At 43.0% G+C, this 114,286-nt stretch overlaps 5 protein-coding genes across 11 annotated transcripts; 2 read left to right on the forward strand and 3 right to left on the reverse strand.

The window, feature by feature from the left end:
- Positions 1–1,876: 1,876 nt before the first annotated feature.
- On the reverse strand, positions 1,877–26,386 carry hibadha (3-hydroxyisobutyrate dehydrogenase a). Its single transcript, XM_050034981.1, has 8 exons — positions 26,256–26,386; positions 23,104–23,264; positions 22,733–22,842; positions 22,431–22,552; positions 10,946–11,079; positions 9,804–9,880; positions 4,157–4,313; positions 1,877–3,506 (listed from the first exon to the last, which is right to left on the reverse strand). The coding sequence occupies exons 1-8, from the start codon at positions 26,323–26,325 to the stop codon at positions 3,348–3,350; spliced, it is 990 nt and encodes a 329-aa protein (XP_049890938.1). The 5' UTR covers positions 26,326–26,386; the 3' UTR covers positions 1,877–3,347.
- Positions 26,387–26,817: 431 nt separating this feature from the next.
- Positions 26,818–53,332, forward strand: tax1bp1a (Tax1 (human T-cell leukemia virus type I) binding protein 1a). Of its 3 annotated transcripts, none has more exons than XM_050034350.1 (17): positions 26,818–26,957; positions 29,384–29,598; positions 33,994–34,096; positions 34,794–34,984; positions 35,336–35,491; positions 39,411–39,559; positions 40,080–40,170; positions 40,274–40,459; positions 40,561–40,812; positions 40,937–41,128; positions 41,251–41,323; positions 43,009–43,532; positions 45,507–45,593; positions 46,840–47,026; positions 48,264–48,472; positions 49,319–49,401; positions 51,804–53,332. In XM_050034350.1, the coding sequence occupies exons 2-17, from the start codon at positions 29,410–29,412 to the stop codon at positions 52,012–52,014; spliced, it is 2,883 nt and encodes a 960-aa protein (XP_049890307.1). In that variant the 5' UTR covers positions 26,818–26,957; positions 29,384–29,409; the 3' UTR covers positions 52,015–53,332. The 3 variants fall into 3 exon arrangements, with proteins under 3 accessions (XP_049890307.1, XP_049890308.1, XP_049890309.1); XM_050034351.1 differs by having other exon boundaries at positions 51,807–53,332; XM_050034352.1 differs by lacking the exon at positions 49,319–49,401 and having other exon boundaries at positions 51,804–51,942.
- A 60-nt stretch (positions 53,333–53,392) lies between these two features.
- jazf1a (JAZF zinc finger 1a) lies at positions 53,393–69,521 on the reverse strand. Of its 2 annotated transcripts, none has more exons than XM_050034354.1 (5): positions 69,245–69,521; positions 60,017–60,089; positions 58,716–58,912; positions 57,338–57,507; positions 53,393–56,318 (listed from the first exon to the last, which is right to left on the reverse strand). In XM_050034354.1, exons 1-5 carry the CDS (start codon positions 69,357–69,359, stop codon positions 56,142–56,144), a joined length of 732 nt encoding a protein of 243 aa, XP_049890311.1. In that variant the 5' UTR covers positions 69,360–69,521; the 3' UTR covers positions 53,393–56,141. The 2 variants fall into 2 exon arrangements, with proteins under 2 accessions (XP_049890311.1, XP_049890310.1); XM_050034353.1 differs by having other exon boundaries at positions 58,707–58,912.
- Positions 69,522–76,372: 6,851 nt separating this feature from the next.
- LOC126384523 (cyclic AMP-responsive element-binding protein 5-like) lies at positions 76,373–96,719 on the forward strand. 4 transcript variants are annotated; one of them, XM_050035622.1, is made up of 11 exons: positions 76,373–76,455; positions 78,848–78,914; positions 80,281–80,374; positions 82,379–82,488; positions 82,937–83,193; positions 86,998–87,124; positions 87,414–87,485; positions 94,231–94,548; positions 94,647–94,907; positions 94,989–95,097; positions 95,866–96,719. In XM_050035622.1, exons 2-11 carry the CDS (start codon positions 78,861–78,863, stop codon positions 96,000–96,002), a joined length of 1,539 nt encoding a protein of 512 aa, XP_049891579.1. In that variant the 5' UTR covers positions 76,373–76,455; positions 78,848–78,860; the 3' UTR covers positions 96,003–96,719. The 4 variants fall into 4 exon arrangements, with proteins under 4 accessions (XP_049891579.1, XP_049891581.1, XP_049891578.1 ...); XM_050035624.1 differs by having other exon boundaries at positions 76,404–76,451; XM_050035621.1 differs by lacking the exon at positions 76,373–76,455 and adding an exon at positions 76,479–76,911.
- Positions 96,720–96,855: 136 nt separating this feature from the next.
- On the reverse strand, positions 96,856–101,345 carry tril (TLR4 interactor with leucine-rich repeats). Its single transcript, XM_050035374.1, has one exon. It carries the CDS (start codon positions 100,930–100,932, stop codon positions 98,437–98,439), a length of 2,496 nt encoding a protein of 831 aa, XP_049891331.1. The 5' UTR covers positions 100,933–101,345; the 3' UTR covers positions 96,856–98,436.
- Between the last annotated feature and the right edge of the window lie 12,941 nt (positions 101,346–114,286).

Here is a 114,286-nt window from a genome sequence, read left to right on the forward strand (position 1 = left end):
TGAGTTGTAATCACTTTGCTGACATTTTATCTAACAAAATGTAAATTCATCCACTACTTCAGTTTATTTATACCAAATACCTGCAAAACCTTTGACATTCACATCAGCCACAGCAGTACTCTATAAAATGGTGAACATGCTGCTAAATACACTGCTCAAAAAATTAAGAAGACACTTAATCGTCACATGATGGAGAGGCAAAAGCAAGACAACCCCCCAAAAGGGAATGTTTTACATGTGGTGGCCATAGACAGTTGCTCGTTATCCTTCCTGACTGATTCTGGTGTGATTTTGAACCCAGCCCTCAGTGGGTTGATGATTTTGGTTTCCACAGACCGTTATTACCTCATTTTGTTCTCAACAAATTATACAATGTACATCAGTAAAGAGTACATCAAGATCTCACGTGTGATTTAAGTATTCCCTCAATTTTTATGAGCAGTGTATCAGCATGTTTGAATCGAGATCAAAGTACCACTGTGCCTAAATACAGCCTAACAGAACCACCAGTCTTGTTACAGTATAACCAGGGATTGGCTACAGACATGTCTTCAGCAGGTAGTTAATGGCATCAGCCATCTTGAATTGTTGCTACACAAACTGCGTACATATCATACCTTATGTATGCAGATGATATTCAGCTGTATTTTTCTTTTAATCCTGACAGGACTGACAGTCTGAATGTACTGCATGACTGTTTGTCGGTAATTAATGACTGAATGGTCAACAATTTCCTCCAGCTTAACGCTGCTAAGACCGAGGTCCTTATTGTCGCTCCTTACTGTACTGGTTCTAAGGTGGCTAGCTGTATTGGGTCCCTGAATTCAAATATCTGCTCTAACCTGAGAAATCTCGGAGTTATTTTTGACCCGGCCATGCACTTTGATAAACACATCCATGCGTTGACCCGTACATGCTTTTTCCACCTTAAAAACATTGCAAAACTGAGATCTGTTGTATCACATGCTGAACTGGAAATGATCATTCATGCTTTTGTGTCATCACGTCTGGATTACTGCAATTCTCTTTTCATGTGTCTCAGTAAAACTTCTGTAGATCGCCTTCAACTGGTGCAGAATGCTGCTGCCAGGCTGTTCACCAAATCATCCAAAAACTGCAACATTTCTCCTGTCCTGGCCTCCCTACACTGGCTTCCTGTCAGCTTTAGGATCCAGTTCAAAATCCTTGTTTTAACATATAGAGCCCTTCATGGTCAGGCACCTGAGTATCTGTCTGACCTGCCGCATGTATACGCTCCTAGTAGGCCGATCACGGCCTGTTGGCAGTTCCTCACACAAGGATCAGGACTAGAGGTGACCGGGCCTTTGAGTCCATTGCGCCCAGATTGTGGAATGCCCTCCCACAGAATTTGAGAGCCGCAGCATCTGTTGAAGTTTAAGAAGCACCTTAAAACCTACCTCTATGGGCAGGCATTCTTCAACTTGTCTTAAGTGATTTAGTTTTGCAACAACTGCTGCTGTTTCATTTTGTGTCTCTGTATGTTTGTATGTATGTATTCTTGGTTTGTGTTTTAATCCTTTTTGAGTTCTCTCTGTGAGAAGTGCTATACAAATAAATTTTACTTACACACTATTTACTTTGGACAAACACACACAATAGGTTTTACATGTATGTTAAGTATGAACAATTCGGGTCTGCTCTCATCCATTAAGAGGTAAAATGGCCACAAAGCCACTCTCAAAAGCTCTGCACCTACTGCACTAATCACTTACAAAATTTATTCTAAGCACAATATGTCAGTTACTTCAACACAGAGATAATTACACGAGCTATAATAAATTATACCTTCAATAAAAAGTGCCACATCTTCAGCAACGTCCTGCGCTTATCTTACAAAACCAGACAAAGAATCAAATTCACTGAAAATCTTTTATTTTAGGCTACAGAGTGACTGAGGATCTGTTTCACAGAGCAAAGACAAACTGTAGACACTATTCATGAATTTTACTACAAAAAGAAACTGACAGCCCATTTGGACTCCTCTTGAGTACGACGCAACAATATGAAATATACATTATGTACATGATGCTCAGAGCAGGGAGGAACTGTTCCTCGCTTACACTTTACACAGATGTTGTACAAGCTGAGAGAGAGAGAGACACAGAGAGAGAGAGAGAGGAGAAATGTGAGGACAGACTTTGATTTAAGTCGATGCGGGCGAGAGAAAGTGCTTGACAGTGAGAACAATATCTTGTGTAGTGAACAGTATAAAATTCAAACAGTGTTGGTCACAAAATAATACTCCGGTGGCTCAATAAGCAGCTGTAGACAGTCAAGAATAGAGGTAAGTTCAAAGAGATTCTGTAACCGTATCAAAATGGCCCGACACATCGCACTGCGACGCACACAGTGTAAAAATAACCAGATATACAGTATATCACAGTATTTAAACAAGCAGAGGTGGTCCGGTCCTGTGAGTAGTGACGTACGTGTTGCTTTAACATGAAACTACTGTAACATTAGTGTATCCACAAGGTAAAACTTCACTGGATGACTGAAAAATGAAATCAAATGAAAGTAAGTGCTGGCAGTATGACTCAGGCCATTACTAGGTAAACGACTGACACCACCCTCCTGACAAAAACATGTAACAAATGAACTTTGAGCCCACAGTGTGGCCAGTTTTAGTTGCCTTTGATGTAGTGCTGTGATTATGGGATTTTTTTTTTTCACCAGTAGAAAAAAGAGTAAACTAAACTCTGCACTCTCCTGCACTCCTCTTCAATGAAATTTCCATCACTATGTCAATCCCTACGGTAGCTTGCGTTTTCTTTTCTGTCCTGTGTCATGTAACAGGGACAGGTCCGAGTCATTTGGGTAACAGCAGGCAACAACCACAAACCCGATAAAAGCGTACTTAAACTTTTAACAATCATGCAGTTATTACTTATCAATTTTCCTCAAAAACCATGTATTATTTGCATTGGTACATAAACATCAGCAGTGCCTCATCCTACCTCTCATTTTCCACTGTGGCCTCTCAGCCCAGACTGGGAAGAGAGTTGCTTTGTCTCTAGATACTGATCTAAGGTCAGTTTTAGCATTTCCCCCATGCAGAGAGAGAGAGATGTGAATTGAAAATATGATTCAGCCTAATGCAACAACGGGGCATGTGCCGACATACAGTATGTTAATTGGACCGCCGATCTGAGCCTGAGGGCAAGGCCTTAGTCTCTCCTGAGCATAGTGGGATAAGGGGCACTGGGGTGTCGGTGTGTAATTGTCGTTGTAGTGTGTGTGTGTGTGTGTGTGTGTGTGTGTGTGTGTGTGCGCGTGCGTGTGTTTATGTATGGTAACATCACAGTCAACTGTGCTTCCCCCTCCATTCACTGTCCTTCCTCCTCACGTAGGAATTGGAAGACGGATGAGAAGTCCTTGTTAGCGTAGCCGCGGGAGCACATGACTCGGAAGATCTGGTGGGCGAGGGAACCCAGAGGGATGGGTGTCTTAGTGTTGGTCGCAGTGTTTTGAGCCAAACCAAGATCCTAGAAAGAGAGACACAGAGACAAAGTCACATAGATGGACAAACATAAATATACATGACTATAAGAGACAAAGAGTTTCTTCTAATTCTGTAACATTGCTTGAGTTTGGTGTTCGTGATAGAACAGCCCAAGCTTATGTATGCAGAGCACACACTGCAAGTGTATTAACAGACGCCCAGATGCACTAAATAACACACAGACTGACCCACACAGAGGAGCTAATGCAGTGACAGTAAAATTAAGTGGCACACAATAAGTCACAGATGGGATGGTGAAGAGGAGAGTGGGAGTATCACACAAGACAAAAGAGCAGTTAAAAGTGAGACAAAGCAAAATAATAGGGTTGAGACTAACAAAAAAGAGTAAAAAGGAAAAGAAACAGATAAGTGGTCCTTTGATAAATTACTTTTTTATTCTGGGGGAAAAAATACGAAACATTTGCTGCTTACAGCTTCTCAAAGTTGAGGATTTTTTTATGTTTTATTTATTCGTGAATTGTAAATCTATCTTGGATTATTGTCTGGCATTTTATAGACCAAACGGAAAAAAAAATCAATTAAGCAAAACAAAAGGAATCAAGATATTGATCAAAAATAAAAATAATCATTAAAAAAAAGAAACGTGACAATGAGACAGGGAGCAGGTTGTACCTTGGCCATTAGTGTGGTTCCAAAGCCGCCTTGGTAGTTGTTAGCAGAGGGGACTCCCTCCATGACGCCGGGGACTGGATTATATGTGTCGCTGGACCAGCAACGACCTGAGGACATGTTGAGGATCTTCGCCAGCAGCTTGGGGTCCAAACCCAGTCTGGGAAAAGGAGGAGAAGACAGAGGTCAGCGTCTCCTTCAGACTTAGTGACAGGGAAATTCATGGCTTGATCATTAGTGTAAAATGATCACATTGGGTACATAGACCCTGCAACAGTCTTTCTTTAACACGAGCACTGCTGGTGTAAAGGCATAGTGTGTGTTCATGTCTAAAAGATGATGTTGACCACCACACTGACGCAGAAGGTAAAACTTTGACAGTATTAGCCACAGAACTCTCCCTTGTATGAAGTACACTATAAATGTGTCCTAAACAGAAGAATACATATATTACTTGTGTGTAAGAGGCTTCTGGCTGATGATTTAATCCAACATGACTCAGTATAATGTGGCGAGATAAAGGTGGAAACTGCTGGTAACGACAGAAAAGGAAAGAGGATTTATGCGAGAAGTAGTAAGGAAATGGGACAGACGGTATGGGAGGGATAGCAGCACCAATTATGGAATTCATTTTCAAAACTGAGCAAAAGAGAAACAGGGAAAAAGATGGGTGTGGGGCGGCTGGTGATTGTAGTGACCCCCATTGAACCTTATGCTAGACTGTGACCATTTCTCAGTGTTAATGGCTGAAGGCTTTGTAATGCTGGCTAATGCAGTATTGATGTTTACCAGCACATCTATCCTTCATCATCCCTCTTTCATGGAAAAAAAGAAAGTGGAGGAGGAGGAGGAAAAGTGGTTAAGCAGCACAGGGGAGCCATAAACCTACGCTGTCACGTATACAGAAGTGCGCTCTTACTTCTGCTGCCCCATTTTGCAAAAACCTACTTTCATATGCAAGAGGACAAATCTCCAGGCTCTGATAAGAAGAAGCAAAAAGCAAGTGAGACCCAGACAGACAGAAGCAGGGAGTGAAACAAAGTGCCAACCATTACAGTGGAGAGGGTGTAACTGTAGCGTCTGTGTCGGTCTGTGGAGTGCAGCTTTTGTATATTAACAGTTTAAAGGCCAGTGTAAAGTGGACCACATCAAGCCCTGGCTGCCTCACTTCACTGTTACTTACAGGCCTGTAACTCTATTCTGCTCTCAATATGACTATTAAACCATCATAGGTCCTTAAGGCCAGCAGCCTCCCTCCCTCTCTCCCTCCCTCCCTCCACCTGGCTCTCATTCTACTATTACTACCACAGTTTTTATTAGCTGTCTACTAACTAATTAAGAAGGGGAATTGCGTTTACACTCTCTCCATGTCTCTCCCTCCTCCCTTACCGTTCGTCTCTTTTGTGTCCCGCACTTGTTTTTTTTTTTTTTTAACAAAGTGTTTTGGAAATGTGGCATAAGTGACGCTGCGTGCGTACGTGTGTGTGAACATGTGTTTTAACTTGCAATTTTTTTAATGGCAGTCTCGCTCATGATGGCTTTTTTAGTTTATGTCTGAAAGCATCCCTCGCCATCCTGCTTCTCCTCTCCTCTGCCTCATCTCCTCTTCCACCCCCTCGTCTTCCCTGCTGACACCTCCCTGTCTGAGGACTCTGGGGGACATATGTTTGACATCGCACACAACCCCCCCCCCCCCATTTCTCGGCGCACACACAAGCAGGCAGCCCCTCCCTGCGTTCTGGGTCAGCAGCTGAAAAGGTTACTGGCTGAGCTACAATAAAGCGCGTCCGAGCGCGCAGATCGTTTGTTATAGCGACCAGAGACGCTGACGGGGAGCTGTTGTCCTCTGTTAACGATAAATCAATGAAGTTCCCCTCCTGGTCCCATCACACACACATGCACACACAGACACACACACACGCGGCCGTGGTTATTAGCTGACGCAGTGGTGCTGTTCCTCGCCTACGATAATTTGCGTGGAGAAGAGGACATGTCACGCTTTAACAAGATTGACATGGATAAACACACAAAGACACAAACGGTGAGACATAGTGCGGCTGTGCGATGCCGCTGCACATTAAAGAAATGTGAGAGCAAGAGGCACGGAGATGGAGATAAGAGGGGAGGGTGTTTATGTGTTGGGGAGCTCTAGCAGGTGGAGTTCATTTGCAGCGCTGATATTAACTGTCTGTTTCATTGCGATTAGCTCCTCGTCCTCGTCTGATGCCACAGGAGAGGAAGCCCAACCCATTCCCCATTTATTATTACATTAAAGAGCTAACGAGCACATATACACACACAAGCATTTACTGTCCCATTTATAGAGGCAACAAGCGCATTTATCGCCCAACTTTAATCTTCATCGGAACATATGCTCACAATTCATTTAAAGGGGAGATATTTGTGTGTGCTCATGTGTGTTGTGGTGAACCTATTTCTGTCTCTCAACACAAAGGGTTGTGTCTTGTTATGCCCTTTGATTTGCCCGTTGTTCTCCCCATAAAATGAATAAAGACGCAAATATGTGTGTTCCTACTTGTGACTGCATGTTTGAATGCATGAATGAGTGCAGGTACACATGTGTGCAAGGTGAACTGTAAGCTGTAAAAGCCTCATATCCCTTCCCGGGCCACGTCGCCTCTTTCCTCTTCTTCCTCTCCTTTCATCTTCATGTGCATCATTAAAATCACTGCCGCCTCTCTCCGCTACTCTCCACAGCTTCTCATCCCCGTCCTCCATTGACTGGTTGGCTGCGTGCAGAAATTACGGCAGGCAGAGGAGAAATGAAGGGATTAAAAGAAAAGAATAAAATGAGGAGGTACAGCAAATAGGGATGGAGAAGAAAAGCCGAAAGAGAGGGAACGATCTGCAGAAAGGCAGGGTGTGTATGTGTGTGTGCTCATAATTGTCATGCGTGGCCATTCCTTGCACTAAGAGAACGTCACACTCTGTTGGAGACGGCCCGAGCTTCCATCTGAGATCAACAAATTAGCTCCACGAACAGAACTGTGTGTGTGAGTGTGTGTGTGTGTCTGCTTGCATGTGCAAGTAAGGAGCAACACGCACACACACATTTGAAAGAAAGGGCAGCTCTATCAGGCCCAAGTCCAGCATGATAAAATGTTATTGCCGTTTTCCTGTAAATTGGCTGTGAGTGCTGGGTCTCCTTTGTGTTGGACTGTGTCGTGTGTGTGCGTGCGTCTGTGCGCCTAAGAGAGCGTCCTCTGCATAAGAGGCTGGGCCGCAATGCAGCATGGGAGATTTACGGGTGTGGGCTCTCTCTAAACGATGACAGTCTTTGTCAAACCCTATAATAAAGCCCCAGAGATTGGCTACTAGGAAGAGGGGGGGGCGGCATAGAAACACACACACATCATGCATGCACACACACACAATCAAGAGTGATATGGGTCAGTTTTGCATTTGAAAAATAATTCACAATCAAAGTGAAGGGATGCAGTGGTTAGTATTCCTATCCTTTTTTTCATAGGCATGTTATAATGATGTGCGCGGTGAGTATGAGCTGTTGTAGTTTGGTAGAAAACTGCTGCCTTCGGTGTCTGCGGATGTAAATCTGTGTGTCCAAGTGTGTGTGTGTGCATCAGAGACAGTGTGGCAATGTGTAAATCTGTGTTGCTCCCTTAATGCCTCCATATTTCAGAAGCCTAGTGGGGGGATTTATGTGCGACTGCTCATGCCAATTTTCCTCCTCTGTCTCAGCACAGATAAATCAGCTGCACTAACACAGCTGCACTGTGAGACGAGCACATGCACGTACTCACACACGCACACACCTGGGTGCACACACCATTTAGGTTGCAAAACCCATAAAAACACGTAATAGTAACACGGTGAACAGAAGAAACAGTCTATTATTGACACAGGATGTATAAATAAAGTAGATAATAAACTCACATGTTTAAAATAAAAAAAATAATCTGATGGTAAGTTCGTTCATGTGAGGAATAACTGATGTGGAGGCCTAATTTCCTAACCCCAAAGTGTTTTCGGTTTAATTCAGAAGACTACATATCCCATCATTCTCAGCTTTTCTGCCATGATGAATGATGGGATTTTTTAGGCGATGTTCAGTGACAGGGTTGTGACAGGATTCTGGTGAGAGCTCAATCAGCAGATGTAAATCGGAGTCTGTGGCTCCACCCCCTCATCCATCTCACCCCGACACAGGCGACTCTCACTCGGGGCTGGGCTGACCCCTTTGTAATTCCATACACATGCACACACACACACACGCACACATACACACACACACACCAAACCTATATTGAAGCAGTAAATTACTGCCATTGTTACAGCCATATCACAGGTATAGTAATTGCTTTTACAGTGACGGCTTTATCTGAGGGATAGGTCGAAGTCAAATTCATGCGTGGCTAAAATGTGGAAGCCTCAAACGTGCCCCCTTTAAGTTCATGGTGATCGTACTGCTTATATGCCAAATGTCTTCATTTTGTTGACTCGGGGGGAAAACCTGCTGCTCCACATCCCTCAATGAGAAAAGGGAACCCCACTGGATCTACTAAACAGCTGTTTGCCATGTGAAGTTACACCTCATTGGGCTACATCTGCATGTAAACAACATATTGCGATTACAAGCTCAAATTTCATTTAAAGGGATAGTTTGGATTATTTTTGAAGTGGGGTTGTATGAGGTACTTATCTATAGTGTATTACCCAGAGGTAAATGGCAGTCAGCACGCCCCCAGTTTGGAGAAGCAGGCAGGAGTAGCGACACAGAAGCTAAGCAATGTACTGCTGTGGATGGGGGCAGTAGCTAAAACTATTTTAGCCACCCAAATAAATTAATGTCAGTTAAAATGTGACTGCTTTATCTTACCGTCAGACAGCACTTTCCAACAAGGAAATGAAGCTGTTATATTAATCTATGCTCTTTTCAAAGCCACCTGACTCTTTGACCAAAACGTCACAGAATACAGGAGTTGCTGATCTATCACTGCCTCGATCTGTTGTGTTTTTTGTGTTGGTGAATCCAAACTAACCCTTTGAACACCACAGTCACACAAACAAACTAACAGATCAAGGCTGTGGTAGACCAGCAACTCGTGAGCCTGTGTTCTGCAAGGTAAAATGACCATTTCTGTCAATGTAGTCTGGCATTACAGTGAGAAAAGATGACGGCTTCTTCGGTCCCCTGTCACCAAGGGCTGTCTGACGGCAAGGTAAAGATATGAGAATATTCTAAATAGAGCATACACTTAATCCGGTATTTCATTTTTTTGGTGGCTAAGGATGTTTTGCTGCTGTCCCCATTCACAGCAGTACATTGCTTAGCTTCTTTGCCGCTACTCCTGTCTGCTTCTCTAAACTGGGGGTGTGCTGACCATCATCTACTGTGTGTAATACACTGACTTTAGATAAGTACCTCATACAACCCCATTTTAAAAAAATCCAAACTATCGCTTTAGGAGTTATTTGGCATAAGTTTAAGTTAGGTATATCAACTTTTAGCAGCCCACTCACAGGTTTCCCTGTGTCACAATTTCTGTGCTCTACAACTAACTGTTACAGCTACATTAAATTCACTCGTGTAAATCTAGTGTTTCATCCTTGCTTTTCCCTTTAGGATAACAGGTAGGCAGCAGCTTAGTGCAGCATTGGCTAACAGTACCTAATGCCAAGGTTCATGGTCTCTGCGGTCCCAATCATCCCGATGGCCAGGAGCATGTTGTTGCAGATCTTAGCTGCCTAGAGAAGATTGACAAGAAAACACAGAGATCATTTTTACTGTGTGTATATGAAGAGGTTTGCAAGACAACGTGTCATACAGAATGTTAATACTTTTAAAGGTACACCAGACATAATTATAATAATGACTATACAGCTTTGGAGCAGAGTTGTGAATATGCCAATACTGCCTCCCTAGAAAGATCTTTAAGTAGAAAAGTTTGCATGATCATTCCTGGATTAGTCAGGCAAAATCTTTTTTTTTTTGTTGGATTAATGTTTCAAAAAGAGGGGCGTCGGTGGCTTAGTGAATAGAGCAGGCGCCCTATATACAAGGCTGTTGCCGCAGCTGCCCGGGTTCGACTCTGTGGCCCTTTGCTGCATGTCATTCCCTCTCTCTCTCCCCCTTTCACGCTTAAGCTGTCCTATCGATTAAAGGCTAAAATGCCCCAAAAAATATCTTTGGAAAAAAATAAAAAAAAAAAGTTTCAAAAAGAACCGTTTAATAATCAGGATGCTCAGGACAAATTGTTCCTAATGTTTCATAAAAGATGATCTGTTGATCTTTGTTACCAATCTAAATTATGAACATATTGTCTCACGAAAAACAGCTAAAGTGTGGAGCCTTATATGAAGCAGAATTGTAAGTCAAAGATCTTTGTATGTACAGGTAAATTACCATTAGCAACAGAAAATGGTTTACGGTTTAATGGTTTGAGGATAAAGGGCTTTGTTCTTCAATTAATTTTTCACCTTTTTTAAAGTTAAATGCCTCTCATCTATGATGTGTTACCTCTGGATGAATGATTGCAAAAATCTTGAGTTGTGTTTTTCTTTCAATAGAAGACATAAATTATGAGTGTGCATAGAAGTACATGTATTTATACAGTGAGTTTGGGTACATACAACATGTATGATGTTACTAAAATAAGTGAAATTCTGTGTATGCAGGTGAGGATGCAGTTTAAACACCGAGATGGAATGTACTCTGATTGTGTGTATGAGTGTGTGTGTGTGTGTGTGTGTGTGTGTGTGTGTGTGTGTGTGTGTGTGTGTGTGTGTGTGCGTGCGTGCATGGGTCTTTACCTGGCCACTGCCAACCTGTCCACAGTAGACAACATTGGCTCCCATACAAGTGAACAGCTCCCGCGCAGCGTTGTATTCCTCCTCCAATCCACCCACCATGAAGGTCAGTTTGGCCATGCTGGCAGCCCCGACCCCTAAACGCACAACACATGTTCAAACACAGTGTTGAGGTTAACTGAGGTGAGCACATGCTGTGTTTGATTGTACACACATTCAACATATCGATCCCCAGCATTCGAAACAGTCCAGCTCAGACTTGTGAACCTGCAACACACTGCAAACTTTATACAAGTAGAAGAGTGAGTTAAATTTTATTACTGAAAAGTGCAGACAAATCATCCTGTAGTTGGTAAACAGGTGTATCGGACAAAAATGTATGGATCTGCCACACAAAAGAACATAATATATCAACCACTTGACTGTTTCAACACTACCAACTGTTTCTAAAAGGTCAGCTGTGTACTTCTGTGTGTGTGTGTGTGTTAGACTCATAGTGGGACAGGCGTGTTAAGTAGTGGTGCACCAGAGGGACAGAGGTATCTTTAAAAGCCGATTGTTGCCATCATCCTCTGCACAACTCTCGTGGGAACCTTTGCCTTTTGTCCTGTCACCCTTACTCTCTCTGTCTCTCTCTCTCACACACACACACACACACACACACACACACACACATAGACGTACACACCAACAGCTGTGCCTGAGGCCAGCCCCCCTCATGGGGGTATCAGTGACAGGCGTGAGGGGTAATTAACTTTACACTTTATCATGTTCAATTAGGCGTCCCTCCCCATGCCTGATGGCTTAAGGAGCGTGCCATGTTGTGGGAGGCAACCTCAACCCCCCTCCTCGCCCACTCCACAGGGTCCTTAATGCAGAAATAACCCCCTTTGAGAGTGGGTTGAACCCAGCCGGCCTGAGTCTCCTCTGCAATGGCAGTGTCCTTTAAATGCTTCACTGAATAGCTCCAAACATTATCACAATAGAATCTGACAAACACATACTGTACACATGCACTCAAACAGGAGACAACTAAATATAATGCTGATCGCACACACAACACTTTGAAAAGTACTGTTAAAGTAAAACGCATGCCTGCAAAGTGACTTCAGTTCTCCAAAAAAGGAAAGGAAGAAAGAGAAGAGGAGAGAGAGTTCAAATGTCTCTTTAGGGTGTCGTCTGGCTCTAATGAAAGGCCTCTTAATAGTGAAAGCCTAATAATGTCAGTGTTAATAATTAAAAGGGGATTACCGGGGACAAAACACCTGAAATCACATTATCAGACTGCGCTGCAGAGGAGAGGAGAGGAGAGGAGAGGAGACTTACTGTATATTTCTATGACCCATAAACATAAATATACATCTCTTTTCCCCCTCCCCCTTCTTTAATTGGCTGTTCTGTTGTCAAGTGTACGATGATGCCACTACACTGCATGCGTGTGTGTGTGTTGTGTGAGTGTCAGCGCTGAGCTGTCAGCAGGTCATTAAGGCCACATAATGAAGCCCACGCTGCGGCAGCTGCCTATGGACCACGGCAAACACACGCTCAACATAAGGCCGCCACACACACCAATCATACACACATATGGTTCACAGACTACGGACATGATAGATGTAACTTCTTTCTTGTTACTTTTGTGTTTATGTCTTTTTCATCTCATTTATATGTCTGACTGAATTTATTTGAGGCTAGTTTTGTTTAACACGAAACACTGGCAGAAAAACTCGGAGATTTTTGGACATTGTAATATCTGTTTGACCAAATAGCTTCAGTTTGGTATCACGCACACATATAATCCACAGTGCTAAAGCAGTCATAGAACTTTTCTTGACTTTGCTATCATTATAATTTTGAAAAGAATAAATTATTATAACAACTCAGTTAAAGTTGTCTTCAATTACACATAGTTGTAAAAGTTCAACTCACTGTATCATTTCTTATCCTTTACATTTCATTTCCTATAAAGTTTCAGGCTGAGCTTTCCTCGGTCTCAGAGACAAATATACACACACACAGAAAGAGCAGTGTGACAACTGTGCTGGTTCATTAGTGGAGATCACTGTTCGCGGACGACTAAAGAGGAGATTATTGATAATACAGTCAACGTGCTGATCAATATATCTCACTAAGGAGAGGAAGGAGAGGGAATAAGAAGGAGAGCGAGACAAAAGAGAGCAAGAGAGAGAGAGTGAGACGTAGAGACGACAGCGGAGAAGGAAAACGATCTTTCTCTTCCTACCTCCCAGCATCCCCCCCGACTCTCCCTCCCTCAAATTAACTAATCACCCATAATAAGCTCTTATGATCTGTAGTGGATTTCTATAGGCAGTGACACCGGGATGATGGAAGATCCTTGTTGGTGGAAGAATAACACATCATTAGCATAACAATGTGTGTGTGTGTGTGTGTGTGTGTGTGTGTGTGTCGGGGGTATCAGTGAGTCATTGTGCATTGCCAAAGGTACATTTGTGTTTGCGTGTGATGTGTAAGTCTAAGGCAGTGTCTATGTAGTGTGTATGCTTCTATCATGTGTGTGTGTGCCTGTGTGTGTGTGTGTGTGTGTGAGGGGACATCCCGTTCTCGGACTGGTCCTGTCAGAGACGGATTAAAGACGAATCCTAATGAGGCTTCCTGAGCGCCGGGCCCGCCAGCTCATCCATCCCAGCGGGAGTGACAGTCCTGGATCGTTAGCACTGCACAACTACACAACGCCCCCTAGGGGGGGAGACAAGGTGTGTATATGTGTGTGTGTGTGTGTGTGTGCAAGGGGTGGGGGGCACCTATGATAGAAGATACAGGGCTGAGAGATGGAGAATAGAGTAGGGATGTAAATACTAAGGAGACATCCACAAGGGAAAAAGTTATGTATATAATGCCACACCAAATATTACTTAATAAATATATGATCTTATTACCCCAGAGTGCAAAGCACAGCGCAACAAGCCACCTTTTTCAGGGATAAAAAACAGTAGATTCAGAATAGAGACAAAGTGCCACTCTAAGTTCTAGCAGGCGATCTTTTCTTGGGATATAATTCCCTTGGGAAAGCACAACCTCTCTCCTCGGTCACTTTCTCTCATCCAGCTCCAGGGGACAAGTTTTGGATGGCTGGGTAGTGGGTGCCCACCTCCTCACCCCCAAATCACCCAACGCAAATATTCTCAGAGCATGCTGAAGCTGGCTCGACTATTAATGAGCTACTCCGTGGCTTTTACTGTGCAGAGTGCAAGGGTTCGGAGAATGAAAGTGGCTCCAACAATATGCTGTATGACGTATGGAGAGACACCACAGTGTATATCCGTGCCTCTGAGTGTGTGTTCATTGCGTCTGTAGTGGTGTGTGGCCCGTGCAAGTTTACTTCCATTCAATTAAAGACACGTGTATACATCTCCTTCATCTGATCTCCTCTATTAACACGATTCGAGTTAATAAGCAGGCAATCAAGCACTATTAGGACAGATGCTTGACAGCAGGCTTCAACAACAGACATTAACCATGAACATGAGAGGGTGAAACTGATTGTGTGAAGGCAAAGGAAGATCAGAGAAACAACTTTGGTTTGGCCTGTTTGTAGTGAGCACTCAATTCATTAGCACTTCTTTCATTACACACAAAAGAATCAACCAAAGCAATTCATGACAGCCTTATAACCTTTTAAACTTGGGCTCTTTTTGAAGTGGTGTGTGTACGTACAAAGTAAGTGAGAATGTCAGTGTGCATGTGCACGCAGTATCAGTGTGTGTTTGTGCACCAGGGACAGGTGCAGATCCCAGAGCCAGCCGCCAATGAGACGTCAACTTGGAGCTTCTGAGGCCGTGTCTCGGAGTTACGAGCCGCGTGTAAACCAGTCGGCACTTTTTATTGGTGGTGGGTTTAAATTAAACTACATTTGTGAATATGAGGCTACGCAAACAACACACACAGTCGCATGCACACACAGAGAGGGATGTTCCCAGAGTTTGGTAATGAATGACGCATTTGACAACGAGCCACAACCCTGCTTTTTTCCCCCCAGACTTGACAGAGAGTATACAGAGAAACACTTGGAGCGAAAACACCTATAATATCACTAAAGCTGCACCAGACACCTCATTTCCTAAAATGATAATGAAACTGTTATTACTTCAACAACGCCAGGAGTCATTTGGGGATATGCCTGACTTCATGTCACACCTTCAAGCCCAGAGGCATGGTGTAAACAAACTCTGGATTGTGCAATATACTACACTGTTTGCTACTAAGTTTTTAACTATATGCACATGTAAGGTTAGAGTTTTGGCTCGGCTGACAGTCATCTATAATTCAGACTGAAAAGAGCCTTCACACTTAATAGTGTAACAGCCTCAAGTCAATGGGAGCTGACTGCTTGCAGTGGAAGCCAGTGGAGGTAGGATGTTTACAGGCCAACAACGCAGCCTCATGTGGTCCAACATTATAATTACACCCCAGGGCAGATCTTTTTCTCAAACAAATTAAAAACCCAAACAGACCCTGTAAAAAGCATAACGGATATCGAATAAATCTGTGAAATGGTACGAGGGAGTGCGGCAACCAAAACTGCTCACACACGTAAAAAAAAAAAAAAAAAAAAAAATCAGCACTTTCAACAGTTTATCTGCCAACTTTGCTAATGCTACTCTGCTATGTTAAAAACAGCCTCTTTATCGGTTCCAGTTAACGAGCGCGGAGCCATGAGAACAGACTCCTGCACACAAACCCTCCATGAGAACCTCGACTGGAGAGAGTTTGGGGGAAAAAAACACAAGGGAAGAGTTAATTCAGTTTAGAGCATCAACATAGTTTCTTGTACATAAATGGAACTACAGCCTAAAGGGTTTAGTTTGCAATGTCCGTCCATTGACCACCAGGCCAGTCCTCATCATCATCATCATCATTATCATCATCATCATCATCATCAGTAACTGCTCTATTCCGCAGGGGAGAGGCTGGTCAATGGTAGGTGACAGAGGATGGAGGGAGCAGGAAAGGTCCACGATCAATCCTTTCTCCGGCCCAATGAGACTCGTCCAGGAAGAAGCAAGTTAATAATGATCCCCAATTAGGCTGTTAGCAGGCAGGGACACAGACAAACACAAGCATACACACACTCACATGGCTGTGGTGCAGAAACTGTCCTTCATACAATGCTAATTCGCTTTTAGGTGAGTGACATGTAGAGTGACGTTTGGGCTACATTTGACAGACCTTTTGTATGACTCATACACCAGCTAACTATTTGTCTGCACACACACACACACACACACATACACACGCATACACTCACACATAGAGCAGATGACATACGGGCAGTGATGTGAGAGCCAGTCCCCAGCTGCTGTGGGTCTAACCCCATCTGGAGCATAGACTAGAGTCCCCAGTCACCACCCCTCCATCATCACCATCTCTGGTCACTTTACCGCCCTTCACCCTCCCTACCACTGACCCCCCCCCATTCCCCCTATGTCACCAGAACCCGTCAGTGAGAGGCTTGTTATGCTAATCTAGTCTTTGGACCGCTGACACTCTAGTACTGCCATCAGTTTGACAGACTGCGACAGCACCACCCCCTGCCCATCCAACTTGATTCCTTAACTCAGTGTCAGAGAATCATCACTAACCCTCACTAAACTGCTCTGAGGACCTGGCTGCTTCTTTGCTCCTTCCTCTCACCAGACGTACAAGTGGCAGGCTTTACAAAGACAAGTTAGACTGGTCTGGATTTGCTGTGATGTTGACTATATATTTACGTTCCACCATTTCCTTCAGGAGTCTAAATTCTCAGTGTCAAATGTATGCACTGTAGTGCCCTCAAAAACTCCCACAATGGAAAATGTATCTGAAACATGTGCTTTTAAATGTCATGCAACACTGTATCAGTGATGCCACAAAACAATGATCATTCATATGTCCCAAAATCTTAATTTACTGCTCTCTATAGAATTAACAAACATTTCTTAAGTGGGGAATAGTGAATGAACAAGGGGGTGATTTCTGTCCTGGTGATCAAGACACACAATGAGGACACCACAATAGTGCTGCAATTACTAGTTGATTCATTGATTACATGATTAAAACAAACAATTCGACACTCAGCAATGTGTTTTTCTTTTGTTTGTGTCCACTAAAATGTCTGACTTTCACTATACTGACTTGTATCTGTGCAGAGGTTGTCATTAGAAAAGTGTTTGTTTTCACATTCCTCTACTGAAGGAGACGATGTCTGTGCACTTTCCTGAAATCTGACATTCAAACATATCCTGGGCAAGCTAGATTAGATACATCACAAATTTGAAAGCCAATCACTAATGCAGGAAATACATATGGAAGGGGGAACAGGTTTTGACACCAACCAAAAAACCTGAAACCTCCAGCACAGAGTGGACATGTCAGTACAGAGAGCAGAGTTTGCATTACCATAATAAAAGTTTTGACAGCAAACATAATAGAGAGTGCAATTTTGGATGTACACTAGACCCCGGAGCTTCCTTTACTATCTACCACAAAAAAACCATCATAGCAGATATTCTCGTATGTTTTACAACCACTAATGCTGTATCAGCCAATGCCAGTCAGGCTACAAGCTAACAAACATCTGAGTCTGAATCTTGTTGTGCACTGCGCTTTTCACCAGTAACCTATACCTAGCCTCCCATAGCCTGACTGATATCTGAACTTCATTTTAGTGCTGTGCCAGCAGTGGAGAAAGTGAAAGCAAAACCTACTGCAAGCAGTGGTAGTTGGCAGGGTGTCAGGCCAGATCCAGAATTTCTTAACGAGGGAGAAAGAGTAGATATGCTTTCAGCTCCTTTACTGAGATTTGTTTTTACTTTTAATGGGGGAAAACCATGTTGAACAAAATATTAATCATAGCAGGGTATTTTTACATACTTTAAAATGTGTCTGGAGGGGGACTTTGGGGAAATTGGGACAGACATTTCATCCATTTTTAGACATTTTACTCGTCAGTAGGAGCCCTAGTTAATACTTTGTGATTTGTGCTTGTGTGTATCACAAGCAAAGAGACATTTTTGGGACCACCATAATCCCTTAAACAACCTTTAAAGACTTAAGATAAATAAAAAAACTCCTAGAAAATCCAGAAACTATGAATATTCAAATATTTCTGAATTCAAAGATTAACTACTGGACACAAGTTTGTCCTGCATCACTGAAAAATCCCTTCTCAGTGTATGTGCACTGGAGGCCTTATGTTTACACATCATACTTATGTAAGTCACACACTGGACTATGATTGACTTTCAAAGTAGTTGTGGTGTCACAAAATCCTGCACATGTCCACCTTAAACTCACACTCAGGTGAGCACAGAGAACCTTGCCTTCTGTGAAAACAACCTCCTTGTATCAAACGTGTGGAGGGGGGCTCTGAGTTTATGCTTTATCTAAGAAATAGCAGCTTGAAAACAATGCAATATGGTTAAAAGCCCTCAAAAAGGGATTGTTTTGTTAAAACATCAACTCCAAGGAATGAACCTTTGATTAAAATAAAAAGCTTTGGCCGACCTGTAAAGTAAAAGCTTATGACGCATCTCTGAATGTATCTCAAGTATGACTACATGTTGAGTGTAAGCCATAGTTGATCTTTGTGGAAGAAGCCCCAGGACCTGTGTGCCTGGAAGGAGAAATAGAGCCTATGTCAGTCAGCAAAGAAGTGGATTGGCAGCGTTGACTGATGGACCAACTGGTGCCAGGATTGGTTTGAACAAGCTCCTACAGGCTGGAGGATGACGTTCAAACTGTCGGCAAATGACACACTGCAACACTCAGGCTTCAGTTGATGTGGTATGGATATGATTAGAGTGGTGTTGAGACTCAGCCTAAAGAGGTAGTTAGCTGAGAATTATAAGACCTCGCAAACAAGCAACATTAGCCCGGGTGCCCGTGGTCCCACAACAGCTAGGCTCCTTCTTGCTTTCATTTGCACCGATAGCTGACTTTCCCAGCGCTGGGAAAAACACAATGAAAGGTTTTTTAGGGCCCTTTTAAAGCCATCGTCCGTTAGCAATGTGGCAGCCCACCATGGGCACTCAGACACAAACACCGGCATTCTGGGTAATTACTGCTAACGACCCCGCTGCTCGTTAGCCAGACCTCCTATTTTTGCCATCACTGTGCCAACACCCTGAGCCTGTGACATCAGAGCTTGTTTTGTTGTGGGTCAACTTTGCATGCGGACGCTTTTAATGACACCAGACAGTGGTAGAAGTGTGTGTGTGCAAGGAAATGTTAGCATGCCTGACGAACCAGTGTCTAAGTTAATATAACTGTGTCTATGCAGCAGACTGTTTGCACAGAGACTACAACTTTGTATGGATGTGTGTGTGTGTGTGTGTGTGTGTGTACAGACACAGCTGGGTCGTGCAGAGCTAAAGCCAAAACACTGGTCAATGTGCAAAAATGAGAGCCAGCGAGATGCCCATGAGAAGAAAGTGAAAGTTTTGTTTTTTTTGATTGCTCTTTTTAAAAGGGTTATGACTCTGCTATTCAGATCCCACGATTGGCTGCCAAACCTCTAGTGACGCACACAACGTACACGCACACACACATTTCTGTGTAAAATGCGCCACCTCACACACCACACATTCACGAAAGGATTCATTTTATCTCGAAAGAAAAATCTAAATTAAAAACAAAAACAAATGCAGAAACCACAAAAGAGCAGACTGTGTCTGCAAAAGTTTAAGAGTACGGGAGATCACAGCAAGTCTGTGCTGAGTGCATTGTTATGTCGTATGTTATGGGTACATTTTGATTGGACAATGCCTTTACTTAAGTCACTTCAAGCTCATCCAACAGATATAATGAATGATTTTGATGAAATATGATCTAAATATAATGTTATAATATTATGTGTCCCTGAAATTTGTAGAACTGTTCCGAATACCAGTTTGGGGTATTAAGGCTTCAAGAAATATCAGCGATTAATCAAAGCTTCGATGAAAGGGGTGGGGGTAATGACAGACAAGTCAGACTTTTTATGAAAAATCTGTTTTCAGTCGTTGCACCTAAACTTGACAATTATCCATTTTGTTAGCATGCAAGTTGCAGTAACATAAGCCACTCTGCAACTCTGCAAAGGCTAAGCTGTTACTTACAGTTTTCAGGTGAGCTCGTTGTTGATTTGTGATGAAGCAGTTTCCTTTGGCATATCTGTCTCTTAACTTTTTGGAAGCAAACTTCGCAAATTTGGAACAATTCCAGATATTTGGCTTTTGCAACATCTTGCTAGCGTATCTGTAAGCCTGTCACATGTGTTCAAACTACCCCAGTCTCTGCACTGCTGACTGCTAGTGAATGAGTCAGAGTCATAAAACTATCACTAACTTTAAATGTCCTTGTCTGAGATGTTGATGCATAATGGATAATGTCAGCTGACTATTTCTTAATTTATGGGCTACTTGAGATTTTTGGGGTAATGCATACATATAAAAAATCAACAACTGAGCATTCGAATACTGATTTGGATGTTGATTACCAGGGCAACAATCAAAGCTTTGATGCATTCGGGTCAGCCCTATTAATCTGTCTACAACATGTCAGCTGTTTCCAATACTCAAATTAAGCACTTTAGTGTTTTCCCTTGATCTTTATGTTGTGTTGTTTTTCATTTGTGGACATGCAGTATTCATACCAGAACTATTAAGAGTGCTATTTGTCACAGAGCTGAGCTGCTGTCTCACATACTCTTGCACACACATACACACAACCCTCATGAGGATGACAATGCCCTATTTGGGTAGGGTGCCATCTCCTGGTTGGAACAGAGCATGAAACCTCATAGCCCACCCAGGGATGTGGAAAGTAGAGTGGGGATGGGGGGATACAGGGCTCTGCTATTTCACATGCAGTTGCCACGTCTCCATGGGTTTAGCTGGCACTTATCAGGGTCACACCACCACTGCCAACTATACCGACCCCTATATGAAGTGGGACTGAAAGTTTAAGTGTTTTAGGGGACCAACTAATGATTTACTTTCTAATCAGTCACTCGTTTGATTCTTTTTTAGATCAATGGATTGATTGTTTTGCCAATAAAATGTTGGGAATTATTGAAAAATCCCAAAGATTTTCCATTTACAATAATATAAAGCAGAGAAAATCCACACATTCAGAGGCTGAACTCGAGAACGTCTGGTATTTTTGCTTCATAAATGACTAAAATTGAGTATCAGAATTATAACTGATTCTCATAATCCGAGCACTTATTTGCTATTGTTAACTAAACTAGCTGCATGCATGTATGGATATGACTTATAGATGTACCGGGGTGATACTAGGTGGGGCGGGCGCATGCAGCATGTGCGTGAAAGATGAGTGTCTGCAGAGCTAGATGCAGAGGCCAGAGGTAGCAGGTAAATCATTGGTCATCTCAGGCTAGTAAAAGAGGCTTAAGTTAAGTGACAGGAGAGGAAGAACCTTCACAGTGGACTGCACACAGAAACCGTGCACTGTCAATAGTATGTAAACAGTGTGTGTTAAGGGAGAGTAACAGGCTTAAGGCTCTGATCTCGCTGACTGCAGTTGGTCTGTTCTGCAGACGCCAGCTGGTAAACATGCCCGTGTGGGCCAAGTCTGTGTTTGTATGGGCGAAGGCAGGAGCTACAGTGTGTGTTGTGCATGAATCAAAGATTGTGCAATAAAAAGCAAATAGAGTGCAATCAGAGTTAGTAGTCAGATGTGCCGGACTGATGGGATATAGCATACCTGAACAAAAAGAATTGTGTGTGTGTCTGTGTGTGGGTGAAAGAGAAAGAGAGAGAGACAGAGATGGACAGTTTTACTGCGATGTGTCTCCTTCATGTCTTATCTACCTCTGCTCCTCTCCTGCACTCCATGTGAGGGCAGATTCTCTCCTCTTTATGACTCTTTATCTGACATGAAAGGCACTAACATGGGATACCCGCCATTACGGCTCCATCAACATGAAAAGCTCTGACACGGGATTCTCCGCCGTGGCTCAGCCCATTAAGGACGACTGGTGATCCTGTGCTCTGTCAAGGAGCCGTCACAAGCAGGCAGCACCAACATAATGAGGACTTAAAACCTTAACCTTGCCTTTAAGACCCCTGGTCAAAAGCAGCAATAAAACCTCACGAGGGCACCTACTGGCTGGCCCGCTCAGTAATTACAACCCATGTCCTAGCACTAACCCAAAAGGTCCCACAGTTTAGATATACAAAAGAGTGTATGACAGTTCAGAAGTAAGACTGAGGGGTCACAGTCCTGACACTATGATTGGTTTTTCAAATGAACAAACTAGCAGTCTGATTCTGCTTTTGTTACTGCCATCTACACCTTCTCTCAATCCCTTTACATGACGCCTGTCCAATGGCAACAATCTTCAAGTCTTCAAGTCAAAAGAGCTGATGAGAATAGTCGAACTACACAGAGTCGCAAAATCAAATATGCAGAGATGGACAGCAAATCAAAAAGGTGCACGTGCTTGCTAACTCTGTGGGTGATACACTACCTCCTGACACTGGAGCATCCATGAACACGGCACCCATCTTCTCCGCGGCGGCTGCCATCTCTCTTGAGACAGCAGGGTCGATGGTGGAGGAGTCAATCAGCAGCGTTCCTTTCTTCACCTTCCTAAAGAGGGCAAGACAAAAAAAGCATTAACACTTCCCGCACAGTGCATGACGTAAGTTTGGTTCTGTTTGTGCATTAAACACGTTGCAATTGTGCTTTTCCTTTCTTATAGGTTTTAAAGAGGTCGGATGGGGTTACATGAACATCAAAAACTGAGCCTGTGATGTTAAGTGTACTTACTTAAGGATGCCATTTGGGCCAGTGTAGACTTCTATGACATTTGGACTGGAGGGCAGCATTGTGAGGATGCGGTCTGCTTTCTCTGCCACCTCTGCTGGGGAGTCTACTACCTAAATATTAGAGTTATCATTTTATATCATCACATCTTCAACGCTAAATAAACATCTTCATAAACATATGGGATGTACTGTAGCTCTTATGTATGACAACCTGTTGGCTCAGAGGTACATTTAGTAGCTGTCCTACGTGACTTTCAATGAGGGGGGGTAAAAGCTCCGTCAATATGGAGTGTATTCTTAATGTCAAATTTTATTTATCTATATGTCATATTCTATCAAATGTCCATATGTGATGTGTTGACTGAGTGTTACCTGTGCACCGATGTCATGCAGCTCCTTGCAAGACTCAGGGAAGACATCAGTGGCAATGACAGGATAACCATTTCTTAACAGGTTTTTGGCCATGGGAGTGCCCATGTTTCCCAAACCAACAAACCCCACTGGTGTTTTTGAGGCCATCGATCGCGTTGACACTGAGGGAGGATCACAAACACACCATTAGAGGTGTAGGAAAAAATGTGAGACTTGTTAAGTTGAAGTCCAGAGCAACACAAACACATTACAGAACAGTTCAGAGAGGCTGCACACAGTAGCTGTCTGCAATGATATATTTTACTTTTACTTTACTTTCTATGTAAAATGCTTTACATAGAATCATGGCAAGACAAATTCCCACTATGGGTAGTACTATGAAAGAAAGTCCCTCCTTATAGGTGATGACGGTCAGGTCAAGTGGCAGCGAAAACCAACTGAAAAAACTGCTATCCTTATATTTTCTAGAAGGAAATGCCCCGATTAGAATCACTAACAACGGAGCAAATCTTTCTGCTGTGACTTACGACCAGCTTTTGGGCAGTCTGGCCAAGCTATTAAACACTGCTGGCTCAGCCAAGGTCCATCCAGGTTAACAGATACTAAACAAAGCGGAGACTCTGGCAGCAAACCAACCAGACTACAGTACAACAACAGGATTAGGCCTAGATAGTAAAGCCAAACAGAGTCCGACCTGAAATCCAACCAACCCTTCAACATATACTGTAGATACAACATTGAGATGGTTCACCAATGATACTTCTGACAATACCTTCAAGAGGATACAGTAGTAGTAGTTTTGACTTAATGACACACCAACATCTAGTAAGATGAGTATCTACTATAATGTTATGCTCTATGAAATAGAAACAACGATTGAACACATGCCTCTTCAAGACGTACATGTAACCTTGGTGCTCTTTCTGTCTTGCAAGACTGTAGTCCATTGTTTATCATTACACCTATTTTCCCTAATTTAAGAAGGGAATCATATAATCTTACAAAAATACATGTGCGTTCCAAAATCAGCAGCATATCTGGTCTAATACTTCTCTTTTTCTAAGTTAACGTAAGACAGAAAGAGCAGATGGTCCATATGGGAATGTGGTTCCCGCTGTCTAGACTGACGAAATATTTCAGTTGTCTAAAATAAACTTAGTTCTGTATGGTGTGAATTGCACATGCACAACCAATTAACCACTGTTTCATTTTGTAGTCCCTGCATGGTATAACAAACCAAAGCTTTAAATTAAAGTTTCATTCTCAGGAACTTTTTGAATCAAACTATGAATCCTCTGCGTAATGCACTGCTTCCTCTGGTTGTACACTCATACAACCAGTACATAATATAATTAATGTTTTGTTCTCACGTTAGGGCAACAACTAATATTTCTTTCCATTGTCAGTCAGTATGTTGATTATTGTTTCCAATTCATCGATAATTTCTACAATTTCTCCCAGCCCAAGGTGGCGCCTTCAAAGCTTGTAAATGGTGAATGGACTGCGTTTATATAGCGTGTTTCTAACTTAACAGGCAAAATCCTTTACAATTGTCCATTCATAATCAGGAGCAGTGTCTTGCTCAAGGACACGTTGGAGGATCGAGGCTGAAACCAGAAAAATGTTTGCAATAGATGGCTGATTGATTATTTCTTTTTGTTAATTGTCTTTTGATTAAAAAAGATAAATGTATCATTTCAGCACTAAAATTGATTTTAGCATGTAATATATGCATGTGACATAAGCATAACTATTCACTGCCACAGATAAATTCAGATTCATTCTAAACTTTGAAGTATAAGGCTACTGGAGGCACAGGTAACTTGTCTGCTTCTGATCTTACGTCCTTATCATTCCAGTATAGCATATCGATTTATAATTTATCTATAAAAAATATCGATTTATTTTAATATAATGATAATAATATGTATTAATATGTTTACACAAGTATGTCACCAGGGTTGCAACAGTATGACATTTTCAGGGTACAATAACTCTCAGAAAATACTGCGGTTTCATGGTGTCACGTCATTACATAAGTATTATTATTATCATCAGTTACAATAACCCTTAATGGAATGAAAACTAAAGGTTTTCCTTTGGTTGAACAAATATTTCATTACTTTAACTGAAACTTCACTCATATGTAAATAGTATATGTATATGTATATGTAAACAGTTGTCCTGTTGAAAATAACTAAAATAAAGGTGAGATTCTCTGTCTATGCTACATTTTTTATTTAATTTTTTGCTGTAGATAAGCAAATGTACACAGTATTATAACCCTCAATTTTCATACCACTGTATACCTTGAAACTGGTTTACTTCTGCAACCCTAATGTCAGCCCATTTGAAGTGGTTGCTGATATACTGGATGTAAAGGACTGGACCATGCTTGCTTGTACAGTCATTACGGGGGGAAAAGGGGAAACACTGTACTTGGGCCTCTAGAAGATCCCTCAATTATTCCTGTAGCCAAATTAAGCCATTGCAATGCAGTGCCAGGTAGTTAAAAAAGCAGGACTGATTCTTTCAACACCAGAAAGTTACATGCAATGAAGAAAGGACCAGTGGAGCTAAAATATTATGTCACTATCACCTGAATTTCCTTTGCATTTTCACTAGGACCATTAAAGCCAACAGTGACTGCTGCTGATTCAAACACGGTGTTGCATTGCAGGAGGGGCAGGTAGGAGTGGTGTTGAGGCAGTGTTGCAATCCAAGGCTAATCCATGAACTTGTGCAATGAAAAACAAATTGTTGTGTCGAGAACAGAAACACCTAAAGCAGACTAACATACTCAGAGCCCAATGCAGACTTTGCACACATCTACTGAGGTCCATACAAACATCACTGTCAGCTAAAATGAGCTATTACTTGGCATTGCTTCACATTGCATAAAACTCATGTCCATTTACAACACTGTCCCAAAATACTGCATGCCTGAACACCCCACAGCAGGTGGTCACCTCAGGGACATTGTGTCCAGACTGTCACACTTAACTAGCACGAGCAGAAGGGATTCATACTTTTTTTTCAAATGGCTAACAAGCTAGCTAACAGGCTGGAGCACAGTGTTCCGCTTGCATGTCCCTCTCAACACACGCGGGGAAACGGCACACAGAAACTCACAACAGAAGCGAATACGTTACCGAAAGCAAGGTCGACATGCTTGTTCCACCTTAACAATAAATGTCGCGACCCTCTAAACAACGCAGCCATGCTTCTCTCCCCTTGACCTCGGCGTACAGTGACAGCTGTCAAGCCAGGAAAACCCCACTGAACTGTTATGAGTGACTGTGGTTTCCGCCAATCGCAGCGCTCGGTGAGGTTCCGCAGCCAATAGGAACGAGGCAAAGGCGGGATATCCGGTGCTTCTGCCTAATGCTGTTTGGCCGATTTTGTGAATACAGTATATACTCTAAATTAACAAATACGTAAAATAAATAGATTTGAGAACAATGAAATTAATAAATGAGCTATAGGCTATATTTTGCTTTGTATTAAATGCTGCATAATTAGTACACAGCACGTAGACTGAACGTGATTTTCGCAGCAACTCTGTATTATTAACGTTATAAGTAAGAGGCGATATATGAATATGAAGCAAGGTAGGGTGCTTAGTAAACTGATTTAAGCAACTTCAGTAATTAGTAGAAACATCTGCTTTCTCCCCCCGTCGCATCCTCAGCATCATTGGTGCTGCTCAGCATCCCGGAAGTTCAGCATCATTGCTCTTTCAGGAAGAGACGCATCATCGTCAGAGCTTTGTCAACAACGGGGACAGTGGCAAAAACATCGGCCTGCCCGGCAGAGATTCACTCCTTTGTGCAAGTGGGATTCATATGAAAAGGGTACTCTTTCAATTTTACGCAGAATGAGCGCTTGTGATGTTCATGTCTTGTCTCAGCAAGCTAGCACACCGACCAGGGTACTGTTGAGCTAGCTAGTGACTTGACACGACATGGCCTTCTTCACAAGCTAATGTTAGCTGCCGAGCTATCGTTAATAAGATTATCCTCTGACTGGGTGAAGTCGTTTCATATGGCATAGCTGTGCGGGAGCTGTTTCGTGCAATGTGTACAGGTGTAAGTGTTACTGTGGCTCACTGTGCAGATGATGCTATGTTAGCTGGTTAGCTGAATCCAGAGCCATGACTTGGGTACTTTCACATTTATTTATCTTCGTCAGGAGTTGGGCTGAATGGAAATGTGGGGCGAGAGGGTGTGTTGTCGTAGCTTGATTCTCATGGGTGGATGAAGCTGTTGTATCACTTGCAGACACACCTGCTTTTCCTCCACTCCTGACCACCACCACAGGCTCAGTTTGGACAGTCAGCTGCCTGACTATAAGTTATAATAGTCACAGTGGTGTGGTGACGTCTTGGTAGATGGGTATACTGTGGCTTCCGTCATGCATACAGCTATGTATACAATGTGGTGAACGAAATAAGCTTTATTTAAAGTATTATATCGGAATATCTTGAATTTAAGAGAACGCTGGATATAATATTTCCTATAATGCAATTTCCCAGTGGCCTTGTAAGGAGCCCAAGGCTTTGACTCACCATGCCATCATCATATTTAACCTGACGAAGCTTCCTCAGAGCAACAGAAGACGCATTATAACACTGTTGTCAGGGCTGAGTAGTTTCGATTTCACATTGACTACTTGACTTTGAGAAGTGAAATCATGGAGTAAAGGTACAATACAATAAGACAAGACTTAACTTGATTGTCAGACAGAAACTGAAATTTGTCCTGCGTCCCAGGACCTCAATTGTTCACTGTAATACACATAAATATGAAAATACAAAGCAACACATTAATGCAATACATAACAAGAAAACAAAACCATACTAAAAATTAGGGCTGCAACTAATGATTATTTTCACTGTCGACTGATCTGTCGATTATTTCTTCGATTAGTCGACTTATCATTTTATCGAAAAATGTGTTAACATGTTGAAAAATGTTGGTCTGTCTCTCCCAAACCCCAAAATTATGTCATCTAATGTCTTGTTTCGTACTCACGCCAAAGGGTTTTAGTTCACCATCATAGGAGAGTATGTAAAGCTGCCAATATTTGAACATAAGAAGCTGCAATAAGAGTATTTTGGGCTACTTTTATAGTACTTTTCTATGAAAAATGACTCAAACCGATTAGTCGACTACTAAAATAGACACCGATTATTTTAATAGTCGACTAGTCATCAATTAATCATTGCAGCCCTACTAAAAATGAAGCAAATCACATCAAACATTACGAAAAGTGGATGCTTTGCAACAAATGATTCATTCTTTTTACATTCAGTGATCGACCCAGGTACGTTGAAGCTACCTAGAAGTCATACTCCGATTAAATAGGTTTACAGACTTAGAAACAAAAGAGTTCCTCAACCTGTTAAATCGAGCCTGTGTCACTGTAAATCTTCTGTGTGACGTCAAAAGCTGATATTCCTTAAATAAAGTGTGATGTCACCTGTCAGAGACAACATTCATTTGGTATATGCAGCTTGAAAACTTGACTCAAGTGCTTAACCCACAATCTGTAAGAAGATACAGCCAGTCTAGCTTTGAGCTTATACTGTTAATACCTCTAATAGATAATATTCAGAATAAAAGCATGCATTTACTCCCTCATTTACTGTTTTTTATTCCTTCACAAAGCTTATAGGTTGTGAAATGTCAGCAGCAGAAGGGTTTTTCCCCCACAAGTTTATCACTAAGATAAGCACTCTGTGTCATTTTAGGATGGCGCACTCGTTGCTTGGGCAGTGGCACGAAATGCAAGTTGTGGAACAAAAGTTTTCTTTGTGCAGTAAATGTCAAAGATTAGTTGAAATGTTATAGCATGATTTGCTGCAGGTTTTTGCTCTGGAGGATAGACAGAGAGGGCCTGTGGCTATTTAAAGTTAAGTCAGGTCAATTTGATTTATACAGCCTAAAATCACAATGTTGCCTTAGAGGGTTTTATAATCTGTACAACACATGGCATTGTCTGTGCTGAGGCCCTTGTTTTTAAATATAATATGGTAATTTTCCCAGACCTGAGGGGGGTATATGCTGTTTACATGCATATATGTGCCACTACATCTTTTCTCTGTCTTTTATTTAATCAATATATATTTTCTGAGATGGTGTGGGAACAGAGGGCCTCACCATTTTCACTTCATTTGCCTTTTTGTTGTGCATGCGACTGAAAGAAAGTCTTCTATCTTTCCTTCTCTCGACTGTTTGTGATACTCAGCTTCTCTGTCCTCTGCTCTTTTGTTTCACAGACAAATGAAGTGACCAACAGGATACAATGTCATCGTTCCAGGTGGTGGACTCGTCGCCGGGCAGCAGCGTCAGCGTCATGGAAACGTCCAACTTCGCCCACGTCATCTTCCAGAATGTGGGGAAGAGTTTCCTACCGCAGGCGCCCCTGGAGTGTCGCTACACCCTGACCCCTTACATCACTCCCCACCCCAAAGACTGGGTGGGCATCTTCAAGGTACATCACACACGCTGCTGCGGCTTTTACTCTCACCATGCTTCAAAGACAACGTCAAGCGAGATCAATTAAGGACCAGACTTTAATTGAACTGAATCATACATGTTACAGAAATATTTAGAGATAGAAACCGCTCTCAGCCCATTACGCAGGTGTTTGTTAGATGGATTATGTGTTATGGTGTTATTAATTGGCCATAGGTTTGCAGTCGGTACACTAACACATACATCCGCCTTGATACTAATGGTTCACCTTTTCACTACATGCCTAAAACCTCACCACAAGCTTTGGTGTGGTTGTTCTGCATGCGGAAAGAGGAAGAGTGTACATGGTGGGCTGGTTGCAGTTGGTCTCGCTGGGGGGCAAACATTTGGTGCTCTTTATGAACCACTCTGATTCTTATTAGGACCTTTTTTTTCCCCCCACTTCACTTGTTCGCTCCCCTCTGTCTTTCCATCAGTCTTCTCTCTGCTTCCTGCTAACCAGCCTCCTCCTCCGCTCTTTTATCAAGGCCGTCAAATCTCACACGTAATTAACAGGAAATGTGAACGAGGAAACTTAATGTCTCGTAAAGTCAAAAGACAAACATTTTATTGTTGTTTAAGAACTGACTTCAAATCCCCCGGCTCAATTAGAAAGGAATAAAGACGCTGTGTTTATATGGAAAAAAGTCAATTGGAAAATTTAATTGTTGTAATCCACGCTAATGAAACCTGTTTGATGGTTGGTGCCTCATGTCAGAGAACAAGCAGACCGCGCGTCTTTAATCCTCTTGACGTACATGTCTGTCTTTTTGCATATTCATAGAGATATTTAGCCATTTAATTCTGGCATAATCGTGGCATTGTGTGTGTGTATATAGGTATTAAAGCTGCGACTAAAGATAATGTTTGTGACAATTAATCTGTAGATTATTTTCTCAATTAATTGTTTAATCTACAAAACATTAAACACCGGTGAGAAAAGCCTTTTACAACATGTTCGAGGCTAAATTGACTCCATCAAATGGCTTGTTTTGTCCAACCAACATTTCCAAACCTCAAAATATTAAATTTACTATCATGTAACACCAAGGAAAACAGCAAATCCTCACATTTGAGAAACCTGGAGAATCACATTTTTGGCATTTTTGCTTTAAAAATTACTTCAATGTAGGGCTGCAACTAACGATTATTTTCATTGTTGACTAATCTGTCGTTTATTTCTTCGATTAGTCGACTAATCATTTTATCAAAAAATGTGTCAAAATGTTGAAAAATGTCAGTCTGTCTCTCCCAAACCCCAAAAGTATGTCATCTAATGTTTTGTTTCGTACTCACACCTCTCACGTTTTAGTTCGCCGTCATGGGAGAGTGTGTAAAGCTGCCAATATTTGAGCGTATGAAGCTGCAATAAGAGTATTTTGGGGTACTTTTATAGTACTTTTCTGTGAAACATGACTCAAACCGATTAGTCAACTACTAAAATAGTCACAGATTATTTTAATAGTCGATTAGTCATCAATTAGTCGACTAATCGTTGCAGCCCTACTACAATGATCAATAGATTTTTAAAATAGTTGCTGATTAATTTTCAGTTGATCAAATAATTGATTGTCTCATCGTTGCAGTGCTAATATGTATGTATTATTAGAATGAAGGGCTGTACCCGACTCAGAATTATGTCAGTTGAATCAGATTTGGCTGACAAATATACAAATATTCAACCGTTCTTTCCTTTGTTTCCATTTAAAGTTTAAACTGGGTTCAGCGGGACGTTCAGGGTGACAGCGATGCTCACGTAATACGCTGACAGTTGATCCAAAATGTGCAACATTTTTTGCTGACACTACATATCAAAATAAGCCGGAGACTATATCATACTAAGTTGCTGTGAGCCGTACATTCACCACGTGTACACAGAAGGTAACATATTTAGCCTGAACTGAAGTACACTGCACAGTGACTGCCCAAAAAAAGAAAAAAAAAGAAAAGAAAACTGGAGTTTCCGACTGATGATTTGAATCTTTGACTTTCTGGGGACAGCCCTGTTTGTATAAACAATTTAATTGTGAAAATGTCCTCTCTTGTCAGTGGGGCATGCATCAACAGGTCAGTATTTCTGTGCCTTTACAAATAATAATTATCCACTTCCATAGTAATATAAAATGAACTGAAGCCACCAAAAAAGGGCTAATAAATCGTATGTTTTGGCTTGAAGTTCTCAGGGTGGGACTTGTATGTATAAATCAACAAGTCGAATTGTTAAAAATGATTGATTAGGTTTTACTTTCCCACCGAGCATCGACCATTAATGTTGACGACATATGAGCCTCCCAGAGGCAAAACCTTTGTGCTGAGATGACTCAGGGAGAGAACATTTTCTTCCTCTTACCTTTCGTGTCTATAGGCGTTACCTGTTTCAGAGAGACTGAGCAGTATACTTGGCTGTGAGGATGACTCAGACTGCACTGCTCAGTTGAGCTGTGCACAGACACCCCCTAGTGGCTGAAAATGTTAATCCTAGTATAACAAACTTGCTCCTAGATGGTGGTGCACTCTAACAACACTTACATGCAGTATATTTTACAGTAAACATGAAAAGTGTACACTCTAATCAAGCTAGTAAAATATTTCTTTTGTTTACCAGCATGATGACTCAATTTTTTCATGCATGATAAATTGAACACATTTGTTCTCCTTTGTTTTCCCGTGAAAGCAAAGTTAAGTGTAGTTGATATTTGAAACACACACGTGCACACACACACACACACACACACACACACACACAAAACTCCCTAAAAAGCCCTGTGGAGGTTTTTGGTTGTGGCATGTTTTCTGGGCCAGCAGGGAGAAACCCGTTGTGTGAGTGTATAATTAAAGTGTCATCGTGCTGCTCCCTCACACCTTGGCTGAATGATTGATAGCTGCTCTGCCTGTGATTATTTTATACATCACTCCCGTGTTGGAATGCCATACCATACCTAACCAAATGTCAGTCAACTTCACTCTGCAATTAGCAAAATTATTTATGTCTGTTTTCTTTTAAGCAAACACACGTGAGCGCACAAGCAAGCCTGGCAGGTGTCCATCGCAGCCTAGCCTCTCACTGAGATGCTGCTAGATGTGGAAAGAATGTTCTTGGCCTGGGTTTCCACGTTGACAATTACCATTTGTTTGGAATAGCATTATACTAAATGTAATTGGATGATAAGGCGCACACTGCAATTATCTATCATGCAACAGAACCTGAAATTTTGACAAATGTTTTGAGGAACTCAGGTGATTTACTGTTGGCTTTTCAAGCTTTCCCAGTACTTCGTCAGGTACTGGCCCATTCTTATTTTTTATTATTGTGCTTTGTTTTTTTTTTACAAAAGTGAATTGATTGATTGTTGTTTATTTAAGTATTTTACTGCATAAATGTTTTATGTGAACCTGATAAAAAATTTACTGTCATGTTATTATTTAATCTTTGAAAGTTATGGCTCATTTAAGTTCAACAAAAGCAAGTAATTCCCCTCAGTGTTTTAGGCATCCTATAATTTCCAGTATACCATCGTCAACCAACGGTCGTAACTGTAACAGTATATGATTGCTGTATGGCAGCTGTCCAGAGGGGAAATTTTCTCTTGTGCCACTTTTTCTCAATTTTCAAAAACTGGAAGAAAAAAAACTCCCACAGGTGGTTGAGGTATCCACAGCTGAAGCGCAGTTATGTAATGTCACAAACATGTATAGCACATGTGAGTTGAAATGAGGTGTGCGTATGTCCGCGAGCGGCCCAAGCAGGGAGAGAGTGCGGTTGCGCACGACAGATTTACGACGCAGGACCTGAGTTATGATGTTCACAACTCCCTTTCATCATCTGTCACCTAACAACACATGAAATCCACGGAATTACATCTCCCTTGCCATTTCGTGTAAAATTTTCACCTTTTCTTCCCTCGCTCTTATTTTTTACCCCCACCTCCTTTTTTCTCATTTCCACGTGGGTTGTTTTCTGCCGTCTCACGAGTCTGCGCATGTGTGTACACACACGCAAAGCTACATACACCCCTGCCTTCCCACCCCATTCTCACACCTTCACTGCCCCTCTTTTTTTGTGAGCCCAAAAGGGGAAGGAACTGAGGCGAGGGAGAGAGGAGGAGGAGGGGTGTGGAAGAATGAGGGGGCATGGTTTTAAATGTTTCCATTCTTGGCTTGAACATTGTGTGTAATCCTCCAGCTTTCTTTGGACACAGTGTTTTTGAAAATGTAATCAAAAAAGAAATAAAATGTCATGTGGCTATTAATGATTTATGTTGATGTGAAAGATTTGTGATTATTTTTAACATGATATCGAGCTTTACACTCTCCGTTCAGGCACTATTTTTTTGTTGTGGATTAACATTTTCGCTGCATTGTGTGTCCTTAGGTGGGTTGGAGCACAGCCAGAGATTACTACACCTTCCTTTGGTCTCCTATGCCTGAAAACTACGAACCAGGAAGTACTGTGCACAGGACTGTGGTGTTTCAAGGTACACACACACACGCGCACACACACACTCACACTCACACTCACACTCACACACACTCTATGTAAACCACCATACAGAGCCAGGGTATTCCAAAGTAACTCCTCCATTTTACGGCACGTATAAAAACCAGCACTTTTATTTAATAAGGGAACACAACCGCAAACGGCGGCCTGGGACCTGAGCACCTCTCAAACCACACACATACACACACACAGGTTGAGGGCCTGCAAACTGGTTTTACTGGGCCTGGAACGGTCAAATATTACACAGTGAAAATATGAGAGCGTGCTGTGGTGTGTCAGTAGTCAGTAAAACCAGTTGGCTGCCGGATGTTCTGTACTTACTCCTCCGTCGCAGAGAGCCAGGCCTAACTTGTGAATGATGTGCTCCAGTGAGCTCTCACAGAGTAGCCATGGGCTGCTTAAAATATAAGCACATATAAGAGAGGTGTCGTCTATGGAAATATTGAATGTTTTTTGATAAATATACCTGCTGCTGTGCTGTGTGAAAGGGGTGGCGCTTACTTGTTTTGATGCAGTGTCGCATATTTTCTACATTTTGAAGCATAACAGTCGAAGATAGAACAGAATTGTTCTTTAAATACAACCTGATTACATAAAAAGGTTACTGCTTGATTAAATTAATATTAGATAAAATGAAAACCAAAAAGAGAACATACACTCTCATCTCTTTGCAGGTTATTATGTTCCCAAATCTGACGGAGAGTTTTACCAGTTTTGTTATGTCACGCACTCTGGTGACATCAGAGGAGCCAGCACTCCCTTCCAGTTCAGGTCGGCCACGCCCACAGAAGAGCTTCTGACTGTTACCGAGGACGACAGCAACTCAGATATACTGGTCGTCACCACCAAGAGCGGCCTGCTAGAGGTAGGCCACACGAGATGAATTTCTCTTTTCCATCGTTCTGGGTCTTGGCCTCTTTAAAGGGTCCGACAGAAATGTACCAGAGGTCCTCGTCTGTGACTGTGACCTCTGACCTCAGTGAATAAAAGAATCCCCGTTTGGCATTAATAAACTATTACGCTATTGTCCTTCTTGTCAGCCATATAAAATGATACATGACATTAAATCATGCAACACAATTGGACAATTGTGCATCTCAACAACTTTTTTTCTGATGTTTTCAAAATGACTCGTTATAAAAGCACTAAAATCTAACAAGCAGCTACTGTTCTCACCGTCTTTCTCTTTACCCTTAACTCTCCTCCTGCCTGGCAGCATGTGGAGGAGGCGCAGCAGGAGCGCAGGGAGCTGCTGAAGGCCATGCGTATCCTCCAGGAGGAGAAACAACAGCTGCAGGAGGAGCAAAAACGACTGGCCAGGGAGCGGGAACAGGAGAGGGAGACGTGCTGCCTGCTGCGAACACACAACCAGGTTAGAAAGAGCAATGGAAGAAGTTACTTTTTTTTTTAAGTGCTTTATTTATATAGTTTGTTTTTCATTTAAATAAAGGTTTAATATTACTAATCCAAAAGTATTTCAACAACATTAAGCTGCACTAGCCTGTTTTATTCTTGTCTCATACATGAAACAGTCCACAGTCACAGATACTGTTACCTTCAGTTCAGCTGATTTATTTTCTCTTTTAACAAACAAAAATCATGGCAACACTTCTAAGTCTTATGTGTGGCTGCAGACTGTACCGATACGCTGTCTACTCACATTTCTTCATGCTTGCTCAAGTAAACTCTAACCCACCCTGCCCTTGTGCCAGAGGTGATCACCATCATCATCTAATTAACCTCAACAGAAATAATCACTCAAAAATCAGATTGTTATTAAGAAATCGTAAGAAAAAATACACTGCAAGTAAAACAGAAAAGGCTCAGACAACAATACTAGAGTTAAGGTGAGTTTCAGTGTGTTTGCACATGTGTGTATTTGTGTGTACATAGACGGACAGTCTCTATTTGCACACGTGTGTGTGGAGCCAGTTCCTCACCAACGATCACAGGTCTGAAAACTTCAAAGGCCCAAATTTATGAATAATCTGTGTCCGTGTTTGAGCGACACACAAAGAGCAGCAGCGTGTGTGTGTGTGTGTGTGTGTGTGTGTGTGTGTGTGTGTGTGTGTGTGTGTGTGTGTATGTGTGTGTGCGTGCACAAGTCTTTCTCTCCCTCTTTAACGACCTGACTCAGTGGGCCAGAACGGAATTGGGACACAGTTTTCTTGGGCATCTGGCGTCAGGGACGATGCCATCGCAACCACAGAGTGAACAAACATGACGTCAAACACACAAAAACACACACACACACACACACACACACACACACACGCTCATACGAATACACCAACTGCCCCCCCCCCCCTTCGCTCTCACACTCACATTCGGGTTCCACACCACAGGGCCCCTCTAATGTGCATTCACACATGCACAAACGCACACACACACACAAACACAAACACACTCATTATGCCACCCGCTTGCAAACCCTTTTAGTCTGTGTGTGGAATGAGAGGAGGGTAGTCCACAAAACCGCCTGCCTGAAAAAAAAGAGCCCTGCCCAGCCTCAGGGACAAACACCACTCAGTCACGCGATTCAGTGGCCACTGCTTTCTCACTGTCTATTTTCTCCCGGCCGGTCTGTCTGTCTGTCCCTGCCTTTCTCTCTCCCACGTTTCTATGTTGGTTTATTGGCATTAGAAAATATGATTTATTTTTCCAAAGCAAGATAAACAAAACACACTTGACACAACATTAACGAGAATGAAACAGATATTTAAAAAAAAAAAAAAAAAAAAAGAACTTCTACCTTGATGTCATCTGCTCTTTACTCCATTCCCTCCCCATTCACTCACTCACTCACTCACTCACCAGGATGAGTCAGATTTCACATTTTAGTATTTTATGAGCTGCTCATTTGATAAGCAGTATCTTGGCACACACGCCTAAAAACAGTCAGGAAACTCATTGAAAGCAGAGGGGGGTGGTAGAGGGAAGGAGAGGTGAAACACTGAGGCTTGCCAAGAAATCTGAGTTTGAATCCAGTCTCTCATCGCCCCCTAGTGCAGCACGCCGGCCTAGGCTCAGAGCGAGAGCAGGCTGCTTTGAGTTAGTCCGCTGCTCTCTTTTACGAAGGACAAAATCGCCATAAATTACGTGGTAATACACACACACGCACACTGTTATTACCATGCTGCTTTTCATTCAACAGGCATGTCCATCTGTAGATATACGACTTGTATGAGTGGGTGTGTTTCTCTTTTTGTGGAGTATTTACAGTAGGTGCGTTCACTCATGCCACGCTGATGAAAATGTCCTGAGCTTAACATGAAAACATAAGTACATATTTTGCGGCTGCTAATTTTACGAGAACACTTTTTATAAGGTCTTTATGCACTGCTAAAGTGCTTCCCAAACGCCAGCCGTAAAAATCATACAGTAATCTACGCAGAGCCAAGCCCAGAGGGAGACAGGCCTGAGTGTGCATTGGTGTGTCGGTTTTGGATTGATGGCTGCACTCTGTGCTATCTGTCTTTCTCCCTATGTCCTTGAATGCGTAGCTGTGTGTCCGTCTTTCTGTAACTGCGTGTGTGTGTGTGTGTGTGTGTGTGTGTGTGTGTGTGTGTGTGTGTGTGCATGTGAGTATGCATGTGCACGCGACAAATAGAAAGGAGGGTGTGTGCAGAGGAATGTTGTTCTGTCACAACCAATATTAGCTATGGATGATTTAATGTCCTTCACTGCTGATTTGCAGCAAGTTTAAACAAGGCATTTCCTCAGCAGTCACACCACATGGAGAAAGCAGACCTTATATGATCAGTTGGCGCTACTGGGAGTTTGTTTTAAGGAATTTGCTGATACTAAACTGGTTGTTCTTGCATGCATTCAATACATACTGCTATTGTTGAATAACTTCAAACACACGGTGTGTGTTTTGTGCCCATCAAAGGGCCCCCATCAGTCATAATTTGTAACTGGTGACTGGTGATTAAGAAGATAAGACTTGACTGATCCCCAGAGGGGAAATTCACACATGACAGCTGCACTACAAACAGCTTATAGAGGCAGGGAACAGAAAAAAATATTTATTTTTAACTGATTGAAAAAGATTTAGAAGCTACATATAATATATGCTTTACAACATCTTAGTCCCAGCGTTCCCAACCTGGGTGGTCGGGACCCTCCAAGGGGTCACAAGATAAATCTAAGGGGTTGCCAAATGGTTTTCGTTTTTTTTTTTCCAAATGAAACCAGAAGAGTGTTCGACTGATCTGTCCATAACATAGAGAAGTGGGTCCCAACATGAGGGTTTGGTCCTCCCATGAGGTAATAAGTAAACAGATGTGGGAGTCCAGCCAGTAAATCTAGCAACTCACTTGCCTTGATTGGGCAAGTGATAAAAAAAGTAAATAGATAAAAAAAAATTAAACAGTTTTTTCTGGAGCTGATGATGGGAATCGCGAAGGGGTGAGCCATCATGCTTCCTTACTATCTCTGTTGAGAGCTGCACATGACCAGTATTGATCGGGCACTCGTGAGAAAATACACAAATTTTTCAAAAGCACATCAGGTAAACATGACAATTAACTGCAGTCTTTGTTGCTATTTGATAGCTGCTAATCAATAAAGCAGCTTGTGTCGGGGCAGGTAAAAATTGTCTTTGAATCCTGACCCACCTGCCCGACCAGGCAAGGGGGGAAAAACGTGATTGTGAATTTTTTTTTTGTTTGTTTGTTTTAAATCAGTGATTTTATTTATTCGTATTCACTATTATTATTATTATTATTATTACTATTATTTATTTTATTTTTTTTATTTATTTTATTTTATTTTATTTAGTTTTTTACTGCATATTTTTAAAAAATAACCTGAGAATAAAAAAATGCTTTTTCTAGTTGAAGAGGCCACCTCAAAACGAAATATGTAACACATGATGAGGGATTGTTAGATGACACTGCTTCATTTCTAGGGGTCACAGGAGAAAAACAATGGGAACCACTCTCTTAGACCATATACATGATTTTATGAACAAATATTTGTCAAAAATATATGTGCAAAAATAAAAGCCCGGGAGTGTAAATCTGAAACAGTTAGAAAACCAAACATTATAACATCCATGAGGCCAGGATTTTTTAAAAGCAGCTTAATTAAGTGTCAACTGAGTGTAGGTACAAACGACAAATGCTCACATGAATTTTTACCATCTGTGATTAATTATAAGTATTGCATAACTTCCTGACTTTGCTCAGTGTTCATTCTCCTCCGCCAAGTCCAGCCTGCTAATGCGGCTGCTGCGATTGGCCGTAGCAGCCGTCACTGTGATCCACAGCTGCCTCTCTGTCCCACAGGAGCTGCTGCGCTCGTCACAGGGCCTGTCAGAAGAGAGGGAGGATGTGAGGAGGAGACTGACAGAGGCCACAGACAAGGTCCGCCAGCTGGAGGAGGACCTGCTGGGAGTCACCCAGCGTGGCCTGCAAAAGGAGACGGAGCTCGATTGGTGAGTGGCGAGCGCTAACACACGGCCATCAATCATCCACACTCATTCATTTTTGCGAGGATATGACTGTTTGAATAACTGTGTTTGAGGAGGATTTCTTCCCTGCCTTCTGCTCCCTCAACATCTTCATCATTTCACTTGTCTACATTGTGTAGACAGAATAATGCACGGCACAAACCGCTGCCTCAAAAATAACCAGTAAATCAATACAGATTTAAACATAAGCTTAACAAGGATGGTGTTTATTCAATGGATATTGTTTTGCATTGCGTGAAATGCTGGTCTTTTTTTCCCTTAACCCCCTTTAGATAGAAGATTGAGGGGTCACCATGAGAGATTTTAGTGACATGTAGTGTTTCCTAGTTAATCATTTGATAATCTGTACACACAACAACCATTAAAAAGGTCTCTGATGTTGTCTACTTGCTTACTAAACAGTAGCATGAATGGCATTAAGAATTTGTGTGACATGATGTTGGTGATTTGAGGATGAAAGTTGTAAAAAAACGTTATGTCACAGCCTGCGTGACCGTCTGAAGAAGCTGACCGCAGAGAGAGACAGCCTGGAGAGCCAGCTGAAGAACGAGAAGGATGAGAGAGACCTGTACAAGGTGGGAGAGAGCTCCTCATAACTAAAAGAGTGGATAAATGAAAATGAGCATTCTGTCTTCATCCTGACCTTTGCATTTTTCCTCTCTGTGGTCACATGTGTAGGCCCACCTACGCAGCACCGAGCTGGAGAACACTAAGCTGAGCGCAGAGCTGCAGATGCTGAAGGCGGTGGAACTGAACCGGGAGGTGACCATCGCCCAGTTCCAGGAGGAGCTGGACAGGCTCAGGGTCTGTGTTGCCCAGCGGGACAGCCTGGAGAAAGAGCTGCTGGCACACAAGACTGACAAGGTAATGGTTATACCCATGTGTGTGTGTGTGTGTGCGTGCGTGTGTATGGTAAAAGCAGTTATTCTATACAGTATATATGATTTCTCTCTACACATTTTTAGGCAGATCTGGCCCGTGTGCGTGAGCAGCTCCGTCAGGCAGAGGAGCAGCTTCAAGCGTCCCGGCAGCAGGCGTCCCTGCTGGCCTCGGAGCTCCGCGACTCAGCCAGTGCCCGTGACCACACGATGACCGAGCTGTACCGCGCCCGCTTGGAAGCCGACAAGCTCCGTGCCAGTCTTGCTGATGCTCAGGCCGAGTGCCAACGCATGGAGAGCCAGCTGGACCGCATGAGGAGCACTGCACAGAAGGAAGTGGTCAGTGTCGGATTTCCATATCTCCGTGTTTTACTTTCTGTGCTATAATAGGCCAGGACTGAGGGAATTCTGATGATTGCCACAGAATTTTATTTTATTTTTTTAAACTTTCTCTCTCTTCCAGGGTGTTGGGACCAGTGGGGAGATGACACCCAGCATGATGGTGGTGTCAGAGGCAGAGGCCGAGCTGCAGAGAGAGGTGGAGGAGCTGAAGCTGCGCCTTCACATGGCTGCTGAGCACTACAAGGAGAAGTACCGGGAGTGTCAGCGCCTCCGCAGGCAGGTGGCCAAACTGAACACAACTGAGGCACAGGGGGTGAGTACTGTGTAGTAAAACTCATGTAAAAAGAAATATTACTCGCAAATCAGTTTATGCCTAAAGCAGTAGTAATTACATTGTGTTGATATATGTTTGTTTGTTTGTTTGTTTTTTTGCAGGAGCCAAAGAGAAACGCTTCAACCGAGACAACACAGGAGCCACTGACCCCGAGTCCAGAGTCACCAACAGCAGGTACACACACACATACCGGTATTCAAGTGCAAAATTATGCATGTATGTTGTTGTATTCTTAAGCATACTATAAATGCATTTAACATACAGCAGTTGTGCACATTGATGAAAAATAAATGAATCCAGAGACTTCAGTTTAAAAAACAGTCTTACTGTGATATTGTCGTTTTAAGATGGACTATAATTAACTGTCCCAAAAATGCAAGGGTTGATTCCATGCCAACAGAGTATACAGATTTTATATGTCTGTCAAAGTGCTTAACCTTAACCGCAGGAACACCGGCGATCTCCGGCCAACATTGCAGTCTTTAATAGGTTGTGGCACGGTCATAACTGGACAACCTAAGACATCCATTGGTGCCAACTGTTGGTAAGGGGGCTAAATAATGCTCCAAAGATAGGCCAAATATTGGGGAAAAACTGGCATGGACATTTTTGAGGGTGTCCCTTGAACTCTCACCTCAAGATATATGATTAAAATTTCGTTCAATGGGTACCCACAAGTCTCCCGTTTACAGAAATACTCACTTTATGCTAGTCCCATGAAGGTTTTGCTGAAGCCATGCTGTTTTCTGCAGTATGAATGTGTTATTCTCGCCTGTTCTAAAAGGGTAGTATTTGAATATGTCTGCATACTGTAGTCTCTAAACAGTCTTGGTTTTGCATAACTGAAAAGCTAAGACTGTTGTGGATTCAATGAGCCCAGTTGTATCCATGTGTGATGACGCTAACCCTCTTCGCAAGCATTTCATTGTAGTGAGACAATGCCTCACTGTATAAAATGGTTTATAGGTTTCTAGAACAGAAGTGCTTGCCATCTAATAGCCAAAAAGTACAATTCTTACAGAAATGTCAAAAGGGTTTTGATACCATATAACAACATGGATTTTTCTATAATGTTCCGCAATTAATCCTTTAATTTTAGAGTGGTCAAAAATGGCTAAACTTTCCACCAAATTTATGCAAGAAATGCCATCAACCCTTAAAAAGTTATGAGACAATCAAGCATGGGAATGGTCATCATATACTTCAGTCATAATGCTCTAAGCCCTTATACACATAGGCGCCTAAACAAAACACAACATTTATTGCATATTTATGTCCACCAAAAGTTGACACACACTGCTGAGCTGCATCTCAGATTAATCTTCAGGTTCCCAGCTGTCAGATGATATATACCACTTGATCTACATCAGTGTTCAAATATCCTGAGAGAAATTAATTGTAGAGAACGTTTGTTTGATTTTTTTGTTTGTTCTTCTGACAGATTTTGTCTTTTTAAAAAATAATGAAAGGACAAAAATGCAACACGTTCCCCAAACAGTATCTTAAATCAACAGTAATTACATGACACAAAGAACAGTAAATTGTGTGACTGACTTTTACTTGACAGGACAAAACTCTTTCTCTTACCATGCTATTACTGTCATTCCCTTCGTCTAGACACAATAACATCTGCATCCAAAACAACGAGTCGATGCAGATCCTCTGGAAGTCTTTCTTGAACATGTACGAAGTAAATAAAAGTACATGAGCCTGAGTGGTGAACAGTGATTACAGGGAAAGTTAATGTGTTGAAAAATCCATAACTGGCACTTCTATTTAAGTGTTAATACCTGAATGAAAGACTGTTGTGTTAAGTATATATAATCTTTGTTCTACTCTTACATCATATGTTTTTACAGGGAATATAGCCACTGCAGTCCTACAAGAAGCCGCTGAGATGACAATCACTCCAGAACTTAATAACAGGGAATCCACATATGCTGATTTATACAACAGCACAGAGAGAGAAGAAAGGCAGAGAGAGAAAATGCCAAAGGAGTTGGCCGAGATGGAGGCTGAGGGAGAAGCAAACCAAGGGGAGGATGGGGAGAAGGAAAACAAAGAGAAAGAAAGAGAGGAGAAGAAGGACAGCCTGCCGGAGGAGAGCCTGAGGATGACGAGCTGGGTGGAGGTGGAGAACGAGAGGCGGAGTGCCGAAGAGAACGGCGAGGCGGAGGCGGTCGGGAACGCGGAGGGAGAGAAGGATGTGAAGGAAGAGCAGGTGCTGCTGGAGGTGGAGGGGAGGAGCACGGAGGAGGCAGAAAAGGCACAGACTCGCTCGGTGGAGGAGGAGCTGGCGATGATGGAGGAAAAGTGGAAGCAGCAGTGTGCGATCAATGAGACGCTCAAGCAGCGGCTGGCCAATGAGGAGGAACGATTCAGAGTGAGACACACATTTTCACACAGCCGTAGTAATCTCTGTGTACAAGCCCTTAAAGATACAGTTCACCCCCAAATCTAAAAAACATATTTTTATAATACATATGTTTAAAAACGTTTATCACAATAACTTCTGGGACAAAACATTGTCCACTAAAAGAAGTTACAGTGACAGGCTTAGGAGGTTATTATGTCCAAACACCTGTGCAAAAATCAGGAACCAGCAATTTATTTTTTTTTTGCTTAATTTTGGTCAATAAATTACTTTTAACAATTAACTATCCAAATTAATGTTGAATAATTTTCTATTAATTGAACAGGTCAATTTTTGTAGCACTATACGAAATATTCTAATAAGCAAAAACACTGTAAGATAAATATTTTAAACATGCTCATTCTGATTCAAGGGGAGAGGATATACGTAGCTAATGGCAGAACTTGGATAGATGAACTACTTGTCGTTGGAGGACTGTTGTGTTAATTGGTATAAAGAGCAATGATTAATTTTGGCAACAGAGAAGCAAAAGTCCCTGTTGACGTGAGCATGCATGAACCAGAGTAACCGGGTTATTCCATGCCACACATGAGCCATGTGTGTGGTATGTGTCTGTGATTCAATACGATTGCTTGAGCTCGTTGCGTCTTTGTGGGCCTGTTGCATTTTGCGTGCGAACGTCTGCCAAAGTACCTACTGGCATTTAATCTCCATGAGTGAGTGTGTGTTTATCAGCGCTGTAAATAAGGCTCTCCCCTGTCTTTGATAGAGTCTCCTGTCTGAGGCGAGTGCCCCGGGCCCCGAGCCGCTCTTAATGGCCCCGGAGACTGACAAGAGAGGCAGCCGCAGAGCGCCATGCTTTACGGCTGTTTACATCAGCCACCCAGGGGATGGAGCAAGGGAGGGGAATAGACAGGGAGGGGGGGCACAGAAATACACCGCTGCAGAATCCCTTCACCTGAACTTAACCCTCTAATGCTGCGCAGTAAATTTATGAAAGAGGGGGAGAGCAAGAGAGGACAAAAGGAGATGAAAGAGAATGGCGGGGGAAAGCCGGAGAAGCAAACAGAATTTAAGAGTGAAAAAAGTGGGATAGACAGACATGAAGCAGAACGAGAAGCCGCGGGAGAGGAGGGGATTTGGAACCTTTGTGGTGGGATGAAACGAGAGAAGAGCAAGCAACTATCCATGTAAACTATCCCACAGGGTCAGTCCTGTTAGAACCTTAAGATTTACTACGATCCCCCTGCACTGCTCCAGTCTGCCCTGGACACAGGCCGCGTTTCTGTGGCTTTAGCTGTGTGTTTTACAGTAAGCACCACACATTTGACGCCGCTCCAGGTTAAATAAAACTCAACTGACCAAATATTTAGTTCACTTGCTGGCCTGTGTGTGCGCCTGCTGATATTCCTCTTTGTGGGTTAGCACGAACGGAGTGAAAAAAGAAAGGGAAAGGGTTCGTATCAGTCCATAAGTGTGAAGATGCGTCCGTTATTTTTACAGCTGAGTTGATTAGTCAATATATAGATAATTAATCAACAATTATTCTGATATTTGATTAAGTGTTTTCAAGCATTTTAAAAGCCAAAAGTTGTTTGTCTTGTGTGTTGTTAAATTGATAATCTTTGGGTTTTGGACTGTTGGTCAGAATGAAATGATATTTTAAGATGTTGCCTTGGGCAAATATATGGAAGCAAAATGCCAAACAATTGATTGGGATTGGGACTGATTTTTGCTTTCGCTTTCACTGGTGAGCGTGTTTACTAAGGGCAACCAACAATCCTGCATTGTATACCTTTAAAGACACTGTGAAATGAAAAATACATTCTCCAAGTCAATTAGTCATTTATCATCTTTGAGTATGTCTATATAAAAATATAAACTTTGAAACTGTGTTATTTGTTGTGCACATGATGTCACTCTGTGCTGCATCTTTATGAACTCTGGCCTCATGGTACTATGTTTTTTTTTTCCTGTCTGTAGGTGCACATGGCAGAGCGAGCTAGCGAGGTGACAGAGCTGAAACGCAACCTCGCCCAGGCGCTCCGAGACAAGGAGCAACTACAGGAGGTAAAGCTGCAACACCAAGTGCATGCTGCACGGTACAAGCGTTACACACCCAGCTGATTGAAACCTAAACTGCACATAAAGATGGATGAGGCGTCTTCACTTCCTCACAAAGAACAAAAATGAAGCCACAGTATCCTGGATACAGGCGCTGCCGCAATATCAAGTGTACGCCCATACGCCTGCCCCACTCAGTGCCATTGGCCCAGATCAATCGCAAGTCAATCACAGCTGTCAATCAAGTTGTCACACCCACTTCTTATAGCATCAAATAACTGATTACAACTGAACTTATCAGAAAAACGAGCTCTGTATAGCTCTGTATAAAAGAGCCATCACTGATTTGGGTCTTTACAGTTGAAACGGCTGAGATTTTAAAAATGAATGTGAGTGAAGGTTATAGTTTTCTGGTTTTAAACTTTCCATATTAACATAAAACTACTGACAGTAGAAATCCTGTATGTAGATAACGTAGGCTCTCAACCAAAGCTCAAAGCAATATCTTCACATTCAATTATTAGCAGTTTAGTGCAGTGTCTGAACTACTTCCTGCAGCTCTCCCTTTCCCTTCTTCTTACTCCCCGCTACCCACTAATTAATACATCTATACTTGCTTCTTTCGCCCATTGGTACAGTGCCATTAGACAGTGCAAATGCCACGCGACATGTCTGTTTCACCTTCCCAACCCTGGTTTAAATGTTAAACCTGATAGCTGCGCACTAATGAAGTCATCAAGAGAGGAGGTCAGGGGGGAATAGCAGAGGGAAGGAGGGAAGGAAAGGCGGGAGAGGGCGAGCGCCTCTATCAGCAAAGCCAGAGCAGAGGGAGCCAGCGTCTGACACCCATTACAGTAATGAGTAGGGTACTAATGCTCTTGCTTCAGATATAATCACAAAGGGCAGAAACAATGTAGAGGGAAACTTAACTCTGAGCTGAAAATACTTAACTCTGCGTGTTTGGTTCCAACAGTGAAAATGTGCTATGGAAACGCTGACTGAATTTCTTTCTTCACAGCTTCTCTCATCAGTCCCTCTGTCTGCAAAGAGATAATGTTGGCTTGTGCTAACAGTGTTTACACATTATGGATAGCTCTGAAAGCATTTGTTTATGTTTGATTGCGCAACGAAACAGCACAGACTGCTGAGTAGCAGGAAATATCCCTTTAAAGACATTGTTAACAATATGTAGATTGTTGCTGTGAGGTACTGTGACACTCAGGGATGGATTTTGTCTCCATGTCCCCCACAGGAGCTGCAGCGCTTCGTGTCCAGGCAGAGGGAGCAGGAAGCTGGCGTCCAGGGTGCTGAGATCAGGCAGCCGATGGTGCTGCGCTACCCCCTGCCATACCCTCAGGACCCCTCCCCTCCACCACTGGTCCCACACAGGCCTGCTGAGCTGCAGTACGGCAATCCATACTCCACTGACACCACAAGAGGTGGGAAGGGTGAAAACTTTTTGACTCTGCACCTGTTTGTTCTTCTTAAAGGTCCCATATTATGCTCATTTATAGGTTAGTAGTTTTACTTTTGGGGTGCCCACTAGCTCAGTGGTTGGGGCGGGTGTCCCATGTACGGAGGCATTGTCCTTGCTGTGGCAGCCGTAGCCTCGATTCCAGCCTCCGCCCATCTGCTGCATATTGTCCCCTCACTCTCCCCTTTCATGCCTAATCTGTCATGAACATGTTTATATATTTTAATGTTAAAAAAACCCTCTGCCTGAATTCACCCTCTGTTATTTGAACACCCCCCCCCCCCCCCCCCCCCTTCCAAAAAAGCCCATCTGATTGGTCAGCTATTCCAGCTCTTCTGTATCTGTGCTCTTGGCGTCTCTGCACTGTCATTGCAGCCTGGGGGACTGACTGTAGTGGCACGTTCTATATTTAGGGACTGCTTCACTGAATTGCATTGTTCGGCTTGGGTCCATGTTTACTTCCTGTCAGCTGATGTCATTCACATGTACTACAACATTCCAACATGAAATACAAAGGGACCCATTTACAGTGTTTGTGTTTCGAGTTTGAAACGGTCAATATAATATATTTATGACATTACAACTTCACAGACATCCTGACGGCTCATTTAAGGGCACAGTTTCTGGATACAGACTGTGTGTGTGGAGTGAGCGTTTTGATACTTGTGATACTACTTTTTTAATTGTTCTCAATGAGGAGAGAGCCTATGCTGCCACATGTGAGAAAAAGCGTTGTGCCCGGCTCCATTTTTAGAGCGCTTCACCTTTTCTGTGTGGCTGCTCTGAACACTTATAGTTGAAAATCTCTGGTGACGCCACTGCCGCTCCTTTAGCTACTGTCTGATATGTCAGATGTGATGCAACAATGACACAAAATGCTCACAAATGATCACAACAAAGGCAGAAAAGCATGAGAGCAGACAAGTGGTGGGGACACTGGATATTGCTGGTGTGTTGTGCTTTTATCACTGAACACACTGTAAGCTTGTTGCTAACTCTGCAGTCAACCCTCTGTTAATGTAGCATTATGTTAGCTACCTAGCAAACCTAAGTGTCAAGATTGTGTTGCCATAGGAAAAAAGGAAGACGCTATGTGGACACACGCCCTTATATTGCACCTGTAGCTGCATTATAATAAAAAAGACGTGGACACTTATGACGATATGGGACCTTTAAGTTATTTTTTGCTGCTGTTTTTCTAGACCGGGTGGATGTCGCACTGTCTTCTGAGCACATGTCCCGTCCTCCACCTGAGGCCCCGCCTTGCGCCCCTCCCTGTGCACCCCCGATCACGCCCCTGAGTCCAGGCCCTGGGGCCCCAGGCTGGGAACAAGAGGTGGTCTGCATCCAGCCCTCCCGCAGCACGAGCCCCCCTGAGAGCCTGGAGCATCCGCCTGAGGAGCCACGAAGTGTAAGTGGATACAAACGCACACGCAGGACAGAACCTCACTGCCACCAAACTTAAACGCAGGCTGGTATAAGATAAGATATGGCATTCATTAACAAGATGACTAAATGGATTTATTTTGGAGTATCTGTATAAATTTGTGGTTTAACATTCGTCATATCATGCAAACATGTTTTTTTTTTGTTTTTTTTAGCCCAGTCTCCTGAAAACATGCAGTGTGTGAGTTACTGCACCAGAATTGATTGCAGCATCAATCTGATCTCAGTACAGCAGTATGTCTGATATCTTTTTTCATGAGCTTAACTCATATTTTAAATCAACATAAACGCATGACAGACTAACTGTGATACCAACCGTTGCCTTTTCCTACTCTCACTTCGCGTTTTCGGCATCCGAAGAATCGCTGTCACGGTAATCCCTCTCCCTCTGTCTCTGGAGTGCTCGTCCTCACTGAATGAAGGGAATAGTAGCTTGCCCTTAAAAGCTGAAGCCATGAACTCATTTGCATAAAGCTCTAATTAACGTCACTCCCTCGGAGCTCCAGAGAGAGGAAGATAACAAGGGCTTGGGGAGTAATTAGGGGAGATTTTGCAAAGGGACAGACCCGAGATCAGCTTGTGTCTGTCGGATTACGCTGTTTTGTTGTTTGGGAGCAAATTGAATAAAGGCGAGTGGAAGCTTTACTGTATTGCTCTTAAAATAGGAACATATCAGCACATATTCAGTTATTTGATTGCCCTTTCAACCCTTTTTTTCCCTTTTTTAATAAACATCTGCAAAGGCTGCATTTTTGTGTGCATACAGCTCCATGAGTGAATAGATGGCCATCATGCATTTGTGTTTTCATAGGCTGCTGATGGGGCTCAGCCGTCCTGTGATCATCAGTCCAGTAGACGTAAAGACGCCAGGGGCAGCTTCTGCTTTGACTCCAGGTAGTGTGCCTACTCACACACATGAAAAAATAATTTGAAATAAATAGACTTTTCAAAGTGGAAATAGATACGTTTTTTGCTTTAACTTAGGATGTTAAAAGTCATCTGTTTCCACTTTTAAAACAGAACACACAATGACGAAACACTGTGACACAAGCAAAGACAAATGCATAGAATAAAACAGATAGCAAAGACAGGTATAGTAGGTAGGTCATGTGTACTACGAGGGTTACAGTTTTATCCCTGTAGATACGAAATGCATGAAATTTTCCATTTTCTCGTCAAACATTACTGTCATATCGCTCCACTGAGTATAAAGTCCAGTAAAACTACAACTTGGCGTCTTTACATTTCTATTTGTGTATTGAACAAACAAACAAGTCATGTAACAACATAGAAGTTATGGATTCACAGTCAAAAATCATCTATGTATGCACATCAGAGTGCAGCACGGTTACATATTTCTGTCCGTACCCGATCATGACAGGCATTCTGTTTTTCATGTCTGAACCCAACCCAAGGACTTTAATGCAGAGTGATGTTTCGAGGCCTACGGCGTCTTCTTCAGACTTCTGGTAAATGACAGAAAGTCGTCATCTAGAAATACCCACAGTGCCTGAACCAGTCATGTGACATACCACACCCGTCGCATTTATGCATAATAAGAATAGACAAAGAAATTATATATATGTGCGTATATATGTGTTTTGTACCAGGGCTACTTTAGATAAAAATACGCACACATTTTGTATCCAACATATATAAGTAATTTTACAAAGTTATCTTGATATGTTACAGTTGCTGCTCACCTGCAGCACAGTGTATTACAGTGTTAGCATACATGAACACATTCAGGCCACACATAGAAATAAAGGTACATGAAGAAAAACACATACAAATATACAAATCATGCACCCCCAATCGTTGGTATTACCACAACAACTTGGGCGTTAATGCCGTAATAGAAATACTATCTGTTGGAGGCCCCTAGTAGATACGTAACTGCAGTTAGAAAAACATGGAAAGATAATATATATTTACTGTTTGCCGAACCGGCAATGTTAATGTGGGCAACATGAGAGACAGTAGAATTACAGAAAAGGTCTAATGTCAGATTCCATATTGAGGCCTTTAGAGGCCAAAGTTCCCAGTGTGTTTTTATTTTTATTTTAGATGTATGATTTAACCAAGTTTGTAAAATCATTCATATGTGTGGGATACGAAATGTCTACATGCTGGTATTTCCCCATCATATATTCATCCAGACTAGCCCTGGTACGATATCGGGGTACTCATCATGTACATATATATAGTTGTGTGGTATGTCACATGACTAGTGCAGGCACTATGGGTGTTTACAATGGCGAATTTCTGTCATTTATTAGAAGTCTGAGGAAGACCTGTAGGCTCGAAACGTCACTCTGAATTAAAGTCCTTTAAAATGGGAGCTGCTTGGTGTGCAGACTTATTTGTTTTCTACTTTGCCAGATGTTTCTTTGGTTCAGCACCCACTCCATTGGACATTGAGATGTGCGTGTCTTTTATATTGTTTTTTAACCCAACCCAAGTCCAGCAGATTTAATTTAAGGGAAAAAAAACAGGCAGTGGCCTTCTTTACACAGCCATGACCATTTCCTTGTGCCCCTCTGACAACAAACCGAAAGGCAACTTAGCGAGGGAGCAGATATTAACTGGGAGGAGCACCAAGTAGGCTGAGCCCGATCCAAACCTGAACATTGTTAATATTTGCCAAAACCCAGCCTAGCCCGTTCAGACCCAGTGGGACTCGTTGGGCTCAGTTCAGGTTTCCACACTCTAAGGCACATGCACAAAGGTATATACATTACACACATGCCATACTGAATGCAGAACACACGCATACACACACGTGCATAAACACGTTTTCTATTGAAAGCCTGTCACCTAGCTAGCTGTTGTAAGGGTGAACGTCAGGGGTGAGGGCTGAAACTGTCATTGTAGAATTTCCTGTTTAAGGATATTAGATGTTTATAAAAATCAAAGTCGAATTTTGAATGAATGGAATAACATACAGAATATGTGAGTGTGTGATCCAAACCAGACTGCTAGAGCCAATTTAATAGATTTATTCAGTTTGGTATATGCATCGTCGGCCACTCACTAGCTAGGCTACTTGGTAGATGCCCACAGGATACTGCAACCCTGATTAAAAGGAAGTGAGGCCGACATGAAAGGGGGAATTTATAATTGGCAGCAGGAGCGAGGACAGCAGCAACCAGATACTTGCCTGCGACTGATTGGTGAGCCAGGTAAAGTTTAGTTAGACAGGTTGGACACATAGGAATAAAGAAATGAATGTTATTAGAAAGCTTTATCTCCTACTACTCTCTCCTTTCCTTCTCTCTCTCTCTTTCTCTCTCCAGTAGTGACGTTCACAAGCGCTGCCCGTTATGCGAAGTGATCTTCCCGCCCCACTTTGAGCAGCGCAGCTTCGAGCAGCACGTGGAAAGCCACTGGAAGGTGTGCCCCGTCTGCTCCGAGCAGTTCCCCCTCAACTGTCAGCAGCAGCTCTTCGAGAGGCACGTCCTCACGCACTTTGACGGCCACGTGCTCAACTTCGAGCAGATCGAGTGAAGGATGCAAAGGGCAAACCTAGAATTCTGACATACCGTATGGGTAAATGTGTGTCGTCAGCTATTAGTTAATTTCGATTGGGTTGAGTTGTCTCGTTAATATACAATCATTAGCACTTTTTCGCAATCTTAACAAAGGTTAGAAAGAATGTAGTCCACTTCTGAAAGGAAGCAAAGGTGTTTTTTTAAGTAGGGTAGCTTTCACCTTAAAACACTATGAGTAAAAGGATCTGTGACACTCACAAAAAGTGCCACGGTCCTTTACTTTTCTATCATTTTTATGCTCTTCTTTCTGCTTCAGGGGACTAAAGCACCATTGGTAGTGCATGCATTTATTCTGTGTTCAAAATGACAAAATTATAGCTGTTAAAGCGAAAGGATGAATTGTAGCAGGAGCTTCAAGAGAAAGCATTTTAGTATGTTGATGTCCCTGAATATTATTTACAGTTATTCTCATGCGATATAACAGCCAAAACATCTTCATCTTTGAATTGTCCACGATTCATAGCTCGTGCACAGAAGGGATACGTTTTTTTAAGTGTAAATGCAGAGCGAGATCTGATTATGTGATGTCTTCAAGAGTCATCTGAGTGTGTATATTTAAATGAAGATTGGTACGGAGGAGACTTTTTTTTTGTTGACTTGAATGGGAATTGATTTTTCCCAGAACCACAGTACTGCTGTACGTATAAGACGTCAGATGGTTGAAACAAAAACAGCACTACGTTTTCATGTATCTGCACTAAATAAGGCTTTATTCTGAATGTACTGTACATATGAAAATAAGTATAAGTTGTGGAGAGACCTGTGAATTACTGTCGTGACCCTGCCTCCCCTCATTGTTACTTCCTTCCATGTTTTAGCGATGAAAGAATGGTGGACCAATGATGTTTTACTTTGGTTAGTTGGTCAGAAAACTGGGCTGGTCTCTTTATTTGATCTGAGGTAACTGTCAAACAGGCAAACAGACTGCAGGACACTAAGTTCCAGACTCTTTTCTCGTTACGTACTTCCACGTTTTAAAGTTAGAACTGTGAAGAAAAGTCATCGCTTCGTGTGCAGGTCCAAATCATGAGCGAGTGTCATATCTTTGTGTGTCTCCACATCACCGCTTGTCTATTTTCTGTCATTACAAAGTGAACCCTGACAGTGTTGTATTCAGGCTTTAAAAATTGCACATGCCCAGTAATCACAAAGGCAAAATGTGTGTGTATGTCATGTGTCCGATGCAGCCCCCTTTTCATGTGAGAATGTCAGGACGGTGGTTTAAGTGTGTACTGCAAAGATCTTTATGAATAAAGTAAGCTTGTCTTAATGCATTTATTGTAATGTCGTCTCCTGTTTGGGTTGAGATGGGGAGAAATAACATGAGTCCACACTACAGAGCTTTTTACTTTATTTTTACTGTTTTTTTTTTTTTTCAGTCATTTCCTGTTTACATTTAAGCAGCTTCTCTTTTATATAGAAAGACAGTTTGACATCATTTACAAGTCACTCTGCTCAGAACCTGTTGTCCCCCCATACAAAAAGGAAACATTGGTCTCCACGTTACATACGAAAATATAATTTAAAAGCACTTGACAACAGACACACGTTACAATACATTCACTGTACACGGTATATAGAAACCCCCTCCCTTGTCTCCTCCTTCTGCACACAGCCTCCGCTCCTCCTCTCCCATATGTGTAATACTGCAATTGGCCCCCCCTGTGTAAAGCTGAAACTATTGCCATGGTGACGGCGGTGTCCGTGAAGCGGGGATGGTTTTACGAGTGTTTGACGGGAGACTCTCAGTCTCCGTCCATGTCGGCCCGTCTCTGCTCTGATCCCAGACATGGAAACTCTTCCCCTGCTCTCAAAGGCAGGAACTAAGTTTTCCTGTCGCACACAAACCATTATCTCAGGGTTACTGTCGGGGTAGTAAGTCCACAGACGTACTTTGAAATTGATACCAAAATTTTAGAGATCTTGCTTCACTTATTGGTGCTTCAGAATAGACATAGGACGTCTTTCAGGCACACATTTGTGCTTATTTGTTAGGTAGCACACGAGTTAAAGGCATTCTAAGTACAGTGCAGGCGCATTGTAATTACTATAATCAGAACAGGGTATTTAAAAGAAATTAGGGGGTGAAATTATCTGTTTAACCCCATAAAACTTTAATAAACAAATACCAAAATTACTATTTAAGAAAAAAGGTCTCTTTGCCATGCTGACCCAGTGGTTTCCATGGCAACAGCAGCTTGGAGGGCAGGAGGGTGTGTGCATGTCAGAGGTCACTGTACCCATCAAAAGAACAAAAGAGAAGAAGCTCGTGCTTTGAGCTTCCAGCAGATTTAAAAAACGTTGTGCACGATGAGGGAAACGATGTCATGAATCGATGTGTGTTGGCACGCTTGGGCGGCTGCACTGCACCGCTCTTGTTTTTCTTGGAGGCAATGAATGATGAAATCCCAATCAGGGGCAACAAGTCGGCCACCGCTACGACTACATGACGCAACACTTGCCAGCGCCGTCCTGCTCCACAGGAGTCGAACCAGCGGCCTGGCACAGACAGCACAGACAGATCCGAGCACGGTCACACACAGAATACAGTAACACTCTATAGGCTGATGACTTGGATACCGCTGAGAAAACACACTCACACACACACACACACACACGCACACACACACACACACACGCATACATACACACACGTACAATGAACTGGAATGCTCTCGTCTACAACACACAAATGAGAGGCTGTAGATGGTAATCTCTTTCAAATACAAATCTTTCACACATTCTTCCTCTCGTTACGACACTGAAAGCATGCATGAAAACATTCCGCAGATGTACATCCACTCATCCGCACATTTTGGAGGCGCGATAGAGAAGAGAATCGTTGCCACACATTTGGCGACCCCTCGGGTGAAACCCTGCCCACCCTCCCTTTTTTCTCCCCCCCTCATCAGGCACATGGTATGGTCAATGTTTGGCAGTGGAGAGCTGTTGGCAACATTATGGAAAAAAACAAAACAACAAAGATCTTGGCAGCTGGAATACAGTATGGGGCTTAACCTGCTTTTGCAGCTAAGTTTCTTGAACACAGCTCTGGCACCGTGAATGAGGAAACACTGGCGATATGAAATACATGGATGGCTTCCCGTGGGGGTGAAATGTGTAAGATATGGATTGTTGGCCTGCGCCGTGTCCTAATACGTTCAGCGCCCCTTCCTGATCGACAGTAATAACATCGCATATGCTTCAGGGTGTGTCAAACAGAAAGGCGTTTTGGCTCCTTATCTCCAGGGTGTGGTGAGAGGAAACTCTCTGAACCCAAAGTCAGCCAGCTGTTTGACCTTCACCTGTGAGGTGACAAAACTGGCCGTCTCAGCAAATAAGGAATGAAAGGAACACTTACTGATACAAAGAAAAATAAAAACACTGACAAAAATATATAAAATAAAGCTTGAAAATAAAGTGTAACTATTTATGTATATGCTCATGAATACTTTTATATATTTTTATGTACACATACATATCTGTCTATTGTTTATATATCAATATATCTATTTAAAGTATAACTTAGCTCTCGCACCGAAACCCCCAGAAGTTACTGCAAAGGCACAGATCTGAGCTCAGCCAACTCACTGCATCTAACGGAAAGGGAGTGTTGCCGACGTCTGAACTCAGATCAGCACTAATGTCAACTTCATCCCACTCACAGACGAGCGGGGACAGGGGCAGGGCTGGGTTGCACTTCCTGTTTCACATCTTCTTTTAGGTTTCCACTCTTCTTTCGTAACGTTTGTTTTTGTGTCTTTTCTTTCTGTTTTTTACAGTTAGCACCTTATGTAAATAAAACAAAAGAGAAAAAGTAACGTGATAGCATATACGAATGTGCAAATGTACAACAATAAAAAATACTACAAAGATACATCTTTTCTTTTCAAAAATACAAGTGATATAACATGGATAGAAAAAAAAATAACATATACGAACAAAAAGATGAAAAAAGAAAACGAAAACAACTTAAAGCACGCACTTGATCCTTTAGTGTGGGGGATGGGTATAAACGGGGCCGGGTGAGGACAGTCAGGATAGGGCTAATGTTTGGGGTAGTGATTGGTGTGAGCACAGGCTCTAGCCTTGAATCTTGCGCAGGATCTCAGTGGAGACGGGTGGGTGGAAGTTGATGGTGTGGTGTCTCAGGCCCTGCGAGGTCTTGTAGCTCTTGCCACAGCGACACTTGAAGGGTTTCCTCACGCGGATCTGCGTACGGTGGCCATTCTTGGCGTGGTACTTGATGCCGTTCACATTCTTAAGAGACAAAGGGAGAGGAAAAACGTCATGAAAGGGGGGAAGGGTTACTTACAAACCTCATGTCTGACCATGAACCTTTCATAATAGTCTGTGGGCACGGGTTCATAGCTTAATGCTAGCTCGATGATGCTAGGTGAGCTAGCAGTAGATGCACGCTTCCTTCTGCGGGGTGTAGTTCAGCAGAAAGAAAGAAAATAGTCCCTATATGAAACTGCTCAACAAGATCTGTGGTTTATCTTGAGTAACCAGGTCATGATTTCTGGAAAGAGTCATTGCTGTTGAGTTCTTTAAATGTATTTTTTTGGCGTTTGAGCACCACAAGCTGAGTGCCATCTAGTTTCATCGTATTCGAGAGAAGGCAGACATCGCTACGGCCGATATCTTGGACAGTCAACAACCCACACCAAAACAATCTAAACTGATTTACTGCACTACAGGTAAGAGAAAAAATATGTCCCTTTTACACAGTTTAGGATCCCAAGCCTGACAGAAATTTGTTAATTTGTTCATTTATTAGCCACTTTCTAAATTAATTCAAACCGGTGGCAGTTGCTATTCACTTTACCTTCACTTCACTTTATATCAGAGCTAAACAATGTCAGACCTGGACCAAACCCTGGTCACACTCTGGGTGAAAAAGTCCAGTTGAATAACATTTGTGGACCCGTTCAGATCAACAGCTTGTGTGACTTTATTTTGCGTCACTGTTTTGGTCTAAAAAGGGTATAAGAGACTAATGTTCCCAGACTGACAATGATTAAACAACCAGGAACGACAAGCTGAATGAGGTGCTTGTAAAATCCAACCAAAACAAATATACCATGATATATTTATTACTGCTTCCAATCACGGCATTCTGGATTCATTATGTGTTTTTTTTCCTCCTTCAAATATTATGTCCAGACATGTGATACTCAGACAAAAGCTCCAGTGTGGACTTAATCAGACAGTGCTAAACCTCGTGTCCTATGCTGTGTCGCTGGCGCTGCCTTCTCGGTCCTCTGGTATGGCCTTACCTTATATCTCTTCTTACAGCCAGGGACGGGGCAGGCGAACGGTTTCTCCTCTCCCCCGTTCATGCACATGGAGCTGAGGATCGACTCGGAACTAATTGCGCTTTCTGTGGTCCACGACTCATCGCTGTCCGACTCCTCGTAGTCTACCTCCTCCTCATCATACTCACTGCCTGGAGGCACAATGGAGACAAGCAGAACAAAAAATAGCTAGTCATCCCTCATGAAATATGGACGGGGACATGCCCAAAAATACATCATGCCTTGGGAATTTAGCAAACAGAGATGATATGTGGCTTTTATTAATACTTCCCTCTATATTCTGCTGTGATTGTGATCTATCAGCAGCCCACATGCCACTGAGAGCACAGTTTAGACAAAACAGGAGTGGTGTGCATGTGCATGTGCGCAGGCTTCTGTGTATGCCTGTGAGTCAAAACGCAGGGGTTGGCACTGAAAAGGGGATCATTAAGTGGGAGTGATCAGGCTGGAAAAAGTGCTTTGCTAAGTGCAGAACATTTTCCACTCGCTCACACACACACACACACACACACACACACACACACACACACACACTAAGGCCCACTGACCCCCCACCATCTCACAGGAAATGCTGCACCTCAGCATGAGGAAATGGATGGCACCCTGGCACATGTCGAAAGAAAGTGTGTGTGTGTGTGTGTGTGTGTGTGTGTGTGTGTGTGTGTGTGTGTGTGTGTGTGTGTGTGTGTGTGTGTAGCCGTGCCGGTGTATAAGCCCAGACCTAACACTACGTTTGGAACCATTTGGGCTGGAATTGGACATCTGCTTCTGGGCTGTGCAACACACGGCCCCATGCGAACACACAGCGTGACAGCTGCTATGTAATTAGCAGAGTGTTGACTGGTCTGCTCACTGCAGGAGCCACCAAACAACACACACACACACACACACATTACATAGTGCTCGGGGTTTTAGCCTCTTCCCATTTCCACTCTGGATGCAGGTTTTCTTTATGATTAAAAAGTGTCCACGTATCCAGTTTATTGCATTTTTATGTAGTGAATCATTTGTGGTTCCCCTTACTAAATAAAAGCTGAGCTGGCTCGTGCTTTCTTGGCGGATATTTTGAGGTTATGTTTTGAATTTTTTTCTGCAGTCGTCAGGTATGAAATAAGTTGCATTCCATTATGTTAAAAATATCTTCATTTGCTCAGTACGCTGTCTGAATTGTTGATGAATGGGCTCCTGATGGCGTCACCGTAACTGTAAGCTTTTTCTGTTGCTGCCGGTAGCATTACTTTGCATTAGTCACTTTCAACACCTGCACTCACTCCACAAGTACAAGCAATCCATCTGTCTTTCTCAAACATATATTTCAACACACACACACCTGTCGTACCTGTCGGTGTGCTGCTGCGAAAGGAGGAAGAGGGAGTGATGGGGGGCGTGACGGGAGGCGTCAGGTTACCGCTGGTGTGGCGAGGAGGCGTGGCTGTGCTGTTCCTGGACACTCCGCCGGTGATGGACAGGGACAGTTTGGGTGTGGCCTTCTTCTTCATGGTCTCCTGCTCCCGGCGCGCCGCATCTGTCATGAACCTGATGGCACAAATAGGGAGGGTGGTCATCAGTGAGTTCCACTGCTACACCGGGGAGTCGGGACAGTCTGGGATCAGGGAACCCCGGCGCGAAATCAAATCAAATGCAGGTATGGTTTGACTGGAGGCATTTTGATGCTACTTGCTACTGGGTTATTTCAGTCAATACCATAAAAGCATAGAGTACTGATACCCAGCCCTGACTGCAAGTGCGATCAGGGAAAACTGAACCAGGAAGGCCGTCTTAAAGCTGTGATGGATGTTTACAACAGACAGCTGGAACTCTTCTGGTGTTTCCGGCCCCCCCTAACTCCTTCTTAGCGATGTTGCTAAGGTCCCAGATCATTACTGAAAGGAACGTTGTCAAAACAACAAAAATAAGACCCCGGTTCAGTTGTGATTAACTGGAAGTATACTTAAATAAACCCTATGTTCTGTAGTATTCTGTATGTTCTTCTGCTTTCTAATGTTCTACAGTGTTATTTGTTGCTATAATGAAGGGCATTTAAGGTTTCACCTCATCTGAGTATGGCTATTCTCTCCCCTACTGCTATGAGAGGGAAGTGTGAGGTTAGCAAAGACATAATTAAGCTGCTGAATGTGCTGTGTCTTTGAATACACACGGTCATCTAAACACTGTACAGGAAATATGGGTGACATTTACAACCTCGCCACTTGAGCAATTACCACAGAAAACAAACCTAACTCTCTCTCTGTGTTTTACCGTTATCTTTCTAAACGTTGCGTTTTGGAGTGATTTAACAGGGCATTAAGTGGGACGTGACACATCGGTTCACCACACAACAAACACAGACATACATGCAGTAATCCTGATAGGCTGCCTCTGGTTGTGCAGTTTGCAGCACAAGGAGACAGCAGTGATTGTCTTGTGTGGTTTTTCTCTGCTGGTCTGTGGATGAGTCACTGCTGTGTCTATGGGAAGACATCAGTCATTTGAGCTGCTCTCCACAAGCCACATGTGCGCACGCTCTCTCTCACACACATACAAACACACACACAACCAGAATCACAGACTTTCATTGGTGGAGCAATGCTGCCCTCTATAGACGGACACCTTTGCTTGTGTGTGTAAACATATATGTACCTGTTGATGTAGCTCAGGGCCAGATAAGTGGGCTGCTGTTGCTCCTGCTTCTCCAGGACCCGCGGATCTGTGTCTGTGAGGGAGAAAAAGAGAGGGAGACATTCAGATTAATCACCGCTCTCTGTGCAGGGAAAAAGCTGCATGAATACTCTTAGTATGTAGCTGACTCATACATCTATTCTTCCTGCCAGACTGTCTGATATATTACCGTTTCTCACACTGCGTTCTCTGTATTAGCCCATGATATGTGAAAGCCTGATACATTTCGAATACTTTCATAAGTGGCACATTATTACGCCAACGCCGGGCCGTCTGTAATTTACTACAAATGTCTTTCCCAAAGTGACTAAAGGCTGATTAATCGTGGCCGAGTCTGAATGTGGCAAAGAAGAAATTTGTCTGTGAGTGAAAGAGCGACTCGGTGGCTGTGATGAATGTACACAGTGTATTACTCGAAACACACACACACACACACACACACGCTGCTTTTTCCAGTTGACTTACTAGGTCAGTAACACTACAGTAGGCAACTTCCACTGCCTGAGGGAAGCTGTGTTAACTTCAAAGCCCCACCTCCCACCCCCTGGAAAACAGGAGCAAGTGTGCATGAAAACACTGCGGGTGGGTGCATCTGTGAAGTACCAGTGCCATCAAGTGTTCAACAGGGGAACATTCAGAGGGATCCACAGTTACAAAAACTAAGCCATGGCGTGCACGGCTATGTTTGTCTGAGTGTGTGTGTGCATGTAGGCATAATTACAGCTTTATATGTAATGGTTAGCAGATGTATTGCAAATAAGATCCAAGAACTTGATCATCTCTGTGCAACAATTAACAACACACAGTGGACGCTCCCTCCAACTAATCCCATGTGTGTGTGCGTTTGCGTGTTGGCCCTCTTAGCCCTTTTAGTTTTCAGGCTTTCACACCTCATAATTAAAAAAGAATGCAGACTTCCCACAGTGCAGGAGAACACCAAGGAGACCAGCAAACACGAAAACAGCCTAGAAAAAATTGCACACTGCTGCTGCTGCTGCTGCAGCGTAGACCCGAGTCTTATAGGTGCGAGTATATGTAAAAAAAACTCAGGAGGCTGGGTGAGGAAAAAAGATAGCAAGAGCATGCATCACTAAACACACACACAGGCTCACACACAAACACATCTGAGGTGGTCCACAGAGGTGGTCTTTGACAGTCTTTTATAGCTGAGCCTTAATAATCCTACCTGCTGCTCAGATGGAGAGACCAGAGCTCTCCGCGCATGCACAAGCACGCACACACACAAGCATACGCACACACAAATACTCACAGACCAACACGCCTCAACCTATCATCACTGACGAGGCTGGATCAAAAACATGACAATGAGCACCCATTAGCCCAGTAGCTTGCCCAATTTGTTTTCCGTCATTATACAGTACATTGATATCATGTGATGATGTTAAAAGGTTGACGCACTCTGAGAATATCTGAAGACAAGAAATATTTTTTAAAGGAGTACTTTACCAACAAAATGATCATTTGCACATCAATTACTTTCGTGCATGCCTCCGGTGAACCGAGAATCCAAAAAAAAAGGGAAAATTCTTGATGAGTTTAAGTCATAGGGGGCCGGCTTTATCAACAGCAGAACTATATCAAGACATCTGTTTACAAACTCTCAAACAACTCATACAGTATAACTGAAGTCTCAGTTACCCAGTCGTAGGCTCAGCATTTTCCAAACACATGTTTGCCCTAAAACCTTACTATTTAAAACTGTACGTAAGTGAAACTTATCTATGCCCTCTTCAAAGCCAGACTCCATTGACAAAGACAGTAATTTTACCTGCTTGAAAATGGGAGTTGCTTGTCTACTTGTGCCCTGATCGGCTGGTTTGTTTGAGATACTGTGTGATTTTAGTGAATCTGAACTAAACCTTTAAAACCCCAAAGTCATACCATAAAACAAACTAACCAACTGATCGAGGCAGTGGTAGACCAGCAGCTCCTGTGTTCAGTGAGGTAAAAGTACTGTTTTTGTCAATGGAGTCTTGGGCTCAATCCCATTTCTACCCCTTAAATCCTCCACTTGGTATTGAGTGCCCTCGTTTGCGAGATAACCCTTGATGAGGGAAGTGAGAAATATTAGGGTAGAGATCTTTCCCTAAGAAATGAGACACCACTTCATGCAAATCGCCGTGGCCCACATGCAGGCACACGTTATGCGTAGTAGCGACGCAAGATACCGGTAGTCTGTCAGGTTTGAAAATGCCGGCTCCAGCACTTGTGTTGTGGCGTGTGCTATGTTTATTCTTCTCCGTCTGATGAATCAATGGAGAAGAAATGCTGAAAACAGGAGGCGCCTACGTCATCTTCTAGTTCTAATCAATTTTGAGAGTTGCTGATGAGTTTACACTAGTCCAACCATCTGTTGTTTGTATAGCCTACATTCCAATCGTACAGTAACTAATTGTTTTCCAAAACTTGACGAAGTTGCTGACTTCGCAAGGTGTTCTGGGAAATTTCATCTTCCACTTCGTTGAAAGTGTGGGTCGGGGCTCCCTTGGAATCTAGGGAGGGTTTTAAGTGTTGGAAACCACTTCCACTACCTGAGTTCTGTTTTGGGACACCACTAGCCTAAACGTGAACGCGTACAACCAAGTGCAAGTGGGTATTTCTAGGAGAAGTGTGGGTATTGGGACAGGCCCTTGCTTTTCAGCTCAGTTCCTTCTTGGAAAGGGCTGTCTTGCTGGCAAGTACATAGCATATGACTGGAAAAATGAGACTTGGATTATTCTGCACGAGTTGTGTTAGAGTTTGTAAACACATGTTTTGATATAGTTTTGCTGTTGTTAAACACGTCTCTGCATGACTTCAATTAATCAGGAATTTTCAGTGTTTTTGGATCCATCCCTCAACAAGGAGACATGTGAGAAAAATCAAGTTTTCTGTACAAATTTACCATAATACAAAGTGAGTAACCGATAAACAAATGGTCATTTGAGATCATTTACAATCACGTAAATCATCATATGTCAGAAGCGGGAGCCGCTTAATGCCTCGCATTTTTCCACCCTAACAAAATTCGTCATAAAGCCATTGACAATAAATGTTCTGTAGATTGAATAATTGATTAATAAAATAATTTTTAAGCATTCTAATCAACAATCTGAAATGAAGAACCACTAGTAGAACTTCTACATGGTAGGTAGGATATATCTAAAGCAATGAAAACTGTAACAGTGTCAGGCAGCTAAATGCCAAAAGAACAAGTAACAATAATTAATTAATAATTAGGGATGTACAAGGACCTTTTTTTTTTGCTTTAAGATGAGGTAAGTGTGTGCATGTGTGTGTAGAGAAGGGGGAGGGGGGCAGGGTGTTGGTGGAAATGGAGTAAGCCAGGTGCAGAGAGAGAGAGAGCTGCAGTAAATGTTCACCAGCTTTATGACTTCCGCTCACCTAGCAGGACAGGAAGCTAACACACTGCTGATCCTGCCGCTGGAGCAGGAGACCTGCACATGCATACATACACACACACAAACACACACACTCACATTTAGACACAGACATGCATTACGCCACAACAATATCAATTTTCATTGATTTAATTCACACGTTTTACATTTAACCTCCTGTTGCAATGCCAGCAGCCTGCCCTGTGTGTTTTCCATCAATATGTGTGTGTGTGTGTGTGTGTGTGTTTCAGTGCATGAGTGCTGCGCGTTCAAGACATTTCAGAGTCTCAAGGGTCTATAAATATCCCCCTAATTAGCATTCCTGTCATTAAAAGCAGCAACCAATCAACTGCTGCTCCACTCATTTCAACAGTGACATCCATCTCCCACCAGCAGTACACTGCTGCCCCCTGTTGAATACACACTGTGTGCATGCGTCCACATGTATGTGCACATGTGCATAGGTCTGTGTGTGCATGTGTGTATATGTTGAAACCAGGCCAAGAATGCATGGCTTGTTTTGCAGACTGCTAATTAAGCCACAGAGAGCGTTTTAACGTGTTTCTAGAGCAGCAGGCAACCGGATGGAGAGAGAGGAGAGGAGGAGGAGGAGCAGGGGGGATATGGGTGGGGGAAAAGGCAAACTTCTCTGTAATTACACTTTCCAGTGCTTGGTGGGGCGCTCGGGCCCTGCGACTTCCGAAAGGCAATCTGTGTGAGCGTGTGTACGCGTATGTATGTGTAGCGTGAAAAGAGAGGGCTTGCAGTCTCCAGTTTGGGACGTCGATGCACTAATTGCTCCGCTACACCCTGACAGGTCATTTAGGAAGTATGGTGAACACACACTCTCTCACACAGACAAGCACACGCCCCTTCCCGTCTCACACCTCTGAAAGTGGGATGGCAAGCAATCTGGCAACCGGGGCTGGGCTATGACGTTTAAGTTTTATCTGCAATAAAGTATTTTCTGATACTGATTCATATCACACTCTGGGAGATGTATGAAAAATCACACATAAATAGAGCAGCATTAATTTGTGTCTTAATCAGTTAGCCGACAAATAACATATGACCTAATATTGTGATTATTAATAAACAATTTTGAGTTATTTTTCAAGCACAAAGGCTGAAGATTTCAAAGTTTCAGCTCCTCAGTTGTGAGGATTTGCTGCTCTTCTCTGTTCACCATCACTGTAAATTGAATATTTTGAGGTTTTGGACTGTTGGTCAGACAAAACAAGACATTTAATGGATGGTTTTAGTAACCTGTGACATTTGGACCAAATAAATAATCAGTTAATCAAATAATCATCAAATCAATAATTATTATTAGTTGTAGCTAGGGCTCGGTATCTGTACTCTACCTTTCAGGTATCAACCGATAACCCTGTGCCAAGTTATATCGAACCTTCTCCAGTCAAACAACACCTGAATTCGATCATTTATGTACTCAGATCTGGAAGTTGTCGTCGGGGTTTGCTCACAGCCAATCACTGCAAGCATTCTTGAATTTGACGCAATGAGCGATTGACCCACTACGGCAGCAGCTACAGCCCATACAGTCTGTGGTGTGGTGAAGTCAAGCGCCATGTATTTGACAGAGGTGGCAGCTCAGCGTGCCTAGATCATTTCGAGATCATACTTTTCTGGGGTCTGTACCAAACAAGCATGTTCCCTTACGTCTGGAATATGATGTTTAGGCCGGAGCATCTCTGTGGCAATTATAATGAGATGTTGTGACACATTTTACCTTTGTCAAAAAAATGCAGCTCCTGCAATCTGGATATTGAGTTGGCCATATTGCAGGCTCAATAATATTTTGATTAACTGTGCAGCCCTCATTATTATGTTTCTTGATTAATCGTTTTGTCTATGAAATATTAGAAAACAGTGAAAAATGCCAATCACAGTAACCCAGAGTCAAAGGTGCCGGCTTCAAATGCGTTGTTTTTGTCTGACCGACCACCCAAAACTCAAAGATATTCAATTTAGCATCATGTACGACAAAGAACAGCAGCAAATCTTCATATCTGAGAACCTGGAGCCAGTGAGCATTCGCAGTTCTCCTTAAATAACAATCTAGACAATCAAACAATTATGAAAACTGTTGCTGGTCAATTTTCTGTCAATCAACTCATCTATTAATTGAGCAATCATTATGGCTTTGAAGCTCATATCTCCACAAAATGATTACACTTTAACATTAATTATCACTCAGACCTACTGGCAACATCAAAGGAACTAATGCAAAGACACATTCTAGTAATTCACATAATACCTCCTTAGATATGTAATTATACCTTAAAGAAACCCAGCTGTGAAGGGGTTTTCCTACCTGGTAATGACAGAGAGATAAAAACTGCCTCACCACATTGTGTTTGTATTTGCCTCATGTTTGAGCCAAGGCAGATAAAGGAATACAGCCAAACTTGGCCGGTGGGCTGAGTGATTACGTAATTAAAAGTTACTTTAGGTTAATTATCTGCATGCTTCAGCAGAGACTACAATGCTGACCTGACTCCTCTTGTCTAGTCACACCTCAGGCTTTGATTCCAGCTATTAAACCCAATCCAAATGCACAACAAAAAAATCCAAGTGAATTCTGTCTGACGCTAGGCCTTTCCCTGTGCTCGCCCCCACACATTTCCTCTCTTAACCTCCTCTTTCAATCTCTTCCCCACTTTTAATCTCTCCCTATCTGCCTCCCGCTCCCTCCCCCCCAGCTCCTCTTTTGTTGAGGTAAGAGGCAGGTATGTGCTTGTGCAGGTGGGAACACGGCGCAGTGCAGGCAGATGAGCCTGACATCATTACATTCCTCAGACCTTACTTAGAGTCACCGCACAAAGACCTCGACAACAACCAAACACCACACTAAACACAGCTCACCTTACCCATTTCCTCTTGTATTGAGTTGTAATCTAAACAGTGCAGGTATGTTATTGGAAGGCTGCTACCCTTTCTTCTAGGATGAGGTCAGCGCCGAAGACCCGCACATTACCTCACTTTCTCACGGAAAGGATCGCGACAGGCTCATCTGGTTTGGATGCTGCCAGCTATAATTGTGTGGTGTGTCAGAGGAGGCAGGAGTCCAAATAAGATACAGGGGTGAAAACCAAAGGCAGAACAAAAAATGTAACTTTTTTTTGGCAGTAGCACATAGCATGTCCTGCCACGAGAGGGCAGCACAGTCTACACTAATGATTAAGTGTCTCCAGCAGAGGCCTACACTGATTTCTGCACCCTGACCTGAGACCTACTGGCTCACTTTTACAGCTATTTATGTCTGATAGCACAATCCTGCTGTCACCTTTGGATTACCAGATTTATGGCTGGCACCTGCCTTGTCAAAATCTGCTCGCACACAGCAGGATACACCGCAATCGAGGCAATCTGTTATCTGCAAAGCCAATCTGCAAACAGCTTAACTGGCGTCTGGAGTGAAGTAGCTGGGAAGATCAAATTAGCTTATCTTTTTAACGATTGCTGATCACACACTGCTGCAGCACCATTTCAAAATTAAACGGGGAGTCAAAGCCAAATGCCACTACCCCCTCTTCCTCTCCCACACTCTCACCTCAATCCCCTCCATCTGTCACGCTTATCCCCACGGTAACTGATCTGCGAGCAGTATTGATTAGGCTGTGTGTGATCCTGACGCTGCTGATGGCTAAACTCGGTATAAAGCGAGCAGAGGGGGAACTCATTAATCCAAGTGATCTGACTGGTAAACCGCCATTCTGCTCAGCTGAACGTTGGGGTCAAAGGTCAAGCTAAGAGCCAGATGGGGCGTATATATATCAGTGTGGGGTTTAGCCTGTGTGACTGAAAAGATCAAATCTGTTCTTTAATTTGTTTACTGTTTTGTTTGGGGTATAAAAACAATCATCTGGCCATTCATGGTGTTAATTTATTTCCCTCCTCTTTGGTTAATTTACAAGTGATCCACAGAGCATATGGTCAGATGAAGAGTGGTCCAAAAACAACCACCCACACCGCTCCACTTTCTCCTCACACACAAACACAGTCACACAAAACTTGACCCCTTTTTTTTTTTTCTTTTTTTTTTAAAAAAGCATCATCACATCCATCCCAACCCACGTGCTATGTGACATCACACATCGGGTGTCCTCATCACAGCTGGCTGCTCGGGAGCGCTTTGTTAGTGAGACAGCAGGTGTGCAATAACTCAGCCAATATTCTGCCCCCAACCCCTTTGGAGACAGCCAGTTGCCATGGAGACTGGCTCAATGAAGCATCCATTCTACCCCCTCACCCCACCGCATCACCCGCCTCAAACCGCCTCCTGAGGATGGATACACGCCACAAATAATGATTAGCCCACATCAACTTTGTAACAGACTATTGGGTGTTTCAGTGGTTAACAGCTCCCTGGATTTTTTTCTGTAGTGTAATTGTGTGTGTTAATCTACCAGAGTGGATCATTTTGTGTTTAGACAGACGCACACGTTTGAACTGGGCTTCAAGAAGTGTTAAATATTTAAGAAGCATTATTGCACCGTACTAATTAGGCTACATTTGAATGCTTTTCACTGATAGATAAGCTCAATAGCAAAGGAGCGCCCAATAATCAAAAACTAGGAAATGCTTATAACATTTACTTATATTTCTATACAGCACTTGCACCTAAGAGAGGTGCAGCTATTAGTTAACGATGCACTTAAAATACAGTATTTGTTTGTTTTTCTCTAGAGGCCACATTTGTCAAGTGCATTGATGGTGAAATATGTAAGTTGATAAAGCCATCATAGACAAATATTGCCTTTTCTCACTGGGAGGTGGGGACAAATATAAAATGAGGGATTTGGGGGTCATTCACACACAAAACTTAATAAAAACATAATTTCCTGATTTCTGGTGGGTTTTTATGCACCAATTTGTGCCTTTTCTGCATCAATTTATGGTGTAAAGGTCTTAAATTTTGCTACTTACATGTTTGCAATGGGGGGAACAAATGCACATGCACCCCCCCCCCGTATCTACACCTATGTTTTTACAAAAGCACCACCTATGTTTTTATTACCTTGCAATAAGTTAGATAACTTGCATTAACTTCATGCTACTCCAAATTGTGGTTTTCACATTATAACCATCTGTCTAATCACAACCACTGCATGTCTAAACACGCCAGGTGATAGTTATCAGAGGGTTTACCGTCAGGTGAGAATCAAATAAGCGGTGCAACAAGTTGAAGCTTGTGCATGTGGAAGGAAAATCTAACAATTTCATTGCATGTCTGCCACAACTTGGTGGAGACGGTGTGAATGGTAATGACGTGACACCTACATTATCGGGAGGGATTGCAAAAGGTGATGCGTGGAGACACCTGGGGTGACAAAAGCGACAGGCAGCTCCACACACATGCGGTGTGAGAGGACAGATGAGCCCGGCTGCACCGCATCAGGCCTGGAGAGGTAAACACAGCGACTCCTGAGCGGTGTTAGCTGTGAAACCGCTGCCTGGTCGGAATGCTACACCTATGAGACCTACGCGGCCCTCGGAGTCGAGTTACCGCTGCAAAAGGTGACTATCACGGCTAATGAAAGATACAGCCAGCGGGTCCCTTATGTCACAGAGAGGAAGTGTTTCTCAGAGGATTTAAAGTCCCGTGTTGCTGAATAACTCGCACTCCGACGAACCTCGACGGAGCGCGAGCAGCGGGAATAGCGGAATGCAAAGCCGAGCCTATTTGCGCTCAGCTAACTAGCTAGGATGCTAGCTAACAGCAGCTAGCTGCCTAGCTCCGTCTCCCCCCTCTGGCCCGACTCACCAATGTGATTATCCTCGATGTGGACGATGAGCTCGGCGAGAGACTCGAACTGGAGACCGCAGCCCCCGAACCTGCAGGAATTGGAGAAGAAAGAAGCGGCGGCGATGCCCGTCATGTTTGCGGCGCTGGTGCATTCACCGGGTGGATGTGGGGAGGGGGTCCGGGAGCCGGGGAGGTGAACGAGGAGGCAGAGTTGTCGGGTTCGGGGTGGGAGCGCCGCAGAGCGCGGAGCAGACACCGGGCGGCCAGACAGGACAGCGGCGTACGCAACTGGGAGGCAGGCGGGACGGGTGGGGGTGGGGGTGGAGGGGAGGAGGAGGAGGGGAGGAGGAGGAGGGCTGGCTGGTGGGCTGTCTACGTCACGACCTGCCTACCTGTTGGGATCTGTGCCCCCAAAGCCCTGACTGTGACTTTGTGGCTGATGACATCAAACAAACGGGAATAAATCAGAGTCAAATCTGAGCACATTTGCATAGACGTCACACACATCTAACACATCTGCATGTGCGCAGGCCTTTGTTATAAACATATGTGATTTATCAGCTGTTTTCTTGCACAGATTGATCTAACAGAGCTGGGGCACATCACCATAAACAACAACCACAGTGGTATTAAAATAGACATAAAATAAAACAAGTTAAAAGAAGTGCATAAATAGAAATTAAAAATCAAATTAGAAATAAATAAATATTGCAAAAACAGTCCACAGTCCAGTCCAGTTGTGGCTAATGTGACTGTGTGTGTGACTGGATTCAGCAGGTGGGACGAAGGATCTCCTGAAACGCTCTGTTCTGCAATAACACCCTGTGCTATTATATGTTATATCCCACATCTACGTCATACCATTTGCAGAACAGTCTGATTTTTGTCTCGCCTGGCCACACTATGTTCTCCTAGCGATCTACAGGCTTCTCCAAATGTTGTGCAGCACACTTAAAACAAGCTTTTGGGAAACAAAATGATGTGTTTGGAGGAGATATGGCTCTGCATGTGGTCCTAAAAATACCATACCTGCAGTGTAGTTTGGGGGTGGAAGCATCATGGTACAGGGCTGTTTCTCTTCTCGTGTTACCAGCAGAATCCAAATTATCAAAGGCAAGATGAATGGAGCCATGCACCAGGAATATCTTAGGAAGAATTGAGGATGAGATGCAGGTGGAATCTTCCAGCAGGATAACAGTCCACACCACATTGCGAAGGAGACTGTCGACTGGTTCCAGAGGATGAACATGAATTTAAATGGCCCAATCAGTCACCAGACTTAGAAATAATAGAACATGTGCTGACAAAGCTGAAGATGAAGGTTCACTAGCATCTTCTAGATTTAAAGACTGTCACAGGAACGGACCAAAATCCCATCTGAACACTGGGAGAGAGCATCTTAAATGCTGGTGTTGCAAACAAAAGCTTCTCCACAAAGTGTTAAATACATTTCAGTTGGTGTGTTCAACACTTTTTCCCTGTGCTATTCCACTTTATTGCACTCTTAAGTGCTATATCATGGGCAGCTGGACTCGCTTGCACTTTCTAGAAGACGTTTCACCTCTCATCCACGAGGCATCTTCAGTTATGAACTCATAATAAGAACTGAAGAAGCCTCTTGGATGAGAGGTGAAATGTCTTCTAGAAACTCAAGCGAGTCCAGTTGCCTACGATTTAACACTTAAGATCACCACGACCTGGATGACTGAGAATCTTCACCAACACACTTTATTGCACATAACTTTTTTTATGGATTGTAATGTCATGATTTCTTATCCGTATATTTTTATTGAGTTGATATCAGTGTCTGGTGTAAATTCCATGTAAATAGCTGCATTGGAAATATGTTTAATGAAACAAATGTTGATTATTTTCCCCACAGTGTATGTTAGGAATATCAGTGGATTTTTATTTGATGGAAATTGTGCAGATATTGATTACCTAAAGCAGGTTATATATAATGTATATTTGTGTTACACTGTAGGTTGTTTAACATATTGGTATGTTGCATTCTACAATGCAACAGCCTGTAATAACATCAGGGTTTGCCAATTAAGCCTACGCATATAAAAAGAAGAAAGAGAAATTAAGCAGTCATCCAAGAATTGTATCGGAGAATAATTATAATATGAATTAATTTGAGAGATTACATTCACTGTAAATGCATAAAGTATAAGGAATCAGTATCAGAACATTCACAAATGTCTGTAACATATTATTAAACTGGCAGGTAAATGACTGTACATTTGGTGATGCTTAACTGTAATAAAACATTAAATAAAAGTCCCATTAGGACCTTAGAGTTTGCTGGTGAATAGGCCTGAGCAGTCATCCAGATACTGTGTGAATATGATCTGGAGGAGGAACCGAACTCCCAGTGACCAGAGTCACCAAGGAGTGGCAGCATCACAGTCCCAGAATAACAACTGGTTGTGAGCTGCCATATGCTGACAATCTAAATTCTTCTCTTTATATTCATCATGTTAAATAGCTGCTGGATTAAATTTTTTTCCAAACATTCATTTGCAGTAATGTGCGTAGAAAGAAAATGCCTTCCAGTGTAATTCCTTTTTAATGTCTTTTATGCCTTACGTAAGCACTTTGGGTTGCGTATGTGTATGAAATTTGCAATATAAATACTTTATTGCTTTTGTTTTTGTTTTAATGGAACTTATTCAATTATGGCCACGTGATGTGCTGGAGCAAATATTTTACATGTGTCAAAAACATGTCAGTGCTGTAGCTCGCAACTGCGTCAAAACAGACCTGAATGGAATTTTGGAAATGTCAATATCATCATTGTTTGTAGTATTTTTTAAATTATTGTTGTTTATTTTCCACCTCTGTCACAATGTCACCCAGAGATAACTCTAGATATAGTAGTTGCATAACCCATTGACAGCAGCATCTATCACAACCATAAAGTTTAAGGATTAATGTTGCCCTTTAATGGCTCAGTGGTGGGGAGAGAACTTTGTAATGTGTGTGTGTGTGTGTGTGTGTGTGTGTGTGTGTGTGTGGCTCCCAGAGAGAGGAGAATGTCCCTAAATCACTGGGGTCGGCTAACCAGGGCCGGCTGGCCTGTGCTGGACCTGTTAATCGAGCGTTAAAATGGCCTGTCATAAACCACCGGCCAGTGACTTCAGCAAACAACCTTAAGACCTGGAAACACACTCGTCCTTTTTTCTCACTGCCCTCTATCTACCCAGCCATTTGTAACACACACATACACACACATACAAAAACACTGAATAAATTCAGATTCACAGCTGCAAATAAGCACCAACCATCACAAACAACATGACATCGCCGGCGTCCACACATGTACAGTAGAGAAACTCAGTGACTTCATGAGCCTAACACAGATGTTCTCTCTTACACACAAACCCGTAGACACACACTCAACATAAACACACTCATTACACACACATGTTGTATCAGAGCTGTGACAGTGACGCAGTTCCCAACACCATTACGTAAATGAGAAGTGGTAGCATGTGTTGTGAAATGCAAGAGAGAAAGGGAGAGACTCAGAGAGAGTTTATGGTGCATGACATCATCTGATCTGAGGGTTTGTGGGTGGCGCACAGTGTAACAGTTTCGGATAGATTTCGGGTGATCACGACTCTTCTGATTATCAGCTCCTTTTTCTCTGAAGACAAACAATCCAACCAGTTTGATGACCAACACACAGCTCCAGTGTACAAGCGGTCTACTCTGGAGTGAATCTGCATGTGAGGGCAGAGTTGGATGTAAATTTAACTCCAACCATCGTATTACATAATCTTGTATACTTGGATGCTGTTTAAAGTATCTGTTTCCAGTTACTTTTTAAGTCCCACGTTCATCCCACATTACCCTGCACTTCACTGATATATAGTCAGAAGCAGAGGTGTGGACTTGAGTCACATGACTTGGACTCGAGTCAGATGTGAGTCACAAATATGATCACTTTAGACTCGACAGAATCAAAAAGATCTGAAACTCGACTTGGACTTTAGCACCAATGACTCGTGACTTCACTTGGACTTGAGTCTTTGGACTCAAAAATACTTGAGAAGATTAAAAGTATGTGACTTAAAAAGTGTGCCATGAATCCACCAACTTCTCTTCACTTCCTGAGTCACCTAATTTTAATGCTTTAACCCAGCAAGTCAACACTTGATTCCCCAGATCCACTTTGTTTGAACCAATCCAACAGCATCCAACCAAGTTGCAGGAGAGAAACATGAACTAACATCTTATTACCTAGTGCCAGTTAAAAAAATTATACCAAAGACAGTCTAGTTCCCATACAAAAACTGTGCGGTGGGTTCCTGGTTTGAACCCAGGGTGGGGGAGCCCTTCTGTGTGGAGTTTGCATGTTCTCCTCGTGTCAGCGTGGGTTTTCTCCAGCTTCCTCCCACAGTCCAAAGACATGCATGTTGATTGGTGACTCTAAATTGTCCGTAGGTGTGAATGTGAGTGTGAATGGTTGTCTGTCTCTATGTGTCAGCCCTGTGATAGTCTGGCGACCTGTCCAGGGTGTACCCCGCCTCTCGCCCAATGTCAGCTGGGATAGGCTCCAACTCCCCGCGACCCTCAACAGGATAAGTGGTTACGGAAAATGAATGAATGAATGAATAATATATTTTTACTCTGCTGTTAAAATGGCATTACATTTAGTGAAGAGAGCAATATGACTTGTTTAGGACTAGAAAGTCAAAGTTTATGACTTGGGACTTAACTTGAGACTTGAGTGCAAAGACTTGCAAAACCACGACTTGATCCCCCTAGTCAGAAACCATCATGTATCAAATCAAAACAGTCTGACAGCTGAGCCAGATGTAGCTAAAGTGAGGATAACGCTACATGGGGATTGAGGTCAGTAAGTTTGTTTGACCTTTGACCTGAAACCCCATATTTTTACTGACAGAGTGACATCAGGCTCTGAGCAGGCAGCTTTCTAATGCTCCCAGTCTGGCTCTTAAGAGCCATGCTGAGGTGGAGATGCCAGATGGTAATGGCTGGTACAGCCACTGAGTTATGGAGGTAGTTGTAATCTCAGTGGCATTGTCTGCTCCAGGGCACCAGCCAGAGACTTCCTGGCTGCCGTCATACACTTTTAAGTGCAACTGTACGCTCTTCACAGGCACACACACGTGTTGTAAAACATCCCATATCTGCACTGAAAACAAAGCGCTGTGATTCACATCCACACAGGGGAAGAGCTCAAAACACAGAGTGACATCATCACAACTTCCTGTTTCTGCTCGTTGCTGTGGCTACCAGAATTTGCATACCTTAGGCGATTGGTGGATGATGAGTCAGTAGGGTTTGGTCCCGTTTTGCACTTCAACCACAACAAAACCATATCCCTGTGTTCAGCCCCAGCCTGGCTGGAGCACCGGAAAGCCTGACCAAACATGGCAGAGATATTACTCCACGGCTCAGCTCAGTGGAGATGTGAATGGCAGAGTCCCTCCTGTTAGTTTCAATGACCAATGGGATTTCATGGCATCATATGGATGATTTTGATCAAATTACATAACAGCGGGCATTTGTGTATTTTTGGAAACAATAATTGAATTCAGTGTAACTTAACTGAAAACCATAAAAATGGATATGTGACCCTTAATACCTCAAATCTCATCTCTCTTTCATCTCTATCAGAACTGCCAAACCACAAACCAATACCGAAAGTCTTATTTTAGTACAAAGCACAATGAACAAGAGCTCTTTAAAGTGTGAAGCTGTTCCTGTGTCAACTATGTGTCTCCTACACAAACTTGTGTCAGAATGGGGCGTGACTCTTTGCCCCGTTCGTGACTTATGACATCATATTAAACACACAATGGCTGCCAGTGTGCAGTGACTGTGGATGCACTGGTGGTGACAACAAACCCAGTCTATCACAATGTGTTACACTTTATCAATAGCCCCTCACTGCTAAAACTTTTGAACTGATTCACATCTCTTCTCTCATGTAAATCTCTTCATCACTACAGTATAGGCTACTGTATGGTCCAATAATAACTTGATCTTACACATAGGCTACTGTACGGTCCAATAATAACTTGATCTTACACATAGGCTACTGTATGGTCCAATAATAACTTGATCTTATATAGGCTACTGTACGATCCAATAATAACTTGATCTTACACATAGGCTACTGTATGACCCAATAATAACTTGATCTTACAATATAGGCTACTATTTATTCTGGTAATAACTTGACTCTAGCTGCCCCACATGATTGTAACAACCTTAGCAGAACTGCATTAAGATATATCCATATTCAGATTTAATATTGGGAAACAACTTTGAGATGTTTTAATTTCATTACCCAGGGAGAGGCTTTATAATCCCTATAATATAATATGTTTCATAATTATTGTGATAGAACATGCACATCTATTTGCATTAATTATGTTTATTAATTCCATTTAAGTTATGTTACATACATGGTGATCTGATTATAAATGTGTTTGGGTTTTTTAAAATATATATCTTTAAAAAGAGGCCTTGATCTCAAGGATGAGATAAAGGGTGGTGGGAAAGTGATTTTTGGGGTCATTTGAGATTAAAGCAGGACCAATTTATCATAATGAATACATAGTTTCTATTTTTTAAATTTATTATTATTATTATTATGGTTGCACTTTGAAGTTTAAAATGTTATTCATGATGTTCTCAGATTAATTTATATGGATAAATTGGGGACAGTTTCAGTCTAATATCTCCTCACCTCAAGCCCGTTTATGTTCCATAATATTTTATTCTAAGAAAAAAATCAGAAGCCATATCTCTCAGAAAAGTTTAAAAACCTCGGGGGCTCTCGCTCATTTCGATGCGTAAAGTCGGTACAGACGCTGGGACGTCCCGTTTCAGACAGACGCTGAAAATGGGGGGGAGGAAAAAAAAAACCTGGGTCTCTTCCGCCCACCCGGTCTGCCCCGTGTCCCGTCACGTTGCCTCTGGTGTGTCTGACTCGTCTGTGGGTCCAGCTCCGCCACCATGCTGCTGCTGCCGTCCCGTCCGTCCCCCTACCGGCCGGTGTCGTAACCCCGCCCCCCCTCCTCAATCCCTCTCTCCGTACGGGACCGCAATGATTTAGAAGTTCAGGAATCCCACGTGACGTCACCGGGAGGATGATGTAATGCTTCTGTAAATAGAACGTATTGTAATCTCGCTCCAGTCCAACGTGGTTCCTCTCTGGAGCGCCGCTTGTCCCTCTCTACTTGTAGGTAAGCCTCCGCAATTTACTTCCATTCACCAAACTTTCAACAGCGAGCGCTCGCCTGACGCCGACTCAGTCTGCTGAATGTGTCTGTGTGTGTTTATGTGTTGTTTTTTAACGCTACTGGGAAGTTAACGGAGAAGTTTGGAGCTTAGCGGAGTGTCCCGGTGAAGTCTCATCATCAGGCGGACGAGGCTGAGCGCGAGTGTCTATTTAGGGGGGTGTGACAGCACTCTCCATACAGCTGTGCCGGGCTTGTTTATGAGTTGAACAGGTTGTTAAACGGAGCGGTAGAGACAGGAAACACACCGGCATGTTCTCGGGGACACGTACAGACGCTGACCGGACCATTTGCGGGTCAGAACCGCTGCGTAATTTGCGCTGAATGAGCTCCCAGCCGGCGCGAGCTTGTCGATGTTGTTGACATTCATCCATCAAACATGGCAACTTTGGGAAGTAGAAAGTAAGTAAAGTTGGCTCATTGTTTTAAAAGCTGGATGTTGTAGATGATTCACAAGCACATGGTGGTTTTTAAAACTGTATTATGTCATTCATTGTGACAAGAGGAGGCGGGAAAAAATCTCATGACTTAGTTGCCCCAAAGGTATTAAAAAAATCAACGCAGAGGCTAATCCGTTTTGAATTGGCAACATGTTGCCTTGTCTGTTGTTGGATTTATGTATTAAGGGTGACGTCATTGCGCATTGATGTAACCGCTCTGACAGAAGGTTTTGCTGAAAATGTGCTGAGTGTGCTCATCTTGTACAAGTGCTGCTGAAAGAGGGACAGAGAGGTGAAAAGTGGTGATGGACCTCCAGTTATCTACCCATCTATTTATCTGTTTATTTAAATATCACATTATGTAATGTGGATATAAGGAAGAAGCTGTATATTGCAGTTACTGTACATAGACACCTACTGTCTTTTTCAATAGTTTCTAAGTTACTTATCTATCTCTACCTGTGTTGTTGTGGACACTTGCTTGCTTGATCCATTTTGTTACACACAAACAAACACACGATCACACACACACCTATGAAGTCACCTCTACTAGCAGGGGTTGGAAAATGGGGGCTGAGGCAGGTTCAAACCTGTCAGGAGTAGTCCTCCACTGCAGCCCTCCCTCCGCCACCTCCCACCCTCATTCCTGCTCTCTTCCATTCATTGTGTCCTCCTCCTTCTCTCTCTCCCTCTCGTTCTCTCTCTGCCACTTGCCCTTTCCATTCCTCTCTCCATCACCCTAATGTCACTCTCCAAACCTCCCCCCCACCACCACCAACACCCACCCCACACACTTTCCATTTCTTATGGAAGCATGTACTTTTGCCCTCTCCCTCCTCGCTCCTCTCTTACGCTCTCACTCTTTCCCATAACATCAGGACTCACTTTACTGTCTTCTCAGCGCTTTCTGCTCACGCACACCCAAAGTTTGCTTGAGGGGAAAGCGTGTGTGTACCTGTGAATAAGTGTCCCACGCATTTCTCAACAATTCTCGATCGCTTCCTCCTCCTCCCTGCAACTGTTGGTTAAAGTTAAGCGAGGGGGTCACCCTGTTGACCTCTCTACAAGTGTGTGAGTCCTGTTTGGGGCACACACAGCTCAGAGGAACGCCTGAGGCCAGGGAGTTAGAGGCTTCTTCCTTTCCTCCCAGTGGAAAATGAGGGGTCAGCAGCAGTGGCACTTCAAATAAATCATAATTACCCCCCATCTCTGGTTTAATATCTCCACTGAGGAGCTGGGTTAGCGCTGCATGTGGGTTTATCATTGTGCTCTGTTCTGTGTTTGTGTTATTTTTACCCCGTGACGACTTTATTTTTATGCATAGCAAGTGTGTATTCTCTCATCACGCTTGTATTATTAACTGATGCCCTGTTGAAAGCTTAATCACAACACACTTTGTTCCATAATAACCATAAAAAGTTAAGATCATGATTCCCATACGGCTATGATTCCCTTCAGGTGCTTACACGTTATTAGTAATATGTAATGAATAGTTAGGGTAAACACAAACAGACTGTATTTATTATAGTCCTCGTCCTAATAAAAATGACTCCCTGGCATACACTGCGATGCCGTTGCTCTCCCGCTGGCACCAAAGGGATCATTTTCCTGGAGATAATGTTGTGTCTCTGGGTGAAACATCCATCATCTGTGGCATCGACCTCATTACACACCGCTTCCACAATGAAGACGTGATAATAGGAGTATAACTGTATCATACCAGCTCGGTGCCTGATTTATCTGAGGGCATTGTCTTTGTGTAATTAAAAATATAGAACTTCAGGCTGCCCGCTGAATGAAAGCGTCACACAGGAACTGTGAGCTGAGAGAGAAACTGCAGTTCCCCATATGACGAGGATGCAGGCTAATGTGTTGTTCTTGCTTCTTCTGTTTTGTAGGCTTGTGTATGACATGAATGACAAACAGGACAGGCCTTATGTGTGCGGCGCCCCAGGCTGCTCTCAGGTCAGTTGGATACAGTATGTTTGTGTTACTCGTGCACCAAAACAGCAATAATGAAAATTATTTCGCAGGAAAACGAAGCCTGTGATTATCAGTATCAAACTGGATTATTAACCTGACAGACTAAGATAATTAATTGTTTGTGCCAGAATAGTCATTATCACATGATTATAAACTGTGGACAGGAGGATAATAATAGGATTTTCAAGATTTCATATTTAAGGTTTTATTTGACACATTAAATACAGGGTGGCATTCAAGCATTCATTTATTACTTCTGTGTCATACCAGATTTGGCCCATCCCACATGGCATTACAAGACACTACTGTTTTCCACACACCCTCTGGTCTTGCCTATGTAAAGATTGTGAGAAAGGAAAGAAAACACAAACTTAAAACAAAAATAGTATCCAAATTTAACTGTTCACACAAGGAACGATCAAATATTTACAGATTATCTTTGTTTTCTCTTCTCCCAGGCTTTCTCCAAATAAATGACAAGGTTATACGTTTCGTATGTGAACAGCCGTCTCAGTCTTTTTACATCAACTGTATTCACAAATATATTTTTTCTTGCTAAACAAAGCTCAGTTTAAAACAAAAAAAGGAAAGTGAAACCCTAAATGGAGCTCATTTTCTATATTGTTAAGGCAACACATTGGACAGATTTTGTTTCAGCACTGAAACAAATATGAAACTGGGGTAACAGGTTCTCAATCACAACATTTTGAATGTCAAACTATTAATTTTCTGCATTCTGGAGATTTTTTTGCATCAATTTGTGCCATTTTTCTGTATTAATTTGTCGCGCAAAATGTTTTTGTCAAAACACAGACATCCTCTGGCACTTTCATGTCTTTTTTTGGGCAGGACAAATGCACATGTTCTAAATATTGATCCCCAGAAATGTACATCTGGACTGATCCAATTTTTATCCTCTAGATCAGGGGTGTCCAAACTTTTCTGAATGTGGGCCAGTTATGTGAAAATACCCGGGGGCCAGTTGCATCTCATATCATATGGGTTATTTAAAACGCAAAATGACACACAAATGAGACAAAGGCAACTGTTTAAAGCCTCACTAAACCCAAAACAATGTGCATATATCATACACTCAAGACTGTGCTTAAAGGGCTGGTGTGCAATAAATAATAAGAGTAAAATATTTCTATATATACATTATAAATATACATGTTTCATTCATTTATCATCTGAAATAATAAATATTCTGAAATACTCAACTGACTAAAACCATCATGACTGATTAGTCAGCTATAGGAGGCGTCATCTGATTTATCTGAACATGTCATCATGTTACACAGCTGCACGCATCTCCTCATATCTTTCTCCTTCTGTCGCTGTGCTGCAGCGCTTCCAGTTAGAGGAGCATCTAATCATCCACAGCCACAAGCATGAGATGTCCCTCAAGTTCTCCTCCATCAAGGCGGATACGGCTTTTACTGGTGAGTGAGCGCAGACCAAACCACCTACAGAAAAAAAAAACACATTGCCTGTCTTGTTTCCCACGTTCACTTAGAACTCATATGAAGTTTGTGTGTGCCTTCCTTATCTCCCCGTGACCATGAATAATCTTCACGTTTTCACTGCTATCTGTGATAACCTCGTTTCAGAATCGGTGCTTGATGAAAAAATGATGACGCCACGTTATACAGTAGGAAATCAGATAAGCTCGATACAGGCTTCCTTCCCTCAGATGGTCTGTGCTGTGAAACAGAGCTGCTCGTGTTGCAACATGTTCAGTGTACTCCATCAGATTAGGCCAAACACACTGATGACACCATCGGTGACCGATTTTGATTTAAAAACACAGGGAGTGAGGTGTGCACGGGTCAACATAACCCTTCTTAGATATTTTACTCTTCATTTGGATAATGTTCAAAGTAAAGTGGACAGTGAGGGGGGTGCAGGTGGGTACAGGAGAGAATCTTATACCTCATTTTGCTACTGGATACACCAGTGTTTGACAATGACACTGTATTAGTTTGCTGATTAAGTGAACATATATTGACCAATATCAGTTGGACAGTTAGTTTGATTTATTACTACAAACACTAGGTTACGTCCTGTAAATATTAGGGCTGCAACTATTATTTTCATTGCCAATCGATTAGTTGATTGGGCCATAAAATGTCAGTAAATGGTGAGAAATGTTGATCAGTGTTTCCCAGAGCCCAAGATGACATCCTCAAATGTCTTGTTTGTCCACAGCCCAAAGATATTCAGTTAACTGTCTTACAGGAGTAAAGAAACCACAAAAAAATCACTTTTAAGAAACTGAGAATTTTGACTTTTCTTCTTAAAAATACTCAAACCGATTAGTGGATTATCAAATTAGTTGGTGATTAATTTAATAGCTGACAACTAATCAATTATTCATTGCAGCTCTAGTAAATATGCTGCAGTGAAGCTGAGCATTTTCTTGATTAATCACATAATTCTTTTGTCTGTTAAGTCTCACAAAATAGCCAAAAAAATAGAAAGTAAATCATAAATACCCACTGCCCAAGATGACACCTTCAGATAACTTTTCTTGGCCAATTATTACCATTATAAAATACAGAGAAAAGCGGAACATATTCACAGTTGACACTGGAACTAAAAAAATGTTTTGCATGTTTGCTTGAAAAATTAAAAGAAAACCAAAATAGAAATTCCACATCCGCTTCCACTTATTTTTCCCTTAACAGTGGATAGAAGAAAAGTCATAAAGCCAAACCAAAGAGAACTGATGTATCATGGGAGTCAGTGTGGAGAGTTTGTGTCATTCGATAGTCTAAATGCTGCTGTAGACAGTTTTGTAATTACAGAACTAAGAATTAGGGAAAAGCAGCTTTCAAAAGAACCATAATCAAACAATATGTGTGCACTGCATGTAAGAACAAAGTATTAATGCTGTGGTTCTTACTCTTCTAAGACATTAAATAAAACATATTGCAGCCATTTTAAATGCAAAACAACATTTAAGACATTTTTTTCCCAGGTGCGCGTCACAACTTTAATGCTGTAAAAGTGAAAGCCCCTACGAAGCCGTTCTAGCCAAGCATTGTTCTCTATTGCGCCGCCATGATCCAGACTCATGGTCAGAAAGCTGCCATGTGACACCGTCTGTTACCATAGAAACAGCTGTCCATCTGGATGTAAGCATGAGCACCTAACCTCTGCAGACTCTCCCTCTGCTCTCTCTCTATATCTCTCTGTCCTGCAGCCTGTCACGCCTCCTGCAGGAAATCTTATGTCAAAACAAAGAGCCTGGCTGACCTTTGACCCCTGCATGTTTAGACGGCTCAAAGAGACGGGCTGATGTTATCACAGTGAAAGACAGAGAGCGGCGGCCGAGAGGAGGCTTGTTTCTCCTCTTGGCATTGCAGTGTGGACGGCAGGGCTGCGATACATGAATGTCTCTTCGTCTTTAACCCTGTTTGTGTATTTGTGTGTGATGCTTCCAGACCAGACGCCAACGCCAACAAGATTTTTGCAGAACTGTGAAGAGGTTGGTCTGTTCAAGGAGATAGAGGAGGAGTTTCTTCAAGCACAAGAAGAGGAGAAGTGCAAACAGGTACATTTCACACAACATTTTAAACCAAAAAGTAGCAGAAACTCTAATATTTTAATATTCTGTCTCTGGCTGATGATAGCTTAAAAAGAACAAGAATCAAAACGCAATGTTGACTTGTGCCGTATTGCTGATAGTTGTTTGCTTGTGAGGTCTGTCAGGTTAGCGTTTTGAGTGACACTTGAGTGTGAGAGAGATAAAAGCAGTCAGACCCAATTAGACGACTGCAGATATCTGACCTGCTGCGAGGAAAGACACACCGGGCGATCACATTCTCCCTTGCAAATTAAACAGCTAGACATCAAACACACAAGCACGTGCACACACACGCACTTTTGCGCGCATGCACACATCAAAATCACCTCAGATCACAAACAACACACTAACTGAAAGCAGATACTGCCAGTTCAAAATGCTCCCAGCTGACTGTCGCTCCCACTTCTCGCCACAGACGCTGTCTCACAATGGGCCGTCCTGTATGAACCAGCAGCAGCTCAAACCCCAGCTTCAGCTCCAGCACCCACCCCAGCCTCAGCACCCACATCCCCAGCCGCCGCTGCACCATCCCCAGACACATCCCCTGCAGCACCCTCAGTCTCATGGCCCCTTGATGGGCCCCAGCTGCAGCCTGGCTGCCCAGCAAGCTCTGTCCTCCTCGCAGTCCGGATCAGTCATCACCCAGGCTCCTTCCACCCTCACACACTCAGGGTGAGTACGGCTGCATGCACACATGCATACCTAAAGGCATCCATACACATGCAGTAAAGATTTTACTTCATCTGTTCATCCATGGAGCAACACTCCGTCTCTTCATCACACACATATTTCCTTTTAATGTTGCCTTTTCTCGCTCTTTCTTCCTCTCCTTCACCCTGTCTCGCCCATCCTGTTTTGGACGTATTATAACTCATTCTGTCTGGCACAGACCGGCATTTCCCCCTGCATAATTTATCACGGCACTAATGAACTGAGAGAGAGGAGGGGAAAAAAATCAAACATCAATTTACTGAGAGAACAAAGTCGTAGCAAAAGAGATGGAGAACCGCTGCACGACACCCACTCAAACCCACTGACACTACCCACCCTGCCACCCAAACACTGCCTCTGTTATGTCTGTTAAGACTCAGAACCAGAGTCTCTCCGCGCCTGTGCGGCTCCCATGGCTCCCTGGTTATCACCCAGTTCAACAGACAGATTAGAGGAGTCTCTGTCTTTCATCTGACCAGCTCCCAGCAGCTGCTTTCCCTCTTCCTGACAGTTTAACTTTGGATTTGGATTTATGTCATCTGAGTATCTCATTAAATATACTGTGGGTTTAATGAAAAATGTCACACCAATTTAACTCGCAGCGTGCTGTTTGATGTGAAAAATGGTCTTGTTATATTTTAGCCATGTCAAATTAAGATTTATTAAATTAATCCCCAATTAAAATTCCACATGACTTCAGGCAATGGAAATAGCAACATTGTGGCTGACAATACATGCAGCTCCTTAACTGTCTTATACATATATAAAGATACATCTACAAATAAGCAGATACACATGCATATACATATCCATGTACATACACTCATATACATAGGAATTTCTTCAGTCATACAACAAAACAGACGTAGCATGTATTTACTGAGTAACATAATTAACTGTAAAAATTAACAGCATTGATTTAGTGCAGATTTTATACACAACATTTATACGTTCCACAGTTTTAATCTAACGTGCATAGTTTGCAATTGGTAATTCTGCTGGATTAGGATAAATATTTCTAATTATAAGTATTTAAAATGTATTTTTATTCCAAGAAAAATCAGTTTTTGCTGCATTTTATTTTGCTCAAACTTAATTTTTCTCAAACACTTGGGCTTAAATTAACACTTAAATTAACTTTATTTATTCCTGAAACTTCTGTCAGCACTTTTCAGCTTCTTTCCCTAAATGTATTGCGACTGCCGCTTCTGCTCTTTTAGTATTTTAATCATTTCAAAAGTTTTCAGCATAGTTATCACCTAATAAATCAAAATGAGACGTTTCATTACTACATTTGTAACACTGGCAAATGTCTTCTGGACATTTTTAATGCCTTTATTGGAAAGTAGAGACAGACAGGAAATAAGAGGAGAGAGATAGACAAGAGAATGACATACAATAAAGGTCTCACTTCACATGGTTGGTGCCTTAAACCCCAGCTCACCAGGACGCGTCACATTTGTAGCACTGTTCTTAATTCTTTGGAGCCTAAGGAGGAATTTTAAAGCTTCTCTTATCTCACCTCTCAGACTTACAAAATAAAAGCCCTCTGATTCCTCCTTGCAACACATATTGTAGATAAACAACGCCTCAGTCACTCCCTACAGTTGATCAGATGAACCAAGTTACCAAAAGTAAGTCAATGACATAATAAGCTCCACACATCTGTCCAGGACCAGACAGGACAGGACAGGACAGTGGGGAGAGTGCCGACGCTTGATTGTGGTACATAAATCAGTGCCAGCTGAATCCAGACAGCATGTTAGTCAGTGAGACCAGCTAAGTGTTACTAAATGAACCATGGATCGTGTGTCTGACTGTTTCCCCTCATGTTTACGACCGGTTTCCATAGCGACCTGGTCTCTGAGTGTCTGGCTCTTGGCCCGGTCGAACTGTTGTGGTTACGTTAGGAAATGCTGTTTTGGTTTGTCTGTACTTTGTTGTATGTTAAAACGGGCCGCATACCCCAGATTCAGTGATGACATCATTGCTGATGACCTCAGCGCGGCCAGTGAGGCCCACGCCGTCCGATTGGCTGAGAGCCAGAGCGGTTAGGTCAGCACATGGCACCCCGGGTCTCTACATCCCCCGCTGTGATCCCTGAGCTTCTCTCCTCCCTCTCAAGCTGTCACTTTTTCCCATATCTCTGTTTTCTTTCACTTTTTTCACCTCATAGTTTCCATCGTCGTTGCTTCACCTCAGACTTCTGTTTACGCCTTTTTTTTCCACATACAATAACATTTTCCTTTTTTTCATTCAATGGATGATTTGTTCAGTTTTAAAGTGTCGTTTCACCTAAATCATGAAACAGCATATTCTCTCACTCTCATTAACTTCTAGTGGTTTTCAGCTTTGTAGATAGTTTAGATTTTATGTGACCACATTTACCCCTTTGAGATGTCTTCCTCCTTCCAGAGTTGCCAGGTTTGACTGAGACCAAACGGCCCAATAAGAACCTCAGATAGGCCTGTCTTCTCCCCATTTTCTCCAGAGGGGTGTGATGGCATTTTGTTAAACAACACACACATTTCTGCAGCTTTGTTGCAAATGTACCTGCATCCAGACAACACTCAGATCCTCCTATTTTTGTGGCATAATAGGAGTGCAAGAAGAAATATGAGTCCGAAGACATGCCTCAAGATTTTTTCTATTTAGGGCCGCAACTAACAAGTACATTTACCAATCTATCGATTATTTTCTTGATTAGGTGTTTGGTCCACAAAATGTTAGTGAAAAATGTTGATCAGTGTTTCCCAAAGCCTAAGATAACGTTTCTTAAATGTCTTGTTTTGTCTAAAACCCAGAGATATTCAGTTTACTGTCATAGAGGAGGAAAGAAACAAGAATATTTTCACATTCATGAAGATGGAATCAGAGACTTTCCTGTTTGTTTGTTTTTTAAACTTACTCCAGCAGATTAATCAATGATCAAATTAGTTGTCGATTAATTTGATAGTTGACAAGTAATTGATTGATCGTTGCAGCGCTAATTCTTTAAGTATAAGTTGAGGCAAACTCAAAACCACCACAGTTACAATTATGAGACAGTATATCTTTTTAAAATGATTTATTTTCTACATTAAACAGATGAAACAGATTTTACAAGGCTTTTATCACACAGTCATGAATCAATAATAATTTGAATAGGGAAAAATAGCCAGATTTAACTGCCCAAATTACAAAAAAAATACATATTTATATTTCTACTCACCTAATCAAATGATATGTTGCCCATTTTGGATGAAAACAGACAATTCTGGCAGCATATGCTCCAGAATGGAACTTAAATTGTGGGTGTTCACTGAACTGAAAAAGGACTTTTAAAGATTTTAAACTTGAAAAAACTCTTTCCAGAAACACGTGTCCCCATTATTTCGGGTAATACACAAAACAAGTTTTCATTCAGCAGACAGAAGCTCCAATGAAAACTGTTCTGAGTGAGGTTTGTCAATTATGCAGAGTAACAGGGACAAGGTTTGAGCACCCCCAAAAATCCAGTCACCTCCACTGTATTGGGAGACAGAAATCCAGTGCATTGAAACCTCTTCTATCCTCTATCACGGCATTGATTCATGTCATTTATTTATCCTTCGTTCCCACATTGATCTTTTTTGTCTATCCATCTCAGCCTCACCCCCATCTGCCATTAAAGCTATAAATGTTTCAACTTGCACCTCTCTCTGAACTGGGTTAGTGAAACTTTAGCTGTGGATAGCTCTCTGGCATGACTCGTCCCTCTCTCCCTCTCTCTGTGGCTGACCACAGGCCGGTTCCCGGGCCGCTGTCATCCCTCCTCCACATGCGGAACAGACACAGACAACCGCTGCCAGCCTCCTTACCTGGCACGCTTCCAGACCCCGCCATGCAAGGGGCATCTGCTCAGCACATGCCCGTAAGTTTGGGAGACTCACACACACACACATTTGCATTCAGACACGCGTGCATTATGATTTATAGATGCAGGTATAGTGGCCAAAGTGGTCAAGATCCCCGAGTTAGAAATATTCATGGCTGACAGAAAAAATCACTTCGCTCTTGTGTATGAATTAATCAAAAGTGTCAAACTCCTAATGGATGTGACCTTGTGGGGAACTCTTTATACCTGAGGTTATGTATGTGCTGAAGCTTTTTCTTGTCACGGTTGAAAGGTTATTTTTGTATCAATTTCTTTCCTTCTTCAGATAGAGAAGCAGATGTCGTGTATAATGGGTATACCAGGTCCTGTACACAACCCCTCCTGTTCCTCACCTCAGGTACAGACCAGACTGATATTTTCTTACTGCTTCCTACTGTTTCTTCCTTTCTCCTCCGGTATGAACACTATTCTTTCGACTGTATGAGCACAACATATATTATATGACAACACAAAGTAAAGCTGGACCCCCCCAAAATTCCTATGTCAGTTGCTCACCTTGTGTTATGATGACTTTGTGAAAAGAAACTTAGTTTTTCTTCTGGTGGCACGGTGGAGCAGTTAGCATTGTCGCCTCACAGCAAGAGGGTTCCTGTTTTGAACCTGGGGTGGGGGAGCCCTTCTGTGTGGAGTTTGCATGTTCTCCCTTTGTTTACTCTGGGTACTCCAGCTTCCTCCTAGCCTGGTTCCAGACCATAGACCCCACCCACTCAACTGAGTAGGCTTGCATCTCTGGTCTGGCATACTGCAATGAATTTGCGATTTATCTCGTCCAAACGATGGAAGGACCAATGAACGCCGGGGGTGGGGGCGGGTCTAGCGATTAGCCAATCAGCGTCACGCTAATGGTGACCGCTGCAGATCCTACAGACCACATTAACGATGCTATCGAGGTATTTCGCCACTACTCGCGTTAATGGAGGACCAAATTAAGGAAGCTGCTAAACTGGATTTAATGGCAATGCAGCTGGGCGTGCACGACGACGGAGACATTTTAAACGGGTAATGCTCGCTTGTGTTCGGCACCCCCGAGGCTGGATACTAAATGACGTCAGATTCTGGGTGAGTCGTTGATCTCTACTGATTGGTTAGGGAAAAATCAAATTCCCTCCCCCTTGTAAATCGCCTTCAATGGAGGCGATGTCAGACTGAAAGTTCTGGGAGCTTCAGTCTGACACTCAGGCTAGCTTCCTCCCACAGTCCAAAGACATGCAGGTTAACTGGTGACTCTAAATTGTCCGTAAGTGTGAATGTGAGTGTGAGTGGTTGTCTGTCTCTGTGTTAGCCCTGTGATAGTCTGGCGACCTGTCCAGGGTGTACCCCGCCTCTCGCCCAGTGTCTGCTACGACAGGATCCAAATCCAGATCTTGGGAGAGAAACAAGCAACCAGGGCTATGGAAACAAGCCCAAAAGAAGCGACTATCATACATTTGGTGGCGTTTAGAGAGCAAGCCCAAATAAGCAACTACACTTTAGAAACAAGCCCAAAAAACCACAACCCGCGACTACCAATATTTGTTAGCGACTTTACAAAAAAACAAGCCCAAAGTCGCAGCTAATAAGCGGACTTGGCAACCCTGCAGCTTGTCCTCCTCACATTTCTTCCATCCTCCTGCATGCTGATGTGGGATGTATCCCACCTCTCATTGACTGATGCTCTTTGTCAGTCGTGTCAGACTTCTCCAGTTTTCTAGCATGCCAGATATCCAGTCTGAGTCACAGATGAGGGGGCGACTTGCTCGTAGGCTTGTTCACACATGAGGACTCGTCGTGGCAGACTATCTGCTGACTCACCTCCGACCCAAGGTGGCTCTAAAGATCCTCTGTGATGTCAAAATCGCGGTGAAAATCGTGTAGATCCTCTGTGATGTCAAAATCGCGGTGAAAATCGTGTAATGTGAACTAGCCTTTAGTTGCTCACTTTACAGCAGGAAATGGCACTTAATGATAAAAGGTGTGTGCTGGAAATTTACTGTACTTAAAAATATAGTGTTTTTTTGTTTGTTTTTTTTGTTTGCGAGTCACTTGAATGGGCCCACGACCCACTTTTGAACTGCGACCCACCCAATGGAAACCACTGCCTTAAAGGAATACACAGAAACACAGATTCGCTTTACAACGGAGATTTAGTCGTAGATTTATACCATATTTGTACAGTGAGCATGGCGCTACCACTTGCAGCTGGTGAGCTCACTAACTGACATGTTATATTGCTTTTAATTCAGCCCTGGTCCACACATACACAGGTGATTTTAAGAACAAAGCTTTTCCCTCCTCAGTTCTCAAAAAAAAAAAAAAAAATCAAATCCACACAAGCACTGTCGAATGAAAACTCGAAAACACAGTTGAAGCACTGTGAGGAGCTGACAAAAGCCAGACCTGGAGGGCTACCTGGAGCAGTGACCCCTGTAAGACATTCTGACGCCTCTGTTCCTCCACATAGTCAAACAGTAACTGTGCATTTATATATAAACATGTTAAAAGTTCTGTTAGCAAGGTTAGAGGCAGCACTATTTTGGTCACATTGGCCATTGCACGAAATGTGAAGCATGACAAAGAAGATAACAGCGTGCACTCTGACAACACAAGCCCAAAGCTCCGTTTTCCGTGTCTGCACTGACAAAAGAGTCTGAAAATCTTCACCCTGGATGAAGTTTTATACAAGGTCTATTTTCAGTGACCTAAAATTCAGCTTGCTCAGGCATCAGATGCATTTTCAAATATACCTGTGTACATATGAACTAAAAACTGAGGAGCAAAAATAACAATGTGCAGTTTCACTGGGGGACAGACTATTTCCTGGTTCTAGTACTCAATAGATTCAATTGTTGTCTTCATATTTTTGTGTACATTTTTGTAGAGATTACAATGAGACAGAACATGTTAATTTAGAGGTGCTGGTAGGCAGATTTTGTAAACTTTGGACAGAGCCAGGCCAGCTCTTTCCACTCTTTATGCTGAGATAAACGAACCATCTACCAGCTGCTTGCCTTATATTTAACAGACAAATGTGAGATTGGTAGAAATGTTAGCATCTAATTCCATGCCAGAAAGTGAATACGTTTATTTCCCAAAATGTCGAACTATTCCTTTAACTGTTAATGATTCCACCGTTCTCATCTCTACCCTAAAATTAAGGCCACAAAACACACTATGCCTTTGGCTTAATCCTTTCTAATCAGGATGGACAGGAAACAGAGTGTAACTCTACACTCTAACACACACACACACACACACACACACAGGTCCGCATCGCAGGAAGTCACAATCTACATGCTCTCCCTGGCCTTCTTGGTTGTTTTATTTTCCTTGTGTCAACATGCTCTCAATCTCTCCCCTTGTAAATTTTATATTTCCTCTTTCTAGGTGCATGTAGTATGAATTGTTAAATATATGTGTGCTATCAAAAGCAACTTCAAAGGGAAAACTGTGAAATCGCCCTGCATCCACGCACACACACACGCACACACACAGGTTATGACTTCATGTGAAGAGCTTGTATATAGAGTGGCAAAAGAAAAGTGGTTTCAGGTTTCAGAGCTGCTCAGGTCGCAGGTTCAAATCTGAACCTCTCTTCTTTGTACACACACATACACACACACACACACCTCTTCTCCAGACCAATATAATTTTATTCTTTTGTAATTTAGTCTCGTCAAGGTGTTGTGTTTTGCATTTCCAAGGTGTGAAACAGGACTCCGCTTCTGTAAAACCACAGGAGGTGTATTAACATGCCTCGTCGTCGTACAGTAACTCCACACTCAGCTGAAGTGGAAAAGTAAACGTTTAACAAGTGGATCAGTGTTTCATGTACAGTTCTGTGTCTTCATTCACTGATCCCTCCAGACAGAAATATCAACGTGGTGTGTCATCCAGGCCAAGGAGACCCATGATGTAATCACAGGCCCCAGTGTCAGGGTGTTTCTATGTAGTAAACAGAGCTGAAATACTCGTGTCCCGTCCTGCTCAGTGTGTGCGGCTGTGCGTGCGTATGTGTGTTTGACTGGCAGCCTGGCTGGCTGGCAAAGCTGGCACAGACAGCGCGGTGACCTCATCCTTGGCACCCGCTAAATGTGCTCCCTTTTTTCGTCGTTGAATGGTTGAAGAGGGGGAAAAAAAATCTGCTTCTTCTCTTAAAGAAATATTGTGTAACAGGGAACAGATAGCAATATTGCTGGGGAGGGGTGGGGGGGTGATGTCATGCTCTAAACATGACCTCTCCCTCTCTCACCGTCTCCTCTGCTGAGTGTAGGAGAAAGGTGAGATGAGGTTTAATTTAGCTCTTACAGTCTGTTTAGTCAGATGATACGCGGGAATGATAAAGTGTGAAGGTATCAAGCTTCAGACTGCAGCATTTATTGGAACACATTATCCCTCTTATCTACGCTGGTTTTCACGCTTGTGGATAATTAGGAGAAAAGGCGATGATGGGCTAAGTGGGACACTGTGGCTGATCATTTTAGTTTTGAGACACGCAGAGGTACAACACTGTGGGAACTGGTCACAAAGGCTTGTTTGACCTGAAGTGGCCTGTAGGTTAAATAGCTTATCTGCTGTTACCAATTTAGCCGCTGTTGGGGGTCGAACATACCCCACCCAGTATGAGAGAGATGGAAAATGTTTATGTATATCCACAAGCTCTTCATATAAGTGTTTAGCTTAACACACATCAGCTCAAACGTGGCTTCATAACCAGGTGGGGACCACGGCGACAGCAGTGGGCAGTATTTAAACATACTGTTGGTGAGATATGTGTTTAGTCTGTGTGTTTTATCATTTGTGTGTCACATCAAGATACTCATGGAAACAGGATTTTGTGTTTTCTCAATTTATCCTTTTTATAGGGAAAATTAAAACTGATAAATTAATGTGCTGAATTTTACAACCTATACTTCTATAAAATACTAAAGATGGCTTAAATTTGTCACATGTTCCTGTACGATGGTATCCAAAGGGCTCGTAAACAGACTGATTGTCTCCAATAAACGGGAGTTAGAGAAGTTGACTGAATATAACCATACACTCTGTGAATGATTTAATGCATTGTAAAAGTTGCAGAAAAAGATTAGACCACACTAATATTATTAGTAAGATACTATTTGGAGAATAAGATTTTAGGTGGCTTTTATTTCATTTCATTTTATTTTATATGATTTTATTTTATTTTAATTATCAATAATTTATTAAAATTGAGAATTTTGTTCAAAGACCTTTTTTTTAGGTTGATGATGTCATAAAATACAACAAAAGACATTCAAAGCTTCATTCAAAAACCTCAACAGAAACTTTGAGTGTTAAAGAATTACATTATCTAAGAGATATGGAAATGATGTTGCAAAGAACATTGTTGACCTCTATGGCCACAACACACTCAACTAACTGGGACACCTTTGATTTAAAGGTGGTCTCTGTCTAGTTACCAGGAGTTCAGGCGTAATGTGTGTGAGTAAAGTAGGGTAAAGGGCTTTGAGGAGGTGAGATTTGTAATGAAAAATCACCATGATCCAGGCTATAAAGGTGTTGCCAAATCCAGTCCTCCAGTGCTTCAATAAGAGAAATCCATTATATACATTTGTCTGCCTCTAGTTACATAATGGCCACGGCAGAGGCCCTTTAATGCTCAGAATACAAATGATCATAACATGACATGCATTAGAAAATGATTCACCAGGGTGGTAGAGCTGTAGTTAACAGGATCTGAGGCATCTTCGCCCTTCTTTAATAATAGATATACACAGGCCTAATAGACGGAGGTTGGAGGAACTTGTTTGCCCACAGGTGTTAAAATCTTAAGAGCGTCCTGTGTCCCATTTCCACGGTATGCCTTGACTCAGCAATATCTCCTTTTTTAACTATAGTACCTCCTCAGTTTAGGCAGGGTTCTCAGCTGATCGCCATAGGGACACAGCGTGACATCATCCTCAACATCTTTTGATGGTAGCTTGGCTGTTTAAAAATGTCAGGTTTATGCAGGATGTCCTGTGTCTTGCTACGATTCTCTCTGACCAATAAGTGATCTGCAGTGATCAAACTTCACCTTCTAATTTTGGCTCAGCTTGCTTTTAACCTTTACTACAGTGGTGCCAAAAAAAGTACCAGGTACCAGTGACTGTTCACAACTTTTAGTAATGGAAAACCAAAAAAGAAGGAGTCAAGCTGAGTAGCGCTGTGCCACACCATGCAGTGGAAATCTGGCGTGATAAAATCCAACCCTAAATCCATGTAGGCTCAGCTGAATTGAAGTCGTTTTAAATTCATCAATACACAAAGGTTATCTAGACCCCAGTGTTTCCACCAGTACCCTTAGATGTGGGCGGGGTTGTTGTCACTCACTGCTGCATCCAGCACTCGCTATATTTCCTCCTCACCGGCGACACAGATGGAAGTCTGCACCTCGTTTATCGTGACCGTCCTCCACTGACTAGTCAACAGACTGCAGTGTTCACAGCTCCACCTTTTAGTACCAGATCTGTGTGCTAGGTACCCCAGCAGAGGGGGGACCAAAACTGGGGATGGTACAGAACAGTTCCATTGGTACCATCCACAACTTTTCACAACGGAAACGGAAAAAAAGTGTACCAAACTGAACCGTACCATACTGCTCGGTGGAAACAGGGCTTGAATTTCACATATGAAAATAACTTGATTGGCCCCACATGTCCCAGGGTGCACCTGGGGGATTTTAAAAACAGATGCAACCACTCTTCTTCTTATGTCCTCTTATACCATGTTAACCGGCCTTTGAGATAGTTGAGAGTTGAAAATGTCTGTAACATTCCTAGAGGCCATAATAAACTCAGAAGGAATGTGCAGTTTAAATGAGAGGATGTGAAAATATACAGGTTATAATGAGAGGGTCAATTACTGAGGCTCCTCTGTGGTTATCTTTCTTTTAAAGACATGACATGTACAACTCTTTGTCTGTGGGTTTAGAAAATATCCCATTTATAGTATATGTGAAGTTTGCCTGTTGTACATCGGTTTAGGTGATTGTCCTGCACATGTGCTAGAATTAATTATGTATGTTGAATGCTTTGTACAGTACATCACATTTGTACTTATTCAATCTTTTTATCTCCTCTCAGAGATCCAAACAGACGCTGGGCCATCATTTCCCGCAGCACCACCCAGCAATGGTCGGCATCAACAACCCCGTGACACCCATGGGTCACATGATGGAGATGATGTCACAGCGTCATCAGGCACCTCCACTACAACACCACCATCATCCTCATCATCCACAGCTTCCGGCTCCACCCCTCACCTTCCAACAGCGATGCCATGCTCCACCTCCGCAGCATCTCGGAGGCACCCATAGCCACCACGCTCAGGCTCACCAAGCACCTCCTCCTCATCTGCACCAGGGCTCGCCTCCTGCACCTCCCCTGTCTGTTCCGGCACAGGTACGGATGCTTTATGTTCACTGATCAGCTTAGTGATGATGCACCTGGTGTCATGTTTCTGCATTCAGGCACTTTTAAAATGTTTTTTTGTTTTGCAGTTATCACCAGTTGCACAGCAGATGCAGCCCTCCCATCTACCCCACTCCCAGCATGCAGTGCAGGCAGGTGGTAGCTGCAGCGGTGGAGGAGGGGGCAACCGTCGCAGGAGGACAGCAGAGCAGGACCCTGACGAGCGCAGGCAGAAGTTCCTGGAGCGTAACCGGGCCGCAGCCACCCGCTGCCGACAGAAGAGGAAAGTGTGGGTGTCGTCGCTGGAGAAGAAAGCTGAAGAGTTGACGCACACAAACCTGCAGCTACAGGTGAGACACGCTCTGTGCACGCACACAAGTACGCACCATCTGCACTTCAAGGATACTTAATGCTTCTCTGTGTGTTTCCAGAACGAGGTGACGTCATTGAGGTCGGAGGTGGGTCAGCTGAAGCAGATTCTGCTCACCCACAAGGACTGTCCCGTCACCGCCCGGCAGAGAGAGGCACAGGGGTACCCCAGTGAGTAAAACCTCCTACCCTGCTCCCCTTCGCTAGAAATCTCAGCAGCTTTTCCAGACGCCTGACACCAGTCATCTCCATCCACCAATGAGGGTATAACTCAGATACCCTGTATGTGCACATAAAGGAATACTCCATGGCTACATTTTGCTACCTGTCAGCACACACAGGGACCTTAAACTGTTTCTTAAAGAGAGCAGCTGAACAGCACTTAAGAGTAAAGACTCAGCTTTTAACCCCACAGTCTCCAAATATGAGTACATGCACTTTTATTCCTACAGAGAGCCAATCAGAGGAAAGCACTGCACTCTCAATTCAAAGGAATGCATTTTTCATTTCCATATTCATACTCATTTAATGAACCAGATCTTGTTGGTATTTGAAATAAAGTGCAATTCAAAATTCTGGCGTTTTGCCGTGCAGACCAGCTTGCACTCCAGGCAGACTAACGTTAATGGTTAATGGTATGTGACCCTAAAATGAAAGAAAAAATACAGCACCTTGTGGCCTAAATGGAAGCAGCCATTATGTTTTAAGTGTTCAGAGAACAAAGACGGATGCAATATTGGCATGTTCGTATATTTCTATTGTTGTCTTTTTACCTGTATGTACAGTATTCATTTGTTAAAATAAAAGAGATATTTTCCTTTAATTCGAGCCGCAGTGGGTTTTCATTCATCTGCATGCACATGCTCACAAACCCTGCCCACACAACGGACAATCCACACAGGATCAGTGACTCTGATTGACAGCTGTCTCTGTGTCCAGCTGCAGGGGTGAGCCCAGGAGGAAGTCCCACCCCTGTAGGTCCTGGGTCTCATCTGCAGGCCGTCCAACACAACAGCATCTCCACCTCATCGACAGCTGGAGGCGACACAGGGCACGACCTCCGGCCTGGACGCTAGCCCTCGCCACATAGAGGAGGGGTGAGGGACTGGATGGCTGAATCCTGCCAGACTGAATTATCTCTCTGTCATAACTTCACTAAAGTCTCACTCAGCTGTGGATCTCTTTACATTGTAGATGAAATACTGAACTGGATAGGTGAATTCATAAATCCATGTGAACACTGATAACATTATTATCATCTTTCTTTTCTGGTTGGAGAGGAAACCAGAACCACATACTGATACATTTCCATAACAGGTGCAAAAAAAAACCTTTCCTGAAAGCCTTGTTAAAAACTGTGATGGTTACATGGCAACTGGATCCTGTGTTTATTCAGAAAATGTCTGTTTCTGCTCACACGAATCTCACCATTGCCTCACTGACTATGCACGCGCACAATCGAAACACATCTTGTCAGCATCTTTTGCTCTTATATCTTGCACTAATTTAAAAACAAACAGCCTATATATTAGTTTTATATTTCTAACTGAGCATCTGCATACCTTATGCCTTCTCTCTGGTGCAGATGCAGCTATGTATTTTTCTATAAATAATTCATACTAAGACAAAAATGTTTAAGATTTAAAGTCAAGCCCATGTCTGTCTTGGAAAGCCATGATTGTAAAACATGATTGTACAGTATTTTCTTTCAGGCACTTTTTTAAACTGCCCTAAGACACTAAATGACTATAAACTGCACCTTGTGTCTCAATCCCTGTCAGTTAATAAAAAAAAACTCTTATTCTGGTATTTCCTTGTGTTTTTTAATTGTTTTAAAATGTTTTCAATCGTATAAAAGTCTCTAAATTAGTGATGGTGAGCAATGAGACTATAGTTTGTTTGTGTGCGTACAGTATGGTCTAGTCTGCCATCTAGTGACTGGTTGTGTTAGTGGTAGTCGACTGTAACAACTGGAGTGGTCAGCAAAGATCACAGCCTGTTTTATGTTTTGCCAGTACAATCATATCTAATACACAAAGACACATTTAAAAATAGTCTTTATGAATTCATTTAAATGTTTAATTTGTTTGATTATATCCACCATCAGTAAAGGAAAGCGCTCCAAACTTAAGGACTTAATTTTCCAACTGTAAACTCTTTAACGCACAGTCTTAACATGTCTTTATGTCAAAAGCTTTTCGTTCTGACATCTGGAGCGCCTAGTGATGTGAATATACTTTGCATCCATGGAATTGTGCATCCATGTGTGTGTGTCCATGTGTCTTTGTGCGTATGTGCCTGATTTGGAGTGAGTGTGGGAGGCACCCCACCCTGTCTACTCAAACAAAGGGACTGCTTAACTATTACCAGACCTCATCTTGACACGCATGCAAAAGCACGGATGCACACACACACATTTGCTCGTCTAACATATTATTGCTATTATCTTCCCCACCCTCACACATTGTTTATTTCTCCCTCTAAAGCACCAGAAATCAGTTGCAGCAGGGAAAGAAAACTCATTAATTGCTCCATAGATAAAAATATGAGGAATATGTTAGAGCTGATATTGCCGGTCAATAACAAGTGACCCATTCTGGTTTTAAAAATATCCTGAAACATGTATCGTACCACTCACATGCCAAATGATTTCTGAGCAGCCCTGCAGTCCTGAAATTAATATCTGTCCGGCTTAGCTGAGGCATATATGGTGTGTAAGCGGAGCAAAACACAGCCCCGGGTTCAAAAGGCTGATTCAAGTAATCCTTATTTCTATAAATGTATATATTCCCCCTATCTCAAGAAATATAATCCCCTTGTGCTTAACATTCCTAGTGGCTTATGTAACCGATATTTTAAAGCCACAGATACAGTAACATCTACTATAAAGGTAAATCATCCATAAAGACTCCAATGACAAATCAGTCACATTGTTGGGGATTTTACTTCTTCATGTAATGCAGAATTTTATATAAAAAAGTATAAAACATGATAGATGACATGATACAAAACAAGTGTCATTGTTTTTTTTCCTGCCAACCAGCAGCCATCATTACACGCTGTACAAACATGAGACAATATGATGTCTCTGAACTCAACATTAGCACCATGGTTGAAATCAGTGATCAATCATTGATGTGAAAACACACACACACACACACACACACACACACACACACACAAATCACACTTTTAAGAGCACTCGCAGGTGCAAGGAAATGAAAGAGGAAAGGCACAAAGCAGGAAGAGGACGTGAGAGGGATTAGACTTCCTCTGATGTCTGAAAAGGCACTGATGATCTCAGCTGTTCTAAAGTCACTTTTAAAGTTATTCTTATGGTCCGACAAGAATCCAAAACACAAAATGGTGGGATTGTTGACTTGGTTTGATCACAGCAACAAACACACCTGTGTGTTTAATATGATAGTGGTGCGTCAGGAGAGGGGACTTTGTGTTTTGCAGCACAAGCAATACACATGTCAACATTGTTAGAGTTTTCATGGTGTAGCTCTAGTCAGTGAATCTCTGCATGTCACTGTCTCTGTGAACACTGTTCGTGTCCAGAAAGCGGTCGCAAGGGAACTCAATGAGGTCCCCTTCCTCTAGTGGTGCAAGTCGGGCTGGGCGGCTGCTTTGGTAGCTGGTGAAGTCAGCGGACACTGATGCAGTCGCCACGGTGGGACGGAACGGTCGCCTGGTGGAGTACATGTGCCTCACATGCACGGCCGTCTTCCTCCTCTGCAGCCTCCTTTTCAGGCTCCGCCCCAGCCAGACCCCGCCAATGACCAGCAGCAGCACAGCGTTCCCAGCCAGTGTGGCCACCGTCACCAGCTGGAGGTCAGAGGTCAGCAGGCCTCCACGGCTGAGTCCCTCCGGGAGAGTGACGAGCCCTGCGCAGTGGTCACGGGGTGCAACTTGACACACAGATCCTCCTACTACTCCCTCCACGCAGACCATGTAGGTCACATCTGAGCTGAGTTCTCTAAGGGTTACAGAGCGAGCTGTGCCACGAGCGTAAACATAGCGGGGGAAACGTTCTGGAGTGCCAAAACGGTCGAACAGAATCCTGTAGTGGACTTCATCTAGGCCAGGTCCAGATCCTGGTGTGTAGCGGTGATGATCCCTGGTGGTCCAGTAGATGGTGACAGTACTAGATGTCACTTGATCCACTGAAACATTAGTGATAAAATGGCGGTTGAACACACAAGGATCTGTGATTACAGGTAGAGCCTCCTGATCTGACCTCAGAAGGTCGAACTTTTCTCCTGACTGGACTGAAGAAGTGGTGGTGAACCCTATGTTTGGATCAGTGGAGCTTCTGTCCTGGTTTCCAGCAAGACCTTGAGTGGAAGTAGGTGCTGGATCAGTTTTGGAAATGACATTTGACCTTCGTCTACCTTTGGCACGTTTCCCAGCAGCCTCAGCAGCAGGTTGTGATCTTGGACTGAGTGACTCTTTCTTTGGTTTCTTCCTTTGCAGAGAGGAGGCTTCTGCCATCTCTAGACCCCCTTGGTCTCCCTGGATTTCCACCTCCACCTGTCCCTCTCTCTTCCTTTTCTCTCCCCCATTCCTCATTGTGACTCCATCCCTGCTGCCCTGTCTCAAATCTACACCTTCTGCCTCCTCCACCTGGCCTTCTTCACCTCTCCCCTCCTGATTTATTATATCCGCAGTTCCTCCCTCTTTCCCCCCAACCTTTACCAACACCCCACCTCCCCTGCTCTCCTCAGGCCCAGCTTGGCTCCTGCACAAGTGGGTCCAGTTCCCGAGGGGCTGCAGCTGGGAGCTGTTCACATAGTCCAGATATTTCCCCCTCAGAGTTGCTGGGTGATGACACTTTACAAAAACAGTTAACAGTTTGCCCTGAGAACGCGCAGCAGTCATCCATCTTTTCAGCTCCTCCAGGCGACAGTCGCACGTCCAGTTGTTGCCGTGGAGATCCAGGTCGTAAAGCACGTTGTTGAGGGCAAAAATGTCCCCGGACAGGCTGGTGAGCATGTTGTTCTTCAGCTTCAGCACCCTCAGATGTTTAAGTTGCTTAAAAGCCAAAGAGTCCACACTGGAAATCCGGTTGCGACTGAAGTCCAGCTCCTCGATGCGCTCCAGAGAGTCCAGGAGACCGGCGGGGATTTCCTCCAGCTCGTTGCCGTCAATCAGAAGTTCTCTGAGGCTCGACAGCCCCCTGAGAGCCTCGCTTTCCAGACGAGAGATCCTGTTGTTGCTGAGGGACAGTCTGGACAGCTTTTTCAGATTTTGGAAGACGTGGTTCCCGACGTACTGAATTTCATTCTCAGACAGCAGTAGAGTTGTCAGAGCTTTGAGTTGGGAGAAAGTGAGGGCATTGCGCACGGCTGACTGCTTGTTGTGCGCCAGGTTTAGAAAGCGCAGGTTGGTGAGTTTGGAGAAAGCGTTTCTGTGAATGTGCTGCAGTTTGTTGGATTCCAGGTGCAGATAATGTAGGCCGGTCAAACTTTTAAAAACAGAGTCCTGCAGAGATTCTATTGAGTTGCCATCCAGACGCAGTTTAACAAGAGTATCCAAGTTGGCAAAGAGCTCCGGTGTGATTTTCTTAATGTCATTATTATTTCCACAGAGAATAGTTAATTTCTTCAGGGACTGTAAAGTCCCAGCGGGGATATTTGATAAAAGATTATGTCCCAAATACAGCTCCTCCAACCTGGAGAGTTTCTCAAATGCTTTTGGGTGAATATTTTGTATTTGATTGTACTGTAAATTCAACCGCACGAGGTTACTGTACCGTGTGAAATCGAAGGCAGAGATGTTACTAATGAAGTTACCCCCAAGGCTGAAGATCAGCACCTCCTCGGACACCCGCGCGGCGGGTTTGGGCACGGTGCGCAACCCGCGGTTGGTGCACATGAGGTGCTGCGGGTGCTGACAGTCACAGCGGTCGGGACAAAAGCTTGTCGCCGGTGAGGAAGAGGCGAGCCCATTGAGCGACAGCAGGAAAAAGCATATCCCCGCGAGGAAATTGCCGGTATCCATTCCCACTGCGCGGCTGGCACAGCCAGAGAGTGATGCGGCATTCGCTTTGTGTTGTTCAGGTGCAGTCGCCCCTCTCCTCTCTCACGCTGGAGATCGACTTGTCCATAATCCACTTGTGGCTCCGAGAAGTGGAGAGAAAAGTGCTGTACACATCAAGCACGCGGCTTCATCACTTAGCAGCATCTCCTAGAAAGCAAATTAATTTTTGCAGTGCGCTCTGATGCTGTCTGAGAGAGCGCTCACCACCCCAATAAAGCCTCCATCCCCTCAAGTGGTCATCTGCTGCGAATTACAGAGTTCAGGCGCAGACCGTGCTCGCTCACACACACACACACACACACACACACACACACACACTGAAATAGTCCCTCCCCCGCAACTCTGCGACCCTGCCAAAACCAGATGTGCACAAGTCTTGACGCACNCACACACACACACACACACACACACACACACACACACACACACACACACACACAGTGAGAGAGGGAGGGAGAGGTTGAGAAACCCTTTGACCGAGTTTTCTGCGCGCCCCCGCAGCCACCGGGGGTCTGAGATCTGGATCCGTTCCCTGGTATGGACAAAGCAGACAGGAAGATTTCCTTCCCACGGAATCCCGAGAGAAACCCGAAGTCTTGGATTCCCTCGCAGCGGGGTGCAGACAGAGCAAACTCACTCATAAAACAAGTTTAGCAGAGCGCTTAAATTCATGTTGTCACTGCTTCTGATAAGATATAAAGAATGACAATGCATGAAACAGCTGCAGTGAACAGCTACGTGATGAATTCTGCGCGCCAGGGGACAGACACAAAGAGCATAAACTGCAATCAGCACATCAACAGCCCACTCTGTAGCCTGTACTGTAGGATCACCAGGCAGCCTCACTGTAATTTACCATTCTCTCATTAACGCGCCTTGTGTTGCCGGGGCCACGGGGAGCACAGATGGTTCACATTTGCAGGAGAGGAATTCAGGTCGTGAAGTGTGTGTTAAGACTGACGAGGAGAGGTGCCAAATCTGAGTTAAAGATCTCCTAACTTGAAAGTGGGGAAATAAATGCAGGGTGAGTGGAGCATGTGAAGATTTCTGCGCAGAGTGAAGACAGATCCTCTGCAGTGTAGCCTACATGAAGGTTTATGTCCCGGTCCCGTCTAAAAAGCATGCACTGTTACTGCCAAGACATCTGCACATTTATGGCACATGAGGTAAAGTGCTTACTGACATACAGTACACACAGCCATCAGTGTTTCCCAACCTTTATGTCTGATGTAGGCCTACCTATACAGCCTTATTAAAGGAGCTCAAGCACCTCTTTATGGACATCACCTGGCATGTTTCCCATCATTCTAAAACTGTACCTATATAATGAATCATCAGTGTTTACGCTGCTTTGGTCAAGTTTGCACTCATATTACTTTGAGCAGCAGATTCCGGACCTTTTAACCATTTATTCATACTTGTAGCCAGGGGTGTTTATAGGATTTGAGGACACTGGGGGCCCAGCCCGACCTCTGTAGGGGGGGTCTGGGTACAAGCTCTATTTTGCTGCTTTTATGCATTCTGGCATCTTATTTGCTCTTAAAAACTATCTTTAAAACTTAGTTATGAATTGTTACTAGTTGTTATATATTATATTTTAGCAAACAATTCAAACTTTATTCGTAACTTTTAGCTGACTGTTTAAACTGCTCACGCCTTACTTTTAGCTAACCATGTCAACTGTTAATCCACTGCTTCTAGAAAAGCTATCTATTTCAACCGTTTATTCCTTATGTTTAACTATACCTCAGTGGTGTCGTGCCAACACATTCTCACTCCGACCTCGTCACATATCGACATTTGGTCATGGACCTTCCATGTCCAGATACAACATGCAAGGTACCCTGGGTGTGTTGGTTGTTGACGTTCTGGGACGCTGTGTCAAGTTCTTCACGTAACATACATTGTCTTCGTTCAAAATGCACTTCCTTTCTCACAGGAAATTCACACTTTACATACAGTGGCTGGGATGAGAATCAGCACCTCCAAGTCTGAGGCCATGGTCCTCAGCCGGAAAAGGGTGGATTGCCCTCTCCAGGTCGGAGGGGAGGTCCTGCCTCAGATGGAGGAGCTTAAGTAGATTGACAGGCGGATTGGGGCGGCGTCAGCAGTGATGCAGGCGCTTAACCGGTCAGTTGTGGCGAAAAGGGAGCTTAGCCAGAAAGCAAAGCTCTCGATTTACCGGTCAATCTACGTTCCAACCCTCACCTATGGTCACAAGCTCTGGGTAGTGACCAAAAGAACAAGATCGCGAGTACAAGCAGCCGAAATGAGTTTCCTCCACAGGGTGGCTGGGCTCAGCCTTAGAGATAGGGTGAGGAGCTCGGACATCCAGGAGGGACTTGGAGTAGAGCCGCTGCTCCTCCACATCAAGAGGAGCCAGTTGAGGTGGTTCGGGCATCTAGTAAGGATGGCTTCCGGACGCCTACCTTGGAAGGTGTTTCGGGCATGTCCAACCGGGAGGAGACCTCGGGGCCACCCCAGGACACGCTGGAGGGATTACATCGCCCGGCTGGCCTGGGAACGCCTCGGGGTTCCCTCGGAAGAGCTGACGGAAGTGGGTGGGGAGAGGACTGTCTGGGCTTCTTTGCTGAGATTGCTGCCCCCGCGACACGGACCCGGATAAGCGGAGGACGACGACGAGTACGACGACGAGTACATAGAGTCTCTTCCCTCAACAAGTAAAGCACGTGGTTGGGTTTACGAAAAAGAAAACAGGTTTGGCTTTATAATCTTAGGAACACTGCTCCCCCAGGTGAAAGTTGGTGTTTGTTGGACCCAACCACCACCGTGCCAACTTCCCCACTCGGACTTTCGGTGCCCTAACTTTTGTTCTTCTCCTGCCGCATTTCCCCCTGACGCCGCTGAGCGCCATTGAAATACTGTAACTGTGAATCATGCCAAATCATGCCGGTGTCTGACGCCGCAAGTAACTACTCAAGTTTCAGATTTTGACAACCGAGACCGGGATGCTAGAACAGGTATACGGGGTATACCCACATCTTTTTCTTGCTATAGAGTGGTGCAAGAATGAGATGGATAATACCAAAATGAGTTAGCGTTTTTGCAGTCCTGGTTCCCTCTTCTTAAATTCAATGGATTTTTGAATGTATTTTTTACGCAGGCCGAGAGAGGTCACAACACACGCAAACTCCACAACACCCACAAAATCCACACAACACACGCACATTAAGAAAACACCCCCAAATTCAGAAAACACATTCATCGATTTCGCAACACATACGCTGCAAATCCTCACAACACAAGCAAATGAGATAACGCGATGCAAATGCTCACAACACAGGCAAGAAACTGAACGCTCCGCAAAAACGAAAGCACACACCAACATGAAGACGACAACGGAAATGTTTCCAGGGGGACCGCAATCAGTGACGAACTTACTTGTTGTTGAAATTTCCAGACTTTCCTCAAGACGCTGGTCAGACGTTTAACATTTGTTTCAGGTGGGAGACAAGTAAGTGAAAATAACTTAATCCACTATAATGTATCTGTTGGAGCACATCAACATGTCGTCGATTCTGGTCCGAGCATCTAAGTTGTTTTTGGTGGCCAAAAGCAGGTCCGTGAGTGATTACAAGTGTGATTTTGGCGTGTGTTTTCGTTTTTGCGAAATCGATGAATGTTTTTTCTGAATTTGGGGGTGTTTTCATAATGCGCGTGTGTTGTGTGGATTTGCGGGTGTTGTGGAGTTTGCGTGTGTTGTGACGTCCCTCGGCCACCGTAGTTTTTGTCTAGATGCCTGAAATGAGGTCTGTGGTTAACACAAGTTTAAGAGACTTACACATTTTGTTTTACCACATAAAATGTGTCAGTAAATACCCCACTTGTGATTTTTGAACCGTTTACTTGTCTTTAAAAAGGCGGTTGCTAACAAGTGGCTAAATGAGACAACAGAACGTCATTCTGCTGAATATGCCATGACAGCCTCGTGGTCTTGCGACCGTAATGAAGTTTGTCTTTTAATCCCGCTAATTGCATTTACTCTGTTTGTTTGCCACAGGGCTTGTTTTCTGTAATAATCCAAAATTCTAATGTGAAAATCCCATTGGAATTTTGACAAGTGAACCAGGGTGACACTAACTTCAGCATCAGCATACAAAAATGTCATCTTTATTTATAATATACCCACCTATTAGCCAAAAAGCCACTGGAATATATGAGAGTATACCCACTTTATAAGCAGTAACGTACCTGTCTACCTTGGAGTACACCCACCTCATCAAACACCACTACACCACTACTACTCCTACTTTTAGCAACTATTTGAACTTATCCATTGCTTTAAGATATCTCTGTTACTTCTAGCTGACAATTTCAGCTTCTCTGCTGACTTGCTAAATAGTTTTCAGGCACTCCAAATTGCAACACATGATGTACATGTCTATGAACAGAGATTTGTGGACCATGGGAAAAGTAAGCAGTCAAATAAGCAGTCATAATCACTCATGCACACAAAGTTATACACACACATGTTCATGTGCACACGTATGCGACCTCCCTTGAGAAGCAAGTGATGCAGTGGTTTCCAGAGCCACGCTAATGGATGGTTGTTGCAGCTCCTTGCATTTCCAGAACAGAGCAAAAATCTCAAACACACTCCTTGATTGGCCTTCTCATTCTCATGCATATCTGCTGGTAGACATCATAGTTAGACGTTATAGCTCTGTGGGTGAGTGAGTGAGTGTCTGTGTATGAGAGACAGAGAGAAATACAACCCTTGGGGAAGCCCCCTCTCTCTGGGAGGTCATTTCCTGTCTGCCCTTTTCTCCATAGTATTTTTGCATCTACGCACCCCCCCCCACCTCCATATCCCCGTCTCTCTGTCTCTCTGAGGAACACACACATCGAGAAAACACTCAGAGACTTGGCCTCAGACACAGTGGGACCAGTCCAGTTAGTTTTATGGCAGTCGCCTGGTCTGTGTCAGAGTTGAAAGGAATACACAAAAGATTTCATCAGCGTAGACTGGCTTCACTGTAGCATCAGAAATAATTGGAGCTTAACTTTTATGTAGTCACATTTGGAAGAGGGCGAAGGAATCGTTCCCAGGAGAGCTCAGTGTGTAAATGAGACGGACAGATAGAACGAAAAATGGAAACAAGGCTAAGAAAAGATAAAACAATCTGAGGAAAGTGCTGGGGATCAGAGGGGGAGGAGAGCGAGTGCAATGTTAGACTGATGTAGCCAGAGATTGTTGTCAGGGAAAAAGTGTTCTGGAGTTGACCCAGATTCACAAAGACTCTGGCACAATAGGCAGCATTGAGGACCCTGTACAGAGCTGTCTGCCACTGTGCCTGCACACAATAAAGGCTGCGGACCAGTTTCACCAGCCCACCCTTTCATCACCTCCCTCTCCTCCCGCCGGGCCTCTCACTGTCCAATCAACCGACCATATGACATTTCAGTCTCTCAGCAGAGAGCGAGTGTGTATGTGGAAGAGAAACCTAATTCCATCAGGGGGGAGAAAGAGACGGGCTTGTATATCTGTCTGCACCTGAGCGTGCCTGTTTCATGGGACCATGACCAATTTTGTGTGTGTGTGAGAGAGTATGTCTGCATGTGATGATGACTATCCAGGCCAGTGCAGGTGAGTTTGTGTGTGCATGTAAATGAGCTGATGCCGCAGCGTATGTAGGTCGGCTAGGGGTGTTACATTTCTCCTGCACAGTCTTTAGGTGTTGAAACAGCCTTTCTATGAATGAGGGAGATAGACAGAGACATAGTGTGCGTGTGTGTGGAGGGAGGAATACAGTCAGTTTTTATGATGTGCAGTTGTACAAGCAACAGTAAAAATGATTATGCATGGTTTATATTTCATAATCTGTATCCTCAGAGGTGGAGAGTAACTAAACACGTTTACTCAGGAGCCTGAGTATTTTGTGACTTTTCATATTTTTACTCTCCGCTATATTTCAAAAGGGGATAATGTGGTTTTTATTGTCCTGAATAGGCCCCTTCACAGCAGACATTTCCACTTGTCATTAAAAGAAAAGCACAGGTGCAATTAATAACATTAACAAGGGCTCCATTATGTTTAAATGTCCCAGCATGTACAATACTAGAGCTGTGTCTAAAATCCCTCCCTATATGATGCACTACATTCCACTGCGTGCACACCACTTTCTGCTAACAATCCCACAATGCAATGTGCCACATTTTATAGATGTGGAAATTGCAGTTGCTCAAGCCTACACCTGTTAGTCATGACGTAAAGTGATGATGATGGTTAGTTAGAGAGCAGAAAGTAGTGAATGAGCGAACAAGGGAGTGATTTTGGACACAGGACCCTGAAACTGAATCAGCTAATGGACTTCATCCATCATTCATTTTATTACTTCCACCTGTGCTTTTCTGTGACAGGCCTAATTGTTAAATAGCTCCAGTCACACTGCTGAATATTTTGCTGAATAAATCTTAAGGCTAAGCTCGTTTCTCTTGTTTGTTTTGGAGCGTGCGACTGTATCACACGATCCTCATTAGCAGATAAGGTTTCACAGTTGTCGTGGAACTGCAGGCGCTAAAACTTTCTGACTACGCGAACCTTGTTTTGTCAACTGCTGTTTCCGAGGCCGAGAATAAACTGTCAAGCTCAACCTGTAAGTCAGCGTGGAGAAGAAGTTGTACAAGTGCTCAGAAGAGTGGAAAGTTTGCATACCTACAGTTCGATCACAACCGAGAAATTTCATCTGTTGATGACGAAAGTGTGATATGGTTGAAAGCACCAGAACAAGTAAGTAGGTGGACCTTGTGTAGAGGTTTTTTTGTCATCAACAAAACAGATGATACATTACAGATGAAACTAGCACAACCATGCAATGTTAAAATGCTGTTTAGATACGTAGGCCTACATTTATAAAACAATAGTTATTCTGAAGGGGCGCCGCTCTGGAGGGAGAACCTTTTAATACTGAGGTACTTGCAGACATAAACTTTGAATTTAGTACTTTTGTATTGTGATACTGCTTCTGAAAGGATATAACTGTAGAGAAATCAGAAATAACTTCTGGTGAATAAAAAGCTACTGTCAGCAGTCGGTTAGCTTAGCTTAGCACAAATACTGGAATCAGGAAACAGCTGACCTGGCTTTGTCGAAAGGAACCAAAATCTGCCTCCCAACAGGAATAATCTTCACTAATTAACACACTATCTCCAGGCTCTAGGCCCGGCTATCTGTCTCCCTCTGTTACTAGTCCTTATGCTAAGCTAAGCTAACCACTGACTGCCTATACCTTCATATTTAACCGAGCTAGCAACCAACCTAACCCCTGTTAACCTCACTGTCAGAACAATGTCTAATGCCAACGATTTGACATGGAATACTGACAACAGATGACATTAACTAAGGGCCCCATTTTCATGTAGATGTCTTTCCTATCTATTGGCTTGTAACATTAGTCTTTCGTCTTTAGTCAAACCACTCCTTCACAGATATATCGCCTTCAGTTTTCCAAAGTCGAAGCACTATCCTGTATTCGGTAATAAGTGCTATCCTGCACGATGAAATTTAGTGTCTAGATCTATGATGACTGTCATCTGACTCCACCCAAATGCACAGACGTATTTGATGGTATGTCTATGATTATCAGAGTGTTTCACATCATCTAAAGTGTAGAGCCACGCCCTCTTTTTTAACAAGCATGGTCGACTGTGAGGCAAGGAAGAAGCTCAAGGCACATTTCAGTCAAGTCATATTGTTAAAGTATATTATTTGTGTTTAACCTGTGTTTTATGTAAATATAAGATGTTATATTACTTATCTTACATGTCAAAAAATCACATTAAAGTTTTAATACTTTTCATCAGGATGTTTTAAAAATATCCGTCCATCAGAATGGACAGTGGATCTTGAAAATGAATTGGGGAAATACAGTTGTGACTTGATAAACTACTGAAACAATCAGCTTATAATGCATTTTTACTGATTATGTTCACAGAATATCAATCTCAGGAAGTTTTCAACACACTGTTTTCTGGAGAAACTAAGAAATTAGTGATATTTTGAGTCATGATGACGAATACAATGCAAAAATATTTATGCAATATGTTTAAAGCATCACTTCATTGATATGCGTTAAGTGCTCATGAAAAATAAATCGTCTCATGTTTTTTGATGCAAAATTTTTTTACTACTTGTTGATTTCTGTGTTGAGTCTTCATCTATTGGAATTGCTTATTATTTATGAGTACAACTAGAATAGGAATCCACCATGGCAATATTTCTTGGTGTCTGAAACATAATTAAGTTGTAAGTTGTGTTGTTAAGAAACTACAAAATGAGAATAGAGAATAACAACATTTAATCATAGCGTAGCAAAAAAGCAAATAAGTGTATTCCCCAAAATGTCAAACTATTCCTTTGATGGATGTGAGTACTTTCCCCAAACTGCAGCAAGGCCAAAATGTGAAAAAGAGGTCAAATAATGCATCTAACCATGCTGTGACGGATAATGCACACAAGTAGAGATTTAGTTCCAACAAATACTTGCACACATGGGACGATAAAATCGCATTAACGCAGTAGGTGATCCTCTTGAAGTGGTCATTCATCATGTATACCACACATACAGACATTAAAAAAAATGCACCAATATACACACGCAGCAGGACTGTCAGTATAAGGGACTAATGAGCCTCACACAGAGTCGCCAACTTGCAGGAAGTCTTGCTATTGGAAACATGTGCATCCTATTGTATGTCAGAATGCACAGATCCCAGCGGCTCACTTTTCCCCTGTGGGCCTAACATGCATCAGAGAGACAATCCGTATGGGACATGTCCTGGTAACATAACACTGCATGAAGCTAGCACATATCAGGGGCTTACCATGGTAATCAGTGTAAAGGATGAGCCACAATGAAGATGAACAGCGGCTTTGTTTCTCGGATTAGCCCTCCACCGGGGCTCTAATCAATCACAAATAACTCAAACAAATAACATATTTTCCCTGTGTGTGGCAAAGTTGGAGAGCAAGCGTGGGTCCATTTGTGCATGTGTGCAGTTTTGCATGTTTAGGAGCATGTATTTGTGTAAGGTCTATATTTGAAGTGTTTCACAGTTACTTTAAAGAATCAATATGCAAAGGATAAAGAAGGGAGAGTGAGGCAAAGGGAAGGAAAAGAGGATATGAGGAGGTGGGATTGTGTGTGTCTATGTTAGGAGAGTTTACATGAACAACAGCTGTTGGGATCGTTAAGTGCTTTAGCTAGACCTGGGAATCATAGATCTAGCCCATGCTCACACGCATTAACAGTGTTTGTGTGTGCCTGTATGTTTGTGAGTGGATGAGTGAGTGTGTTTATGCACTTAGAGGGGAAATGGTAAAAGACTCTATCCTCTCTGTGCAACATGTGTCTGCAGCCCCACTGACGTGTCACTGTGAGACGCTCTGTGTAATGTACGTTATACAGAGGACGCAGACACACTCTAGGTGCAGCTAAATGTATATAAATGATAGAAGACGAGGGGAAGAAGCACCTGGGCCCCATGCTTGAAAACCCTCCACATTCACTGCCCCCCTGCTCAACTCCACCAGTTGGTTCCCATCACAGGCAGGGGAAAAAAAGGAGGGCAAGATGGAGAAAAATCTCTACTGCTCAGATAATAATAACACAAAAATCAGAGCACAAGAGCATGACACTTACAGCTGGCTCTGAAAACGGCTGATTGCAGCAACACTAGCACATCATGCAATGTGGGAAATGCATTCGCTTCGGCATTCCTTTCTGCTTAGGGGGAGCTCCAGCCTCTCCCGCCTGACCTCCTGGGGTCATGTTTTGTCGTTGAGACCAACATGTCGAACAAGCCGGGGGGGAGAAAAGGGAGAGGAAGGGGAGGAGAAGAGAGAGAGATGCAGGGAGGGCAGAACTTTCCAGGTTTCAGTCGAGCCTGTGAGAGTTAAAGATGGAGGGAATAGAGCAGGGAAAGGGAGGAAGGGAGGTACTTGACATCTGGAAAGAATTAGAGAGCCTGCTATTGCCCTGTTGAAAGGGTGGAGAGAGAAGAGGGGGAGATAGAGGAATAAGGAGGGCAGTGTAAAGGATAGATTGTGTGTGTGTGTGTGTGTGTGTGTGTGTGTGAGAGGGCAACCCTTTGATCTACCAAGTTTGATAGAAACTGTCTGCATGCACGTAATCAGCCTCAATCACATAATAACAGCGAGGCAACGTAATGCCTTAAGATCTTAAGATCACTGAGCTTCACAGAAGATAACAGTCAGACTCAGGAACTCGAGCACCCTGGAAACGGTGATAGGCTGCACAAGGCTGCGTGAGCACACCAAAAACATGAAAGCAAGCACAAAAACACTCACATGCACATGAAGTCTGGATTAGCATCTTTCAAGCAAACATAATTCAAACAAGTCACAAACAAGAGTACAAAAAATGTAGGCTTTATGAGTCATTAAAACAAAGTCGTCAGTCAGTAATTCAGAGAGCGGCGACATCTGATCTGCAGCTGTCGGCTCTCTTTGTCGAGTCCCCACACTGCAGTGCTTCTGTGCAACATCGCCCTCTGCAGACACTGAACATTACAGCATGAGGAGGAAACAGGACAGTAATATTATAGAGTGTTGATCCCTTCTGAGAAACTTTATTTTTGCTTGCCTCCTCCTTCACATAGAGGTCAGAGTAAGGCTGGATTATCAACCAGGCAAAGTGGGCAGCTGCTCCAGGGCCCAAAACAACTCAGGGACATGAGGACTCCATGTTGATCATGTTGCAATTACTTTGGGTTCATTTGATTAAATGCAAATGTATTTTTTAATATGCATGCACCACTACATTACAGTATAAACTGTAAATGATAGCAGCATAAAGACGGCAATTACATCATTACCTAATCTTGAGGCCCCAAGTTAAGGCTTTAAGGAATAGCTCAACATTTTGGGAAATGCGCTTTTGCTTTCAGGCTGAGAGTAATATGACAAGATCTATACCACTCTCATGTCTGTCCATTAAATATAAGTTGTAGGCTAACTTAGCACAAAGAAATAACTAAGCTAGACGTTTTGTCGTTAAGACCAATATGTTGAATGTCAAAGGAGCGGAGGGGGGGAAGATGTGGAAAACAGCTGGCCTGGCTCTGTCCAGAGATAACAAACTCCACCTGCCATGAGATCTAAAAGCTCACAAATGAAAGGAGCGCTCTATGATATTCAGATCATCGATATATCAGCAAAAACTATTTGTTATGTAAAGATCAAGTGGAGTAATGGCGTCCCGAGCAGAGAGTGAAGTCATGCTTCCTCTGTGTGTGTTGTAATCTGAGCTTCTCTGTTGTTTGTTGTGCATGTGTGTATCCCACTGGCTAGCTCATCGTGCTGCTCTGCACTGTGCTCACACAGTGCTTACTGCTCATATTGGTATGGCGCTGCTGCAGAACCGTAGCGCTCACCCTCCGACTGGTCAACACTATTTTGGAAATATGAAGGTGAGATTCTGTGTTGGTTATTTGAAAATTTGGAAATATGAAGGTGAGATTCTGTGTTGGTTATTTGAAAATAATGTTTTTGCTTTGGCAAAATGTATAGAAAAGGCGTGGTATTTGTGGCAAAGTATTTTGTACCCTGTATAACAAATTATATTTATTTGTATGTGTCCCTATTCTCAGAGGTTTTGTTATGTTATGTATTATGTCACGTGGTTATCATGGATGTAATCGTGGAATTATTTGATGTATTATTTTATTGTTCAGTGTCTAATAAGCCCATAAGGGCTGGGTACCAATTATGGTGTTAACACTTAAATGAGAGACAGACGTTTTGGAGGTTTTTTTTTTTACCAGGAGCCAAATTAGCTGCAGAGATCCTCTCCAAAACAAACGGACTGGTGATTTCAATGGGAAAAAACACTGAATGAAGCAGATTCATGCTCATGAATGAGCCTCGGCAGAAACATGTCAGTGAACATGCATCTCCATAAACTCCCTACATAGATAAAAACCACTCGTTCTAAGTTAACAGAAACACAGCAGTTCTTATTCTCAGGTTATTATACACCACAAAAATACTCATCATATTACAGTATGTTCCCTTTCTGCCAATATTTCCTCCTAAATCCTACACACTGGACCTTTAACATGTTATATTTAGTTTGTTTAATCCATACAAAAATGAACCCTGGCCTAGAAATAGCACAGCGCATGATTTCCCGTGAAACCATGTAATTTCCGCATTTTGTTTTTGTATGGATTAGACAAGCAAGATATAATGTATTAATAAGCTTTAGAGATGTTGGTAGTTTGCATCTTGTATCAAATAAATATGAATTAAACAGCTGTTTCCTGCCTTTGTGCTCAACTGGATTATCCCCCTGCTGGCTGTAGCTTCATATTTACCACACAAATGTGCACATTATATCAGTATTGTGCTTACATGGTGCATTTTATTAATAAATTTGTGCTTAATTAAGTTAAACATGTGACTAATCACTTACTAATACACACACAATGCACGCAGAGAGGAAGAAAGAGCTAGGAGGCCCACCCCTGGAGCTTCCTATTGGATTAATAGGATCAGAGGTCATACTCAGATATAGAAACCTGTCAGTGGGGCAAGGGCACTTAAACTTCTAAGACAGGGGTCCTCTGTGTGAAGGGTGTTGTCTCTCCTCATTTCCAGCCCTTCACGCTTAAGGTGAAATTGCACAGTGCACAGAGCTCAGTAAATGACAGACCTTATGCAGCTGCAACACCATTCAGGACCTCCCTGCATTCATGTTCTTTGCCTCTTTGTCAAGCAGCACTCTGTACAGCAGGGAGCGTTTCATTTTTCATGGATACAAGCTGCTCACTGTGCAATAACCATATCTAACCTATAGATGACACTGTCTTACATCATCTGCTCAAACAATGTGTGTGTATGTCTGTGTGTGGACTGTGAGTGACAGTAAGGTGATAGGAGATATAAATAGCTATACTGGCATAGGCAGACGTCAAGTGTCATGTATCAGCTCCCATTCCTTTGTGTGTGTATGTGTGTGTGAACGTGTGTTGGCAGGTGTGGCTCAGAGTCTGTCTCTTGTGAGGTATGTCAGGGTGTGTTCCCTTACAACTGCTGAGGTAAGAACAAGGGAATCCACCTGGGTTCAGCAATGAAAAGATCCGTGATACAAACACACACAACACCACAACACTGCATGTCAGCAATTAACATGCATTTGCTCACAGTCAGTCAGGCAGTGCAGGCCGACATTCCTTTAAACTCCAAAAACAACCATTAGTGTTGTCAGTTCTAAGTTTCTGGACACACCCAGCTCTAACTCTCCCTTTCACAGACCCCCCCCCCCCCCCCCCC

Source organism: Epinephelus moara, chromosome 22 (assembly GCF_006386435.1).
Source record: "Epinephelus moara isolate mb chromosome 22, YSFRI_EMoa_1.0, whole genome shotgun sequence".
NCBI lineage: Eukaryota > Metazoa > Chordata > Actinopteri > Perciformes > Serranidae > Epinephelus > Epinephelus moara.

Coding starts and splice junctions, on each gene's coding strand:
- hibadha (XM_050034981.1), bottom strand. CDS start 26,325: ATGGCTGCGTTGTTTAGAGGGTCGCGACATTTATTGTTAAGGTGGAAC. Junction 22,843..23,103: donor TGCATGACATCGGTGCACAG/GTAACACTCAGT, acceptor TCTAATATTTAG/GTAGTAGACTCCCCAGCAGA. Junction 9,881..10,945: donor GACAGGTTGGCAGTGGCCAG/GTAAAGACCCAT, acceptor AATCTTCTCTAG/GCAGCTAAGATCTGCAACAA.
- tax1bp1a (XM_050034350.1), top strand. CDS start 29,410: ATGTCATCGTTCCAGGTGGTGGACTCGTCGCCGGGCAGCAGCGTCAGC. Junction 35,492..39,410: donor TGCTGCGAACACACAACCAG/GTTAGAAAGAGC, acceptor TCTGTCCCACAG/GAGCTGCTGCGCTCGTCACA. Junction 45,594..46,839: donor ACAAGGAGCAACTACAGGAG/GTAAAGCTGCAA, acceptor TGTCCCCCACAG/GAGCTGCAGCGCTTCGTGTC.
- jazf1a (XM_050034353.1), bottom strand. CDS start 69,359: ATGACGGGCATCGCCGCCGCTTCTTTCTTCTCCAATTCCTGCAGGTTC. Junction 60,090..69,244: donor CATCGAGGATAATCACATTG/GTGAGTCGGGCC, acceptor TCTCCCTCACAG/ACACAGATCCGCGGGTCCTG. Junction 58,913..60,016: donor GCCCTGAGCTACATCAACAG/GTACATATATGT, acceptor TTGTGCCATCAG/GTTCATGACAGATGCGGCGC.
- LOC126384523 (XM_050035620.1), top strand. CDS start 78,798: ATGACGAGGATGCAGGCTAATGTGTTGTTCTTGCTTCTTCTGTTTTGT. Junction 82,489..82,936: donor AAGAGGAGAAGTGCAAACAG/GTACATTTCACA, acceptor TTCTCGCCACAG/ACGCTGTCTCACAATGGGCC. Junction 94,908..94,988: donor ACACAAACCTGCAGCTACAG/GTGAGACACGCT, acceptor GTGTGTTTCCAG/AACGAGGTGACGTCATTGAG.
- tril (XM_050035374.1), bottom strand. CDS start 100,932: ATGGATACCGGCAATTTCCTCGCGGGGATATGCTTTTTCCTGCTGTCG.